Source organism: Cervus canadensis, chromosome 23, assembly GCF_019320065.1.
Source record: "Cervus canadensis isolate Bull #8, Minnesota chromosome 23, ASM1932006v1, whole genome shotgun sequence".
NCBI classification, from domain to species: domain Eukaryota; kingdom Metazoa; phylum Chordata; class Mammalia; order Artiodactyla; family Cervidae; genus Cervus; species Cervus canadensis.
Window position 1 is genome coordinate 56,239,262 of NC_057408.1, and position 130,000 is coordinate 56,369,261.

Consider the following 130,000-nt stretch of genomic DNA (forward strand, 5'->3'; position numbering starts at 1 on the left):
CCAAGGAAACAAAGTTTTTAAAAAAATTCCTATAAAAAATATCAAATGCAAATAGCTTCTCTGGATAAATTCTAACCTCTAGTATAGGTTGTTCTTTGTGGAAATATCTCCAAAGCCAATGACAGAAAAAGGATATAGTGATCACTTAGAACATTCAAGAAAAACATGCAAAACTGCCTCAGATTTCCTCTTCATTTGTGGTGTGATCTTTCTCTCTGGTTCTCCTTCCTTTCCTCTGTCTAAAATTGCAGTATCTGAAACTGGCTTTGGAGTAAAAAGGAAGACTCATTGAATTGTTTATGTTAGTAGCTGAAAATTTGGTTTTACTTTAAAAGGAACTCTTTACATAAAATAATAATATGAAAAAATAACATAATCAGTATTTCAAAATGTTCCTATTTGAAAACCCAAACAAACGCCTTTGAAAACTCTACTTTCCTAGTTCTGTTTTTTACCAGACATGGAAAACATTGAAACCAAACCAATCCCTCAGAAATGTGTTCCTAACCACAACTCCATGTAGGCAGACAAACAGAATTGATGTCAGTTCCTGGAAAAGTCAGACTCGGGAGCCACATTAACTATTTCACCTCCTCTGCTCCTCATTCCTGGTCTGCTCCTATTCAGAGAGAGTGACGGCCAGACAGACGTATTCCTTCTCTTCCTGCCTCTGTTCTGGTTGTGCTTCTGGGTTCTGGAACATCTGCCCTGGATTTCTAGGATGCCTTTTGCTGGCCCCTGGCTCCTTTGTAAGAAACCACCACACTCTCTTCCAAAGTGTGCATGCTCCCTAATTAGATTTAGTAGTGTCTGACTGTTTGCCACCCCATGGGCTGTAACCTTCCAGGCTTCTCCGTGCATGGAATTCTCCAGGCAAGAATACTGGAGTGGGTTGCCGTTCCCTTCTCCAGGCAATCTTCCTGACCCAGAAATCAATCTGACATCTCTTCTGTCTCCTGCACTGACAGGCAGGTTTTTTATCCCTAGCACCACCTGGGAAGCCCCTTCCAAAGTGTACCATTTTGCATTCCCACCAGCAGTGAAGGAGGGTTCCTGTTGTCCTACATCCTCACCAGCATTTGTTTAGATATTGTTTTGAATTTTAGCTGTTCTGATAGGTGTGCAGTGGTATCTTGTTTTAATTTGCAATTTCCCAGTAATATACAACATTGAGAATCTTTTCATATGTCTGTTTGTCATCTGTGTATCTTATTTGGTGAGGTGTCTGTTTAGGTCTTTTACTCATTTTTAAATTGGGTTGTTCATTTTTTTTTTTTTTTTACTCTTGAGTGTTAAGAATTCTTTGTACATTCCATACTTGTTTTTGTTCATGTACTAGTGCCTACTGAGTGATTGAAGAAGTGAAAGCAAAATGACAGATAATTCAATCTGTGGCTAAAGATTAGTTATTGAAATAAAAAGTGTAAGAGTGAGTTGAGAAGAGAATATTAGGACCAAGACTGTGAGGATTTCTCTCATTTAAATGCTGGATAGAAGAAACTCTCCAAATGGATGTTTGGAACATAAAGCAACTCGACCTCATTAACCATTAGAAATGCAGATTATAACCACGCTGAAATAGTACGACACACCCACCAGAATGGTTGCAATTCTTGGAAAGGATGGAATTACCAAGTCTGAGCATCTGGAATGCTCATACTCTGAGGGAACTGTAAATTCATACAAACAACTTGGAAAACCAGTGGCATCAATTAAAGCTGAATGTAGGGGGGTGGGAGGAGGTTCAAGAGGGAGGGAATATATGTGTACTTACAACTGATTCATGTTGTTGTACATTGGAAACTAACACAACATTGTAAAGCAATTATACTCCAATTAAAAGTAAATTAAAATTGTATTTAAGTATTTAAAATATATGATTAAAAATAACAAATATTTAATACTGGGTAGAAAAAAAGCTGAATGTATTTACATTTTATCACCTAGCAATTCCATGATTAGTTATATAGCCAACTTACTGATATATAGAACTTCATGATTCTACTTACAAAACATTCAAAACCAGGCAAAATTAATTTCTTGCATTAAAAGCCAGGATAGTCATTATTTCTAGAGAAAGGTACTAACTTGCAGGGGGACGGTCAAGGTGAGGATGAGTCTAGCTTCTGGCATTTCCTGATCTGGGAGTTGGTTATGTGAGTGTGCTCAGTTCATGATGATTCATCAAGCTATTCACTTTATGGTTTGTGAGCTTATGTTTATACATTAATTAAAAATGTATTTAAAAAGAAAAAGAAAAATTTGGAATCCTCCAAAAGGAAGTCACAATGCTTTTTTCCATCCCCTCAATGCCTGAAAAACTGTGAATCTATGAGCCATTATAAGAGCAAAGGAATTTGTTTGTAAAAACTTGTCAACCGTTTTTAGTCTTGATGCTTCAACTTAGAACCTAATACTATTGTCAAGAAGAGACTTACTTGATTGTCATGGAATGATAAAAATATTTGGGAAGTTGTCTAGGATGTTTTGGAGTAGGAAATGACACCCCACTCCAGTATTCTTGCCTGCAGAATTCCATGGACAGAGGAGCCTGGCGGGTTATATATAGTCCATGGGGTCACAAAGAGTCAGACACGACTGAATGACTATCACTAGGATATTTAATGGGTCAGGAGAGAAAACACGTGGGCCTCCAAATTGCATTCTGCTATCGGTTCTTATCAACATAAACTTCTTTAGCCAAGACAGTTGTAACGCATAAATGAAATGATTTATTGCCGGGATGCTTGCTCTTGGTGTTTGTAAATCCACTGTTGATGAATAGCAGAGTCACGAGGAGCTCTCAGCTGAGCTTTAGGAAATTGCTGAGAAATGCTGCGACAGTTTCCACCTCTGAAACGGGTTGAGCATGGAAGATTGTCCACAGGGCAGGGTGGATTCCCAGCTCTTCCGCTTCCTGGAGAGAGGTGATTATTAGTGCCTTGAATTGAGGTGACTGGGGTGAAACAATCAAATTCTAGCAAAACAAAAGTATGCCAGAATTCTGACCAGAAGAAATGGTTTGTGCCCTCATCCTGACACTGGCTATGTGACTGTGGGTCCTCTCTGCACCCTGGGGTCCTCATCTATAACCCGGGAGTGATTCTCCAGCTCCCTGGGTGGGATGATGGCCTCATCGATGTGAAAGCATTTAGCATGTGGTGTTCAATAAACATCCTCCTTGTTCCTTTCATAACTGAGAAATGAGGGGGAAAAACACGTGTTGTACAGACATAGAGAAGAGACTTGTGGTTGCCAAGAGGGAGGGGATGTGGGAGTGAAGGACGGGGAGTTTGGGATAGCAGATGCAAACTGGTATATATAGAATGAATAAATAACAAGGTTCTACTGTATAGCATGGGGAACTATAGTCAATATCCTGTGGTTAAACCGTAATGGAAAGAATATTTTAAAAAGAATATATATATGTGTATAGCTGTGAAAAGAGAAGCAAAAAGCAATGGAGAAAAGGAAAGATATACCCATCTGAATGCAGAGTTCCAAAGAAGAGCAAGGAGAGAAAAAAAAGCCTTCCTCGGAGATCACCGCAAAGAAATAGAGGAAAACAATAGAATGGGAAAGACTAGAGATCTCTTCAAATAAGTAGAGATACCAAGGGAACATTTTAGGCAAAGATGGGCACAATAAAAGACAGAAATGGTATGAACCTAACAGAAGCAGAAGATATTAAGATGAGGTGGCAAGAATACACAGAAGAACTATACAAAAAAGATCTTAGTGACCCAGATAATCATGATGGTGTGATCACTCACCTAGAGCCAGACATCCTGGAGTGTAAAGTCAAGTGGGCCTTAGGAAGCCTCACTACAAACGATTGAGCGGTTTCAAATCCTAAAAGATGATCTTATGAAAGGGCTGCACTCAATATGCCAGAAAATTTGGAAAACTCAGCAGTGGCCACAGGACTGGAAAAGGTCAGTTTTCATTCCAACTCCAAAGAAAGGCAATGCCAAAGGATGTTCAAACTACTGCACAATTGCACTCATCTCACATGCTAGCAAAGTAATGCTCGAAATTCTCCAAGCCATGCTTCAACAGTACACGAACCATGAACTTCCAGATGTTCAAGCTGGATTTAGAAAAAGCAGAGGAACCAGAGATCAAATTGCCACCATCCGTTGGATCATTGAAAAAGCAAGAGAGTTCCAGAAAAACATCTACTTCTGCTTTATTGACTATGGCAAAACCTTTTATTGTGTGGATCACAACAAATTTTGGAAAATTCTTCAAGAGATGGGAATACCAGACCACCTGACCTGCCTCCTGAGAAATTTGTATGCAGGTCAGGAAGCAACAGTTAGAACTGGACATGGAACAACAGACTGGTTCCAAATCAGGAAAGGAGTACATCAAGTCTGTATATTATTACTGTGTTTATTTAACTTATATGCAGAGTACCTCATGAGAAATGCTGGACTGGATGAAGCGCAAGCTGGAATCAAGATTTCTGGGTGAGATATCAATAACCTTAGATACGCAGATGACACTTACCCTTATGGCAGAAAGTAAAGAAGAACTAAAGAGCCTCTTGATGAAAGTAAAAGAGGAGAGTGAAAACGTTGGCTTAAAACTCAACTTCAGAAAACTAATATCATGGCATCTGGTCCCATCACTTCATGGCAAATAGATGGGGAAACAGTGGAAACAGTGGCTGACTTTATTTTTTGGGGCTCCAAAATCAGTGCAGATGGTGACTGAAGCCATGAAATTAAAAGGTGCTTGCTCCTTGGAAGAAAAGCTATGACCAACCTAGACAGCATATTAAAGAGCAGACTCATTACTTTGCCAACAAAGGTCCGTCTAGTCAAAGCTATGGTTTTTCCATTAGTCATGTATGGATGTGAGAATTGGAGTATAAAGAAAGCTGAGGGCTGAAGAATTGATGCTTTTGAGCTGTGGTGTTGCAGGAGACTCTTGAGAGTCCCTTGGACAGCAAGGAGATCCAGTCAGTTCATCCTAAAGGAAATCAGTCCTGAATGTTCATTGGAAGGACTGATGTTGAAGCTGAAACTCCAATACTTTGGCTACCTGATGCAAAGAACTGACTCACTGGAAAAGACCCTGATGCTGGGAAAGATTGAAGGTGGGAGGAGAAGGGGACAACAGAGGATGAGATGGTTAGATGGCATCATCGACTCAATGGACATGAGTTTGAGTAAACTTGGGGAGTTGGTGACGGACAGGGAGGCCTGGTGTGCTGCAGTCCATAGTGTCTCAAAGAGTCAGATGCAACTGAGTGACTTAACTGAACCAATATGTGTATAACTGAGTCACTTTGCTCTACAACAGAGATTGGCACAACTTTGTAAGTCAAATATACTTCATAAAAAAAAAAAAACACATGTTGTAATCTATATATTTTTCAGTAACATACACTTTTTATTAGTAGAATTGTTGCATATATAACTTATCCAAAGGCGTAATCTCCTGAAAAGTGCTTCATCCTCAGAAGACCTTGGTTCAAGTCCTTCTTGCCATTTGTTAAATATATGACCTTAAATAAGATACTTCCAGGGCTTCCCAGGTGGCGCTAGTGGTAAAGAACCCACCTGCCAGTGCAAGAGATGCAGGAGACACAGGTTCAATCCCTGCTGAATTTGATCTCTGGGTCGGGAAGATCACCTGGAGAACGGAACAGCAAGCCACTCCAGTATTCTTGCCTGGTGAAGTCTGTGGACAGTGGAGCCTGTTGGGCTGTTTTGCAGTCCTTTGGGTTGCAAAAGAGTCAGATACAACTGAGCATCTGAGCGCAAAAGTTACTTATGGTATGTGTTAAATTTAGTTTTTTCCCTTACAAAACAGCAAAATGTAACTAGTTTCCCTACAGGCTATTGTGAGGGTGAAGAGTGATGTGCAGATTAGTCAGGGGTATTTGTTTGCAAGTGAAGCCCCCTCCCCTCACCTCAACCACAACAGGGGGTGTACTGGCTCTTGCTGCCAAATTCAGGCCAAGGCAGAGGTGACCTGGTCATGCTGTAACTGCTACTGTGGACCCATGTTGGCACTTCTATTTTTCTGCAACAGACACCAAGAAAGAGGTCCAAGCTAGGCTCTCCAGGCGTAAAACCAACATTATCAATGCTGGGACATCCCTGGTGGTCCAGTGGCTGAGACTCCACGCTCCCAGGGCAGAGGGGCCAGGTTCCTTTCCTGGTCAGGGAGCTAGAGCCCAGGTATTGCAGCTAAGAGTTCTCAGGCCACAGTTAAGACATGGCACAGCCAAATAACTATTAATGACTGAATAATTAAATATTAAAAAAATAATAAATGCTGTCTCCTTTGAGAGTTTCCTAGGCACCTACCCATGCTCCCTCACGGTAAAGTCTGTGACCCTTGGCCATTTCCCTTTCTTCCCTGTGGATGTTGGTGGGGTCATCACAGCTCTTCCCCTCCTCTCTGAAATGGGGGGAATTGAAGCAATCTTGAGCTTTCTTGGACTGACTTGGACATGTCAATTCTTTGTCTCGTAAGGGTGAGTTTTTTTCCAGCAGACACATTGCTGGCAGACTAAAATAAGGGGTGCCTTTAGAGGGGTCTTGGTGTTGGGGATTGACTTTAACCCCAGTGCACTTCAGTCATGCTCTCCTCCTTATGCATATAAATGCAAATCAACCTGTTCATTTTTCTTTATGTATATGAGAAATAGTATCATATATTTGTATTTTACATATTTATGTTTTATATTGTTTATAAATATATAGTGAATAGTTTTTCTACAGGCTCACTGAAATCCTTATTAACTGTTACTATTCCTTGAAGTACAGCACAGTATTTAAAAGTACATGCTTTGATCTAGGAGAAAAATGTGACTTTCAATCATGGTTTCATCACTGACTGCTGGTCTTGAATATTTTAGGTTAACCTCTGTTTCAGGCTTGGTTTTCCTACGAAATTATCTCATATGTGGCATAACCAGTGACTCAGAGGTTAAAGCATCTGCCTGCAATGCGGGAGGCCTGGGTTCGACCCCTGGGTTGGGAAGATCCCCTGGAGAAGGAAATGGCAACCCACTCCAGTGTTCTTGCCTGGAGAATCCCATGGACAGAGGAGCCTGGTGGGCTACAGTCCACAGGGTCACAAAGAGTCAGACAGGACTGAGCGACTTCACTTTCACTATGCTGAGACATCTGGTCCATATATGCTTGCCTATTATTTTTATTATTTATTTGTATGTTCAGTCAGGCCAGGACCGTAGTCTTCTAAAGAAATGGATGCCTCAGATTCCTATAAGAAACTAACAATATATAAAAGAATAAAGCAAAATGTATCACTCAACTCAGATTGTCACAGCAAAGTACAAGAGGTGGGGGACTTAAACAACAGAAATTAATTTTCTCCCAGTTCTGGAAGTTAGGATCAGATTGGGGTTCAGCCAACTCCGATTTTGGTGAGGGCTCCCTTCCTGCCTTGCAGATGTCGTCTTCTCGCTGCCTTTCCTCCGTGTGTTTACAGAGAGAGTGAGCAGAAACCAACCTGATATCTCTTCTTATAAGGACACTAATCCTAACAGATCAGCGCCCCATCCTATGACTTCATTTGATCTTAATTACCTCCAAAAAAAAAAATTACCCTTCCCTGCTGGCTCAGTGGTAAAGAATCTGCCTCCAGTGCAGGAGACCAGGGTTTGATCTCTGGGTTGGGAAAATCCTCTAGAGAAGAGAATTGCAACCTACTCCAGTATTCTTGCCTGGAGAATCCCATGGACAGAGGAGACTGGCGGGCTACAGTCCATGGGGTCACAAAGAGTCAGACATGACTGAGGGACTAACACTTTCACTTTTCACCTCCAGGAAAGCCCCATTTCCAAATACAGTTACACTGGGGATGGGGCTTCAACATATGAATTTGGGAAGGGGACAGAATTTAGTCCATAGTATTAATACAAAAATAACAAAATTAATCTAAAATTGAATAAACTAGAAACAAACAAAAATTAACTGTACATTAAATAATTACATAGCCACATAGAAGAAATAATTAATTGAATTAACTTTTGAATCAAGCACTCTGATTGTGTACCCTTAGTAGACAGAAGAAAGAAAAAAAAAGAACTGCACAGAAATTGTGAATTTCCTTAGTAGTTTTGTCATTGAAAAGGTATTGATTTAGTGATATTGGAACTATTTTGTGTGTATTGAAGGATACATGTGTTATGTGTTGTTGGGAATCATGGGAAAGGGAAATATAATTAAGTCATGAGAAAGAAGAGCTGTGGTTGTATTAGTTATTCACAGGTTTATCTAGCAAGAATACTGGAGTGGGGTGCCATTTCCTTCTCCAAGGGATCTTTTCGGCCTCGGGGTTGAACCAGGGCCTCCTATGTCTCCTGTATTGGCAGGTGGATTCTTTACCACTGAGCCACCTGGGAAGCCCTGGTGTCTAAGTACTATTCCCTATTAAAAGGAATCAGGGCTGCTTAGAGAAGTAGTTGACTGCAGGTCTGGGGCAGGAAGTATTATAAAAGTGAATCTGAAACCTTTATTGGGTCAGATAACTTATTAAATATAAAGGGAAAAGATATCTTAAATGGAGAAGTCTGGTGGACACCACCTGCACTGAGTTAGCGTCACTGATAATGGGATAAATTGACATCTGTGTCTCATGCCAGGACGCAGTGGGAAGGACAGAGCATTACCTTTGTAGTTTTCCTGCCAAAACATTTAACCTGAATCTAATTAGGAGGAAAGAAGGATTCATAGCCAGATTGCGGAAGATATTCTACAGGATAACAAGCTCTTCAAAAATGCCAAAAATCTGAAAGATAGAAGGAGATAGGAAACTGTAGATTATGTAATAGAGGTCAATTAATATAAAGATAGTTATCATAATTGTTGTCACCTGATATGAAGAGCCAACTCATTGGAAAAAGACTCTGATGCTGGGGAAGATTGAGGGCAGGGGGAGAAGGGTATGACAGAGGATGAGATGGTTGGATGGCATCACTGACTCAATAGACACGAATTTGAGCAAACTCGTGAGATAGGGAAGGACAGGGAAGCCTGGCGTGCTTTAATCCATGGGGTTGCAAAGAGAAGGACATGACTTAGTGACTGAACAGTAACAACATGTTAACTACCTCTGGAACAATAATATTACTGTAATTTTATATAAGAATGTTTTGTTCTTGGGAGATACAGGCTGAAGTACTTAAAGGATGGTTAATTTACTTTAGTTAAATTTATATATATATTTCAGTACTTCCAGACTTCTGGATTTCCTGGGCCAAAATAAATTTAAAGATAACAATATACACACACATATAAAACAAAATAAACAGGGGAACTGATACAAAGCTGATGTAAACAATTTAAAAAACTCATCTATTATTCCATCTGTTATGTCATTTAAAATGTCATTTTAATGAAATAATGACCTCAAAGAAAAAGGCATTCTATTATCTCAGAGTGAAAAATTTTTAAGCAGGCTGCCTTGGTCCATGTGAACACACACATTGTTCGTGTGCACTGTGGACAAATGAAAATGGTGGCGGCTGGCGTGGCCCCTGGACAGGTGATGGGGGCCTCCTGGCGAGGAATCGCATCACCAACATTCTGGCCGGGCAGCTCTGCTTCCAGCCTCCAGGAGAGAGAGGAGGAAGTGACATTCTTCCTCCGGAACCTACCCCACTGGACAACTTGGAGAGTATGGGTCTTGTGTAGGGGAGCCGAAAGAGGCTGCTCAGGGCTCCCGCCCTGCTCCTGTTCTTCCGAATGCAGCACATCAGAATTTAGCCAGTTCAGTTTTCCCCCTTGGATGAGGTAAGATATGAATCCAGAAAGCAGTAAGCTGGGAACCTGTCTTTCCCTCACTTTTATGAATATGCTTGTGACATCTGAAGGCTGTCATGTTTTCCTCAGTCATGTCTAGATCTAACACGCCCATCTTTCAAACATCCTCCTTAAGCTGTGGGTTGGTTACTTGATTTTTTTTTTCACTTTTAAGTTTTCTTTATATAGCACTGAGAAGGTATTCACTCCATCTGTAATTTCTCAAAGTCTAGACTCTGAGATCACTCGAACTGTTTATACAGCTCTAGTTAGCGCTTGTTTGTGTGTGTTGTGTGAGTGTTTCTGTGGTTGTGCACATACGTGCTAGTCACTTCAGTTGTGTCCGACTCTTTATGACCCCAGAGACTGTAGCCCGCCAGGCTTCTCTGTCCATGGGGATTCTCCAGGCAAGAATACTGCAGTGGGTTGTCATGCCCTCCTCCGGGGGGTCTTCCCAAACCAGCGATTGAACCCGCATCTCTTACGTCTCCTACATTGGCAGGGGGGCTCTTTACCACTTATGTTACCTGCGAAGCCCACATGTATGTTAAAATCACGAGGCTGAAAGGCAGGTTTGCTTTCCTTGAAAATGCTTTACATCACGCGTGTTGGAGACCCTCATCTGCTGAGCAGTGGGATTTCCCTATTTTCCATCTTTCTCTTTCCTAGCTGAGCTCTCTAATCTCTGGCTCCTGAACTATGCAGAAATCAGGTCCTCCTGGCTGTCCCAGAGTGATGCTACCAAACGCCCTTCTGGCAGAGCTTCTCCTGACCCCAGTGTCTTTATAGGCCAAAGGTTCCCAGACAGAGCAGTTAAACGAGGATATCTTATATCTGATGATAGACTTATAAACAACAAGGAAAACAAAAACTAAAAAATCCAAACATCTCCAGTATTACTACTGTCATTCATAAAAGAAAGTATATTTTAATATCCACTGAGTACAGAAATCATAGTCTTGGGATAACTTAAGAGCCATGCTTTCAGCTGTGACATTGATTGAGGCCACAAGAAAATGCCACACCTGCATTTGGGAGCTCATGCCCAGAACCTCAGCCAGAGACAACCTTCAGTGTCTCCCTGGACAACGTACTTCTTGGGGTTTAGATGAGATACATTACTCAGGTGATGTCTAGTAATGGAAGCACAGCTATGACACAGTGTAAAAAGTGGGAAATTCTCTCAAAAAGGAAGGATGATGTCCAATGGGAGATGAGAGGACAGAAAAAGTAGAAAGGCTCAGGGTGCAGCCTAAGAAAGAGACTTTAAGAAGTAATGCAGTTGAGACCAAAGATTCTCAAATTTCAGTGTATATCAGCATCACTCACAGGGCTTGTTGAAACACAGAATCTGGGCTCTGATTCAGTGATTTGGGAAGGGGCCTGAGAACTTGCATTTAGGATGATTTCCCAGGTGATTCTGCTGCTGGTCTGGGGACCAGAGCATTAGAGATGCAGAGATTGGGGCTTAGGCAGAGGTGCAGAAGTAAGAAAGCAGAGTGGGTTGGTGCAGGTAAGACAGGCAGCAGGATTCTGCAGAAGAGTGAATGCCATGTGAAGGAGCTTGAACTTCTCCCAGACAGGCAATGTGGAGCCATGCAAGGTTTCTGAGCCAAAGAGTAGAATTTAAAACAGAAGCGCATGAACAGAAATGAAGTGCTGACACAGGCTACAGCAGGGACAGACTTTGAAAACATTATGCTCAGTGAGAGAAGCCAGTCACCAAAGACCACATATCCTATGATTCCATTTATGTGAAATATCCAGAGTCAGCAAGTCCATGGAGACAGAAAGCAGATTAGTGGGTACTAGGGGCTGGGGAGAGGAGGCGGTGAGGAACGACTGCTTAATGGGAATGAGGTTTCCCTTTTGAGGTGATGAAAATGTTCTGGCATTAGATCCTGGTGACAGTCATAACACTGTGAATGCGCTAAATGTCACCAATGGTAAGTTTTATGTTACGTGCACATTTATCATCATTTAAAAAAAAAAAACTCAGTGTCATATTTCTTAGAAAATTAGGTTATATCACAATGAAATACTCTAAATATAATTTTAACAGTTAAAATATGTAAATTTGTATATATAGAATAGTTATAAGCATTTCTTTTCTCAGCTATTTGTAAGGCCTCCTCAGACAACCATTTTCCCTTTTTGCATTTCTTTTTCTTGGGGATGGTCTTGATCACTGCCTCCTGTACAAGGTCACGAACCTCTGTCCTTAGATCTTCAGGCACTCTGTCTATCAGATTTAATCCCTTTAGAATTTATTTGCTTTGAATCTATTTGTTACTTCCATTGTATAATCGCAAAGGATTTGACTTACGTCATACCTGAATGGTCTAGTGGTTTTCCCTACTTTCTTCAGTTTAAGTCTGAATTTGGCAATAAGGAGTACATGATCTGAGCCACGGTCAGCTCCCAGTCTTGTTTTTGCTGACTGTATAGAGTTTCTCCATCTTTGGCTGCAAAGAATATAATCAATTTGATTTTGGTATTGACCATCTGGTGATGTCCATGTGTAGAGTCTTCTCTTGTGTTGTTGAAAGAGGGTTTTGCTATGACCAGTGCGTTCTCTTGGTGAAACTCTATTAGCTTTTGCCCTGCTTAATTTTGTACTCCAAGGCCAAACTTGCCTGTTACTCCAGGAATCTCTTGACTTCCTACTTTTGCATTCCAGTCCCCTATAATGAAAAGGGCATCCTTTTTTTGGGTATCAGTTCTAGAAGTTCTTGTAGGTCTTCGTAGAACAGTTCAACTTCAGCTTCTTCAGCATTACTTGTAGGGGCATAGACTTGGATTACCGTAATATTGAATGTTTTGCCATGGAAACGAACAGAGATCATTCTGTCATTTTTGAGGCTGCACCCAAGTACTGCATTTCTGACTCTTTTGTTGACTATGAGGGGTACTCCATTTCTTCTAAGGATTCTTGCCCACAGTAGTAGATACAATGGTCATCTGAGTTAAATTCACCCATTCTAGTCCATTTTAATTCACTGATTCCTAAAATGTCAATGTTCACTCTTGCCATCTCCTGTTTCACCACTTCCAATTTACCTTGATTCATGGGTCTAATATTCCAGGTTCCTATGAAATATTGTTCTTTACAGCATCAGGCTTTATTTCCATCATCAGTCACATCCACAACTGGGAGTGTTTTTGCTTTGGGTCCGTCTCTTCATTCACTCTTCATTCACTCCACTCTTCTCCAGTAGCATATTGGGCACCTATCAACCTGGGGAGTCCATCTTTCAGTGTCATATCTTTTTACCTTTTCATACTGTTCATGGGGTTCTCAAGGCAAGAATACAGAAGTGGCTTGCCATTCCCTTCTCCAGTGGACCACATTTTGTCAGAACTCTCCACCATGACCTGTCTGTCTTGGGCATGGCTCATAGTTTCATTGAGTTAGACAAGGCGGTGGTCCATGTGATCAGTTTGTTTAGTTTTCTGTGCCTGTGGTTTTCATTCTGTCTTCCCTCTGACTGATAAGGATAAGAAGCTTATGGAAACTTCCTGATGGGAGGGACTGACTGGTGGGGGAGGGGGGACTGGGTCATGTTCTGATGGGCTGGGGCCATGCTCAATGAATCTTTAACCCAATTTTCTGTTGAGGTGTGGGGCTGTGTTCCCTCTCTGTTGTTTGACCTGAGACCAAACTATGGTGGAGGTACTGAAGAAAATGGTGACTTCCTTCAAAAGGAAAACTAAAGAGCCTCTTGATGAAAGTGAAGGAGGAGAGTGAAAAAGTTGGCTTAAAACTCAACATTCAAAAAACTAAGATCATGGCATCTGGTTCCATCACTTCATGGCAAAAAATGGGGAAACAATGGAAATAATGAGAGACTTTATTTTGGGGGGCTTCAAAATTACTGCAGATAGTGACTACAGTCATGAAATTAAAAGACCCTTGCTCCTTGGAAGAAAAGCTATGACCAACCTAGACAGCATATTAAAAAACAGAGACATTACTTTGCCAACAAAGGTCTGTCTAGTCAAAGCTATGGTTTTTCTGGTAGTCATGTATGGATGTGAGAGTTGGACCATAAAGAAAGCTGAGCACTGAAGAACTGAGGCTTTTGAATTGTGGTGTTGGAGAAAACTTTTGAGAGTCCCTTGGACTGCAAGGAGATCCAGTCAGTTAATCCTCAAGGAAATCAGTCCTGAATATTCATTGAAAGAACTGATCCTGAAGCTGAAACTCCAATACTTTGACCACCTGATGCGAAGAACTGACTCATTGGAAAAGACCCTGATGCTGGGAAAGATCGAAGGCAGGAGGAGAAGGGGATCACAGTGGATGAGATGTTTGGATGGCATCACCGACTCGATGGACAAGAGTTTGAGCAAGCTCCGGGAGTTGGTGATGGAGAGGGAAGCCTGTCATGCTGCAGTCCATGGGGTCACAAAGAGTCAGACATGACTGAGTGACTGAACTGAACTGATAAGCATTTCAGGATTACAACTTTATATATAGAAAAAAGATCAGAAATAACTATGTGAGCATGTGTGTGTATTTTGGATGATGAATGTAATGTGATTTCCCTTGTGTTAAAGTTTAAAATTTTTTTCAATAAATATGCAGATGTGTGTGTGTGTACACACTCAGTCCTGTTTAATTCTTTACTACCCCATGGACTGAAGCCCACCAGGGTCCGCTGTCCATGGGATTCTCCAGGCAAGAATACTAGATTGGGGTGCCATTTCTTCCTCCAGCGGATCTTCCTGACCCAGAGATGGAACCTGAGTCTCTTTTGTCTCTTGCATTGACAGGCAGATTCTTTACCACTGAGTCACCTGGGAAGCCCTAATATGCAGATCAGTTTAGTTCAGTCACTCAGTCGTGTCCAACTCTTTGCGACCCCAAGGACTGCAGTGTGCCAGGCTTCCCTTTGTTGGCAAAGTAATGTCTTTACTTTTTAATATGCTATCTAGGTTGGTCATAGCTTTTCTTACAAGGAGCAAGCATCTTTTAATTTCATGGCTGCAGTCATCATCTGCAGTGATTTGGAGCCCAAGAAAATTAAGTCTGCCACTGTTTCTGTTGTTTCCATCTATTTGCCATGAAGTGATGGCACTGGTTGCCATGACATTAGTTTTCTGAATGTTGAGTTTTAAGTCAGCTTTTTCACTCTCCTCTTTCACTTTCATTGAGAGCCTCTTTAATTGCTCTTAACTTTCTGCCATAAGGGTGGTGTCATCTGCGTATTGAAGGTTATTAATATTTCTCCTGGCAATCTTGATTTCGGCTTGTGCTTCATTCAGTCTGGCATATTGCATGATGTGCTCTGCATATAAGATAAACAAGCAAGGTGACAGTATACAGCCTTGATGTGCTCCTTTCCCAATTTGAAACCAGCCCATTGTTCCATGTCTGGTTCTAACTGTTGCTTCTTGACCTGCATACAGATTTCTCAGGAGGCAGGTAAGATGGTCTGGTATTACTATCTCCTGAAGAATTTTCCACAGTTTATTGTGATCCATACACTTAAAGGCTTTAGTGTAGTCAGTGAAGCAGAAGTCGATGTTCTTCTGGAATTCTCTTGCTTTTTCTATGACCCAAAGGATGTTGGCAATTTGATCTCTGGTTCCGCTGCCTTTTCTAAATCCACCTTGAATATCTGAAAGTTCTCCATTCACGTACTGTTGAAACCTAGCTTAGAGAATTTTGAGCATTATTTTGCTAGTGTGTGAGATGAGTGCAATTGTTCATTAGTTTGAATATTCTTTGGCATTGCCTTACTTTGGGATTGGAATGAAAATTGATCTTTTCCAGTCCTGTGGCCACTGCTGAGTTTTCCAAATTTGCTGGCATATTGAGTGCAGCACTTTCACAATGTCATCTTTTAGGATTTGAAATAGCTTAGCTGGAATTTCATCACCTCCTCCAGTTTTGTTCATAACGATGCTTTCTAAGGCCCACTTGACTTCACACTCCAGGATGTCTGGCTCTAGACGAGTGATCACACCATCATGGTTATCTGGATCATGAAGAACTTTTTGTATGGTTCTTCTGTGTATTCTTGCCACCTCTTTTTAATATTGTCTGCTTCTTTTAGGTCCATATCATTTCTGTCCTATATTGTGCCCATTTTTGCATGAAATGTTCCCTTGGTATCTCTAATTTTCTTGAAGAGATCTCTGGTCTTTCCCCTTCTATTGTTTTCTTCTATTTCTTTGCACTGATCACTTAAGAAGGCTTTCTTATCTCTGCTTGCTATTCTTTGGAACTCTGCATTCAGATGGGTATATCTTTCCTTTTCTCCTTTGCCTTTGGCTTCTATTCTTTTCTCAGCTATTTTGAAGGCCTCCTCAGAGAACCATTTTTCTTGGGGATAGTATTACTTATATAATTGAAACATATTTTAAAGAAGGAGAAACAGGAGAGTAACAACTCCGGTGTAATCTCACCAAGAATAACTCAGAGGCAGGGAAAAGGGGTTGAGCCTGAGCTTTGGGCCGTGGCTGAGTCTCAGATATGAGACTCTGGAGGGCACAGGAGTGAGGAAATGAGCCATCTTGAACAGAAGTGATGATCATCCACCACCAACCCTCAAGAGGACACACCACAATTTCCCCAGATTCCTCCTCCAGGATATCCAGCCTTCCTCTGGTACTTCTCTTTGGGTGTTTTCCTCACTGAGGTGTCAACATGTCCTAGGATTTCATTCATTCATCCATTCATTCAGTTCAGTTCAGTTGCTCAGTCGTGTCCAACTCTTTGCGACCCCATGAATCACAGCACGCCAGGCCTCCCTGTCCATCACTAACTCCCGGAGTTTACTCAAACTCATGTCCATCGAGTCGGTGATGCCATCCAGCCATCTCATCCTCTGTCGTCCCCTTCTCCTCCTGCCCCCAATCCCTCCCAGCATCAGGGTCTTTTCCAATGAGTCAACTCTTCACATGAGGTGGCCAAAGTATTGGAGTTTCAGCTTCAGCATCAGGCCTTCCAATGAACACCCAGGACTGACCTCCTTTAGGATGGACTGGTTGGATCTCCTTGCAGTCCAAGGGACGCTCAAGAGTCTTCTCCAACACCACAGTTCAAAAGCATCAATTCTTCAGTGCTCAGCTTTCTTCACAGTCCAACTCTCACATCCATACATGACCACTGGAAAAACCATAGCCTTGACTAGACGGACCTTTGTTGGCAAAGTAATCCATTCATTACTCAGCCAGTATTTACTGAGCACCTACTGTGTGCCCCAGTGCTTCATCCACGGAGTCAACGTGCAAGCATGCAGCTGTGTGAATCCAGCCATCAGGGCTGGGTCAGCACAGCAGAGTTTTTCAGGGTTTCTCTCTTTGATTTTCTAAAAACAGATTTTTCTCTCTTCCTGGTCTGTGCTGCAGCTCCCTCTCTCAGTTCCCTTGGGTGGGGAGGAAGTATTTTTGCCTTTTTTTGTTTTCACTTCTCTGGATGATACCCCGAGTCAGGCTGGACACTGCAGGCAGGACAGGTTCTGGAGTGATGGTTTTCTATGAAGTGGTGTCGTCTATGAAGTCTCCCTAAGCGATGACTTCTCCTCCTGGATCCATACCCTACACGGGAGCCTGGTTGGTTTACTCTGAGTGACTCTTCAGCGCTGATCCACCTCTGCACCAGCCCTTTCTCTCCAGTTAGGACACTTCCTGGTCTGTGGCTTCAACCTCACAGACCATGTCTTTTTTGCTCTGGGCCTAGATCTGTTATCTCCCACTTAGTTTTTCTGTCATTATTGCCCACTCCTTACAACACTGATGTGGCCCAAATGGACATGCATATTCATGGGTTCTGACACTCTGGTATGGCCTTAGAGGTTCAGGAAACAGTCTATTTCTTCAAAGGGTCAAAACAGAGGTAAGTCTGGACTGTGGCCTCCTGATTCCAGGGCCTCTTTGGTGACCTTCTGCATCTCTAGCTCCTGGCCTCGCGTCTGGCACACCGTGGGTGCCTGGTTTACACCTGGGGAAACAGAGTCAAGACCAGTATGTATGTACACTGGGTGGCAGTCTCAGGGCAAAGAAAAAAATCAATTAAGTGTTGTATTAATTGTTGCTGTTCAGTCTCTCAGTTGTGTCCGACCCCATGGACTGCAGCACACCAGGCCTCCCTATCCTTCACTATCTTCCAGAGTTTCCTCAAACTCATGTCCGTTGAATCGATGATGCCATCCAACCATTTCGTCCTCTGTTCCCACCTTCTCCTTCTGCCCTCAATCTTTCCCAGCATCAGGGTCCTTTCCAATGAGTTGGCTCTTTGCATCAGGTGGCCAAGTATTGGAGCTTCAGCATCAGTCCTTCCAATGAATGTTCAGGGTTGATTTCCTTTAGGATTGACTGGTTTGATCTCCTTGCTGTCTGAGGAGAAACAGAATCAATAAGATGTATAAATACAGAGAGATTTACTTTAAGGAATCTGTAGGGTTGGCCAGCAGGCTGGAGACTTGGGGTGGAGTTACAGTTCAAGTCTGAAGATTGTCTGCTGGCAGAATTTCCTCTTCCTTGAGGAGATCAGTCTTTCTCTATTAAGCTCTTCAGCTGACTGGATGAGTTCTGCTCCCATAATGGAGGGTTATCTGCTTCACGCACAGCCTACTAATTGAAATCTTCATCTCATCTAAAAATACCTTCACAGAAACATTGAGAATAATTTTTAAATTTATTTTTATTAAGGTAACATTGATTTATAGCATTATATAAGTTTAATGTGTACAACATTTTATTTTATACTTCTGTGTACAACTGTAGCATGCTCACCGCTAGAATGACGTTTGACCAAACACCTGGGTACCATGGCCTTGCCAAGTTGACACATATAATTAACCATCTTGAATATTATTGTTGGGTTTGCTGTTTGCTCTTTAGGTAAGAGCGCCAGGGCGGTAAGAATAACATGTGAAGTGGAAAATGTTGTGTTTCATAGACATGATCTCATTTGTTCTCCTTGGGAGGGACTTCCCAGCCTTGCAGAGAATTCTAAGACATTCCATGTGCCGTCCTAGTCCCCTTGGTGCTTCCAGTCAACACTCAATGACAGCGAGTATGTAAGCATGCTGACAGCACTGCCTCTCTCATCTTTGAAGCTAATTCTTTTTATTTATTTATTTTGGCAGCATTTCACAGCGTGTGGGATCCTAGTTCCCCAACCAGGGATTGAACTGTGCCCACATGCAGTGCCCATCTAAGGTGGAGTCTTAACCAGCAGATAGCCAGGGAAGTGCCTGTAGCTAATTCTTGATTCTCTATATCAGCCCTGCTATTTTCCTTCCTGCTTTGCTCATCATGTTTACCCACACACTCCTGTCAAAGGCTCAAACTAAAAACCAAGTACACCTAAATGCAAGATGTGGTAGTTAAGTCACTAAGTCGTGTCCGACTCTTTGCAACCCCATGGACTGTAGCCCACCAGGCTCCTCTCTCCATGGAATTCTCCAGGCAAGAATACTGGAGTGGGTTACCATTTCTTTCTCCAGAGATCTTCCCAAGCCAAAGACTGAACCTGGGTCTCCTGTATTACAGGCAAATTCTTTACCATCTGAGCCACCAGGGAAGTCTGCAGTAGTTAAAGTGCTCACTGAATAGCCTGTCTGGGCTGGAATCCTAAGCTGGCCGCATGGGCACAGCTTCACAGAGACCATCTGGCTCCTTTGTAAGGTCAATAGCACCTTCTAGGCAGGAGGAAGTGAGATACTGGGCAGGGTTGCACCTGGTACCTAGCTGGCTGTTGACACTCAGTAAGTGTTCGTGCTCATTGTTAAGGGTTATTCTCCCTTCCAGACTTCCAAGTTCAAAGGGGAGAATCTCACCAGAGACCTTGACCTAATCTTTCAGGTCCCGTTTCCTCCTCTCCTATCCTCTATATAAAAATGTCATACTTTTAGCAGAGAGCTTTCAGATTTTTTATCCTTCTCCCCTACCAGAATCTGAAAATAAGCTTGATGAGAGTATAAATTTGCTTATGGAGAGTAACAGAGAAAATAAACAAATTTTGCTTCAGAGAAACAATGTGTGACACCCCTGTGGCAGAATGACTGTGAGGATACAGGCATGTGTATGTGCCAAATCACTGTCATGTCTGACTCTTTGCGACCCTGTGGACTGTAACCTGCCAGGCTCCTCTGTCCATGGGATTCTCCAGGCAAGAATACTGGAGTGGGTTACCATGCCCTCCTCCAGGGGATCTTCCCTACCCAGGGATTGAACCCGCATCTCCTGCACCTTCTGCATGGCAGGCGGGTTCTTTACTGCTGAGCTACCAGGGAAGCCCGGTGAAGATATATAAACATATATAAAGAAAAACTATGTAAAGACACGCACACACACATAAAGAAAGAATGTGTGACTCCAAAGGTCAAACAGTGGAATCCAGCCACTGTGAATGGGCACTGCTCCTTCTGCCCCACTCACTGCAGCATGGAGTTCTAGGTTTTATGATTTGCTGGTTTGATAAGTGGAAAATGATTTCTTGATGCTTTAATCTGTATTTTTCCTCACTTTCAAAGTTGAATACTTTCTTCATATATTCATTTCCAACTTGTGAATTGTCTGATCATGCCTGTTCATTTTTTTAAAAGACTTTTTTTTTTTAAGAGCAGTTTTTGGTTCATAGTAGAGTTGAGAGGAAAATACAGAGATTTCCCATATGCCCTCTACACTGACACATGCACAGCTTCCCCCTTATAGACATCCCTCAGCAGAGAGTATGCTTGTTACAACTGATAGACTACATTGACACATGATAATCATTCAAAGTCTGTCATTTACATTTTACTCTTTGTGCTGTTCATTCTATGGGTTTGGATAAATGTATGACATGTATCCATCATTATAGTTTCATGCAGAGTATTTTCACTGTCCTAAAACTCCTCTGTGCTCTGCCTGTTCATCCCTTCCCCTCAACCCCCAGTGACCTTTTACTGTCTCCATAGCTTTGCCTTTTCTTGAATGTCATAATCATACAAATATACAGTCTTTTCAGATTGGCTTCTTTCACTTAGTAATATGCACTGAAATTAGCTCCATGTCTTTCATAGTTTGATAGCTCATCCCATTTTAGTTTTGAATAATATTCCATTGCCTGGATGGATCACAGTTTATTTTATCCATTTGCCTACTGAAGGACATCTTGGTTGCTTACAAGTTTTGGCAATTACGAACAAAGCTGCTATAAATAGCTGTGTACAGATTTTTTTGTGTGGATATGTTTTCAACTCCTTTGGGTAAATACCAACAAGCATGACTGTGAATTGAATGCTAAGAGTGTTTAACTTTATAAGAAACTGTCAAAATGCCTTCCAAAGTGGCTGCACCATTATGCATTCAGCGATGCAATGACATTCTAGTTGCTCCACACCCTTGTCAGCATTCAGCGTTGTCACTGTCCCGATTTTGGCTATGCTGACAGGTATGCAGTAGCAGTACCGCACAATCCAGCAGTCACGTTCCTTAGTGTGAGTTGTAACAAACCGGTGTGACTTAACTGTTTAACATGCAGAGCCGATTCTTACATCATCTTATACTCATGGAAACTTATTTACTGTAAACGTCTTTCTAAATCAACCTCACGTATACATTTTATATATTACCTAAGTGACATATACCACTGCACGTTGTTAAAGATAACTGAGTAAAGATATCCGTTTGCTTAATCATTCCCAAATGTGAAGAGATTTCAGTTGTTTCACCCCTTTAATATCATGGTGTATGCAGCTGTCCTCTTCCATCTCAGCAGAGATGGCTTTTTGTTTTTCAAAAGTATCTGTTTCTTTGTGTGCATGTCTGTTTGTGCACAGTCAGGCTTCTATTTGCTCACTTTTCTGTGTGTTTTTCTATGTTGTTGTCTGAAGGAGGATTTGCTGGATCAAGCAACACGGTCAGTTTTATGACTGTTACTAACTAGATTTAAAAAAAAAGAATGGGGCAATTTTTCCTGTCCCTTGGTAGACTTTTATTAAATCATATTTGTTGGTGAATTACTAATTTCTTTTAGAAGAAATCCCCACCCAGAACCTTCTGAGGTGAAGTCCAGGGTGAGTATTCAGGTCAGCCTTCCTGTTATGTGGACACACCGGTCCTAGGGTCTCCCAGATCTCCAGACCCACCAAAGAGAAGTCTCATTTGAATTACAAGAGAGGCCAGAGACCCTGCAGGAAAAAGTCCTACATAGACTGAGGTGAAAAGATTAATTTCTAATCACCTTTCTTTTCTGAGGCACAGCACCATTCCCCCCCCACCCGCCCCCAATCTAGTCATTTTCACATCCTGGTGACACAGAGGTGACCCCAGCTTCATCTATAGGCACCTCTCATACAGATAGATAATTCCATTATAAGTTTAGACCCTGACCAGTTGTAAAAGGGATTTAGTGGCTAATTATGTTTGTCACCAGCAAAGTCCATTAACAATAACCGGGAAATAAAAATAGAATCTGGGTGATGAAATAAAGCCTAACCTTGTTTCTGTGCTGAGTCTAGTCCCCTGGCTCCCAGGGCACTGTGTGCAGAAGCCTGGAGCCCGGCACCTCAGACCCGGGTTCCTGGTGCAAAACGGTGGCGACGCCTCAGCTCAGGGACCTGTGCAGAAGCTCCACCCCCAGCTCTGAGTTGCCGATGGTGGGCGGGCTGTGTGCAAAGATGCTGCACAGGGCACTGCCATCTGGAACGAGGGCAGCAGCTGGGCCTGGGTGCCCGAGAGAACCCCGCTCCCTCCCCCCAAAGCAGCCCAGCCCTGCTGTCGGCAGAGCGGGTGTTCTGGAGCATGACCTCCCATCTCTCCATGTTTTGATTGAAGAGTCAAGCTTTCCTTTGCTGCTGAACTGAACCTGGCTTCAGCTCTACTGGCTCCAAGGACACTGGGACAGCAGGGCAAGTGAGCTGCTGAATCAATGCTAGAGAGCCGTGAGTAGAGCACGTGCAAGCCCAGGCAGAGACCTACCTTGAAGGTGCACCTGAGCACGTCTCTGGAGGTTGATGGGTTCTACCAGCAGGCAGAGAAGAGGCTGGTTTTGGCGCAGCGTTATCACAAGATGTACTTAAGAGTTCAATTGCATCTTGTAGGTGCCACCGAGGACTTCACAGCAGCAGAAAAGCATAAATTCAAATTAGCCCAATGACCTTTTGGTTTGCAAAGATTTCATGGGACACTTCTGCCTATTCCATCTTTTAAAAATTTGATAAGCCCTCAGTTACATACCATTGGATTTTTATTTCTGTTTAAGTTACATCAGAACCTCTTCGCATTTGCAGAGAATTCCAGAGGAGTCAGGCTGGGCCCTTCCAACAGTCATCCTACAGTATGATAAAAACATTCCTAGGGAACATTATACCTTTATCAAGTGGAGACCTACCCTGGACAGACACTCCCCAAATGCGTCTGGGAGCAGCTACTGTCTCTCCTGCCCGGGAGAGCCTGGTGCATCACTTTGGGGTGGTCCGTGGGACCAGGGTTTCCTCAGGGCCAGTTCTTAAGCCCCCAAGGATGACTTGGCCTAGGAGAGGGTATAAATCCATGATGGTGGTCCACAAAGTGTTGGCACTTTGTGAAGTGCTTGCCTGGTCAGAATGAGACATGAGTGAGGAGATTTTAATGGGGTGAGTGTGGGGAGAATAAAACATGTAGGTGATTCTCAGGGGGAAAGCCTGGATCAGTGACTACTAGGGAGGAACCCAGAAACCACACAAGCATGGCAGACACCGAGGCCAGTGCAGAAGCGAGAGGAATGCGAGGAATGAAGGAAGAACAGGGGATCAGATGAGAAATTCTGCCAGCCCACTTGTCTGGGGTGGTCCTGCCCTTAAGGACCTAATGCAGCGTTAATGGAAAAGCCTCCCACCCTGGTTTGGCTAACTTTCAGGAAGTGAGAACTGGTTTGGTTGACTTTGGGGAAGTGAGAAGCAAGACCAAAGGGAAGCACTAGGACGTGGAGATTCAAGTTGTTCTGCCGGGGATGTGAGGTGGCCTTGCCAGAGCTGCTTGACCACGGCTGCTCTGTGGCTGTGTGGTGCTTATCCTCTGCTCAGCGGATCTGAAGACAGGAGGCCCAGTGCCCAGTGCTGGGAGACTCTGGGCAGGCCTCTTTTCATCCTGTCCTTGCTTTAGATACTAAACCAAGGACAGGTATCGATACAATGATCTCCACGCTGAATAAGACCTGTATTTCATCCATGGCTACTTTTTGAACAATTTAGTCCTGATTTATGTGAGTGGGTAATCCTCCAAGCCTGCCCAAGCCAGGGGAAGCTACTACCCTGGGGGATTCACTGCCAACTTTCAGGGCTTTTCTTTGAGAGAAGGGCACTATTTTGACTCTGGCTTTTTAGAATTTCTCTCTGGAGGTCGTGATTGGATGTTCCCACAGCATGGGGTCACCTGGGTGGTGGGTAGCTTCAAGGGGGCCTCACTAGGAGCAAAACCCAGATAATCAAGGTGGGAGGGTGGTTCACTGGAGAACTGCAAGGTCAGGACAGAGGCCTGAGAGTGTGGTTAGGGGATAAAGTTTAAAGAAAGTTGTTTCCAATCTGAAATGCCACACCTAACTCAAGTACCTATGTCCAAAAAGCTGGCATTTCTGTAGTGGACGGGCCACTGTGGAGACAAGCCGCAGACCCCCCAAGCCTGCTTTGGAAGGATACAAAAGGTCCGCCAAGCCGCCTGTTTCTAGCCGGGGGGTCTGAGGCCGGGGGTCTGACCCCAAGTTGCAGCATTTTCTGTGCCCTGCACATCAGCTTCCTGCCTACAATGCGCTTCCCCTTTCAGGGGCGGACCAGCCTGCTCTGGGGGAAGGAATAGGCCTTTGCTTCTAGAATCACTTCCGATGACATATGGAAAAGCTAACATGGGGCTGAGGCTGGCAAGCGACCTGGGGGTACACTGAAGCCCCCTCCCCACAACACGAGGAGCTGCGGGAGAGGCGGGCTGCATGGTCAGACCCTCCTTCCGTCCGACTGCCTCTGTCCAGTGCGCTTAGGCCTCAGAGTGCTCCCCGCAGATCCCGGGTGGACAACATCCCCTTTACCGCGGGGGACGCAGTGTCCAGTCGTGGGCCGCCGCCTCCGCGGGCCGGACTGGTCCTCCCTCCACCCCGTGGCCTGGGAGCCGGGGGCCGGGGGTCGTGTGAGCTCTGCTGAGCCGGGTCCGAGGCCGGGCTGGCCGGAAGGAGGAGGCCCGGTGCCAGGACGCCAGGGGCACGCGGGTGGGGGCCCGGGGGCTGACGCCGTCAGGGGCGGTCCTGGGAGCCGGCGGGCGAAGTTCCCCGCACCCCCCGGAGGAGCCGGCGGCGGCCACGTGACCCTCGGCGCGGCCAGAGGCCCAGAAATAGCAGCTGCCGTGGATCCGCCCGCGGGCGGCGCGAGGGAAGGCGGGGACCGCAGGAGCCGGCTGGCGGGGCGCGGAGCGTGTCGGCCCCGGAGGATGCGGAGCCCCTGCCCGGCCCGGCCCCGAGCTCATGATGGCCATCCGAGAGCTCAAAGTGTGTCTTCTTGGGGTGAGTCCTGCGCCCCTGGGGCCGCGCGCCCCCCTACCCCCAGCGTCCTCTTAGTCACCCTCCTCCCCGCGCCCTCCTCGTCCTCGCTTCCCCGCGCCCCCTTGTCTTCAACTTCCCCCGCCCCGTCCCCCACACCCCCCCCCCCCGCCACCACGTCCGTGCGCCCCGGTGTCCCCTGCGCGCACCCCGCTTCGCCGGCCCGTTCCCTGTCCCTGCCCCGCCGGGTCAGGTCCGAGCCTCTCTCGGGCGCTTCCTGGCTCGTCCCCTCGCCGCGCCCGCGTTCCCGGAGCCCTAGTCCTCTCGGCCCGCGCCGGGCCGGGGACCCCTCCGCGATGACACCAGGCCAGGACCCCGCCTCCGTGGGCTTTCTCCTTCGCCTTTGATAATTTCCTTCCGGCGGAAACTTTAAGTTACTTAGCCAAGGCGCGGAATCCTTTTGCCTCCTGGGGGCAATTAGTTTATTTACTTTAAAAAAAAAAGAAAGAAAACAACAAAGCTCAACTTGGGGTGAAAAAATGCGCGAGGGGACGACCTGGCGGGAACGTAGAGGGAGAACCACCGTAGAAAACTTTTCGTGCTGCGGATCAGGGCAGGACGACAGAGTCCTCCCCTGTCCCCACTTCCCCTCCCGAAGTGGGTCCTTCTGAGCCCAGAGAAACGTGGAAGAAGCCGGAAACAAAGACAGACACAAACTCCCCAGTGGTGCGGACCTGCCCCCAGGGAGTGCTCAGGGAATTCAGCTGGCGTTTTGGATCGCTCCCTTTTGGGTACCCACACCGCATTCCGGAATTGCTTCCTTGGGAAGAGCTGGTTTTCAGTCCTGGTTTTAGCAGCTTTTGGCACGGACGCCTAGTGTTCAGCCCTTGGCAGTTCTGGTCTCCCAAGAAAACAGTTTCCGAAAAAAGCAGTAAAGGTTGGACCGGTTCTGTTTATATCAAAAGCAGTGCTAACCGGTCTGTCAAGAGGGCTGTGCAGAAGCAGATAAAGAAGGAATGGTTCTAGGTTAGGGCCGGATTGCCCCGGACCGTGATGCTGGGAAAGACTGAGGGCAGGAGGAGAAGGGGGCAACAGACGATGAGATGGTTGGATGGCATCACTGACTCAATGGATATGAGTTTGAGCAAATTCCAGGAGATGGTGAAGGACAGGGAAGCCTGGCGTACTGCAGTCCTTGGGGTCACAAAGAGTGAGTGACTGAACAGCAACAACAAGGGGCTGTCTGGACTCCCTGGAGGCCATTCTGGAACCTGGGGAGGTCTGCCCTCACTGTCCTTTGCTAAAGTCCCATTTACACTAGGTTGTCCTGTTGGCCTTGGTCTCCTGATTCATCCAGGGGCATCAGGCAGAGGCCCTCTCTTCTCTGTGCCTGCCCCCATGTTGGGCCATGGCCTGGATCTGGTGGATGCTGTCCCGGCCTCCCTCTGTTGACCTTTGTCAGAGTTGCAGGGGTAGGTGTCACCAACTGCCAGGCTCTCTAACATAAGCCAGACACAAATTCCAGGAATCGCGTGTTTTCCTCCTGAGGAGTCATTTCAGCCTCCAGGAAGCGCTTCGAAGACTCAGAAGGTCGGGTCCCCAGGAACCAAGAGGCAACTTTGACGTGTGTTATGTGTGTCAGGATTGGCCTTGGGAATAAAAAAAAGTCAGAAATGATATGCTTGTCCCAGCACATTAATTATGTTCAATTTTTCTGCTTGTAGATAAGTCTGTTTCCTTCTACAATCAGGTAGGAAGAGCCCTGATCCAAAGCAGCAAGCCTGGGTTTTTATGCTCTCCTGCTCACTGCTGTGCACTTCTGGAAAAGTATCTTGAACACTGCGTCCATGAAATGGACGTGATAACATCCTCCCGTTTAAGGCAGAGGACTAGAGCAGACGATCTTCTAAGATACACAGTGCCATTTCCTCCTACCCAGGATGATAATTAGCAAGCCTGGGAGATGAGAAAGCTGGGGGAAGCCCCTGCACTTCTTTTTGCCTTATCTCTAAGGATGGAATGCACTCCTTCAGTGACTTCCTGAAGACAATGCCTCTCCTTGTGTGCTGGTCCTTTGCAGAGGCCCAGAGGTAGGAGGCTGGGCTTGAAAGAAAAGAACAGCCCCACAGCAGTTTAGGAAGATAAATCTGAGCAGATGAAGACTTTGAAGTTTCAGTCCCATCACCGTGTGGCTGTGGTCTTCTTTTTTTGAGAGGCTCTAGGTTTTATTCTTGTTCAGATCAGAAGCCATTTATTTGAAATCTGAGAAAGGGCCATTGCTCTTGTTATCACACTGAGTAATGTGTCTTAAGTCCCCCAGTTTGGCTGGCCCCATCCTGTGTGTGTGACAGCTAGGGCGATGCTCTGGGTGAGATACGCTGGTGGTGATGGTGGTTTAGTCGCTAAGTCATGTGTGGCTCTTTTGCGACCCCATGGACTGTAGCCCGCCAGGCTCCTCTGTCTATGGGATTTCCCAGGCAAGAATACTGGAGTGGGTTGCCATTTCCTCCTCCAGGGGATCTTCCCTACCCAGGGATTGAACCCAAGTCTCCTGCATTGCAGGCAGATTCTTTTATCGCTGAGCCACTAGGGAAGCCCTGAGATCGCACTGGGTGCGGCCAAAGCCAGTCTGACTGCTGGTTTGCTCTCTTGGCAGATCCACATGAGAGAGAATCCTGTGGATCAGCCCCAGGAAAAGAGATTCGGTGCCAAGCTCATGGTCCTCTCAGAATTTTAACTGGAGCCCTGGTTCCTCTGTTCTTTGTATGGGCGGCCTGTCTTTTGTGGATGAAGTCTTGCATGCAGTCAACACTCAGCTTCCTGTTTTCAGCCACTGCCACACCTTCCTGAAATCTCAGGCCCTTGCAGCCACGCCTGCTGCCAGCATCACTGTCTGTCAGCCCAATTGAGCAGGTGATGGGAGCAGGACCATTTAGCTGCTGCCTTGCTGGCTCACCCGAGAGGCTGAGGGGCTGGTCCTTTAATCACCGAGTGATTATCCCTGTCACTCGGTGATCGCTGGGGGACCTGTTTCCCATTTAAGGCCATGGTTGTGTTAGGCTTGGGTGGTGCAGGCATACCCCACTCTGAGCTAAAGGTCCTCACGTGGGTGAAGATTCCTGACCCGAGGGTCACTTGCAGCAGGTGACAGCGGGGTGTGCCAGGCGGTATGCACCTGCGCCTTTCAGAACCCTGCTGTTAGGCCCTGGGGTTCAGAACTCTGATCTCACTTCTCCTGGTGCGTGCTCCCACATGGAACCACAGCCATCTATGGAGCATTCCCCGAATGCTTTGTGCTCTTGGAAAAATGAAGGACTGAGAGCATGGGGTTTATTTAGGCTACCTGTTAGAAATTCTTGGCTCTTGTTGTTTCCATGGGAGGACTTGGTCATATTTCTCCCGTGCCTTCATGAGTTCCCTTCCCTGGGATAAGCCTGGCTGTCTTGGGATTGAGCTGGGCAGCAGACTGTCCGAGTTGGACTCTTAGGACCCATGAGTCTCACTCTTGCCAATTAAAGTGCCAGTCTTCCCGCTTTGTGAATCTCAGTTAGTATTATGAAACACGTAGTTAAAAAACAACTCCATTAAAAACAGCAAAGTATGTTTAAAAAAAAAAAACTAACAAAAACAATATTGAGGCAGCAGCTGTTCCAACCCCAAAAGTGGAAAGCGTCCCAGTTTGCGTTTTTAACACACATCACCACGTGGCAAAAAGCAGGAGGGGGGAGAGAGAGAGAGAGAAAGAGGAGGGGAAGGAGGGGTAGGGCCAGGGGATGGGGAGAGGCGCTTTCTTTTCTTTTATTATTTCCTCTGGGTGTGTGCACTTAAAAACTGCTTCCGAATGGAATCCCAAAGAGATTTATATTTGGACTTAGGTTGTCTTGACGACAGTTTAGAGATTTCTGCCACTTCCTCTGCAGCCATCAGGGGCCTGGTGAGGCATCTCCTCTGGACTCTGTTCGAAGAGCAGGCAAGTCCCTCGGATTTGCTGTGACATCTGGGTGGTGAGAACTTCACCAAAGAGGGCTGAGGGGTCCCCGGGGGCACCAGGACCCAGGAGGCTGCTCACAAGAAGCAGATCAGCCTGACCTGTGGACCCTGGCCTGGCTGCTCTGGGTGAGGGTGAGCACCCATTACTGACAGTATTCTGTAAGGTGGTGTGAACGTGTGGGGTCCTTGAGGAAGGAACACATGCATAGCATGGGGAGGAACCGCCCAGGCCACCATCAGCATTGTCTAAGTCTGAGGTTCTGTTGGTGGTGCTGGTGCTAAGCTGTTCAGTCCTATCCGACTTTTTGTGACCCCCGTGGACTGTAGCCTGCCAGGCTCCTCTGTCCATGGAATTCTCCAGGCAAGAATACTGGAGTGGGTTGCCATTCCCTTCTTCAGGGAATCTTCCAGACCAGGGATCAAACCCGGGTCTCCTGCATTACAGGCAGATTCTTTACCATCTGAGTCACCAGGGAAACCTACTCCTTAAGGTACCAGGATGTGAGGAGATTTGAGCTCAGGCATTAGAAAAGGTCTTCAAGTTCAGTTGTGTCTGACAGGTTAGACTAATGTCTAACTAACTCCACTTCCTTTTGTCTGAGTTTGTATAATTTGTCACATGTGTTAGAAATTGGAGTAGGCTTTCCTTCCCTCGGGGTTCCCGGTGGCTCAGCTAGTTAAGAATCCACCTGCAATGCGGGAGACCTGGGTTTGATCCCCTGGTTGGGAAGATACCCTGGAGAAGGGAATAGCTACCCACTCCAGTATTCTGGCCTGGAGAATTCCATGGACTATATCGTCCATGGGGTCTCAAAGAGTCGGACACGACTGAGCGACTTTCACTCATTTTCCTTCCCTCAGTTATCCACTGATTATCGGCAGCTTCTTTCGTGCCGGGAGCTGAGGGTGGCGGCAGGTGGACAGGACAGCCTCGAAAGTCGCTCAGTCGTGTCCGACTCTGAGATCCCATGGACTATATAGTCAGGGATTGCGTGTTACATTTGCTTCTCACCTCTTTCTTCTGAGGCAGTCCCTCTCTTTTTTTTCCCACCATGACACTGGCACCTCTGAAGCATCCAGGCCAGTTGTCTTGTACAAAGACCTGGGATCTCAATGTTTCTGTTTTGTTTCCTCGTTGCTTCTTCTGGGTTCAGGTGGGAAGACCATGTAGGTGATGTTGAACAGCCTTTTTTTTTTCTGTGCTCATGTATAATGTGGAAACATCTTTCTCGTTTAGCTCTATGGCTCTCAGTGAACACTCCTGGCCTCTCTGACTGTGCAATGGTGTGTCTGAACAGCACAAAGGGCCTTGACCTTGTGGGTCTGGCGCTTTAGCAGGGACTGAAGGTGCAGACTGAAATCTGCCGGGGGTGAGTGAGATGCCGAGCCCGCCCAGTTCTCCCCTCGGGGCTCTGGGCCTGGTCTTTTTCCGTGAGCACTGACCACCTCCTAACAGACCAGATGATTTATTTTCCCCACTTGAGTGCTAAGCTGCTGAGAGTCGCAGGTGTCCTGAGGAGTTTGTTGGCAGAAATACAGAAAAGTGGGATTTAACATTAGAGTCCCCTGGAGAGCTTCTCCCCGCGGAACCTTCAGACCCCAGGAGTCTTTTCTGATCAGTTTCCTTGCTCCTGAGGCCCAGCCTTCTCCCAGTTCTCTGGAGGTCACCGCTGTGCCTTCTGCTTACCCTAGATCTAAGCTAGAATGCAGCCTGGGCCACTTTCAATCTCCTTGGAGGCATCTGGATGACTCGGGCTGGTAGAACCTAGGGGAGGTCATGTCCCTCCTACTTTCTTTCCTTTGAGCAAGATCTGGGGAGCTGGATCCCTTTGTATCAACAGTCTGTTTTTCTAGAAGAAACAGACACCTGAGTTTTCCAGAATAACTTCCTTTCTGCTCTCATGGAGTTGCTAGCCTAATGAGGACATGCAAATGAGATGCCTGGTCCTGAAAAGTGCCTCTTCACCAGCCAGCACTGGAAGGGGAGAAGGAAGGAGGGAAGGAGGGTGGGGGAGGGGATGGAGAGGAGAAGATAAGAGGAAAGACATATGAGTGAGGGAGTAAGAGGATGAAGACCTAGGCTTACACACACAGACATACACACAGTGTCACATAACACTTGCCCTCTGCTGGCAAGAGAAGAGAGCAAAGCATTTCTTGTTCTCCCTCCCTTTCTTATCAAACAGTTGGCCAGGGCATTTACATTTATAGCAAGCTTAATTAAGAAAGTCTCTTTGTGTGTTTTTGAAGAACATCTCATAGCATCAAAGTTAAATATTTCACAGACCCCTTTCATTTTAGGAGCTAAGATAGTTTCTAAACTTTTTCATAACAAACTTCTGAAAAGCTACTTTTTTTTTTTCATTGTCTGAGTTCTTCATTGAATTTTGAATCTAGTGATGAGGTTGGGGAGGGATTGGGGTGAGATGGCAGAGACGGGGTCCTCACCAGGATGACGCCTTGAACTTCGTCTCTTTGTTAGGACATGGGACTGTACTGCCTTGCCCGGGTCTTGTTGCCTCAGGTACGATGGAAGTCCCGCAGACAGCTGTCCTCCTTCATCTCATGGCCACCTCCTGATGGTTCTTCTTTCCCTGTCTTTTATGTTCAGATGACTCCTTCACTCTATGATCAGCATCCAGCCCACCGTCCTGCTCCCTGGTTTTCTCTGTGCTTTTCAGCCCCACAGTCTTCCATCATTGTGTTTCCTTATTCTCTCCACTTCTCATGGGTGAATCATCAGTCTGTCCTTTAAAGAAACATCAGGGCTGGGCTCTAAGAGGGAAATGTTTCTGACTCTGCTTTCCAACCCTCTGAGCAGGGGGTGTGCTGAGTCCCAGTGAGTGACCTTTTCTTCTGCTGCCAGTATAGACCAGAAACCCGGCCAGCTCACCCTGTGGGGAGTAACGCAGGCATTTCCCGAGGCTGCTTGTTTTAGTTTTTAAAAAGGGATCTGTATAAAGTAAGTGGGGAGTTCACTAATGGGAAGAGTGCTGTGGGGTTGAACAGAGACCCTTACAGCTGTGTGCGTGTAGGCAGGTATGAGGACTTACCACAGAGCTGGGGTGCTGAGGGAGGCTCTGTCCCTGGGTTTCCAGCCCAGCAGGGTCCTTGGGCTGATAGAACTGGAAGGGGGAGGTGAAGTAACAGCACCAGGCGACCCCTGGGATGTCACATGACATCATGTCACATGATGCTCAATTGCCAGGTAAGGGAGTGGAGCTTGTAGAGCCTTAAAAGGGCCCCAGAAGCACAGTCCAGAGAATATTTTTTTAAAGAAAGACATTGCTTTAAAAAGATGGAGTGTATTATTTCTAGATCTCCACCTCAGGTTAGGTTAATCTTAGTAAGATAACTAGTAGAATCTTTTCTCAATAAGGATAGAAATATTTTTGAAAGTCTTGCTAAAGTTATAATCGATATAATTTATGATGTGAACATGTTGCTGTATTGATGTGAATTGCATGATTGTGCATTTTACTCCTGTCAGCCCTGTGCTTGCAATTTGTTAATGGTGATTATTGTGTCACAACTAACCACGTGCACACCCTTAGTCTTGCTCGAGAGCACTGTAGTTACAGATGCTCTGCTGGTGTCTTCTCTGTACGTCCTCGACTCCTTTCTTATTAAAATTATCCATGGGTAGAAGAAAAACAGTAATTATAAACTTACAAGCACCATAATAATTTGCAGTTGCCCTCAGCCCTGATCACAACAACAGCGACATCAGTAACAGTTGAGGAAGATTGAACACAGGCCTGGAATTGAAGCCAAAACTTACTCTGTTCTTTCTCAGGCAAGAAAGTGCTTTGAGAGAGTAGCACTGAAATAAACACATTACCCTGTGTAAAGTAGCTAGCTAATGGGACGTTGCGTATAACACAGGGAACTCAGCCTGGTGCTCTGTGACAAACCTAGAGGGGTGGGATGGGGTGGGAGGTAGGAGGGAGGTTCAAGAGGGAGGGGACACATGTAACCCTGTGGCTGATTCATGTTGTTGTATGGCAGAAATGAACACAACATTGTAAAGCAATTATCCTCCAATTCAAAATAAACTTAAAAATTAAAAAGAAAAAAAAAAAAAAAGGAAAGCACTTCAGAATGCCTTGGATGAATCGGGATGTCTTGAAAGTACTCTAGTTTATGAGTATTTCTGTAATCAGGACAGCTGACATGTACCGAGGGTGACTCACACGCTAGACACCGTGCTGAGTGTTTTGGCTTTCCGTTGCTTTGCACCCCAAGTTGCTTTCCTTAAGCACCCCAAACTTAGTGCTTAAAACAACAGTTTATTGTTCCTCCTCACCGACTGCTCTGGGGGCTGACTGGGCTCAGATGGGCAGTCCTTGCTCAGATGGTGCCCGGGGCTGGAGCCGAAGTTGTGGTCGCTGGGGCTGGGCTGGCTGCACCCAGTGGATGACCAGACATCTGTCTTCACGTGGCTTCTCCATGCCGTCACGTGGACTTCCTCACAGTGTGGAGTCTCAGGGCAGTCAGACTCCCTCCATTGTGGCTGGCCATCTCCAGGTCAGGAGTTGTGTTGTGAACTCAGGTTTTCATACATGACACACAGTGAGGCCAAACAAACTGAAATGTCACAGTTTGCAGCAGAGAAAGGGGTATTGCAGGACTGAGCAAGGAGAACAAACAGCTCACACTCAAAAAAGTCTGCACTCCTCAATGGTTTGGGGGGAAGAGTTTTATAGGAAAATTTGGGGTAAGGGCAGGAAGCAGGTTGTGCTCCAGGAATCTTGTGCTCAGCCTGAAGTTAGCATCCTCCACCTGGGTGAGAGGATTTTGAGCATGACCTTGCTAGCATGTGAGATGAGCGGTAGTTTGAACATTCTCTGGCAATACTTTGGCCACCTGATGCGAAGAGCCAACTCATTGGAAAAGACCCTGATGCTGGGAAGAGGAGAAGGAGGCGACAGAGGATGAGATGGTTGGATAACATCACCAACTCGGTGAACGTGAGTTTCAGCAAGCTCCAGGTGATGGTGAAGGACAAAGAAGCCTGGTTGTGGTGTGGTCCATGGGGTTTCAAAGAGTGGGACACAACTGAGCAACTGAACAGCAACAACAACCTGGGTGGGGCCTTAGTTCCCGCAAAAGAGCTCAGAGATATTTTCTGGGCATCCCTTGAGGAGGAACCAGGACCCTGCCCCAAGGCTGGACTGCTATTTCCTGTGTGCTTTTCCTTTGTTTCTGCATCTCCTCCCTCCCACAATTAGAAACTGCTTGAGTCTGCCCTTTGGAACGCGGGGAAGGTCTAGGAGGCCGAAGCCTTTTTCCTACAAACAAGAAACGGGGGACAAAGAAAGGCTTTTGTGCCCACGAGGGCCCCACAGGGTCCTGCTCGCCTTCTGTTCCATGAGCTTTGGGTGGATGCTAACAGGCTCCTTGCTCATAGATCACAGAATGTCCTTTCTGTCACGTTTCACTGATCGAGTCGGACGGCCAGCCCAGGAGCAAAGGGAGGATTAGACTCCATCTCTTTTTCAGTCTGTTGCACTGGACGAGCGTTTCACCCGCATCATGCATTAAAGGAAACTGAAGCTTGGGGCCAGGTAACAGCACAAAGACTCCCAGCTGATGATAATAATAATAATAATAATAATAAGTGAGCTTTCGAGGATTACAACCAGCTCCGCATGACCCTGGAACCAGCGCACGCAGACTCTTTGCTGGGCTGCAGACTTTCTCAGACACAAATTACTTGTTCAGACTGGCATGTGGCACAGTAGAATGGGATCACAAAAATAAAGAAATAAAATAATTCATCAAATTGAACCAGGTTTGAAGTATTTCCCTGGATAAGAAAGTGAAAGTGTAAGTCGTTCAGTTGGGTCCGACTCTGGGCAACCCTATGGAGTGAGTATCCTCCCTGAAAGCAAAGGTAAATACCCTCAGCGTCAGGGTTCTGGCCAGGGTGGGGGAGGTGAGATGACTGGCCTGAATGAGCCGTGAAGATGTGAAGTGGTTCTGCAGGGAGGCCGGGACGCGTGCCGGACACCCCATGCTTGCGACAGTGGCACCGGCCCGCCCTGGGTCCCCCTAGCACCTCACAGGGGCAAGTGTGTGGTCTGGCCCCTGAGTTGCATTCGGTCCTCGGTCAGCCCTGCGTGGCAGCCCCTTGCCCTGGTGTGAGATGAGCTTTGTTAAGTCCCAGGCATCCCGGACATCACAGGACTGTGTGTGCAGGGGGACCTTGGGCTCAGCTTTATCCATTGCCCCTTTTCCAGCTCGTGTTCAGGAAGCCCTGGATGCCAGGCCTTTTTCCCTTCACTCCCTCAGGGGATATGTGTTAAGTGCTATAATTGTTTCAGAAAGTGTTGGTTCGCAAACTGTGATCAACCTGCTGGAAGGTTGAGTTGAAGACATTAGGAGTTTCTAGGGCTGCAGTTCAACTGTCTTCACAGCTAGATGGGCCTCCTGCCAGCTGAGCACAGTGGACGCTGGGTCACCCTCGGGTCGGCAGACGTGGCTTGCTCTGGCTTTGTCACGTCCTAGCTCGATTCCCCTGGGAGATCACATAGCTACTGGCGTCCAGATTCCCGCTTTGTAAGATGCTGGCAGTTTTCACAGACAACCCCTCTGACCCGGCCTGGCGTGTCATGTTGAAAATTCCTCTTCTGAAAACTATTTTACACCTGATAATCTTGAGGCTTAAGAGAGTCTAAGTAGATTCTTTGCACAAAACAATCTCCAATTAAGTTTTATTTAATCTGCTTAGCCATGGGATCTGGCAAGGCATAGGTGATAAGTAATAGCTTTTGATTTACTGTGTGATGTTGTAGAACTTCATCCTTTTCATGAATTTGACCTGATTTGTAACATACTCTTTAATTTAAAAAATAAATAAATCTGACATTAACACTGGGTAAGTTTAAGGTACGAGCTCAGTCGCTCTGTTGAGTCCGACCCTTTGAAACCCCATGGACTGTAGCCCACCAGGCTCGTCTGTCCATGGGATTTTCCAGGCAAGAATACTGGAGTGGGTTGCTAGTTCCTCTTCCAGGGGATCTTTCTGACCCAGGGACTGAACCCGAGTCTTCTGCGTGTCCTGCCTTGGCAGGCAAATTGCCACTGAGTTTAAGATTAGGTGTGTATACACTTACGTGTTGTAATACGATTGCTGATGTAGTCATGTATGTCACATTGCATAATTATAGTACAGTTTTTGTCTATTCATCATACTGTGCCTTAAATCTCAATGGCTTATTCACTACTTGTTACAACTTTGTGCCCTTAACAATAGCAGTCTTCCCCCGCCAACCCTGCTGAACCCCCATCCCCTGGTTACCACCATTTTACTGTTTTTTACGGGTTTAATATATAAGTGGTAGCACCCAGTACTGGTCTTTCTCTGACTTATGTCACATAGCATCGTGTGCTCAAGGTCCATCCATGTGGTCACAGATGAGAGGATGTCTTCCTTCTTCATGGCTGAATAATACTCTCTTGTCTGTATGTACCACATCCTTTTTAATTCATTCATTCATTGATGAGCATTTGGATTGTTTCCATATCTGGGCTCTTGTGAATAATATTGTGGTTAATATGGGGTACAGATATTTCATTGAAATCCTGTGTTCATTTCCTTTGGGTATAAGCCCAGAAATGGAATTACTAGATCATATGTTAGATCTGTTTTTAATTTTTTGAGGAACCTCAATATTATTTTCCATAGTGTTAGACCAATTTACATTCCCACCACAGAGCACAAGGGTTCCCTTTTCACTACAACCTGTTGACTCTTGTCTTTTTGGTGATGACCATTCTAACAGGTGTAAGGTGATATCTCATGGTGATGTAACATATTCTTTACATTTTTGTACTGAAATGTCATGTTCTTGCAAAAAAGCTCACAGATCTTATAGTATGCATGGATTTTTACAAATTAAACTGACCTATGTAAATGTCCAGATCTCAGAGCAGAATATTCCTGGGAATTCCCTGGAGGCCTTACGGCTAAGACTCTTTGCTTCCACTGCCAGAACCGAGGTTCAATCCATGATCAGGGAATCTTAAGATCTCACAAGCTATAAGGCATAGCCCCCAAAAATTAAAAACCAGAATATTCCCAGTAAGTGTTTATGAATGATTTTCTGCACCTTTACCAACACTGAATATCATGAAAACTTTTTATCTTTGCTGATGTTATAGATAAAAGATGATAACCTGTTCTGGTTTGATTTCTTTAATTATGGATGATTCTGAGAATCTTTTGATGTTTATTGACTGGCTATATTTCTTGTTACCTACACATTCACATCATTTACCTAATTTTTATTGGGTTATTTTTCTTATTGACTTGTGAGAACTCTTTGTATATTAAGAAACCAAACCCTTTGTCATTTGTATTGCACAAGCCTTTCTTCAATTTGTTGCTCTCTAGTTTACTTTATTTTTACTGAATTAAAAATCATATTAATATTTAAAAATCTTTATTTAGTCAAATATGTCAATATTTTCCTTTATGGTTTTGGTGTTTATGTCTTGCTTAGAAAGTACTTCCATATTCTAATGTTGTAAAATTTTAACTTGTATTTTAATTTTTCTCTTGTTCATTCATAGTGTCTTCAATTTTTTTTAATTAAAAAATATTTTTTTATCATGTGAAATTTATTTTGGTACAAAGAGTCAGGTTGGGATTCAGATTTTTTTTCTTTACTCCAAATGTCTAGGTAGTTGTTTTAATGCTGTTTATTGATTAGTTCATCATTATTCACTGGTCTGATATGTTATTTTTTTTATCATAAATGAAGTCCCCGTATGTATTTGGGTCTGTTTATGGACTCTGTATTGTTCTATTAAAAAAATGCACTGATTTCTGAATCTGTCAGATTCAGGAAAACTTAGAAATTGTGTGAAGGAAGCTGCTTTTGGGGACTGAATGGTGCACGGGTCTTGGGCATCCAGGGCTGCAAGTACGATCTAGTTGATTGGTTTGCTCATGGAACAAATATTAATATTAATGAGCACAAGCTTTACTAGGTGCTGAGTGTATTGCGAGTTTTGTTCATCTGTGCCAATGTTCATCTTACCAAGAATGATAATCTGGAACATTGTATATATAGAATTCATTCAGTGGTTAGTGGAAGATGCTTTAATGAGTGAAAGATTTGAGAGGAGCTAAAGGGAAAGAGTGATGTTGTGAGCTGAGCCTTAGTGGGGTGGTACCCATCTCTGAAGTGTGGTGGCTTCTGTGTTTGGACCAGTTTTAGAAAAATAAGTAGGCGAAATGATGAGTTAACAGTTTCCACCATCTACAGCACTGGGGTATTTTCCAAGCTGTGTTTCTTTATTTTTCACCCTTCAGTATGAGTGGGATTACTTCTACTGGAGTTAGTCCAGAAAGTGCTATGTCAGTGGGAAAGTTAGTGATACAGTGAGCTTAACGTGTAACACAGTCCGTTTAAAATGATCCTGGATCCTGGATCCTTCATCTCCCACAAATAGAGCAGGGCTGGAGTCCTTCTTGTGACAGGATGAATCTTTCTGATGCCCGTGGTGATGGACTGTAGGGCATTCTCTGCAGTCAGTGAAGCGATGACCCCGCATCACAGTGGGTCCAGCACTGCTTGTTGCCTCTCAGGAGGGGCAGAGGCTACTTTGAGAAGGACACTCTTCAGTATCAAGTGTGAATCCAGAGGCACAGGTTCTTCTTCTTTCTAGAAGTCTGATTCCTCCTCTCTGCCAGGAGTCCCAACCTGAACCCGAAGTGTCATCCCATTCTCCTGGGCTCCCATCACTTCCTGGAGTCGCCCAAGAGGGGTATGGACAGAGTTCCTGGGGCCATGGGCTGCCACCTGCCTCCCAGCTGGCAACCTCTGCTCCTGCTCTGGGGGCGGATCCACATGTCCTGGGTGCTGTGTCCCAGCCTCTCTGCCGCCGGCCCCTCCTCTGTCTTTAGACTCACCTTCCCTCCCATGAGCCCTCATACATGAATCCACGCACATGACTGGTGAAATCTCATGGGTGTGAAATGGGCTTATTGCTCTCTGATGGACAGAACTCCCTTTGACTGGAATGTTAACACTTCTGTTGCCCATAATCCTCAAATATCATGGGATGGAAGACTTCCTTGGGGTAGTTTCCAGGTCACATGTAGGGTGGGCAGGATTCTCAGAGCCCTTGCAGAGTGCCCGAGGAAAGAGCTGCCTCTACCTGAGAACTAAACTGAGTTTCGTCTGGAGTTGGGTGTGGCGCCCAGTCTGAGTTGTAGAAGCCACTGAATTAGCCGGAACGAATGTGGTCGGTGTTTGTGTGTTATTTTAGGAAATTCCTTAAAGTCTTAATTTTGGAGGGAAGCAGATCATGCCTCTGAATAGACTCAAAGAGGCCGAGTACCTCTCGGGCAGCTTGGCTGTGGGCAGGTGACCTAGTTTGAACAGCCTGAGGCCTGAGCCCCAGACCTGGCCTGGGAGCCAGGCGACAGTGGGGAGCTGTGCCCACAGACTCATTGTTGGCCTGGGGTTGAGGCGTGATTTCAGCCATGACCACGGCTCTCCAGTTTCCTGAGAATCCCGTGAGTAATCCGTGCGGCTCACCGCGCCCCGCAGTGATGCTCTTCTGGTCCTGAGGTCTTAACAGAGCTCATGCCTCATGGTGCCAGGTGATGGAACTGGTGGTCTCACATCAGCAGCATGTGCTGGGCATCTTGTGTGTGATCTTATTCTCACAAAATCTATTTCTTCTTTTGAAAAGGGGCACTTTCCCTCACTCTTTGCCATCTCGATGTAGAGAGTAAACAGCATCTTCTTTGCCATTAAGATGTTTAATTTTGAGTCTGGACTTTGGATCTTGCACCCAGAGCTGAAGCTGTGGAAGCTGGCTGCCTACTGTCGTCACTGCTGTCTCCCTGTCGGGTCTGCAGGGGGACCGAGCTGGCCCAGGGCCTCCCCATAGGTGGTGCCCTGTGATGCTGGAGGCAGCGGAGCCTTTTCTGTGACTTGAGAGGGAGTTCCTGCTTGCTCATTCATAGTCAGAACTGAAGTTTGTTCATTTATAAATTTCTTGACAACTCAGAATAAGAAAATAGTGGCATTCAACCTGGGAGTTCTTGGTAAATATTTACTGATTGTGTTAACATGATATCGGGTGTCCAAAGGCAATTCAGCAAATGTTAATAATTAATTAGACTTACTGAAGGCAAAAGAAGTCTCCAGTGGGTCACGCTTTCAGTTTCTAAAAAGCCTTCAGACTCCAGTGGTGATAAATTTGCTTGAAATATATAATCTGTGTTATAATACACAGATATATTAAAAGCAGAGTACTGTTTTATGTGAATTTCCAAGCTTTCCCCTAAGACTAAAAGGTAGTGCTTTGAAATATTGGATGAGAAGAACCAGAGGTCATTATTTTTGTTTTTAAATCTGTGTGGTCTTCACTTTACTCTTTCAAGTGTCTATTAAAATGTATCACCTATTTGCACTTATGAATGTTTTATATGCCAGTTGTAAAAATGGATCAATGGATTTATGTGTCTAGCAGAAGATCAGTTAATTGGTTTTGAATGGTGTGCCAAGGTGACACAGTCAGTTTTATGATTTCCACAGATGATGGATTTTGCTCCCGTGACAAGGTCAAGCACATAAAAAATCCAATCAAATGCCATAAAAAGCATAGTTCCGTATGCCAGTCTGATTCTGTAGGAGTCTTTTTGTGGCAGGGCTGGCAATTCCATCTCTCCCAGCTTAAGGTCAGCCCCAGACCTGTCTCTGTAGCAGGTGATCACACACACAGCTTCCTGATACATATAATATAGTGAAAATACATGGATAGTATGGATTTACATTATAGGTTACCTAAATCTGAGAGCATCTTTATTTCGATTGTAGTCGAGGCCGAGTGGGAGGTGAAGTGGAGTGTAGCTGCCGTAATTCAGGAGGGCAAGGGCGGTGTTGGTCTCTCTTGGTGATAGTCTATTTTCCCTCTCCTGCTTGGTATCCCGGGGGGGTAAATGCTGCTGTTAATTACGTGCTGCTCCTAATGGGCAGATGTCTGTCATCCCCGACTGCAACTCTTGATCAAAAATGGAGTAGCCAATGCGAATAGCTTGTGTTTATTATTCTGGTCATGGAAGACAGCAGGTGTCACAGCAGATCAATCTCAGATTGGTAATAGGTCGTTGAGAAGGCAGAAAATGGCAGGCTAGGACAAATTGACCCGTACCTGTCATATAATCTCAGGGAATGACAGTTGGTTGATTATGTGTGCTGCAGCTGAAATATATAGCTCAAGGCATCTAAGTCAGGGTCAGGGGGTTCCAGCAGATACCCCACCCCCTTCTGCTTCTTTCAAGGGCCCTTGTTAACGAATGGTCTTAGAAAGAGTTTTGTCTGCCCTAATGGTAACCAACAAGACAGGATTACCAACGACTTGGTCTTGGCAGGCAGCCAGCGTATAAAGGATGCTTGCTGCCGTGGCAACCCTGCTGGGCCTTATGCATGGAAGTGGATGCAACTGCTGAAAAAGGGCCAGAGCTGCCCTGTAAGGCAGAGAGTGCAACCCGGGTCAGATGATGTCCTGCCAGCCCCTGGTGATGGGAAACTGGGTCTGGGCAGATAGAGCATCTGCCCAATAACTAAATGTGGGTAAGTGGCATTTTCCAAAGAAGGCATAGTCTAGAAAGAATATGGGTTTAAAGAAATGGTATACTGTCATACTTTTACATAGCTATACAAGTAAAGCTTATACATTTAGATTTGGAAATTGTGAGATTTTAGACACAGGGCCAGAATGAATCTACCTTATGAATGAATAAGGAATAAGCAGATGATGAGGTCTAACAAGCTGTAAGGATAATTCTCAGCCTGTTTAGAGGGATGTGTGGGTTTTTAAATTCTTTAGATACACTGTGTTGATGAGGATACAGGCTGAGATCCCAAAGTCCAGGGACTTAGGCAGGAGAGAAATCATTTCTTCTTCTTGGTCAGCTCTGGTAGCTGATTCAGGACTGCTCTGATGGATTTGGGGGTCAATTTATTGCCTCTACTTCTATCCCGTTTGCTGGAACCTAGTCTCCTGACCACCTCGACAAGCAGGGGTGACCTGCTAAATCTCAGGGCTCTTTTTCCAATGGATGAACGGCAGCAATGATCCTCTCCCATATGCCCCTTTCATGTCTTAACAAGGTCACTACTGGCATATGAAATTTGAAGGCAGCGGGTTTATTACTTGACCGGATCTTTGACATGAGCCATCTCTCAGACCCTGGATTCTAAGGAGAGAGAAGCAAGTGGTAAGCTGCTTTGTGGAGCCTCTTAGACTCAGATCCCTCACTTGTATGATGTTGGTTACAGTGTCTATCCCAGCGAGTAATAATCACGCAGCACAGGTAACATGAGACCACAGGAGCCCCTGCCTGTCATGTGATAACTTCTCAGTAGAAGGAAGTTCTTCCTCTCCAGGAGGACTGGTAAAGGTCATCTACTTCCCCGATGCTTCTGGAAAAACAAGTTGATTTGCTCAAAAGTTACCTTAGTTTGCCTTATTGCACCAGGATTACACCATGTTACTGTAAAAGTGTTTTTACTTCTCCAAATGCAAATTTAAAAATTCTGTGATGAGTGAACATTCACCCAGAGGCAACTCATACCATCCAGACACATCTTCTGGCCCCATTGCACCAGTGCTAGAAAGAAGGGACAGTAGAGCAGGTGTCTGGGGCGTGAGGCATGCCCTGTGAGCTACAGTCCCCGAGGCAGAGTGGATATTCTCCACCTGGCCTGTAGCCCGGGTCCCTAGCTTTCGAGCCCAGACCCTATCAGGCGAGCTGCTGGTCCTGGGCAGGCCCCTGGCAGGTGCTGCTTTGGGGCAGGTGTGATTCCTGCTGGGGAATCTTGTGCTGAAAATGTGAGATGGCCAGTGGCACCCTGGGACATGGCAGCTCCAGATTTAGGGAGACATCGCTAAGTGATAAATCACAGGGACTGAAGTCCTGAGGTCGGAATGGATGAGGCTTTAGTGGGAGGACCCGCCGTTTGGGAAGCCACGTTCTTTCCCATTACTGCCCCTCCCCAGCCAAGGTCCCAAGTGTGGGCTACCAAAGCAGCTCCCCCAGTGCTTTGCTGGCTTCCCTGGGCTGTGCGAGGGGGTGTTGCGGAGCATGGCCTTCAGGCGTGGGCTTCAGTAGTTGCAGCCCCTGGGCTCTGGAGTACAGACTCAGCAGTTGTGGTACATGGGCTTAGTTGCCCCACCGTTTGTGGGATCTCCCCAGATCAAGAAGGGAACCCGTGTCTCCCATGTTGGCAGGCAGATTCTTTACCACTGAGCCACCAGGGAAGCCCCTGAATTGTTCACTTTAAAATGATTAATTTTGTGCTACGAAAATTGCACCTCAACAAAAACAACGAGTGTAGACAACTTCCACATGTGATATGGTTTAAACATGAGTAGTTAGGAGGCAGAGGGTTTAGATCACAGTATTAACATTTTGCTATCAGAGACATGTGACACACAGGATGTCAGCGATGGAGTTGGTTTCCAGCAATGTTCCTATAATCCCACCTTTGTTTTGCTAACTCTGATGAACACAGTCACACGAAGCCACCCCATAGAGGCCAGAATCTGTGACTTGGGTGATGGCTGTTTAAAATTTGGATAATACAAAGGAGTGTGGGGAGAACATGTTAGTGGAAAAAGTTACATTTATACAGAGAAGCTTAAAGAAGAAAACAGAATGTGTATGCTGATTCCTCTACGTAGGAGCACATCTGTTCCTACTTAAAAATAGATCCAAGGAATCCTTTGTGTAGAATTACAAAGTTCAAAGGCTACAAAAAGGCACAGCCTTCCCAATCTTTGCTGTTGTTCAGTCGCTCAGTCTTGTCTGACTCTTGGCGACCCCATGGACTGCAGCACACCAGGCTTCCCTGTCCTTCTCTATCTCTTGGAATTTGCTTCCAATCATGGATGGCCACTGTTAAGGTATCTGTGTGATATATTTTTTTTAAGGATGTGTTTCAGGCTTGTGCTCACACACCTAGATATTTTTTTAAAATAAAGAAGTCATCACAGATCTGTAAACGGATTTTTTCAATCTATAGATCTTGGAGCGCTTTCCATACATAGCAGCTCCTGCAGGTGGACTTCATTCTTTTGAATGGCTGCATGATCACCACGATGACAGTTGGCCAGCTCCGTTCTCAGTGCTGTGGGTGTATTACCTTATTTAATCTTTGCCACAGTCCTACTTGGTGGGCCCTGCTACTGATCCTGTTTCACAGAGGAAGGAACAGAAGCACAGAGAACTAGTAAGAACGTTAAATCTCGTGTGTCAGACCCCAAACACACTCTCTGACCACCCCCAAATTCTGCTCCCCTGCACAGTTAGTTTGTGGGTGGGCGGGGGGCTATCATGAGTTCCGGTTTCCCTACAGGCCACCTCCTGACAGCTATTTTCCATTCTTCCTTTGTCACAACATCTCCTAGGATGTACGCCCCATGTGTCTCACATGCTGGGTTGTGATCTCTTGGGGTCTCTGTTTCCTTGGAGTTCTCTTCATGTTTTCCTCCAGTTAAAAGAGACAGGGAACAACTCAGAAGAGCAAAACAATTATGATTAAGGTTTACAAAATTATTCCTGAATAGCTATCGGATTTGGATCTTTTAGCCCGGAAAAGAGAGCATGCATAATTCCTATGGCTTGATGTGCACACAGGAAGAAATCTTGGAGACTCATCTCCTGTAGGGGAGGCAGGTCCTGGGTGTCCCCCTGGGATGCCGTCTGGTTGAGAACCACTCTGAGATTTTCTGGGTGCCCCTGTCTGCCCTGCCACGTGGTGAGTGGACTCCAGGGTATACAGCGGGGCTGAGGAAGCCCCCACCCCGGGTGCCAGGGCCCTTGCTGTTTATTTCTTCCTTTTCTTGGCACTGGGTTGTTGTCTCCCATGCTGAGCTCCAGACTGAACAGAAGCTGGTAACCCAGCCCATGGACCAGAGGGTAGGACGTCGGGTACTTGGTGACTTCATGGCATTATCAGATGCGGGATGTTGCAGAGAACAGATGTGTGCTGGGCATTGGTGTTTCACCTTTTTTAGAGAAGCTAATAGACACCTGGGACTTCCCAGGTGGTGCAGTGGTCATGAATCTGCCTGCCAATGCAGAAGACTCAGGAGATGTGGTTTGATCCCTGGGTCTGGAAGGTTCCGTGGAGGAGGGCATGGAAACTCATTCCAGTATTCTTGCCTGGAGAATCCCATGGACAGAGGAGCCTGGCGGGCTATAGTCCATGGGGTCACAAAGAGTCAGCCATGACTGAGCAACTGATCACGCAGGCAAATGGACAGTACAGTGATGCTGGCCAGCCTTGTGGCTACTGTTTTGAGGAAGCATGAACATCGAGCTGGTTTGGATCTAGAGTCCAGATCCAACGTCATGAGAAAACTCAAGTTCCAGAATGTTTTCATTCAGTCAGCAGAACGGCAGAATGCTGCCGCTGTCTGCTTGTCCTGGCTGACTCTGTGTTCCTGGTCGCCAGATACAGTTTGCTGTTTAGAACCATTTAGCAGAAAAGGATTCCGTCTTGTGAAAACACAAGCTTGACGTGCGCCGGCACTCAGGAAGCTCAGCTAAATATTTTAATCCTTTTCTGGGATAGAGGCAGACACACAAACGGGATCGTGTCACAGATTTACCCGTGTGTTTCTATATGCACCAGATCTTGGGCAAATCTCTTTTGTGCTAGATTGGGTAAGGCACCAGATTCGTGGGTAGGAAAGCAAAGTTTGAAATGAGATGCTTGGGTCATGTGGTCAGGTCACAGTGGAACAGAAGTTTGTGCGCTCAGGTCAGAGAAGGTCTTTAGTCCCATCCATGACCCCTCAAGCTGTCCAAACCACAGAGTGAAGAAACACACTTCCTTTGGTTCGTCTGACCAAATTATTATCCGGCAACTTCTGGCCTGGTTGCCGCAATCAAACTGCAATCTTCCTGCCTGCTTGAGAGAAAGTCCAGTGGGGGAGGCGGGGGCAACGTGGATGGGTCCCCAGAGTCAGAGCCTGAGTGGGCTGAAGGGTCCAAGTTGAAACCTCAATGGTGAGCTCACCCCAGGAACAAGTCATCATCTTTCCCAGACCATTGCTTTTGCTTCCTTATTTTGTTTTTTAAAAAAGTCAATCAGTTGTGTTTTTGTAAAGCTAGAATGTAGAAACGGACATCCTCGTCCTGTCACTTGGGATTCTGAGTGCATGTGTAGCAATGCCTTTAAGCCATGACCATGACCTGAGATGCAGATGAAATATGCCCGAGGTTCGTGAGTGGCTGAGGGGGTGCTCCGGCTGGAGGCAGCCAAACTTTGCTGCTGATCAGGCCCAGACATCAGGAGACATTTTTCCAGCCTCCTGTTTAATGGGAGAGCAGTACTTGAAGTTACAGTTTGGTTGTAACTGCCTGCAAAAAACAGTGGGTGTGATGATGTGATGGCCTAGTCCAGGGGCGGGAGGAGTGGGCCTGGAGGTGGTGGGAAGTGACCGGGGTCAGCCACAAAATCCTTGCAGATGCTTCCTCCTGGGGGTCCAGCTTCGGAAGGGCAGCCTTCTGCTGTGCTTCCCGTGGCCGGTGGGGGAGGTTCCAGTGTGCCCCGTGCTAAGTCACTTCAGTCACATCCTATTCTTTGTGACCCCATGAACTATAGCCCGCCAGGCTCCTCTGTCCATGGGATTTCCCAAGCAAGAGTATTGGAGTGGATTGCCATTCCCTTCTCCAGGGGATCTTCCCAAGCCAGGGATCGAACCTGAGTCTCTTGGGTCTCAGGCAGATTCTTTGCCAGGCGGGTTCTTTGCCACGAGTACCACCTGTAGCCTCCTGCTGCTTCCCGTGGCCCTCGGGGAGGTTCCACATGCCCTGAGACCCAGTTAAAAAAGAAGAAAGACACAGAGCGTCCCACAGAACCCAGAGTAGGAATGCAGCTGGGCCTCAGGAAGGTACCAGAACCGGCTTTGGGCCGCTTGGCTTAACTTCTCTCCACATAGCTGGTTCCGCTTTCCAACCCAGAGAGTTGAAAGGTGACCGCCTCCAGCCTCCCATCCACACGATGTGGTTCTAGCCTCCAGGGGCTTCGTCCCTGTGTTTCCCGGTCTCTATGTGTCAGGGAGGTGGGAGGGGACACTGAGATCGAGTCCTTCCCCCCAGTGCTGGACTGTATTGATGGTAAATCTGTCTGTGACCGACAAGGCTATTTGGTTGAACAAAGACGTGAAATCTGGGAGCTGGGGCAGTAGCAGCTTACGCCAGCCTCGGCGTCCAGGGATTTCTGTATTTGGTGGCACAGTATTGAGAAGATCCTAATAGGTCATTCTTTTAAAAATTTCTACTCCTGGTTATGTCTTACAGGTTGTCTAATATCTTAGTACAATGTTGCATGTGTGTACTTTGTAAATAGATACACACCTATCAGAGGATTCTCACCTCGTTTTCTGCAGTCGGGGATATGCAGTCAAAGCGGCCTGAGACTCATCCTTTATGAGATGTTCACAGTGCATGAAAGGTGTTTACCCCCAACGTCTCTGGGAATATTCTCTTCTGGGAATATTCAGTGATTCATACAAGGGACAGTTCCTATCTTGGGAAGCATAAACTACGTATTTTCTTTCTTGACCCTAAAATAAACTTCTTAAAGAGTTGTATGTCCACAAATCTTGATTTATCCACAAGGATGACTTCACGTTTTTTGTAGGTGAAGTTCAAACACGTTGATCCCTTCCTGTCAGCGTGAAGAGGTGGGGGTTCTCCTGGTAGCCGTGATGCGGGCAGCCTTGTGTTTCCTGGTCGAATTTCTGAAACCGAGTGTGCTAGTTTAGCGTTTATTCCCAAAGAGCATAGATGGAAAGTGAGGGGGGGCAGTATTAATTAGCTTCCCTCCCAGTGGGAAATTCACTGCTGCCTTTCCTGTGTGTTTTGTAAAGTCTCTGAAATGCTCGCAGAGGTGCTGGATGACCGAGGGACCGAGCTGTGAGAAAGTCAAGCCAGCGTGATGGCTACTGGAAAAGGCTCTCCTTGTGCTCTGCAGGCTCAGCCCCCACCTTCTGATGCCCACCCCCCCTCTAGTACATCTTCTCCCTTCTGTGACCTCCCCTCCTGAATCTAGCAGGGGCATCAAGTCTGGGCGGAATCCAGTTGACCCTCAGACGTATGGGATGATTCCTCACCTGTCATGGGTCAAAAGCTATCCCTGTTGATGGGGAACAGTGACAGTCAGGAAGGTGGGTGAGTTGCGAGCAGAGGCTGGTGTCTCGGCTCATCAGTACCTCACAGGTGTGCTGACTGTTGGCGCCTGTCCAACGAGGGAGCGTGGGTAAGCGCTGCAATCCAGTGTCATGACTAAGGATCACAGCAGCTAGCTTTCTGCATCCCATAGGAGCTCGGCTTGGGGTCAGCAAAGTGTTGAGTGTTAACTCAGGCCAGTGAGTGCTCTGAGGACAGCAGCTGTCAGGCTTGTCAGGGTTGGGATATAGGAAGGATTCCATCTGCCCTCCCTGCAGAGCTGAGCGTGAGTGCCTGTCGAGTCTCTGTGGAGTCTTACCTCTGACATGATAGACTGGCCACCATCATCTGTGAAAACACCTGGCACGTAGTAGGTGCTCAGTAAAAATGCAGCAGATGTGTGCAGTCTCCTGAACGCCTCTGTTTCCTGGTTTGGTTTCCTTCTGGTCCTCTTAAAGTTCCGCCTGGGCCGGGTCTCCTTGGTTCCACTGCCCTCGGGACGAAGCCCAGGCTCCAGGGGCTGGAGGGGAGGAGGGCCATGCCTCCTCACCCAAGTCCGAGAGCCCTTGGGGTCCACGGCTGCGCTTCCCACTTGAAGGACAAATTCACGGTGTGGCGGTACTGGCTGATCCTAAGGATAGCGGAGCGCCCTGGATGGTCACCGAGTGCTGTGGCTCCGACGTTTCTGTTTCCAGAGGCCTAGGCTGGGGGCGGGCAACCTGGTGAGAAAGGGGGACCAAGTCTCAGTGTTCTAAAACCTAACATGGGGGCTGACATCTGTCACTGTCACCATTTTTCTACTTTTTAGAGCAAGTTGTTAGGTCCAGGCCACATGTCTGTGGTAAGTCGCTTCAGTTGTGTCAGACTCTTTGCAACCCCATGGACTGTAACCCACCAGGCTCCTCTGTCCATGGGATTCTCCAGGCAAGAATACTGAAATGGGTTGCCATGCCCTCCTCCAGGGGATCTTCCTGACCCAGGGATCGAACCAGCGTCTCTTACGACTCCCGCAATGGCAGGCAGGGTCTTTATCACTGTGCTACGTGGGAAACCCCCTAGCCTACACACAGGGGACCAAATACCAGGTGTCAGGAGTCACTGAGAACCACATTAGAAGCTGTAATTATGATCATTCTGTGTCCTTATTTGCTAGACCTGCAACTTGGGAGGAGTGAATATTGAGTGTTTTATAAGAACGTTACAGAACAATAAAATCCCGCGTTGGTGCAGGAAGCCTGTGCAGGCTGGTGGGTTCCCCACTGGGTACAGGGGGCTCATGTCTCTGCCATTTGTCTGGAGAACCTGGCTTGCCCAGTTGCCACCCGACACGTGCACTGCTTGAGCGGAAAGAAGGGTGACAGAAGAGCAGGTGGTTCCTCTGGCAGGAAGTGAGATTAAGTAAAACACCAGATTAGAAAAATTTTTAAACAGTTAAGGTCACACTTTGTAAGACTCAGACACACAGAAATGTCTGCTTGGCTGCACAGAGTCTGTGCATTGGGATGAAGGGCTCTCTGAAAAAGCCGAGAAGCACTGGGGCTGCTATGTCGGAAGTGGAGGGTGATGGGACTTGCCCTTCTTCCCCTTTTAAGAAGCATCTTCCTTGTTCTTTTCCTTCTTTAACTTGTCTGAGGAGTGAGGCAGAGGGAGGACTTCTTTAGGAGCCGGGCTGGTAGAGGGATGGAGCCCCTGGTGCTCACCTTTTCCCACGCCAAATACTCGACTTCAGTTTCCCTAGAACTCTTAGGACATGCCTCTGCCACCTGCAGGATCGAGAGGCCGCCACCCGCTCTGGGGCCAGAGCACTCGATGATTGATGGAATGCTCGGCTCTGGAATCCACTAGATCCGCCAGTGTTGGAACAACAAGAGGCAGATAAATGTAACGGCAGTAGAACGGGACGGGATTTAAAAATAGCATAAATATTTTACTAGGAACAGTTTTTTGGGGGGTGGATGACATCCCAGAATTGATGCCACCTGTTCTTTTTAAACACCATCCCAGAGTCAGAGAAGACCTGGGGGGCATCTTGTGCTCAGAGACCCATATCCCTGGACAGGCTGCTCTAATTCCCTGTCCTTGGGTGATGCTTCCAGGACTTAAACTTGACCAGTGATAGGAGGAGACAGGGCAATTCGACTGAAAACTTTTCCACAAACAATAGAAACCAAACTAGAATCTAGATAATGTACTTTAAACTAGAAGATCCTCAGTGATGCCACGAAGATCCATCATGCTGCAGCTGAGTCCCAGCACAGCCAAATACATAAATAAAAATAAATATTAAAAAATAAAATAATAATATATGCATGTTTATTATGTTCAAGGAAACAAAAATCATGATTTCAGACTTTGGCATGCCATCAAAAACGGTACTGTGAAAATTTTATGGTGGAAAAAATGCAATAACTGATATCAGAAAATCAATAAATGGGTTTATCATCATGTTCAATACATCTTTAAAAAGAACTGGAAGATAGGTCAGAATAATTCCAAACTGAAACTCAGATGAAAAAAAGATGGAAAATAAAAGAAGATAAAGACATACATGGTATGGTGAATAAGTATAGTATAGACACAGCTGGAGTCCCAGAAGGAGAGGAAACAAAGCTTCAGAAAATGATAGTGGACATTTCTCCATAGAAAATGCCCATCTGGGTGCCGGGAGCTTTTATGAGCTCAGCTTTTATCATCATTGCTGTGAATGTTTAGTCTGTTCCTGCTCCGAAGAAGGGTTGGGATTATTGGCAATATGCCTGGAGTCCAAATGCAGGAGTCCCCCAGGGTGGGGGGGCGACAAAGGATGAGATGGTTGGATAACATCACCAACTCAACGGACTTGAATTTGAGCAAACTCTGGGAGATGGTGAAGGACAGGGAAGCGTGGTGTGCTGCAGTCCATGGGATCGCAAAGAGCTGGACATGACTTAGCAATGGAACATCAAATGTTCCCCAAAGTTCTCTTCATTCCTGGGGTGTTCTGCTTGGACTGCAGGCCTGAGAGTCTGGTTGGCACTAGCTGAAATCCCCAGTTTGAAAGTAGAATAAAGCTTCCTAAGGAAATAATATTATAAATGGATGTCGTGATCTTCATTGTAGAGAGCTATAGTGCAGGGGCAAGCTTGGGGAAGAATCATGGTTTATCTAGAGCATTATGTCAACAGAAAGATGCACGCCTGAGTTTCAAAAGTTTGGAACCCAGCCATCAGCCGTCCTGTTGACGTGTTGGGGTGGCCTGTGCAGTCTTGGTCACCCTGACTCTTGATACCCAGTCTGATTCCTTTGAAAGCTTAGGTCTGAATGTGTAAGTGACCTGGGAGCTTCCCAGGTGGTGCTAGTTATAAAGAACCTGCCTGCCAATGCAGGAGATGTAAGAGACCCTGGTTGGATCCCTGGGTCGGGAAAATCCCTGGGAGGAGGGCATGGCAACACACTCCAGTATTCTTGCCTGGAGAATCCCATGGACGGAGGAGCCTGGCAGGCTGCAGTCCGTGGGGCCTCACACAGTCAGACATGACTGAAGCAGGTTAGCACACAACCCAGCACAACCTATTAGGGAAAAGACTCTGATCAAGAATAGATACAGATAGAGATGTGTGTGTGTGTGTGTGGCTGAGTCTCTGTGCTGTACATCTGAGACTAACGATGAATGGCATTTTAAATCAACTATACTTCAATAATAATAAAGGGAAGAATCTATGCTGACACTTCCTTGGTAGTTGGCACTATGTCCCCCTCTCATTCGGGCAAGACCTAGCCGATATGTCTTTAGGACGGATGACTCTCTTATGGGTGGTGAACCTGGAAAGCGATAGTAAAGGCCCGCCTCATGGGTCCGAGAAGTGGACTTCTTTTAAGAAGAAGTCTTAAAATGTCTTTTAAGAAGAAATTTACATCTGTCGGGGAGTTGATTTACCTGGTGGGAGCCTTTAGGGGTTTCACGGGACTCGGAAAATTGTGCTCTGACCCTCCAGCCCGCTGTGTGACCTCAGGGAAGCCACGCAGCCTCCTTTCCTGCAGACTCAGGGCTGGATGGGCTGTGACAATGTCCTGTCATCTCAGGAAGCAGAGCCAGCTTCCTTCCAAGGGCATCAAGTCCCCCGGAAGTCACAGGGCCGAGGAGAAGGGGTGAGCAGCCTGTGCCTCCTGGCCCTCTTCTTGTTCCTCTGATGCCTTTATCCACCCAGGAGTTGCTGCATCAGAGCTTTGCAATTTCCTGTGGGACAGGCATGATCCGGGGCGTTTCCCTCCTGCGTGTGTGTGTGTGTGTGTGTGTGTGTGTGTGTGTGTGACCATCTGAAAGAGGTCCTGCAGGAAAAGGAAGTCACCCAGCCCAGTGATTCATGACAACTGCCCTGCATCCTGCTCTGCCATCCTCTGCCATCCGCGGGCAGGGCCATCCCCTGGTGGCCGGCGGGGGAATGGCAGGCCCGGGAGCAGACCGTCCCCAAGTTGTCACAAAGCCTCTGACCCTACAAGATGATTTTGTTGTCGTTCAGTCGCTCAATTGTGTCCAACTCTTTGGGACCCCATGGACTGCAGCACACCAGGCTTCCCTGTCCTTCACTATCTTCCGGAGTTTGCTCGAACTCATGTCCGTTGAATCAGTGATGCCGTCCAACCATCTCACCCTTCTCCTCCTGCATTCAGTCTTTCCCAACATCAGGGTCTTTTCTAATGAGTCGGCTCTTGGCAGCTGGAACCCTTGGATAGAGCAAGTAGGTGGGCTCTGAAATGTGCACCGTGGAGCAGAGTCCTGCCCATGAGAATGCCCCCTCGGGCCAGAGCCCTGGATGCCAGCCTCTCCCTTAGAGGACAAGGGTTCTGCTACTGGGGGGAAGCTATCAAGGGGCCATTGTCCCAGCTGGGTACGGGGGAGGCCTGGGTGCAGCCCACTTCTTCCTGTCCAGAGTCGCTGGGGCTGCGAGGACTGCAGGATGGCAGAGGTCTGCTCTTTCACAGGGACTTTAAGCTCAGCTGAGATGGGAAGGACGGGGCTGTGGTTTGGGGACACTGAGAAGCGTTAACTGGAGTCTCTCCTGGGGATGCAGCTGGAAATAGCAGTTGCATTGATCTGGAGTCCGAGGGGCTGGTGTTTCCTTTCCGTCGTCACCTCTTTGAACTCTGCACGTCCACCCAGTGCTGCAAAGATGCAGCGTCTGGTGCGGCTTTTTCCCGGAGCTCAGAGCCAGCGCCGGCCACGTGCTCCGGGAGGTGATACCTTCTGGACAGTGACCTTCTGATGAGGATCCCAAGCCCGAGGCCCTCCCGCCCTGGGTTCGCTAGGATTGTCCCCTGAATACGGGGGCGAGAGGGGACGCCCATAATTCAGATGCCGATAGTGTTTCAAATCTCATTTCATATTTCAGTGTCTGGAGAAAAACACCTTTATCTGAGTTGCAGCATTTTCTCCTTGATCTGTGGGCTTTTAACATGAAATTTTGAAGAGAAGCTCATCACTTTCTTTTCCTTCTTGGACTAGGTGTGTCTCTTTCCCCTCTCACTTCTCTGTCTTGAGTCTCCGCGGTCCTCCCAGAGCAGATCTTTCCACGCACCCTGCATCTCCTCGCTGTGCGGCCGGTCTCAAAGGGCAGGGAGGGCAGGAGCTTTGTTCTCCTTCGTCCTGCTTTCTGGGAAATCTCTGGACTTCACCCTGAAACTCTTCCTTTGAAATATCCGTTTCTGAGGGTCTGTCTTACTTTCTGAATGATCTTTTAAAAATGCATCTTGCACTTTTCTGTGGGTGTAAATCTCTGGTATTTCTTAGATGAGTATTTCTTTCTAAAAGATTAAAATGCATCTCCAGGGACTTCCCTAGTGGTCCAGTGGTTAGGAGTCCACACTTCCAATGCGTGGGGCATGGTTTTGATCCCTGGTCGGGGAAATAAAACCCCAGCATGCTGCATGGCTTGGCCAAAAGAAAAAAATAAATAAAAGGAGAATGTTTAAAAAAATAAAGTGCCTCCCCAAAGCTCTGTTTGCACAGGAGCTGGTGGGTGGGGGCACATGTGGCCTCTAGTTAGGGAAATCCACCTGTTTATAGCTGGGTCTACGGGGGTGGGGGGACACATTTGCCTCTTCCATCTGGGCTCGCGTAGGGCGGGGTGGGGTGGGATGAGTAGCGCTCCCCCCACCACCACCACGAGCTGTGTGCAGGGTCATGGGCCAGCCTGTGTCTGACACAGGTTTTCTGGAGTCAGCCTCCAGCATCCTCCAGCATCCTCCCGGAACATTCCTTCTCTGGTCCTGTGGCTGGGGCGCCTAGGTGTGATTCTCTGCAGTCTTGCTTCTGATTCCGATATTCTGATTCCAGCATTGCCTCCAGCTCTTGGTACCTTTGGGGAACGTGGGCGGGACTGACTTGCTTTCCCTGCTGCAGGCCCTTAGGCTCCAGCTCCTTCTTTCACAGTGACCTCACCCTCCCTCCCCCAGCTGTTCCTCTCTGTCCTCACTTGTCTGATGGGTTGTCTCTTCTCCCATCTCTTTGACATGAATGTGTTTTTTTATTCCTTAAGCCATTTGACAAGGGATTTGGAAAGGACTGGAGAAAAATGCACTTGGGACTTCCCAGGTGGCACTAGTGGTAAAGAACCCGCCTGCCAATGCAGGAGACTAAGAGATGCGGGTTCGATTCCTGAGTCTGGACAATCCCCTGGAGGAGGAAATAGCAACCACTCCAGTATTCTTGCCTGGAGAATCCCTTGGACAGATGAGCCTGGCCGGCTACAGTCAGGTCGCAAAGAGTCAGACATGACTGAGCAACTTAGCACGCACACACAGAGAAAACTGCATGTGTCTGTTTCCTGTGTGTGAGTGGACCCCTTTCCTAACAGCTTTACAGAATTATTTTACAGAGAAAGAGCTGAGATGAGACCTTTATACAATTGAGCAAAACTGGAGGTTCTTATGCAGCCATCAAATTCTGGAGAGAAAATGATAAACATGCAATAATTAGAATTTATCGTTCTTACAGGATGATACCTAGAAAAATAGGTTATGTCTTTTTATTTTATTTTTTTTAGGTTACGTCTTTTTAGAGTGCTAAAGGTTTGAATAAAATCAGTTTCTATCAAAACAAAGTGATGTGTCGCTGTACTTCTTAAACCCCTCCCCAAATTTCCAAATTTCTGGAAGTAAATGTATTGGAACATGCCAGTTCTAGGTTAATTATTGTGTATAGATGGCACATGTTTCTGAAACTTACTTTTAGCATACTTCTTTTTTTTTTTAATTGAACTCATTAATTATTATTATTTTTTTTTTAAATTTTTTTATTAGTTGGAGGCTAATTACTTCACAACATTTCAGTGGGTTTTGTCATACATTGATATGAATCAGCCATAGATTTACACGTATTCCCCATCCCGATCCCCCTCCCACCTCCCTCTCCACCCGATTCCTCTGGGTCTTCCCAGTGCACCAGGCCGGCACTTGTCTCATGCATCCCACCTGGGCTGGTGATCTGTTTTCACCATAGATAGTATACATGCTTGTTTCTTTGGAACATCCCACCCTCACATTCTCCCAAGAGTTCAAAAGTCTGTTCTGTATTTCTGTGTCTCTTTTTTGTTTTGCATATAGGGTTATCGTTACCATCTTTCTAAATTCCATATATATGTGTTAGTATGCTGTAATTTCTTTATCTTCCGGCTTACTTCACTCTGTATAGGGGCTCCAGTTTCATCCATCTCATTAGAACTGATTCAAATGAATTCTTTTTAATGGCTGAGTAAAATTCCATGGTGTATATGTACAACAGCTTCCTTATCCACTCGTCTGCTGATGGGATCTAGGTTGCTCCATGTCCTGGCTATTATAAACAGTGCTGTGATGAACATTGGGGTGCATGTGTCTCTTTCAGATCTGGTTTCCTCAGTGTGTATTAGCATACTTCTTTTATGAAGGCAATACAACTTCATTGTCAGAAATTCTGGTATGAAATAGAAGAAAATATCCCACGTCCCCCCAGCTGGAAGTAAGCTCCCCTGTACTGGGTTCTGTTTATACTGGGTCAGAATCCATGCCCATGGATTCATGGCGGTGTTCTCGTCTTCTTTCAGGACACTGGTGTGGGGAAGTCCAGCATCGTGTGTCGATTTGTCCAGGATCACTTTGACCACAACATCAGCCCGACCATTGGGTAAGTTCTCATCTGTTCTTCCGATTCACCTTTCACCCTTTCTAAGTACCCAGAGAGGTCACAGTGTTGGAGCCTTTGGGGGTGTTCATCCCAGCCAGGGAGACTCAGTGCCGATGGTGAAGACTTGGACACATCTCAGGGACTTGGGCGGTGTGTCCGGTCCTCCTGTCCCTGCAGTCCCCTCCACCCGGCACCAGCCGCCCTCACTGCCGCCTCGGGTTGTTTCCTTGATCTCTGAGTGCGTTACTCTGCAGATCATGCCGACTTTATTTCCAGATGGAAGTCGAGATCTGGGACGAATCCCTGAAGGTCCTGCTTGAACTTGCCTGCCAGGAAACCTGGGAACGCGTCCACTCACAGCAGAGCCGTCTGCACGGCTCGTGGGCAGATTGATTTTCCTTTCCTGGCTTAATTCAGTGTCGGCATCTGTTCTGATGCTTGGGAGGGGAGGGGAGGGTTGCCCTCCTACCCCCTGCCCTGCCCAGACCCCAGCCTTGGGACATGAGAGCACTTCCTGTTCGCTTTCTCCTTGCTATGGATGCCTTCACCAGATGTGCCTCTGCTGTGCTGTTTTGCAGGTGGTTAATTTTTCACCATCTTAGTACTTGGCCCAATGTGTTTTTCTCCATGAAGATAGCATGCACTCTGCAGAGAGCAAGGTTTGGTTTTCCTCAGCAGGGAAACGGGTATATAAATTTGGGGAACTGGGTAGGATGGATGAGGTCAGGGCAACGGCCTCCATCAGCCTTGAGTGGAGAAGATTCATGGCAGGGCACACGGCAAGCTTCTGACTCACAGCCATCGAGTCCACTGGGAGTCCACCCGCCTCCCACGGTGATCACTGCCTTGGGAAAGACCTCAGGCTGTGAAAGGGCATCGTTTCTGCACCGAAAGTTCATCCTTGTCACCCAGTGACTCATGAGAAACCCTGACTGCTATTCAAGCAGATTGTCGGCATCATGAACAGACGTGTGCACCTCTCTTTCTAGTTTGACCTTTACAAGGACATCATGTTTCTTCTCTGCCAGATTTCTGCTTCCCGCAGGTAATGAAGCCAGTTCAGCATTGCTCACCCCCACCGCTCGGGAAGCGAAGACGCCTGAGAGTCTGAAGTTGAAAGCTAGCAAGGAGGCTGAAAAAAAACCACACAAAAAAACAAAAACCCAACCAAAAGAGCAACGGTTGTCAGTCTTCATTTCAGACAATAATCGTCTTTCTCCTAGTGGCAAGAAATCAGGAACAGAGAGAGGTGTGTGCATGTGTGCACCCGTGTGTGTCTGCACACATAGGTGTGTGTGTGTGTGTATGCTCAGCCGTGTCCGACTCTGTGATCTCATGGACTGTAGCCCGCCAGGCTCCTCTGTTCCTGGGATTCTCCAGGCAAGAATCCTGGAGTGTGTTCCCATGCCCTCCTCCAGGGGATCTTCCCGACTCAGGGATCAAACCCGCATCTCTAGCATCTCCTGCATTAGCAGGCAGATTCTTTACCAGCTGAGCCAGCAGGGAAGCCCCTCATATAGGTGAATACGTACATACGTATGGTATGATGTGCACTGCTACTTTCACTAGAGCTGTTTCTCGCGAGCTCACTGTGTGTCGATGGGGACTGTCATTTCCTCATTTGACCCTGAAGCAGCCCATAGATCACGCAGGGTGGATTTGGGGCCTATTTCACAGATAACCAAGTTGAGGGACTGTGACCCTCATCCCCCAGGGTGGCCTTGGGACTCTGTCTTCTCCCCTGACTGTGCCATCAGATTCTTTCTTGACCAGGGTCAAGGCCGTCTCTCCGGTCTCAGGCTTACCTCCGTCTTATCTGTAAAGTGAAAAGCGTAGCCTGGGTATGTTTTTTTCCCCTAGCTCATAAAAGTCTAAGATTTTCAAGGCATGAACTTAGTTTTCTAAACCTGAGAACTTTTTCTGAGCACAGTTGCTGTATTATTTACCCCATTGCCTAGAATATATTGAAGAATGAATGAAAATCTGATTTGTTGTTTAGTTGCTAAGTGACTTGTTTAGTTGCTAAGTGACTTGTTGTTTAGTCTGTAGGTCGTGTCTGATTTTCTGCGACCCCATGGACTGTAGCCTGCCAGGCTCCTCTGTCCTTGGGATTTCCTAGGCAAGAATACTGGAGTGGGTTGCCAGTTTTTTCTCCAGGAGATCTTCCTGACCCAGGATTGAACCTGCATCTCCTGCATTGTCAAGCAGATTCTTTTCTACTTTACCACCGAACCACCTGAGAAAATCTGACTTATATCAATGTAAAAACAAAAATAAGCATAAAGACAAAATGTTGATGTAGCTGTCTACATACAATTTTAAAAAAGCATTTTTGGAATATGTTCCATAAGCCAAGTTAAAGGGCAAAGGTTAAACTGGAAAAAATTTTTTTAAAATATATTGTTACAAAAAGTTGTATAAAATAGTCAAAAAGGACACAAGAAGCGGGATGACCATTCCTGCTAAAAAGTAGACAAAGGTCATGAACTAAAGATTCACAAAAGGAGAACAACTGAACAGTGAACACTAAAATGATGTTCAGACTTACGATCACCATGACCAAAAACCAGAAATGAAATGCCATTTCCTGTGTGCCATCCTGGAGCAGATTCGAAAGGCTCTTGTTTGGGGAAAAAGTCATCTCGTACATTTCAGTGGGTGTATAGGTACGTACAAGCTACCATTCGGTGAGCATAGCAATGTGGAGAATATATGCTTCTAAGAAGTCCAAAGAGTAGTTGTATGAGAACACAAAGATTCAGGTACAAGGATATTCATTTAACCATTGTCATAATAGTGAAAAATAGGTGACCCTGACATGGTGTGTAATATGTAGTCACCAGGTAACGATGCTGATCTATAGTCCCAGAAATAGAAAGATGTCCACGATATATCAAGTGCAGGAGAAACGCAATGGGGATAAAAGTTGTGTCAACACCATTTGGAAGACAATACCAATTTATTAGCAGTGATTATGGCTGGGTAGTGAAATTTTGATTTTTGAAGTATATTTGCTCTGATGAGTAAGCTGAGACATACAGTTTAAGAACTCTTAAAAAAATGAAGTGTCATGCGGCAGATGCGATTTTGATCATGTTAGGTTATATCACTTAGAATATAAGTGATATCGCTTAGAATATCGCTTAGAATTTCCATCTAATGCAATTGTGTGTTGATAATTAGAGCTCGCTGACTATTCACCTTGGTGTTGAGTACATTGTGGGGACAGTCATGGGACCTGCAGGGACGAATATCTTCCTCCCTGGAATTTCTGTGGTCTGCCCTTAGTCTCAGGGAAGAGTAGAAATTGAGGAAATTTTACCAGGATGAGCACTGAGTGGTTGCAGGCTTGGACTCTCGCTGGACCATGAGGGCCCTTGGGGTCCATGAAAGTGAGGGAAGACATCCTGATGCTTTACCCCTGCAAACTCCAGTGTGCATCCTGAGAAGAACAAGAGGAAGACACCTTTATTGTCCCTAGAAAGTGAATTTGGTTCAGTGATCATATCTGACATATAGTCTAAATTTCCATTTTTCCAATTGTCCTCAAAACGTCTTTGGAGTGCTTTTCCCACTAATCCAGGGTCCAGTCAAGGTTCATACAGTGCATTTGGTAGGTTTGTCTCTTTCCTCTCTCTTTATCTAGATTCTAGAACAACCCCCCATCTTTGGTTTTGTTCACTTTTCATGACATTGACTTACACCAAGCATTTGGACCTGTCATCTGGTAGAATGTTCCCTATTCCAGATTTACTGGATTGCGTCCTCACAGTTAAATTCACATTAAACATTTTTTGGCAGGAACTCTGCACAGGTGAACAGGTGATGCATGTACTGACCACACCACGTCAGGAGGCTCCTCGTGTCTGCTTCTCCCACAATCAGAGGCTTGCTGTTGTTTAATGAATGGGAAACTTTATCACACAGGAAAAAAAAAACGAAACCAAGGCTACTCAACATTCCTTGTGTTAGACTTTTACATCTTTTCTGAGCACTGAGGAAAAGCTTAGGAGGAACTATGCAAAAAAGAAAGTATCAAGTGTTTCATTATCTACTGAGAGTTTCAAATCCTCCGTTTTTCATGGGAGAAAACAAGTATTTGTTCGTCTACCCATCTTTATCCCTGCACTTGCACAAGCAGGATTGAGAATGAGACACAGTGTTGTAGTGGTTGCTGCCAGTGCTGGGGTCATAGAGCAGGGAGTATGCACCACTGTTTACACCTCTGCAAGGCCCACATTCTCATGTGCCTGGATACAGCCGCTGTTTTCACTCTTAATTGTGGTGATGATACATTTTTAAAATAGAAGGTTTTCTGTCCTGATTTCAGACATCTAATGTGTTAGGACTGTTGAAGATAAGTGTTTTGAAACACAGTGTTCCGAATACACTTTTTGCCTCCTCCCACCCAAGCACCCTGTTGGACTAACAGAAGAGATGGGATTTCTTCTTTGGGGTAACAGGTCCTCTTTCCTCTCCATGGCCCCTAGAGGAGAGCCGATGGAGATGCCAAGGCCCCGCCATCACAGGAGTCTTCGTGAAGGTCGCAGGGGTGATCAGTAATGTGCCAATGTCGCTTCTCTTTTTCAGGGCGTCTTTTATGACCAAAACTGTGCCTTGTGGAAATGAACTTCACAAGTTCCTCATCTGGGATACTGCTGGTCAGGAACGGGTAAGGACACGCTGCTGCTGGCTTCCTGGGGAAACGATGCCAAACAGCACTGGTTTCTTTGTATCTGGCAAGTCTTGGTGACTAGTGATAGAAACCCAGCTTCAAATGAGTTAAGCAGGAAAGGAAACGCGCTCTTTAGGCATGAGGAACAGGAAGGGGCCGAATCCCATCCCTGCCAATATGCCGGCAAAGCTGCCCAACTCTATTCCATGTTCTTTGCTTGCTGACCTTGAAATTGACCTCTTTTTAGGCGGACCCCCTGGCCATCAGCAACCTCAGAAATAGAGCAGCTCTTCCCAGGCCTGCCCTGGGGGCTCCTCCTCTACGTGGTCTGAGCCCAGGGGATGTGGCGCCCCTGCTGGCGGGGCTGGGGAGTGCACATGCCCCTGGAGGTGGCTGCCTCAGTTCCACCGGAGCCTGGTGGTCTAGGAGCTGGACAGGCTTTGTTCCCTGAAGTCTGGGTTCTCATCCTGGGAAACGGGGGAATGGGTGCTGGGTTGCCAGGAACAATGGATGACGGCTCTCTTATTCCTGTTGTTGTTCAGTCGCTAAGTTGTGTCCAACTCGTTGTGATCCCCCCTGGACTGCAGCATGCCAGGTTTCCCTGTCCTTCACTATCTCCTCCCATCTCTGATTCCTAATTCTTTTTATTTCCTGAAAATATTTATGGAGATGATAACTCAAGAAGCTCACATCTCTAGATTTTAAAACGTGAAGTAATAGATACCTACAGACTGTCTTGAGCAGGGAATGTGTGTAATAACTAGGGCATATGTTATCAGAGTTGAGAGGAGTGGCCTGGATGGGTGAACACAGGGCTCACCAGTACCTTCTCTTAACCAATCAAAACTGGCCCCAGAGCTGGTTGTCGCAGAGTAAGACAGGTTGAACTTGCCCTGGTCTGTTCCCAGCTCAGATGTCACCATCGCTGCCCACCCCATTTAGAATGTTGGCACTTCCTCACTCCCCACCCCAACTCGCTCCCTTCTTTTCCACAGCCCTTGCTGTGTGTGTTCAGGTGCCCAGTTGTCTTTGGGACCCCATAGACTGTAGCCTGTCAGTCTCCTCTGTCCATGGGATTTCCCAGACAAGCATCCTGAAGTGGGTTGCCGTTTCCTTCTCCAGAGGATCTTCCCAACCCAGGGACTGAACCCATGTCTCCTGCATTGGCAGGCGAGTTCTTTAAACACTGCGCTACCAGGGAAGCCTCTTCACAGCCTTCACCACCCTCGATTCTGTCAACCGTCTCCCTCTCACAGGAGAATCCAGGACTCAGGATAATCCATCGTTTTCATTATCAGCTCCTCACACAGCAAGTGTGTGTGTATACGAATTTCATTTTCTATAAATCCCCTCTTAAAATGAACATTCCAGTGTTTGTAGATAAAGCTGTCTCCGAGGTTTCCTTTCCTTTAATGAGGATGAATCTTCTGGCCTCAAATGCTACCTACCCTCGTTAGAACATCTGCTACTTCTCTGTGGAATTGAGAACTCAGATTAGCACACAGGAAGCCGCTACCTGGGGCCCCTCTTTCTCTCTGACCGTGGGCCATACCCACTCCCAAAATTAGGGGGCTGGAGTCCAAGGGAAGTGACAGCATAGGGGTCTCTTCTCTATGTCCCTGTATGTTCTCTTGTAGCGATCAGCTAGATTTCTGTTTTTGGAGTTGGGGGTTTTTTCCTTAAGCAAAGAGGTTTTCTTCTTCCCCATTTTGCTCTTGCTCATGAAACAGTTGCTTATGCAGCTGCCTTTTAAAAATAAATTTATTTATTTATTTTTGGCTGTTCTGAGTGTTCCTTGCTGTGCTCATGGGCTTTTCTCTGGTTGCAGTGAGCAGGGGCTACTCTTTACTTGTGGTGCACTGGCATCTTATTGCAGTGGCTTCTCTTGTTGCAGCTCCTAGGCTTTGGAGCACAGGCTCAATAGTTATGGCCCGCAGGCTTCGTTGCTCGGCGGCATGTGGGATCTTCCTGGACCAGGGGTCGTAGCTGTGTCTCCTGCATTGGCAGGCAGATTCTCTACCACTGAGCCACCAGGGAAGCCCCTGCAGCGGCTCTTCCCGAGTGTCGTAAGTCAGTTTTACACAGAGGCAGCGTTGCGGCTCCTCCTGCCGCTGCATGTCCTCTAGGCTGTGCCCCAGCCTTGTGCTCAGGGCCTTCTGTGCACTAATGTGTGTGGCCCACTCATGGCACTCGGCTGGGGACTGTCTGTCACCATTTACAGGCGAGGTCACCCAGACTCAGAGAGGTTGAGTAACCTGGTCAAGACCACACAGCTAAGAAGGTATAAAGCAGAAATTTGAATCCAGCAGTCTGGATCCTGTGACTGATAGTTCTGTTTTGATGGAAAAAAATCACACAAAACCACACAATTAAAATTATCCCAAATCCCATGGCCCAGATATTTCTACTGTTGACATTAGGTGGCCATTCTCCAGATAGCTCACTGTGTGTGTGTGATTATTTCTTATCAATGGGATCCTGATTCTTTATAACCTGCCATTTTCACTTGTGTTGAAGTGTCCCTAGAGGGAGATTTCTGTGTGATTGAAGCAGGGCTCTTGATACTGACTGACCTATTCTAATAGTCATGAGATCAACTACTTTGGGTGAAATTTGGCTCTAACGTGACTATCAGAGTTTGGAGTCTGGCCCACTTAGCATTTCAAAGCAAAGTCACCATAACATTTCTTTCATAGGCCTGTATTTTTAATTATTCTAATTACTTTTCTAAAATTTATCTCTCAGGTTGTACATGCCTGTGATTATATCACTGTGTCTATAATTTGAAAAGCATAAACCTCGTATTAGGGCTTCTTCTTATACTCCAGGAAAGAGGGCTTGGGTTTGGGTGGTGAATCCAGGTTTGTGGAGCGTGAGTGGACAGAGTCCACCTGACCTCGTGGCTGTGGATCCCTCTGGCCCTCGACAGCTTGGCATGTTACCCCCGGGCTGACCTTGTCTCGTCCCTCCATGCAGCCTGCTCTCGCTCCAGTGATGGCAGTTTTTCAGTCGTTTTGGCAGCTTCGTGCTGGACTTAATGGTGCTTGTAATGACGTTGCCTCATGTTTGAGCTAAAAATAAATTCCCTGCTGTTGCTGGTGTGGATTGCGGTCAGTTCTCTCATTAGTCGTTGGAGTCCAATGCATTTTATTTTCCCTCATCATTGTAGAAATCTACTGCTGTTCTCCTTAGTTTTCACAATGCTAAACCCAATCTCTTTGGATTTATGAGTTGACCGTATCAAGACAGATTTAACTGCTCAGCCCGGTGCTCTGCATGTGATGATTCCTCAAAGTGGGACCACGTCTGCGTCTGCCTGGCACACACAGCACTCCTGTCAATGTCCTACTTACCATGGTGCTGAGTCTACACTAGATGTGGCACAGATTCGTACTCTCCAAGGATGATTTTTCCCTCTGAGCGCTGAAGATGTAAAAGGATCCTGGTCTCCTCTTCTTATAGAAGAGTGCATTCATTCTTTTTTGTTTGTCGTAAATTTTATTGAAGTGTAGTTGATTTACAGTGTTGTGTTAATTTCTGTTGTATAGCAACGTGGCTCAGTTATACACACACAGATATATATTCTTTCCATTTTCTTTTCCATTATGATTTATCATAGGATATTGAATATAGTTCCCTGTGCTGTACAGTAGGACCTTGTTGTTTATCCATCCTGTGTGAAATAGCTTGCATCTGCTAATCTCAGACTCCCAGTCCATCATCCGTCTTCAGCCCTCTGCCCCTCTTGGTTACTACAAATCTGTGCTCTGTGTCTGTGAGTCTGTTTCATAGATAAGCTTACTTGTGTCATGTTTTAGATTTCACACATAAGTGATAGCATATGATATTTGTCTTTCTCTGTCTGACTTACTTCACTTAGTATGATAATCTCTAGGTTCATCCATATAGCTGCAGGTGGCATTGTTTCATTCTTTTTTATGGCCGAGTAATATTCCACAATATATAACTACTGCATTTTCTTTATCTGTTCCTCTGTTGATGGACACTTAGGTTGTTTCCATGTCTTGGCTGTTGGGAATAGTGATGCTATGAACATAGGGGTGCATGTTTCTTTTCCAACTGGAGTTTTGTCTGTGTATTAGAGCGCATTCATTCTTGACATGTCGTATTTTGCTTTTAGTTCAGTCCTATATGATGGACATCCTCCGATTCTTGCAGTGGCGAATGGTAATCCATCAAGTGCCTCTGTAAAAATAATGGTTAAAAAAATGTAACCATTTCCAGTTGATTGTTGAATCCAATTTTTTAAAAGCTTACTGTTTTGAGATTTGTGAATTGAGTGCGCTGCTCCCCAGGGGGGTGTTTCAAGAGAAGAGTGCCCTGTTGGGGCTCGGAGGCAGCTTCTGGGGTGTCCGTCCTGTCCTGTTCGCAGGGGTTTTCCTGTTGGTTTCTACTTCATGCTGACGGGTGAGGAGGGGCAGCGGTAGGTCAGCAGAGCCTCTAGCAGGATGCTCTCAGGGACTGGAGCTCCGAGAGAGCCCTAGGGAGAGAAGGGAATTTATCTGCTGAGCTCTGTTGTCCCAGCTCCCATTGTCGGGATTTGTGAGGGGAAATGAGACTTCTGTGCCAGGGTGTCAACTCATTGCTTCCTTCTGAGTTTCCTATGATTTCCTCCTTTGTTCTTTCATTTCACCTGGGGACCGATGTATCTTCATTGCTACTGAATGTCACAATGTGAGATTTACCTTTCTAGATGTATACTTCCAAATCTTTCTGTGACTGCTTTAAAACACAACCACAATCTATAGAATAATTCTATTAAATATGTCAGCATCCTGGGAAAATGTCAGGCTTCCTTCTCCTGGTCTGATCCATCAGAGCAGCATTATTTTAAGAATCTGACCTGGGGAAAAAAATGAACATCATCTTATTCTTTTGTTTCATTGGGTTAGAGTCATCATTGTAGTTGTCTATCTTTCCTAGTGGGCTTGTTATTTAGTTGCTAAGTTGTATCCTACTCTTTGTGACCCCATGGACTATAGCCCTCCAGGCTCCTCTGTCCATGGGATTCTCCAGGCAAGAATACTGGAGTGGGTAGCCATTCTCTTCTCCAGGGGATCTTCCTCACCTGGGGATAGAACCCGAGTCTCCTGCATTGCAGGCGGGTTCTTTACTTGCTGAGCCGCCTGGCAAGCCTGCTCATTCCCCTCCTTGGGCTCGTTTCCTCCCATCTCCCATAACCTGGAAGCTTAGGTAATGGGATCATAGATGCTAGCATGCAGCTGAGAAAGCCGTGGCCTCAATATCGGGTCTGAATGGGTCCTTGGGTAGGAAAAGAGAATCGAAAACAGCAAGTTCAAGGTCAAGTTCAGGCTCTTTACAAACATCAAAAGAAACTTCTGCTCCGTTTCCTTCTTTCTTAGGGCCCTGGAGTTCGTGGTCAGGAAAGTGGTTCACTATTCATAGGCTGTGGCTAAAGTCAGAGGAAAGTTTGACCTTCAGGCGTCCTTGAAGAAAGAGGCCTCTTACAAGTTCTGAATGAGCTGCTCTTTGTTTTCTCCCCAGCTTGCCCTACAGCCCCTGGAGAGAGAGGCCAGCTCCAGCGCTGCTGGAGGGCGGGGGGCTTCACCCTCAGCACCTTCTCACGGACTTCCATGGGGGGGTTCTGCCTTCAGTGGAAGGAGGTAGGGTCCATGCAACGCCCCTTCTTAGAGAACAGTGCTTCCACAGTGTGGACTGAGGTCTGAATTAGGGAACTATGCCCTCCCTCCATTGCTCCCCACCCCCACAAGAAGGCTCTCAGAAAGGAAAAGTGGGTGAAGGTTGTGTGTGAAGCTGATGGCTCAGAGGCCCGCAGATGTGCTGTTAAATGAGAGTAGCAACTGTCGATGGGGCCCAGGAGCCTCAAGTCACCTTTTTGTGAAAAGTCACCCAGAGGGGCAGAGGCCTGGCGACAGAAACTGAGGAAGAGCGTGACAGTGGTGTTTGGGCTGGGGCAGAACTAGCTGCTCACCGACCTGGCTGCCAGGGTTTGTTCTGTGTGGGGGTGTTAGCGTCATTTAGGAAAATAAGATTTTAGGTGCAGAATTGCCCTGCGGGGTATCAGAATGTTGCCAACAGGAGAGAAAGAGGAAAGACACGTCCGTGTACTGAAAAAAATAAATCCAGTAAGTCCTTCAGGAAACACTGCAAAGTCTCTGCCCTTGGTGGGTGGGATGGGAACTCTGGGAACAGGGAGGGGGCAGGGAGTGGGGACTCAGGAGCAGCGGTGGGGTGGGAGGGTTTCAACCCTGAGCTGGTTTGAAGGGACCCAGCCCCTTCCTCTGGCATCCTCCCCACCACCACAGACCCTCTGCCCCCCAGAGAGCATCTCCCCTTCCTGGGGACTCATGCAGCTCCTCTGGATGAAGACTCTTGGCTTCTAGGGCTTTTTCTGTTTTTAGTCTGGGTTGTGATGCCATAAGGTCTTCCCAGGTGGCGCTAGTGGTAAAGAATCCACCTGCCAGTGCAGGAGACGTAAGAGATGTGGGTTCAATCCCTGGGTCACGAAGATCCCCTGGAGGAGGGCATGGAAACCCACTCAGTATTCTTGCCTGGAGAATCCCATGCACAGAGGAGCCTGGTGGGCTACAGTCCATGAGTCGAACACGACTGAAGCGACTTAGCATGCATCCACATGATGCCATAAGTGACTTCCCATTGTGAGGCAGGGTCTGCACCTCTTGGCTAAAGGCCAGTCTCCTCCTGTGACTCTCAGGGGACCTGGGGCAGAGAGCCCAGGTGGTGGGGCGGGAGGCAGGACTTTGGGGCCTGGCTGGGGTTGTGCTTGTTAAGAACCTGAGATGCCCTTTACCTGGTCGGCCTTCTCTCCTCCCTGCTTTCCCTCTTTTCCTTTTACACAGCTGATTTCATACGTCTGGTTAAAATACAAGCAATAAATGTCATTCCTAACAAGGAAGTTAGACAAGGAAGTACAGACTTTGTGTAGCATGGAAAAGCATGTCTGTGAGCCCCTGTAGGTCCTGTTATGGGGACAAAGGCGTGTCCTCTGAGCGGGAGCTTAATCTTCAGAGTAGCCCCTCTGAAGGAGCCACCTCCTCCGTCCACTCTGAGGAGAGTGAGTGCTTCTGAAGGACAGGGATTTGTAGTCGTCTTCACCGTCTCTGTTTCCTGTGGCTGTTGTAACGCACATGTGAAGTGAAGTCGCTCAGTTGTGTCTGACTCTTTGTGACCCCATGGACTGTAGCCTACCACGCTCCTCCGTCCATGGGATTTTCCAGGCAAGAGTACCGGAGTGAGTTGCCATTTCCTTCTCCAGAGGATCTTCCTCACCCAGGGATCGAACCCGGGTCTCCCGCATTGCAGGCTACCAGGGAAGTCCTTAACACACATATAGTGCCTTATAACAACCTGGGTTCACACCCTCCCAGGTCTGGAGCGTGGGCTGGCAGGTTTATTTTTGGAGGCTCTGAGAAGAGTCAGCCCACAGTCTTCGCCTTGTGGCCCATTCATCCATCTTCAAAGCAGAGCATCTTCAAACTTCTCTGACTCCCCCGCCTCCCTCTTCCATCTGAGAGGACACGTGTGGAAGACACTGCGTGATACCACTGCCCCCACCTGGTAGCCCGGTGTAACCTCCCTTCCCAGGACCAGCTGCCTGCCTCCGGCCACCCTGTGCTGTCACAGGTCACAGGTCCAAGGGTGAAGCTGTGGACATCTTGGAGGACTATTGTCCTACCTGCTGACCCTCTGTCCCCATCGCTTAGAACGGCCCTGTCATGTACCAGATGTCCAGTAGATGGGTGTTGAATGAATGAGTAAAGTTAGTGCCAGCCCGTGTCTTCATTACACCTCTGAAAGTGATGCTCCATTTCAGAGAAGAAACTGAATAGTGGAGAAAGAGTGGGATTTGGGGTCAGAAGACCTACATTTAAGGACTTTTAAGAGCTGTATGTCTGTGGGCAGTTTGCTTAATCATCCTGAGCCTTGATTTTCTCATCTGTACAATGGGACACCCCACCACCACCACCATCTAGCCTTCCCATCCACACAGGGTTATTGGCTCTTTCGTTGCTGAAATTTTGTTGAGTTCCTGCTGCTGCCCAAACAGGGGGTCACAGAAGGTTCTGGGTGGAGTTGGCAGCTGAGAAAAGGTGTGAATGGAGGAGGGGTGAGCTCTGTGGATGTGATTCCTGAATGCTGAGGAAATCCTTTGGCATTGGCACATTAAAAGAAAAAAAGAAAGTGAAGGGGGAAAAATCCCCTTTCATTGCAAAAATAATGTATACAGTTAACATTTTAAAAGAGTTCTTTCAGGAAATGTGAAAAACAAGTGATGGGTTTGCCTGTAATGGCGTTTTTCAGAAATAGCCATTTTGATAGGTTTTTCTATTCAACTTTATGTATCTATTATTGGGTTTTTAGGACATCTGAGTAGACATATTAAATAGGCCTCTGCTTTCTGTGCAGAGAGAGGGTCTGTGTAAAACTCAGAAACCTTCTTCTGAATGGCACAGAAAGTACATTCAGTGATGGTTTTTCCATTCAGCCTCTGCCAGCTGGGAATGTCGGGAATGTCAGGAATGCCCTTCTCCCTCTTCCCCCTTTGTTTGAATCCTGAGGGACCTCGGGGCATGTTCTGGCTTCTGCCCCAGACTGCCCACTGCCCTGGCATTCTGGGGGAGGCGGAGGATTTCTGCTTGTGTGCTGCCCCCGCCCCCACCCCAGGACAGACTGGCGCTGGCCCCTGCTATGTGAAAGCATCTCACAAGGGACCAGCGCTCTCTGAGATCCTCAGAAAACCAAGCCCTGCAGCTCGCGGGCCCAATGCCAGTGCTCTCGGCTGGGGTGATTCTCACTGGGGAGGCAGAGCCCAGCTGGGGTTGGTCCTTTTTAGGAAACTTCGTGTATTTTCCATCACTGCTCCTTCTTGACATGCAGAACATTGCTGCTGTGGAATTTATGATGCCACAAACCTGCGTGTAAGGAATTTTGCCCGAAGTCGACTGGGTGGTCTAAAGGACTGGGTTTCCTGGAATGGTACTTTCCACTGTGCGCTGACTGTGTGTGTGTGCGTGCACACGCAGGATGCGGTGGGATGGGATGAAGGGAGCCTTGTGGTGCAGCTGAGGCAAGAGCAGGGTGAGTGTTCCATCCACAGTCTGTCTGACCTTGACCATGAGTGTCCTCACAGAGCTGGGAAAACCTTAGCTGTCACCACCCACCCACCCCCACCCCAACCCAGACTGGTACTGAGCCAGGTACAGGTCAGCACCCTGTCTTGAGTCAAGATCTCTTCACCCTGTGCCCCTAAAGTGGTTCTCAAGATACTCACTAGGTCCCTAGATGTTAAGAAATATTACTTGAATAAAGGTAGAAAATAGAGAATTCTGAGTAAAAGCAAAATAAGTAAGTTTTTTTTCTATAGAAAATTTCAGAGCCTTTCATGTACCAATAATACTTTGTGAACTCCAGGGAAGCATTATAATATGTTGTTGTTCAGTTGCTAAGTTGTGTCCAACTCTTTGCAACCCCATGGACTGCAGCATGCCAGGCTTCCCTGTCCTTCACTGTCTCCTGGAATTTGCTCAAACTCACGTCCATTGAGTCGGTGATGCCATCCAACCATCTCATCCTCTGTTGTCCCTTCTCCTCCTGCCTTCAATCTTTCCCATCATCAGGGTCTTTTCCAATGAGTCGGCTCTTCACATCAGGTGGCCAAAGAATTGAAGCTTCAGCTTTACCATCAGTCCTTCCAATGAATATTCATGGTTGGTTTCCTTTAGGATTGACTGGTTTGATCTCCTTGCTGTCCAGGGGACTCTCAAGAATCGTCTCCAATACAAGGTTTGAAAGTTTTAGTATGTAGTGGTTCCTGAAACTTACTTGGCCAAGAAACCTTTCTCTCCAAAAAGCACTTCGAGGGCACAGGGTTCTGCAGGACACCCCTCCTTGGGAAATACTGAGCCATCTTGCCTTCTATGCCGTTTCATATTTTTCAGAAACTTGAGTTTAATTGCTGCCCAGTATTCCAGCAGTTAAACCAACTAATTATGGTTTCTTTGAGGCCACCTCTGATCACCCCCTTCAGAAGTGAAACTGTTGAGTCAAAGTGAAGGAATGTTTCAAGACTTTTTTTTAAATTTTAATTTTATTGGAGTTGTTGATTTATAATGCAGTGTTAGTTTTAGGTGTATCGCAACATGATTCAGTTATATTCATTCGTTTTTAGATTCTTTTCTCATGTAGCTTATCACAGAATACTGAATACTGTTCCTTGTGCTATACAGTAGGTCCTTGTTGGCTATCTATTTTATATATAGTAGTGTTCGTGTGTTTATCCCAAGCTTCTGATTTATCCCTCTCCTTCACATTTACTCTTAGGTAATCGCAAGTTTGTTATCGATATCTGTAAGTCTGTTTTGTAAGTCAGTTCATTTGTATCTTTTTAAAAAATTAGATTCCACATATAAGTGATATCATATGGTATTTGTCTTTCTGTGTCTGACCTGCTTCACTCAGTGTGATAAACTCTGGGTCCATCCATGTTGCTGCAGATGGTATTATTTTGTTCTTTTTTTAATAGCTGAGTAATATTCCATTGTGTACCCCAGGGATCAAACCTTCATCCCTTAGTCTCCTGCATTGGCTGGTGGATTCTTTACCACTAGTGCCACTTGGGAAGCCCATATATATACACCACATCTTCTTAATCCATTCCTCTGCCAGTGGACTTGTAGGTAAGCCTTTGCAAATACATTGTCCAGATGCTTTCCAGAAAGGCCATGCCCATGTATCCCTCTGCTGGTTGCTGGAAGTGGGCGGCACCTGTGAAAGCTGAGGGTCTAACACACTCAGAGGAGGGCAATCCCTTGCCCTCACCCTATAGACATCCAGCAATTACAACACAGTCACACACACACGGACATAGACAGTCACTTCTTTCGAGCGAACACATTGTTCGCAGCGCCCTGTGCTTCTTCTAAATGGTTAAATGTCACCTGAAAGTTATCTGAACTCTTTTAACGTGGCATTCTAGATATAGTTAGGGAGGAAGGGATTTCGAATTGGCCTCTATTGTGCTGATTTTTCGGAGAAGGCAGTGGCACCCCACTCCAGTACTCTTGCCTGGAAAATCCCATGGACGGAGGAGCCTGGTAGGCTGCAGTCCATGGGGTCTCGAAGAGTCGGACATGACTGAGCGACTTCACTTTCACTTTTCACTTTTATGCATTGGAGAAGGAAATGGCAACCCACTCCAGTGTTCTTGTCTGGAGAATCCCAGGGACGGGATCGCACAGAGTCGGACACGACTGAAGTGACTTAACAGCAGTAGCAGCAGTGCTGATTTTTAAATAACCTTTCAAGGTGAGTTGTTTTGATAAGTTTTGTCAACCTCCTGTGATTGTGCACTTTGTTTCTAGAAGAATCTTTTACTCAAGTGTTTCATCAGTCTTAACTCCGGCCTCATGGAAATGGAATGATGTCATGTTGAATACTGAGGCTGTTTGTGGTGCTTTTGTTTTATATTTGTGGGGGAAGTATACACATTGTAGGCAAGAGGTGATTCATCTTTCTGTCCTCCACAAACATCCTTTGGTCAATGCGTTACTGGGTTTTAGAACTGAGACTCGAACTTTAGCTCATTAAAACCCCCAAGTCCCCGGCAATAAAGTTGAAGTGGCTTCACCCCCGGATTTATTTCAAAATGATTCCATTTGGAGGAAGGAAAGAGCAAGTAATGCATTATATAGAAAGCTGTAATCAATAATTCATGAGACCTGTAGACCAGTGACTCTTCCAGATTCACTTCATGGCGTTACTGCTGAGAACTATTTTAGAAGATCCACAGTTTGTGTCTGAGTTCGCAAGTGTCTCGAATTTCGAGATGTACATTTGGTACTGCCTCTCCTCCTTCAGGTGTTTAAGTGGACTTTTCTTAGATGGAAGCTGTTTCGGAAAAATGGGCATTTTATGTAATTGGATTGCAGGGACACTTTATTCCTTTCCATTAGCAAAGCAGGAATGTCTAGCAAACACATGGCTTTTTCCTCCTTTATGGCAGGAATTCTGATTTTGGTTTCTGCATCTGGAGTGAGTTGCCAAAAAATGGACTAAAAATAGATGTTTGAGGTCTGAGCTGGGTAGTCAGTGCTGATGGAAAGCTCTGTCCTCAGTGAGTCACGGTCAGTAGCCAGGGCCCTCCTGCCAGGAACTCCTGTGTCCATCCTGAGCTCCATGTAACACGTGCCCCCTTCTGAAAACCACACGGGTGCAGGGCAGCTTCTCATGGAGTGGAGACTCGCCCGAGGGCCAGAGGCTGGGACAGGGACCTGCTTCCTTGTACACTCTGGTGAGGCCGTGCTAGCATCCTGCAGTAGAGGGGAACCTCGGGGCTGGACATGCATCCAGTTTCCAGATAGGATCATTTCAACTTGGCCAGTGTTGGTTCAGTGAAAAGCATTGCGCAGGAAGTAAACGAGTGATGGTTTTATTGTTTGCCAGGAAAATGTCCGTCCTTCCTCCGCTCCCTGCTACCCCCCACCCCAACTCTCTAGTAAATATGGCTGCTTTTATTTTTATTATTTTAAATTTGATTTTTATCTCATATTGGAGATTTACAGTGTTATGTTACTTTCGGTATACAGCAAAGTGATTTTTATACATATATATAAATCCATATAAGAGACATGGGTTTGATCCCTGGGTTGGGAAGATCCCCTGGAGTAGGAGATGGCAACCCACTCCAATATTCTTGCTGGAAAATCCCATGGACAGAGGAACCTGGCAGACTATGGTCCATAGGGTCGAAAAGAGTCAGACATGACTGAAGTGACTTAGCAAGCACATATCCCTCTGAATCGACTGTTTTATGTATAGTAGTGTGTATATGGGGCTTCCCAGGTGGCGCTAGTGGTAAAGAATCCATCTGCCAATGCAGGAGACAGAAGAGATGCAGGTGTGATCTCTGGGTTGGGAAAAGCCCCTGGAGGAGGAAATGGTGACCCACTCCAGTATTCTTGCCTAGAGAATCACATGGACAGGGGGACCCTGGCAAGCTACAGTCCATAGGGTCACAAAGAGTCAGACATGACTGAAACAACTTAGCATGCATGCACGGTATGTATATGTTAATCCAAAACTCCTAATTTATTCCTCCTAGCTTTCCTCTTTGGTAACCATAAGTTTGTTTTCTATGTCAGTGAGTCAGTTCATGTTTTGTAAGAAGTTCATTTGTATTATTTTTTGAGATTTCACATATAAGTATTATCATAAGATGCTTGCCTTTCTCTGTCTGACTTTCTGTAAGCAGTTCTTTTTATTTTTTTCTCCTTTAAATATTTATTTATTTATTCATTTACTTGGCTGCGCTGGGTCTTAGTTGTAGGTTACAGGATTTTCGTTGTGGTGTGCTGAGTCCCTAGTTGCGGCATGTGGGATCTAGTTCCCTGACCAGGGCTCGAATCTGGGCCCCCTGAATTGGGAGGGCGAAGTCTTAGCCCCTGGACCACCAGGGAAGTCCCTTGGTAGTCACGTCTTTAAATACATTGCTGTGGATGAGTGAGTGCCTCCCTCCCCAAAGCCACACCAACTCCAGTTACGATGTCTTTTTTAATACTTAATAAATAGCTCATCATTGGTTTTGTTTTCATTTCTTTTATTATCATTGAACATGTTTTAAAATATTTATTGGCAATTTATAACTCTTCCTCTGTGATTCATCTATCTATCTATATCCTTTGTTCATTTTTCTATTGAGCTGTTATCTTTTTCTCATTGTCTTTCAAAACTCCTCCGTGATGTATTCTTCAAATATATTCAAATATGTTTAAAGGTATATTCTTCAAAATAGACATAAAATCTGTGGTGTCCCCAGGATAGGTATCTATCTTACTTGGGGATAAGTGGTTCTGGTGACCAGCGATGGATGATTGCTCTGTTCACGTTTGGAGCGAAGCTCATCATCTCTCTCACCATTTGTTGAGAATTTGCAGGAATTGCCCAGCCCCGAGGGCAGAGGCCGAGGTGCCCCAGCTGCAGCGTTCCGCCCTAGAGGCTGGCCCCAGATTGTGTGATCTGTGTCCTTAGTAGACATCTTTCTTATTGTTGTATCATCCTAATGAGATTGTCCTGGTTCATCATATCAGATAAACAAACAGCAGTAAAGAAAAGAAAATTCCTAGGATAGCCACACTGATAATAACGTTTACTTTTGGTCAGGCCTAAGAGTGAGTTTCATGGTCTGTGAACCACAAGGGTATGAGCTGTGGTGGAGGAAAATGTATTATCTGAGTCCTGGGGAAGTCCTAGGGGGCGAATCCAGGCATCCTATGGGGCTGATGTAGGACGACAATTTTATGGTGATGTGGGATTGTATAAAATATGCTTACTTTGGCCTAAAACTGTCCCTTGTTCCTCATCAGTTCCATTCACTGGCCCCCATGTACTATCGTGGATCTGCGGCAGCTGTCATAGTGTACGACATTACCAAGCAGGTAGGAATGCCCCCTTTAGAACTTTGCTGCCATTTATGGCCTCTCTCTGTTCTAGAAAAACCGAAGCAGGGACTTCACTGCCTAAGTTCTGCCTGGAGCCTGGGATGAGGTTGCACAGTATGGTGCAATGGCGGTTGCTGGGAATGAACACTAAATGCTGAGTTTATCTTGTCTATATACAGCAAGTGGAGAAGGAGATGGGAACCCACACAAGTATTCTTACCTGGAGAATCCCATGGACAGAAGAGCCTGGTGGGCCACAGTCCATAGGGTCGCAAAGAGTCAGACATGACTGAGCAACTGAACAACAACAATATGTAGCGAAGCCTTTCAAATATATTTGCTAAATTAAAGAACAGTCATCATTCATTTTTAAAATTGATTGTTCGTAGGGGTAAGGTCATGCCTGCTAATACTGTTCTCCAGAATGTTTAATTTTTTTAAGAAAAGGAAAAGTATTTTTCAGTTTTGCATCTTTGGTTATTGTTGTTGTTTAGTCACTAAGTCATGTCCCACCTTTTTTGCGGAAAAAAAATATATATATATATGTTTTTGCTTTTCTGATAAATCATGAACAACATTGTTTCAGTCCTGTAGCTTCATCTTATTCATGTTAAGGCAAGGCTGTAATTTAAAATTAATATTATTTGTAGAAGGAAATTACTAACATGATTATCTTAACTTCATCAAGTTTATGTTTTAGAAAAGGAACCTTTTACAGCCTGTGTGAATAAAACTTAGCTAATACTAAATTTTGTGCCAAGATTGGGGTAGTATGTTCATCTCTGTGTGTGTGCCCCCTGAAAATATTTTTCTTCAGTGGATTATATTGGGTTTGTATTTCTATGTGGTTGAGATATTACGTTGATGGGTCTTTCCCAAGGCTGACTACACTTTTGGTTTAGGATTCATTTCATACCTTGAAGAAATGGGTGAAAGAGCTGAAAGAACATGGTCCAGAAAACATCGTGATGGCCATCGCTGGGAACAAGTGCGATCTCTCAGACATCAGGTGAGAGGAATTTAAAAGATGTGTGTGGGGCTCATGTCTTCCACCTTGAATGTCTGTGCTTGAAACGCTGTCATACCCATGTAGTTAAGTCTGTTCTGTCATCATTTAACCCATGTCATCCATTTGTGGTTGTCAAGGTGTTATCTATTCAAGCAGAGTAGAATTGAGGGGAAATAATTTTGAAATGCAAATATGAGGGAGCACTCACTCATGAATATTACCATCAAGTCTCCTGTACAGAGCACAGTTACAATCCTGACTCTACGTGTCTTTGGGCTAAATGGTTTCATTATTTTTTTAAATAAATAAATTAATTTATTTTATTTTGCCTCGCCAAGAGGCTTGCAGGATCTTAGTTCCCCAACGAGGGATGGAACCTGGACCTAGCAGTGGAAGCTTGGGGTCCTAACCTGTGGTCCACCGGGGAATTCCCTTATTATTGTTTATTGTTACCTTTTCTGTTGTTTTTGTCATTATTACTACCATTACCATTTTAGTAACATTTTCATATGGGAAGGAGTGTTAGAATTCTTCACATTTTCCATAACGTCCTGTTCGTTTTCTTTCTAGACTTTAATTTAAAGGATGTGGCCGGGTCAGTATGAGCTCACTGTTTTGTTCCAAGATCTGAATTTGGTGCCTCATGTGTGAACACTTTGGCTTCCCCCAGAGAGAGTGGAATATCTGCCTTGGCTATTTCTGGGCAGTCATTGTGAGTAAAGAGCAGATAGGAAAATAGGACCCTAAAGCATGTGTATGTGTGTATGTGTGTATACACATATGTTTTTTCTTTTCTGAAAAATCACGAACAACATTGTTTCAGTCCTGTAGCTTCATCTTACTCATATTAAGGCAAGGCTGTAGTTTAAAATTAACATTATTTGGATATTGAACGTCTGCTGGAGGAAGATTTGTAGGAACCCAGACTATGTAGATGAGAGCTGTGATGGTGGCTTTATCTAGCCTGAAAAGCAAACTATTTTTACTAAATAAAACTGAAATAAAAAAGGAAACGGTGAATTTGCATTGTCTCCCTCCCCTGGTTAATTTAATTCTCAGCAGTGCAAGTACTTGATTTTCATAAAGACCACGACCCACGCTTCAGGTTTTGCTAATCCAGACATGATGAAACCAAAGCGTGATGAATGATGAAAACAGACCTTGTGGAAACCCTGAAGGTAGTCTCTGCCAGGTTGCTCTGTTTCTTTGGGATTTCAAAAGCTTTATATCACATTGCATCAGGTTGGTTTGTAATCACACCCATAACCACCACTTAGTTGTTTGTTTTTCAGGGTACAAATCTTTAAACTCTCTAGACTTAGTTTAGGTCTTTGCCTTCTTTACTGTAATCCCGAGACAGCCTGATCATCTAGAATGCCCAGCCGAATGGCTTTCACTTCTGTTGTTGGAAGGAGGTGGGCTCTGCTGAGAGAAAGCCTCTGTTAGCCGACACCACGGATTGTGGTAAAGGTGTGACTTTCCGTGAACTAAGCCTTAAAGATCGTGGGGGAACTGATGGGTGACAGTTTAAGCAAAAAATGATTTAAATGTGAATGAAGTTAGGACTCTTGATTACAGAGAATTGAAACCCAATTGAAATTAATTTCAGCAAAGAGTGGAATTTGTTGCAGGGTACTCATGGCTCAGACAGAAAAGAATCCACCTGCAATGCAGGAGACTCGGATTCGATCCCTGGGTCGGGAAGATCCCCTGGAGGAGGACAGGGTAACCCGATCCAGTATTCTTGTCTGGAGAATTCCGTGGACAGAGGAGCCTGGTGGGTTATAGTCCATGGGGTCGCAGACAGTTGGACATGACTAAGTGACTAACACTTTCAGTTTTCACTGGTATCCACATGGTGAAAAAACAGAGGTGCCTTTAGCTCTGGTATTTGGTTTGTTCCATTTTTGGTCTCTAGAAAGATCCTGGCCTGAAGCTCTATCTGTTTCTAAATTGCCGTGGAAGGATTGCCCCACTTCATAACACAGCATTTGTGGCCAAGGAAGAGGATGTGATTGGGACGTGATTTACATGAATATAAAACTCTGGAAGACAGTTGGGCAATTTCTTTTAAAACCAAGCATGAAATCATTGTGTGTTTAGCAATCACACTCTTGGGGCATTTATCCCAGAGAAATGAAAATGTGGGTTCAGAGAAAACCAGCACGTGAGTGTTCACAGAAGCCTTGTTAGGGGCAGAATCAGTCCACCTGTCCTTCAGTGGACACAGCAGGGAAATCACACTGTGCAATACTTCTCAGCAATGTAAAGAAACAGAACAGATGCAAGCCACCTGGACGAACCTGCAGGGAAATACAGCTGAGTGAGTAAAGCCAGTATTTCATGGTGTATGATTCTACTTGTATAATGTTTGGGGAGTGAAGCCATTTTTGAAACAGAGGGGGATTAGCAGTTATGGTCGGGATGACTGTGGGGGGTGGGAGGAGGAAGGGCCTCATGGACATCCTTGTGATGCTGGAACTGTCTCCTCTCTGTGGGCGGGGTGGGGGGACACGCAAACCCACACGGGTGATAAAACTGTGTAGAGCTTAATTCATACAGAGGAGCACCAGTAAAACCAGGGGAATCTGAACGAGATGGAGTGTGGGTGTCAGGATTCTGGGTGATCTTACAGTTTTGCAAAATGGTGCCGTTTGGGAAAACAGAGCAACGTGTATAAGGACGCTCGCATTATTTCTTGTAACTACGGGTGAATCCACAACTACTCCAGTAAAAGTTTCAATTCACCAAAAACTGGATTTAGATTAAAAAAAATTAAGTAAGTCTTAGGCAGTGGTGTGTGTGTGCATATGTATATGTGCACATACCTGCATATTATATATATTGTATACGATGAACTAAAGCTTTGTAAACACACTGAGCCAAAGAATGAATTTAACCACTCCCCGCCCCCCCCCCCCATGCACACACATGCTGTACAAAAGAACAACAGGGGAACTATATAAAAACTCCCATTTAGGAAAGCCTGGAGGGGGAAGCCTGGTGGACTGGTCCTTGCCCGAAGGATAAACTTTCTCCCTCTGGACAGAAATAGTCTGGTAAGTGATAGGCCTGTGAACCTAGCGGGCACCTGCTGTTGATTCCTGTCCATGGCAGCGGAGTCGAGTTCTTGGTCAGCCAGTCCAGCTGCTCCGGATTCCGCCTGCTGGTACGACTTTTCTGGGGCATTAGCCAAGTATACACTCGAGACCTTATTTAGAGCTTGACCTTCTTTTACTTTAATCTAAATTACTTGGCTTCTTCTGTAATTGCCAGAGACTACAGTTTGGTTTTCACTGGGGATTGGAGAAGGAGCGTATATAGATTTGGGGTGTGTGTGTGTGTGTGTGTGTGTGTGTGTTTAGGGGGAACCAGGCTCACTAACAGATTTTGGTTGGTTGTGTAAGCCTTTTAATCCTTGTGCTGAGCTATGCCTGGCATAGTTTGAAAGTGCCCTGGAATTGAATTGGGATTAACTCCCTGACTCGACTCAGCCCACTGGAGGCCCTCTGGGAAGTACATGGAAAGAGAAGAAAGTGTCTCCTTAGAGCTCTTTCCTTTGTTTGGGGAGCCAAGAGGGCCACATGGTGGGAGAGGGGGAAAGTGCCTAGTGGGCAATAAAAACTTTGTTAATAAAGTTCCACGTTCGGGTGCAGGGAGGACAAAGGGATTCGGGAACAGGTGAGCCCACAGTCACGGAGGTGTTGGGGAAGGCTCGTGGATGCCACGTGTCGCACACTGGGCTGTTCAGGAAGAGCCGGGTAGGAGGCGGTTCTGGGAAGGGAAGACAGTGGACAGAGGCATGCACGAGGGAGGGCCTTTGACAGGTGTCATGGGGGCCTTTGTCAGGTCTGCGCTTGGGAATGGGGAGAAGATGGTGGGTGGTACATGGACAGTCTGTAAACAGCTTACAAGTATGTGGAGTGTTTGGGTTGATGCGCGTGGGGTCCTGCCTCCTGCTTGGGTCTCATACCCGGGGCTCCATTGTCTATCAGTCACGACTCTGTCTTCTCCTGAGCCTCTGTGGCCACAGCTTCTCAACACAGAGCTTCGTGGAGTCTCCAGTAACTAAAGCTGGGGAGCTTACCTGCCAGCCTCAGGGCAGGCATGGGGGCCACTAAGGTTCCTGCAGTTTCCTGGGTAACAGCCAGACCAAGGGCCTGGGCTGAGGGCTGGATGGTGCAGGCTCAACCCCCCATGCAGCTGCCCGAAACACACACCAGCCCCATCAGAAGTCACCAGGCACCAGTGATTTCAAGTTTGGGGAGAAAGTCAAGGGCTTTAACAGATGAGAAATATATTTGGAAATACATATTTTTGACTAAGAATACACAAATTGCTTTCACTTCTTACATGTGACTTTAAAGCTCATTCCAGTCTTCACAGTGGGCCAAAAATGGTCTAAGTGTTTCTTTAAAATTATACAGACCAAATGATAGGACTTTAGATGTTGGGTAATAAAAATCCAATTTATTCCAAATACCGAAAAGCACAAAAGCCAGTGAACCAGTACAAAACCCAGTACAGCAGTCAAAAACCGCTACTGTACAAGATGTGGAAATATGCTGCAAGTTTTAAAACCCACCCAGGGAATTCCCTGGCAGTCCATTAGTTAAGACTCTGAATTTTCACCGCCCTGGGTTCAATCCCTGGTCGAGGAACCAAGATTCCGCAAGCCTCAAGGTGCAATACAAACAAACAAGTAAATGAGTGAATGAAATCAACGGACCCAGCATTTTCCTTACGTGAGGTAAGGAGGCGTAGAGTCTGCCCTGTTACAGCGTGTGCTCTGAGCCCTGAGATGCACGATTTTCTGTGCTGTGTGGGGGCCAAGCCTGCATCCCTCATCCAAGCAGGAGGAAGGGACTGATGATTGTCCTTCCCAGACAATGGTCTGGGACTGCTTTCCATTTCAGTTATAAAGTACTCTTAATGAAGAGACGGGAGGAGGGAGCGGCAGAGGAGGAGATGGTTGGATGGCATCACCAGCTTGATGGACATGAGTTTGAACAAACTCCGGGAGACAGTGAAGGACATGGAAGCCTGGCGGGCTGCAGTCCCTGGGGTTGCAGAATCCGACAGGACTTAGAGGCTGAACAACAGCAACAACTTAATGAAGAGTCTACAAAACATTTGCCTGTATCTTAAAGGATCATATGAATTTTAAAGAACAAAATGAACAGTTCTGAACCTACGAGTTCTCCAGTCACATCCCCTTCTCTCCCTGCACAAGTCTCTGCTGCTGACTTCTGCGGTAGCCATCGCTTTTTCCTTTGTACTTTGCTGCCCTTGTTTGCCTTTCTAAACAATAGGCTCAGGCTTGCCTGCTTTTGAACTTTGCACAAATGAAATAATCTATGTGTCTTAGATGATGTCTTGTCTCTCACCCTGGGAGATTCCTGACAAAAGTTAACTGTACTTTGCCCGTTTCCAGCACATGGTTCTGTTTGAACTGAGTCCCCATCCTGCAGTGGTGGGTATTTGCGTGATTTCTGGCTTGTTGTTACTGTGAACAGTACTTCTTGAATATTCTTGCACGTCTCTTAGTGCCAAGTGTAAGCATTCCTCTGGGCTCGAGTGTGTGAGGGCCTAATTGCTGGGTCATGAGCTCAGTTTTACCGAGGTAACACCAGGGTTCTCCAAAGGGGACACAGGCTGTGCAGGAGACACCTGGTGCTTTCTGCCCTTGGTGCTGTAAGACGCCAGGGCGAGGAGAGAGAGCTGATAAGAATTTCAGTTTGCTTTTCCCCAGTTACCAGCCAGGTCGGCATGTTTTTGTTTATTGGCCATTGAGATTTCTCCTTGTGTGAAGAGCCTGTTCAAGTCTTTGCCATTCTTTTCTGTTGGGATGTTTGCCTTAATCTTACTTATTCATAGCATGTGGTGGCTCAGGGGTAAAGAATCCACCGAATCAGAAGACATGGGTTCCATTCCTGGGTTGGGAAGATCCCCTGGAGAAGGGAATGGCAACCCACTTCAGTTTTCTTGTCTGGAGAATCTAATGGACAGAGGAGCCGGCGGGGTCTATAGTCCATGGGGTCGCAAAGACTTGGACACGAGTGTTAACAACATTTGTCTATCTATCTGTTATCTATCTTTGATAGTATATGCTGAAATATCTTCTTCAAGTTTATGTCTTATATTTTCACTGTCTTTATATTTTTACATCATCGGAAGTCTGTAATTCCTACCTAAGAGAATTATTCAATTTTTTTTCCTTTATACTTTTTTTGGCATGGAGGGTGGAGGGAGGATGAGTCATTTAAGAAATCTTTCCACACCCCTAAGATCAAGAAGATAGTCCCTGTGTTGATTACCTTTGAAAAGCTTTGCAGTTTTGTTTTCCCCTCTGTCCTTAAGTCACTTGGCCTTGATTTTGTACATGCTGCTTAGGTTCTCCTATGTAGACGTCCAGGTGTCTCAGGACTGCTGGTTGTAAAGTTCGTCCTCTCCCCTCTGCAGTCTCTCCATCTCAGTCCTAGGTCACGTGCCCTGGTGCACAGGTGTGTTTCTAGGGCTCTCGGTTCTGTTTTACCAGCCTGCTTAGTCATCGTCACACCTATACTCCTCCGATTTAATTATCACAGCCTTATCGTGAGTCTTGATAAATGGTCTTGGACTTCTGATATGATCTGGAATCTCTGTAACTGATACTTGTTGGCCGAAGGAGGTTTCATGAGAGTGTGTGGTGTGACTGTGGATTTGTGTGTTGTGGTCTGCTGGAGATTAGGAGAGAGTTGGGGCCCAAATCTACATGTGTATATTGGGGAGTGTTTATTTTTATAGCTAATCTTAAACTTAGTAGCGTGTGTGTTCAGTGGTGTCTGACTCTTTGCCACCTCCTGAACTGTATCCCACAGGCTCCCCTGTCCATGGAGTTCTCTAGGCAAGAATACTGGAGTGGGTTGCCATTAACTTCAGGGGATCTTCCTGATCTAAGGATCAAACCCTGGTCTGCCCATTGCAGGCAGATTCATCTGAGTCACCAGAGAAGCCCAATCACCAGGGAAGCCTAAATAAACTTTATTTTAGAATAGTCTTATTATTACAGAAACGTTGCAAAGTTAGTATACAGTTCTCATATACCCCACATCTAGTTTTCCCTATGTAAAAAAATATTTGTTTATTTATGACTGCACTGGATCTTCCTTGCTGCATACGGACTTTCTCTAGCTGTAGAGAGCAGGGGTTACTCTCTGGGTGCGGTGCAAGGGCTTCTCAATGCAGTGGCTTCTCTAGGTGCAGATCACAGGCTCAGTAGTTGTGGCACACAGGCTTAGTTGCCGCACAGCATGTGGGATCTTCTCAGACCAGGGCTCAAACCAGTGTCCCCTGCATTGGCAGGTGGATTCTTATCCTCTGTGCCACCAGGGAAGCCCCGATTCCCCTACTTTTAACATCTTACAATGATTACTGTGGTACATTTGTCACAACTGAGCAACCTATCAGTTCAGTTCAGTCACTCAGTCATGTCTGACTCTGTGACCCCATGGACCACAGCACGCCAGGCCTCCCTGTCCATCACCAACTCCCGGAGTTTACCCAAACTCATGTCCATTGAGTTGGTGATGCCATCCAACCATCTCATCCTCTGTCATCCCCTTCTCCTCCTGCCCTCATTCTTTCCTAGCATCAGGGTCTTTTCAAATGAGTCAGCTCTTCTCATCAGATGGCCAAAGTATTGGAGTTTAAGCTTCAACATCAGTCCTTCCAATCTCCAATACCACAGTTCAAAAGCATCAATTCTTCAGCATTCAGCTTTCTTTATAGTCCAACTCTCACATCCATACATGACTACCAGAAAAACCATAGGCTTGACTAGATGAACCTTTGTTGGCAAAGTAATGTCTCTACTTTTTAATATGCTGTCTAGGTTGGTTGTAACTTTCCTTTCAAGGAGCAAGCGTCTTTTAATTTCATGGCTGCAATCACCATCTGCAGTGATTTTGGAGCCCAGAAAAATAAAGTCTGTTTATTTTTTTATTGTTTCCACTGTTTCTCTGTCTATTTGCCATGAAGTGATGGGACTGGATGCCATGATCTTTGTTTTCTGAATGTTGAGCTTTAAGCCAACTTTTTCACTTTCCCCTTTCACTTTCATCAAGAGGCTCTTTAGTACTTCTTCACTTTCTGCCATAAAAGTGGTGTCATCTGCATATCTGAGGTTACTGATATTTCTCCCGGCAATCTTGCTTCCAGCCTGTGCTTCTTCCAGCCCAGCATTTCTCATGATGTACTCTGCATATCAGTTAAATAAGCAGAGTGACAATATACAGCCTTGATGTACTCCTTTCCTAATTTGGAACTAGTCTGTTGTTCCATGTCCAGTTCTAACTGTTGCTTCCTGACCTGCATACAGGTTTCTCAGGAGGCAGGTCAGGTGGTCTGGTATTCCCATCTCTTGAAGAATTTTCCACAATTTGTTGTGATCCACACAGTCGAAGGCTTTGGCATAGTCAATAAAGCAGAAGTAGATGTTTTTCTGGAACTCTCTTGCTTTTTCGATGATCCAGCGGATATTGGCAATTTGATCTCTGGTTCCTCTGCCTTTTCTAAATCCAGCTTGAACATCTGGAAGTTCATGGTTCACGTACTGCTGAAGCATGACTTGGGGAATTTTGAGCATTACTTTAACTAGTGTGTGAGATGAGTGCAATTGTGCAGTAGTTTGAGCATTCTTTGGGATTGCCTTTCTTTGGGATTGGAATGAAAACTGACCTTTTCCAGTCCTGTTTCTGGTCGCTGCTGAGTTTTCCAAATTTTCTGGCATATTGAGTGCAGCACTTGCATAGTATCATCTTTTAGGATTTGAAATAGCTCAACTGGAATTCCATCACCTCTACTAGCTTTGTTCGTAGTGATGCTTCCTAAGGCCCACTTGACTTCATATTCCAGGATGTCTGGGTCTAGGTGAGTGATCACACCATCGTGATTATCTGTGTTGTGAAGATCTTTTTTGTACAGTTCTTCCTTGTATTCTTGCCACCTCTTCTTGATATCTTCTGCTTCTCTTAGATCCATACCATTTCTGTCCTTTATTGAGCCCATCTTTGCATGAAATGTTCCCTTGGTATCTCTAATTTTCTTGAAGAGATCTCTAGTCTTTCCCATTCTATTGTTTTCCTCTATTTCTTTGCACTGATCGCTGAGGAAGGCTTTCTTATCTCTCCTTGCTGTTCTTTGGAACTCTGCATCCAAATGGGTATATCTTTCCTTTTCTCCTTTGCTTTTCACTTCTCTTCTTTTCACACCTATATTCCTTAGTTATTGATATTTCATTATTGATACTCTTATTAACTTTGTTGATTGTATCAATACTTTATTATTAACTATAGTCCATACATTACTGAGATTTCACTACTTTCCCCTCATATCCCTTTTTTATTCTGGGATCCCATCACCTTCGGTTGCCAGGTCTCTTTAGGATTTTTGGGCTGGGACAGGTTCTCAGACTTCCTTTGTTTTTGATGACCTTGACAGTTTTTACTACTGGTCAGGTAGTTTGGAGACTGTCTCTTCTTTGGGGTCTGTCTGCTGTGTGTCTCGTGATTGGACTAGGAGCGGGCGTATGTTTAGGGGAAGAAGACCACAGAAGTGAAGTGCTCTTTTCGTGACTTTATTACCAGTTAAGCAAGGGTTCGTGTTATTAACATGATAACATCCCTGGTGAGGTGGACCTTGACCTCCTGGCTGAGGTGGTGACTGTAAAGTTACCCTCCCCCGCTCCTTGGAAGGTGGTCCCTGGGCACAGCCTGCACTTGAGGGTGGGGTCTGTGCCCCACCTCCTTGAGGGAGGAGTCCCAATGTAAATTATTTGTAATTCTTCTGCAGGTGAAATTCATCTCCCCTCCCTGATTTTTATATTTAGTTATTTATCTGTATCAGTGTGAACTCACAGATATTTACAAGTTTAAGTTATAGTGCAATATTGTGTTACTTAGTTTGTTGCTCAAATTGCTCCAACTTTGGCCACTGGGAGCCCTTTCGGTTGCTCCTGTGTTCCTTTAACAAACTCCTGTCATTTTGGTTCTTGAGCATTTCCTTACTTTTTGGCACAAGGAGATGTTCCAGACTCATCTTGTGTGTTTTAGGCTACAGCTCTAGACTCAGCCATTTCTCCAAGCAGCTCTTGTCACTTCTACTGGAAAAGGGTATTTAGAAACCAAGATCTGGGATGAGTGTGCTCATTGCTACTGGAATGTCGTTAAGTTTAGGTAAACAGACCTAGGAAATATGTGTATAGATGCTAACTGGAGTATACACTCACATGTATCTATAATTATTTCTATAATCATTCATTTGTATCTGTATTAAGATAAACGTAAGTTTATACTGATGCCTCTGACTCTAATCCAAAACCACAGGACTCTTTCTAACCTTCTTAAGGGGTTGGGGGAGAGATTTTTTAAAAGTCAGCAACTAACACACATTTAAGCAGAGGGACAAGCTTTTGTTCCTGGAGATTTTCTTAGAATATACTAGTCTTTCGTCTTTCACTTCACATATTGCCCAGACCTTTCAGAGTTCAAAATGTAACTTCTGTGAAGATTTATAGCCATGTCAGTGGTTACTTTCAAATGGCACAATATTTACTTAAGTACTATTCACTTAGATCGTGGACTGAGTCATCACAGTTAACCTGATTGCTTACTCTGTGCCAGAGACTGTTACGAGTAGTTTACCTTAATCTTCACAGCCCTGCCTGTGAGAGTTACCATCATTCTCCCAATTTACAAACAAGGAAACAGAGACACAGATTGAGGAGCTTACCCGGGTCCTGTGGCTGAGAAGGTGTGGGGTCCAGCTTCAAACCTAGGTATCTGTCCCAGACATCACTTTGCCGACTAAGGTCCGTCTAGTCAAAGCTGTGGTTTTTTCAGCAGTCATGTATGGATGTGAGAGTTGTACCATGAAGAAGGCTGAGCACCGAAGAATTGATGCTTTTGAACTGTGATGCTGGAGAAGACTTTAGAGTCCCTTGGATAGCAAGGAGATCAAACCAGTTCATCCTAAAGGAAATCCACCCTCAATATTCATAGAAGGACTGATGCTGAAGCTGAAGCTCCAGTACTCTGGCCACCTGATGGGAAGAGTGAACTCATTGAAAAAGACCCTGATGCTGGAAGATTGAGGGCAGGAGGAGAAGGGGGAGACAGAGGATGAGATGGTTGGATGGCATCATTGACTTAATGGACATGAGTTTGAGCAAACTCTGGGAGATAGTGAAGGACAGGGAAGCCTGGCGTGCTGCAGTCCATGGGGTCACAAAGAGCTGGACATGACTTAGCGACTGAACAACAATAGCATCTGTCCCAGAGCTGATGTTCATGCTTTATTCATCTCTTAAGAAGTAAGAATAGTATCCAGGAGAGACAGTGATTTCTGAATTACCGAGAGAAAATAAATGGTAACCGATTTGATAGAGCATTTCAAGCTAACGACTTTTTCCAGTGGTTTCTCTGGCCTCTTGGGACTAGTCTGTTTCTGTCTGGAGAAGGCGTGTTAGGAGGTGGAGGAAATGGCCAGGCCCCCCCTTGAGACCCTGTCTTTTCTGCTCAGTCTTCATTCAGTTCAAATTGTGACATTTTCATGAGAAAACAGTCCGTCTAAATCTGTGGCAGGAACCCGACACTGGCTTGTTTGAACTTGACACCAGGAATGTGACCTGGTGGATAGCATTTACAGACACATATTAACAAGCAGGCTTGGCCCCCTGGGAGCAGAAATCCTTCCCAGGGTACACATGCCAAGTACTTTAACTGTAAGTGCTTAGAATCATTATAAAGAGTTATTGTCCAATCAGATATTTATTGCAAAGGTAGTAATTCTTTTTTTTTAAAGTTCATTTAAGTTTTAGTTCCACCTTACAAATAAGCCAATCTGAGAATCTAAAAGTACTGGCATGTTGAGCAAAGATTTTGTGGCTTTACTTATTGCTAAAATGGCTGCCTCTCTGGGTGTTACACAAATATCTTGGATATTTAGATAAAGTACGAGCTGGCAGGAGCACAGTAAGCCTTGATTATTCATTTCAGTGGCGGCTCGAGGGAGCTGGGGAGAAGGAGACCACTTCAGGGCATGTGACAGCCTTTGCAAACAGCCTGCAACCTGGCTCTGCTGGGTCTTGATGGGATGTTGCGATTTCCATTGCTTTTGGCTAGAATGCCTTAAACATGTGGGAGGTTTTGACAAAAAGTAATGCCAGCAGACAGTCAACAGCCTCTCCCACTCATGGTGCCATGTTGTGTCCTCATGGCCAGCTGAGTCGGTGGTATAAGCCTGACCTTGGAAGGGGGCTATGATTGGAGGAAAGAGTAAACTTACAGGACAGACATTTTTCAGTGAAATGGTAGCTGTCTTATCCCAAGTGGTTGGCAGAATATCAAATGCTTGCTCAATGCTGGTATGGCATTTTAGAAATATAATGTCCACAATAGAACACACCAGAACCACAAGCTCTTTGGGAATAGCTCAAGAGTCCATTATTCTTTTATAACTTATAAAATGGTGTCTGATGAATGTATACTTTATTATGTCCTGGGTATATAGTCATCATCTTAATATAGATATCCAAACTCTGGACTTCATAGTGTCAGGTTATGAATTGCATAGACTGCAAAAATATCAAACTCAGTATCTTACCTTCTACCTTCTATGAGAGTTGTTCTCAAGCTATCAATAGTGTAAGAAGATATTCAGAAGTTGCTACAATGCCCATTTCTGAGATGAGCCCACTAAACATTCTGGTTCAGTAGGTCTGGACACAGGGGTCTTCATTTCTAATAAGCCCTGAATTATCATGGGATCGGAGGTCTGTAGAACATACCTGACACTGACGCCCTTCAAGATGCCCGGTGGCATCCTCTGAAGACATCTAGAGAAGCTTCGTGACTATTGTCATGAGACAGGAGAAGAGCAGGAACCTTGGATGTTTGTCATTTCACTCCTTTGTTTTTGGAAAATCCCATGGATGGAGGAGCCTGGTGGGCTTTAGCCCAAGGGGTCGCAAGAGTCGGGCACGACTGAGTGACTTCACTTCACTTCACTTCTTTTTTTAGCATCAAAGTGTTTTGTTTTTTAACATATGTGTTTACTCTTCTGGGAGAATGGAGACTTTTGTACACTTTCTCTAAGACACCTGGGAACGTCTTAGAAGATGTGGTTGGGTTGTTCTGCAGTTACCCACGAACTCTTCGTAATCACATGGTGACCCTGCCTGCGGAGTTTGAGCCTTCCTCTCTCTCACATGCTAACACTACAGATAATAGTCATTTCATCTTGACCACTCTGATGTGTGAATAATGTGATCCTCATTTTCATGTACATTTCTTTCATCGCAAGCAGGATTAGGAAAACTAAGATTATCAACTGAAGAACTATCCTTTACTTATATATAATAAATAATTAATTAGGAAATCAAGTTGAAGTGAAAACCCTCTTTAAATAGCAATGTATATCTGAGTAATAGACTTTTTTGCTGTGTGTGTCATTTTAAAAATTTGAAATATTGTTAATTCCTTGGAATGAATTTAGCAAGAATTGAGCTAGACCTATATAGATAAATGTTACAGTTCTAGGTAGGATAAAAAAGGTGCTTTTTCCTTGGATAGTGAAACTGAGTAGTATTGTAGAAATGTCAGTTTGTTCTAAATTAAATCATGAATTCACTGAGATTCCAGGTAAATTACCTCAAATAATTTGAAGTAACATTTTAGAAAGGGTTTTACAAAATTATCCTAAAATTCACCTAGAAAGATAAATAGGCAAAAATAGTTAGTATTGGAAGGACTAATCTCAGCATATATTAAAATATATTTTAATGATTCAGTAATAAAACAATATAGCATGTCACAGAAATGGACAGAAAATCAATAAGCAGACTACAGAATCTAAGAATAGGGTGAAATATGTAGGGATATTTAGTATACAATAAAGGTGATATTTAAACAAGTGCAAAAAAGGGGATAGTTCAGTACATGGTTTGGGGATAATTAGGAAAAACTGAGAGAAAATAAATTCAAAATGGATCAAGGATTTAGGTGCAAAGTAACAAACCATAAAAGTTAGAGAAAGCAGTTGAATTTTTAAAAATAACGTTGGAATGAACTATTTAATAATGATACAAAACTCAGAAGACATAGAAGAAAATGATCAGTAAGTCTGATTATATAAAAACTCCTGTATGGCAAAAATGCCACAGACAACATCTAAATACAAATGGTAAGCTGAAAGAAATGCAGAAAATATATTACAAAAGGCTAGGTTCCTTAATATGCAAAGAGCACTTAACAAATAAATAAGAAAAATCCAAACAATCCAAACCAAAGTGTGCAGAGAACAAGCACAAGAATTTCGTAGAACAAGAAGTATCTGTGGCTTATAAAAAGTTATGTTCCATCTCTGAATAAAAGTTACTCTGAATTAATGTCAGATTTTTCTCATGGAGAAAGAACTTTATAATGTAATTTTACTCTTGGAGTGATTTATGAAAGTTAGTGTATCCAATATTTTGGCCACCTGATGCGAAGAACTGACTCATTGGAAAAGACCCTGATGCTGGGAAAGATTGAGGGCAGCAGGAGAAGGGGACAACAGAGGATGAGATAGTTGGATGGCTTCACCGATTCAATAGACATGAGTTTGAGCAGGCTCCAGGAGTTAGTGATGGACAGCGAGGCCTGGCGTGCTGCAGTCTGTGGGTTTGAAAAGAGTTAAGACACGACTGAGTGACTGAATAACACCAACAAATGTATTTAATGCTGTAGCCTGTGTTCCCTGTTCTTCTGTGGAGTAGTGACGCGTTGCCTGGGAGCCTTTCTGGGCGATTAAACAAGGGTCATGAGTCAGATAAACCTCCTCGGGCTCGGACGTACTTTGAGCCTTCTGTTTGCCTGTTTCCTCCACTTGATTCATTTCCTCAATCTTTGGGACGTTTGCTAAGAAAGTGGTACCATCTTTGTAAAGAGTTATTCTGGAAACTTTGGTCTACCTTATTTATGTGCCAGGCACTGTTTTGAGCACTTTATGTTATCAACTTATATTTAAAATGGAAAAGTGTTCATGCCATCTGACAGCAAAGGGGGTCTGAGACCTGAGCGAGGGAGGCGTGAAGAGGCTGGTCACTGAAGGAGAAAATCTCACTCCCGTAAGCAGCAGGCTGGGCTGCCTTTCTGACGTGAGTGCTGTCCCGTGACACATTGTGAACGAGAGTTCAAGGCCAGAGCATTGCACTTCTGCACGGGAGGCCCACGGAGGTCACCGCTCCCTGCTGTCAGGAATGGCACCCGAGGGCTGGGTGCTGGTCTGCCCCGGCCTGCTGACTGGACTCCCCTCCTCAGGGGCAGGGCCCCTGGAGTGCCTTCTTGGGGTCCCTGCCCTCCCTCCCCCTGCCATCCATCGAGGAGGCTCGCGGGGAGTTAAATAGCCCAAGACTGGAATGAGTCAGCTGCTGTGTTGCCGGGTTACACCCGCTAACAACAAAACAAGGACCCTCGTTGGGCAGCCCGGCCTGTGGATAAGTCTGGAGCCACAGGAATGTGGGTTCCCGCCCTCCTCCCCCGTGGGGAGCCTCCCAGAACTGGTGGCCTCTGCCTGGATGGCTGGTGCGTGGACCTCCCTGCAGTGTGACCTCTGAGGACTGTTGGAGCTTGGGGCTGGGGGAGGTGCCCCCTCTGGTGTGTTTTTCAGCCCTGAGTCTCCCTCCTGGCTGGGTGAATCTTCGCTTCTTCCCTGTCCGTACTCCCCACACTTCCCCTGAAGGCTGCTTGGACCTCCTTTACCTGAGTTGTCCTCTCTGCTGAAGGCCACTCGCGGTGACGGTCACCCTGACATTCAGCAGGTGCTGACTGATTGCCTCGTAGGCGCCCGGCCCTGTTAGGATTCCTGTGTGTGTCCTCAGGCACTCAGTCATGTCTGATTCTTTGCGATGCCATGGACTGTAGCCCTCCAGGCTCCTGTGGCCATGGGATTCTCCAGGCAAGAATACTGGAGTGTGTTGCCATTCCCTTCTCCAGGGGATCTTCCTGACCCTAGATTGAACCTGGGTCTCCTGCATTGCAGGGTGATTTCTTATCATCTGAGCCACCAGGGAAGCCTCCCCAAAACAAACCGTGGTCCTGATCGCAAAAATCCACAGCACGTTCAGGTGACAAGTCTCACCAGGGCTCTGGGCTCTCAAGGAGGGGATGCTGCGCTGCACTCTCTAGGAGGCCTCGTGTGGACGGTCGTCAGGGGGATGCGGAAGGGTGGACGAGAGCAGAGGCCCAGAGACAGACGTGAGCTCCGGAAGCACCCAGAATGACTGTCGCCTGGGCATGAACAGGGAGGTCTAAGGCAGGAAGCCAAGGCAGTGGGTTTTACAGGTTAGAAGACATGGATGAATTCTGTTCACAGGAACATTTGGTGGATTTGTGTGTTGATCCCCTCGGTGGGCCTGGGGGTGATGACTGCAAGAGCTGGAGGACCAATCAGAGGCACCCACAGGAACCTAGTTGAGGCACAGCATTTCTGGAAGTCCTGCCTTCCTGGATATAACTTCATCTTGAAAGTCTAAAAGTACTCTTTCTCATCAAAATCGACCTGCTGTGTGCTTATGCCTTGGCTTGGGTGGACTTGCTTCAATTTAGCTATTGAAAGCCTAACAAAGCACCCAGCCTATGGCAGACACTTGGTAAATGTTTGTTGAAAGAACTGAGGGAAAGTTACGGATGCGGTGGTCTTTTGTGAGGGTGATCGCAGAAGGCCTGTCTCCGAGGTGCCCTCCAGGCCCCTCCCCGGGCTGTGCATGACGTCTCCTGACTCAGCCGAAGGGCTTCCCAAGGCCACCCGTTGGTCACACATCTGCTAGAGGCCCGAGGCAGCACACGCTCACCTTCCCAGGGTCTGCTTTCAGATTGTAGCTGTACTGTTTGTTCCAACAACAGTTCTCCGACACCCATTGGGTGTCCTGCAGTCCAGCTCATTTCTGATGCTAATCTCAGTTCACTGATGAGGGAGAGGGACGCCCCTGGCCCCCCAGGCTCCTAGAGCGGGAAACTGTTCTTCAGGACAGTCCACACTTGGCCCCTGCCCCCAGCCCTGCCTGCACCTTGCCGCACTCTGGGGACATTTCTTTGTAAAGACTGAAGGAACAGCCTCAGGAATGTGGGTTCCTATTGGGTGGTTGGATGGGAGCAGTGTGAGCAGAACCTGCTGGGCCGGCCCTGCCTCCGCCCCGAGTCACCACGTCACCTTGGCAGGTCATCTGTTTAACGAGACCTGTTTCTAAACCTGGGGGAAGTCGGAGGACACGCTTGTCCTCTCTCCACCTTCCAGGGCCCAGCATTGTCAGCTGTGAGAGCATCTGCCCTTCTCGAAGTCTTCCCGTCACCCTCAGGGTGGGTGGTTTGGATTTTGTCATGAGTGACTTTGTTCTCACCATAATCCTGGTAGACAGTATTCTATTCCTCTTGGTCCCCCGAGAAGGACACACTGGAGCCTGAACTGACCTTCCCTCCCTTGAGGTGAGGGTTTTCCGCAGCTTCCTTGTGGCCAGAGGGCACCCCCCACACCTGTGGGCACACAGTCTCCTCTGCTCCACCTTAGGGCAGGGAGGAGCCCCATCCTTTGAGCTTTGGTTTGATAAAGACGGCCAGGAAGAAAAAGAAAAAACAGTAGAGTAACTTGCCAAACTGAACCTAAAAAAGCCCTCTGCTGGGATATTTCATCTGTAAAATTCATCGCCACCCAAAGACTGAAGAGTTTGGGTTTTTTTAATAACTGAGAGGCCTGGGGGCTTGTCTGTTAGAAACAAGGAAGAGAGTAGATTGAAAAGGGTCGTTTTGCCCAGGGTGTCCTTGGTAAGAATGATAAGGCAAGTGTAGAGTCCAGCCGACATGGCTCAGGTGTCCACGTGGCAGTGGGTCCCACACCACGTGAGGGGTGAGGGCGCACCCCACCTGGGGGACCATCGTCAAGCTCTGGTCCACGTTCTCGCTGCCCCTGGTGGCCACACTTCAGTGGCCTCCTCTGTGGCACCTGCCCAAGTTCTGTGGATCAGATGCTCGGCTCTCCACCCCTCTACTCCTGAGCACTTACTTTGTTATCTCCGTGTTGCAGACATTGTAATAGTGTGGCTTAGTGTGTCCATAGCTGTGTGTTTCTTTGCTCTCAGGTGTAGGTTCCATAAGGCAGGGGCTGCCTACAAGAAAGAGCTGGCATCCAACCGTTCTCTCTAAATATTGGTTGAATCAATGAATAAACTTCTGGAGAATAGGAGCTGTGTCTTTTTTAATCTTTCAGTCTGTTGCAATATCTTCACCTGAGAAAGTACATCAATAAATGTCTTTTTAGATTATTCATCTGGATTGAGTTCATGTCCTAAACCTTTGCAGTAACAGCCTTTTAAAGGAGAAAGTTCAAATACGCCGTTGGAACTGTAAATGTGTTCATTGCCAGTCTTCCAGATCACGTCATGTATTTTCTCTGATTTGTAAAAGGCAATATACAGAAAGTGTTAGAAAAGCACATATGCAAGTGTGTGCACATGTGCAGTTTTTAAAAAACATTGAGTCATTATTATAGGAAAAAAATTTGGAACCAATCCTAACTCTGAAAGCTGGCCTCACTTGTAATGCCTTTCCTACTGTTCTGGAATTCTCTCCTTTGGTGGGACCAGGAACAGTAGCTTATGCATGCATGTCCTGTCTCAATGGATGCCAGAGACTGGGTTTCAGGCTTGAAAAAGCTTCACGCACGTTTCTAATACTTACTGGGCGACTGAGTTGTTATTCTGCAGGCCCATGAGGGAGCTGTTTGCACGTGAGCTGTTTGTTTACTCTGCCGGGTTATTTATTCTGTACAGATGGGCACTCACCTCTGCTGGGCTGTCCTCTTTTCCAGGGAGGTGCCCTTGAAGGATGCCAGGGAGTATGCGGAGTCCATCGGTGCTGTTGTGGTTGAGACAAGTGCAAAGAACGCAATTAATATCGAAGAGCTCTTTCAAGGAATCAGTAAGTACCTGGTTTGTGTTTTCAGCATAGTTTGCATCTTTATGCTTCTGGGGCTCAGAGGATAAAAGCCACAGAACTCTGGAGCAGAGCATTTCCTCTGAGTCAATTTATCTGATGCCATAGACACTAAACCCTGCAGCCTTGCCCGGGTTCCTGCAGACCCACCCGACCCCTCTCTGTTCTCTGTCTCCAAGAGTCTGTGCTTTCACCTGTCCAGTCTGTGTTTCACGACTCAGAATGAAATAACTCCGTTGCAAAATAAAATTTATTTTACTTACAGAATTACGTATTCTTTAGTATTTTATGTTCCTATGTTGAGGGGAGGAAAACGAAAAGAGAGAGTGAGAAAGATATGGAAAACCAAAGTCACCCATGAAGCTAAATGACTCTGGGCAAAGGAGACAAGAGTAGCTTGTAGTCATTTTTTGTGTCTGGTGATCATCAACAAGAAACAGTGTCTCCCTCCTACGTGACCTGTGGGTAAAGAGTCAATGTGGAAAGGTTTTCCTCATTTCTGATCTGTTTGTTTGGTTTTTTTTTTAATTAGAGTACAGTTGATTTACAATGTCATGTTAGTTTCAGGTGTATAGCAGTCATTCAGTTATACACATGTGTGTGTGTCTATATATGTATTATGTATATATATGTATTCTTTTTCGGATTCTTTTCCCTTATAGGCTATTACATGATATTGAGTAGAGTTCCTGGGCTATACAGTAGGTCTTTGTTGTTTATCTGCATTACATACAGTCGTGTGTATCTGTCAGCCTGCCCCTGTGCAGCTCCCCGTATTTTCCAGAGCTCTCTCCCAGCATCAGTGCAGCTCTGTGTACCTGAGATTCACCTTGGGATTTCTCCGAGAGCTAGGAAACCTCCCAAGGTTTATGCAAAGTCATGTTTTCAATAAAAAATGACGTAATGACTTCACAGAAGAAAACAAACCTAAATCCAAGCATTAGTCTCTTAATTCGAAAGATATTCCTTTGCATGGCTCAGCCAGTATAAATCTCTTCATGCATATGAGGTTTTTTTTCTTTTCCCTTCCAAGTGGCATGTGGGATTTTAGCTTCTCAACTAGGAATTGAAACTGTAACCACCCCCCCACCTCCCCCCTCGAAGTGGAAGCACAGGGTCTTAACCACTGGGCTGCTAGGAATGTCCCTTTCTTTTTTTTCTTCTTTTTTTATATGAGGTCTTTATGGCTTAAAGTGATGGGGACTTTGTATAAGGAATTCCTGAGAGCCTGGTGGTCTACTTCATTTAGGAAAAACAAATGTTTTGCTTATGTAGTGCTTAGTCACTCAGTCGTGTCTGACTGTTTGTGACCCTTTGAACTGTAGCCCGCCAGGCTCCTCTGTCCATGGGATTTTTCAGGCATTTTTCTTATACTGGGTAATTACATCTGAAATAAATAATTGCTTCAATGTTTACTAGCTCATTAATGCCCCATTTATCTTATGAAATCATCTCTGTTATCGTCCCTGCTTTACATGAGGACATTGAGGTGTGGAGAGGTTTGCAACTTACTCCCATCACAGGGGGTCAGTCCTGAGAGCAGGACTCCAGAACCCATGCTCTGAGCCGCCAGTCTGTCCACTTCTTATTGCAGATGGCAGCTTCTGGTAACGTTATTCATGATGGTGAAAAACAGGAAATGACTTAACTGCCCAAAACTTGGGACATGATTTTTTAATAATGCTGGAACACCAGTATAAACTAGTGATTAAAAACAAGGATGTAAATCTGTCTTTACTGACATAAAAAGATAAATTGTTGTGTGTGAAACAGAAATTACAGGGCACTTTGTATAATATCCTGATTTTATAAAATGTGAACCATAGACTACATTCCCTGGTGGCTCAGATGGTAAATAATCCACCTGCATTGAGGGAGACTTGGGTTCGATCCCTGAGTTGGGAAGATGCCCTGGAGGAGGGCATGGCAACCCACTGTAGTATTCTTGCCTGAAGAATCCTCATGGACAGAGGACGCTGGAGGGCTGCAGTCCATGGGGTCGAAAAGAGTCAGACATGACTGAGAGACTAAGTACGTAGACTATGTAATTGTAAATATATGCTTTTGGACAGAGTCAAAGGGAACACACTTGTTAGAATGTTAACAGTGGTTGTTTCTTGGTGTTGAGATTGCAGGGGACTTAAAAAAAAGACTCTGTTATGGAAAAATGTAAACATATACACCAGTAAACTGAAGAATGTAATGAACATCAGGTACAGTCATCACTTGGTGCCCTTGGAGAATTGCTTCTGGGACCACGGACACCAAATCCGAAGATGCTCGGTCACTTGTATAAAAGGGCATTGTATTTTTGTATAACCTACGCACATCCTCCCATATACTTTAAATCATCTCTAGATTGCAAATAATACCTAAGACCATAACAATGCTATGTAGTTGTAAATACAGTGTAAATGCTATTCAAATAGTTGCCAGTGTGGCAAACTCAAATTTTACTTTTTGGAACTTTCCAGAATTTTTTTCTTGACTATTTTCAGTCTGAAGTAAGTCTGTATCCGAGGATACAGAACCTGCAGATGTATGGGGCAGACCATACTCATAACCAAGCTGCCTTCATCCCTACCCCACACTTCCCTCAGCCTGCCCCTCCCCCCACACCTGTATTATTTTGAAGGGAATCCAGGACATCATTTCATCTGTAAATATTTTCAGTATGTAACTTTTTTTTAACAAAGCAATTACATGGTGGCATTCATTGTCATGCTATTATCATATTAATGACATTGAACTTGTGATGTTCAAATTTTTAGTAGCTTATAATTATCAGAAATGATTTGTTTGCATTTAACAGTATGTTTGGGTCAGGATGCAAATAAGCTCCATGTACAGTGATAAAATTAGCTGGTGTGCCTTTTAAGCCTCTCCTTCACAGTAGGTTCCCTCCATGCAGTTTCTTTATTTGAGCAATTAGGTCATTTGTCCTGATCCAAGTTTGTTGTTCAGTTGCTAAATTGTGTCTGACTCCTTGTGACCCCATGAATTGCAGCACATCAGGCTGCCCTGCCCTCCACTATCTCCAGGAGTTTGCTCAGACTCCTGTCCATTGAGTTGGTGATGCCATCCAACTACCTCATCCTCTGTCGCCCCCTTTTCCTGCTCTCAGTCTTTCCCAGCATCAGGGTCTTTCCAGTGAGTCAACTCTTCACATCAGGTGGCCAAAGTATTGGAGCTTCAGCTTCAGCATCAGTCCTTCCAGTGAATATTCAGAGTTGATTTCCTTTAGGATTGACTGGTTTGATCTCCTTGCTGTCCAAGGGACACTTAAGATTCTCCCATGGCATGCCATAGCATGAGTAAAAATTTGTTAATCCATTCACCTACACATTTGGGTGGTTTTCAGGTTTTAGTGATTACAGGCAAGGCTGTGATGAGATTTCACGCACAAGTTTCTGTGTGGATAAACACCTAGAAGGAGCGTGGCTGGCTCCTCTCATAGGCAATAGTCCATATTCTAAGGGTCCCCCAGCCTGTGTCCCAAAGTGGTTTTAGCATTTTTCTTTCCGACCTCTAATTCCGCAGAGCTCCAGTAGCTCCAGTTCCTTGCCAGCAGATGGGGCGACCAGTTGTTAAGTTTCAACCATTTGGATGGGAATGTGATGCTCTCTCCTTGTGGTTTTGACATCCATCTTCTGATGACCGACAGTGTTGAGGGCCTGTTCATCAATCCTTGTGTCTCCTCTGGTGAAGTGTCTGTTCAACTTTTTCCCATTTTGTATGGATTTGCTGTTTTTTTAAAGTATTGATTTCTCTTGACTGTGCTGGGTCTTTGTTGCTGAATGTGGGCTTTTCTCTAGCTCCAGCATTCGGGGGCTCCTTTTCGTTTCAGGGCTCTGGCTTCTCACTGCAGTGGTTTCTCTTGTTGTGGAGTGCTGGCTTCTGCAGCTACCGCACGTGGGCTTCAGTAGTCTTGGCTTGTGGGATTAGTTGCTCTGCATCATATGGGCTCTTCCTGGACCAGGGATTGAACCTGTGTGCGCTGTGTTTGCTGGCGGATTCTTAACCACTGGACCACAAGGGAAGTCCCTTGAGTTGTTTTCTTATTTCTTCACTTAATGATCAGCAGTGGCTCATCAGTTGTAATAAATGGTCCCCACGAATGACAGGTGTTAAAATAGAGGACATTGGGGATGAGGGGGGAGGAGTGTATGAAGACTCTCTGAACTTCATGCTTGATTTTTTTCTGTAAACCTAAAACTGCCCCTCCCCCCAAATATAGTCTCCTCATTTTTTTTTTAAGAAGGGAAATGGTGTCTTTGACTAGCAAGGAAGCCTAATGATTTTAAAGGAACGTAAGCCCCTCCACATTGAAGACGTTTGGTGTTTTGGATTCAAGGTCAGTGGTGATCTAGCCCCTTACTTTGTTCTTTGCTGGGGCACCACCGTTTCCACGGCTCCTGGACTTGAACTTCAGTTTTCTTCCTCCCTCTCTCACCCTCCTGCCTCCAATCAGTTGTCACGTCTGCCAGGTATCTTCCTGCAGTCCTCCTTCCCTCCCTATTTTCTACTTCTCTCCATGGCACTGTCATTATCCCTGACCAGGATTTCCTGCCAGCATCCTGACTGAATCCACTTCCTGAATCCTACGCCATGCTCATCCTGCACAGAGTGTTAGCGCCTTCCTAGGTCTAGATGCTAATATTCCAGGTTATCTCGCAGTCCCAATGTTGTCTTCTTGATGGCAGCAAAAGGACAGTTCAGAGGATGACCTCAGGTGTCACAAGTGTGGCGCCAGCCCCATTCTGTATTCCTGGGGCAGGGCCACCTGATCGTGAGCTCTGCAGTGGGTCAGAGAGGACCCCACGCGCCAAATAGAGAGACTGGGAGATCGTGATTAAGAGCAAATGCTGCTGAGTCCTAGTAAACAAAGTCACTTTGTTAGTGTATTAGTCACTCAATCGTGTCCGACTCTTTGTGACCCCATGGACTGTAGCCCACCAGGCTCCTCTGTCCATGGGATTCTCCAAGCAAGAATATACTGGAGTGGGTTGCCATTTCCTCTACAGGATCTTCCTGACCCAGGGATCTGCTGATTCTTTCTTGCAGGCAGATTGTTTACCATCTGAGCCACTAGGGAAGCAGGTAAGCATAGTCAGTCTACTTCTCTGGATAATTCAGAAAATCAGAATTGAGAAATGGAAGTGACAGGCAGGTACCAGCCCCTCTACCACCCATCCAACCAAAGTGGAGCCTGGTAGATCCTGGGGCCGGAGTGAGCAAGGGAAGCACCCAGACAGCAGCTTGGCAGGAAGAAGACGCCAGGCCTGTGCAGGAAGCGGCTGGTCCCCAGGACAGCTGCCGCTGAGTGTGCTGTTTTATTTTTGTTGTGTATAAAAGCGTCACAGCCCCAGTCCAGAGCCACCACAGTTTACAGGCTTGGAATCGGTTTTCTCCCATAACTTTGTTCTTGAGGAATCATTTACAAAACCTGCTTTTTCTCTGGGCTGTCAACTTTCAGGAAGACAGAACTCAAAAAAAAAAAAGTCTTTTAGCTTTTCCTGAGCAGGATCTTGCACAATCCAAACCTTATTAAAATAAACACCCTGCTGTGGGATTTATCCTCCAGAGGACCTGTGTGGAGACTGTGCTCTCAGAGGACATTTTGTAACAGCACAGATATGCTCGGATGCCCAGAGCCTTTTCAGATGTGTGTGTGTGTGTGTTTGCCCTATTCTGTGCCCGTGTAATTAATACTGATTCAACAGGGTTCCAAGGTGATCGCCTTGGTACCGAATGCTATGGCATTTTCTGGAACTCTTCTTTTGTGTAAGTATGTTTAAGCTTTCAGTAAGTTTCAGGTAACTCAGACCACAGGATCTGAGTTCTCGGTGTGTTTCCACAGTGCTGGTGCCTTCCTGCTCTTTTTAAGGGGCTTGCCTCATTGTTGTTGTTCAGTCGCTTAAGTCAAGTCTGACTCTTTGCAACCCCATAGACTGCAGCACACCAGGCTTCCCTTCCTTCATTATCTTCTGGAGTTTCCTCAGCCTCATGTACATTGTATTGGTAATGCCATCCAACCATCTCATTCACTGTCACCCCCTTCTCCTCCTGCCTTCAGTCTTTTCCAGCATCAGGGTCTTTTTCAGTGAGTCAGCTCAAGTGACCAAAATATTGAAGCTTTAGCATCAGTCCTTCCAACGAATGTTCAGGGTTGATTTCCTTTAGGGTTGACTGGTTTGGTCTCCTTGCAATCCAAGGGACTCTCAAGAGTCTTCTCCAGCAGCACAGTTTTATGACTTAAGAAATCATAAGTGTATTGCAGTACTTCCCTGGTGGCTCAGAAGTAAAGGATCCGCCTGCCAATGCAGGAGACTCAGGTTCGATCCCTAGGTCGGGAAGATCCCCTGGAGAAGGGAACGGCAACCCATTCCAGTATTCTTGCCTGGAGAATCAGTCCCATGGACAGAGGAGCCTGGTGGGCTACAGTTCATGGGGTCACAAGCAGTCAGACACGACTGAGTGACTAACATTTTGCTCTGCTTGTTTATGGTATTAAGACACTATTTCCTGTGAAAAATGTCTCTAGAGGCTTTCCCCCTTAACGCTCTGAGTGCGTTGGCAGGATGAGGGATGGAAACCCAATGTTAATACGCAGCGTTGCTGGGACCATCGCAGTTCCCCAGCCAGGTCTATTTTAAGAAGCTGAGGCCTCACTGTTGCTGTTGAAACTGAGAGGCAGTCGTTCCAGTGGGCGGATGGGGGAAGGCTGGGAGCGAGCAGCGTGCTGCTGCTTGTGTGGAGAAGGCCGATGCAGAAAGCTGGTTTTACCTTTCCTTTACCGTCTGTGTTTGACGTCACACAGCCCTGGCCGGGGGGTGGCGTGGTAGGGGGACACTGGGAGAGGTAGCCCCTCCACCTGGTTGCAGCCCGCAGGTTGTGCACGTGACCTGGGGGTGCGGGAGCAGGCCCCCATCTGCACAGGGGTCAGCTGGGAACAACAACTCACCCTTGGCCTCCCTTCCTTGCAGGTCGCCAGATTCCACCCCTGGACCCCCATGAAAATGGAAACAGTGGATCCATCAAACTGGTGAAGCCAACCTCGCAGGCCGGCCGGCGGTGCTGCTGAACCGGGGCTGGGTCCCCTGTACTTGAAGAGGCCGGAGCTCCCTCCCTGGGCGCTGCCTCGGGGCCTCCCGCCTTGGTGGTCTGGCCCCTGGCTCAGAGGGAGGAGAGCCCCGCAGAGAACAGGGCAGGAAGTGTCCCTGGAAAAGGATTCTGGGAAACTCTGGGAACACCCACCACCCCGCCACAGAAGGGCCTTTGGTGTGTGAAATTCACTCAGAGGGAACGGATTTTAGGTATTAAGTAGAGTTGAGGTTTTTTTTTTTAAAGCCTTAAAATATTCTTAAATTTGTACAAAAGTTTTACTGGCTTATGTGTGTGAGATTCTAAAGTGGTGTTCCATTCTGATTTCCTGTGTTTCTAATCAAATGTCAGGAACTTCTTCAGTGCTATTGCCTTAGTTATTCCACCAACCTTTTCTGAAAGGTCCCCTTAATTTTCCTTTCAGTGAGGTGTAATTGGACCATCTACGGTAGAACTCGAGCTTGTTATGAAAGTGGAGAAAGATGTATTAGGAACTGTTGTCTACATCTCTGACCTTTACTCCATGAACATTTTTCTAAGCCTTGGTCATATAAACTGACTAACCGAACCCGACTACAGTATTTCATGTTGTGCTGGGAGCTGGAGGCCTGGTGTTGGAAGTCATTTAGAGTCATTACCGTGTAAGCAGTGACAAATGCAGGATATAAATGTTATTCCAGAGACCACCTGGTTTGCATGACCTGCAGGGTAATAAATCCCCACTCTCTTAGGGAAGTTTCGCACAGAGTGTTATTTTACTAAGAGAGTGTGACATAGTGCCATATCCCTGGAACAAATTACCTGGAGGATGTTTGAATCTAAATTATAGGGCAAACTTCTCATATTAAACAATATCAATGAATAATTGATTACAGGAAAGCCAGCCAGAAGAAGTACTGGCACAGTAAGATTCTAGACACCCCACCCCCCCCCACCCCTGTGCCTGCCCCTCCTCCCTGCCCCGCCCCAAACTACGAAATCAGAGGGTCTTTAAAAGAGGCCAAGCTTTGGTGGGGTGGGTATTAAGGTTGAACAGAGGTCTACCTCTGGAGTGCCTGTTAGCTGCAAACGGGCTCTGATGAATCTTCCCTTTTCAGACTCCCTGTCAGCTCAATGAATTGTTTGGTACTCAGTCCTAATTGACTCTTTGCGACCCCATGGACTGTAACCCGCCAGGCTCCTCCATTCTTGGGATTCTTCAGGCAAGAATACCGGAGTGGGTTGCCATTTCCTCCTCCAGGGGATCTTCCCGACCCAGGGACCGAACCAGCATCTCTTATGTCTCCTGCATTGTCAGGCGGATCCTTTACCACTGAGCCACCTGGGAATCCCAGTGAATATCTTTAATTCTGAATCCAGTGGAAGGGAAGAAAATTGTCCCTATTGAAAGTTCACATCCTGTTTTCTTTCTAATTTTGATAAAAACCTGGGATGGACAAGTGGTTGTTTTCCTAGGAAGGCTCAGGATAGGAAGTGAACCTTGGAGGAGATTCAGATTGGTGCCTTTTGTCAGGTAAGATGTGGCTGACCAGGTAGTGGGGTAACAGGGCCAGTTGATACCTTCAAGGCTCAACAAACATTCATTGAAGACCTACAATGTAAAAATCAAGAAAGAGATCATGAGCCAATGAAAGACCTTGAACTTTCTGTAACTTGGTGTGAGCCATTCTTGAGCCCTGTCATGCTGGTCCCACCAGCCCTTGATCGTTGGGGATACTGAGTCTACCATCAAAATAAGTGAGGGTCCTTGTGAGATCAGGGCCCCATTCACACTTCTTCACATGGGCTGCAATGAAGAAAACAGTTTGAAATCTCAGACTTAGGTTTTTTTCAACTTGAGAATATGTTGTCAATTTGATGCTCTTACCACTTTACTCAGCTTGCGAGAATCATTTGACAATCTTAGGACATGGAAGCTGAAAACACTTACTTTTGGTTCAAGAGTTTAAACTCCAGACAGGTTCCCCTAAAACTGTTGGCAAATTGGAACTTGGACACTTTGGTAGGGCCTTTGCAGGGTTTTAAGGATTTTGTGCACCTTGTCAACATTATGGGCTCCATGATTCTGCTTGCAGGCTGAGCCATTATCTTGCCTCTTAACAAAGTTTAAAAAAATGTGGGTTGCACATTCAAGTGACCTCGTTCCAGGTGGCATGCAGGCTTATTTTGGAATCTTTCATCATCTGGCAGTCCCCAAGGACCAGAGCTTGTCTCTAGACAAGGTTGCCTAGCTAAGGAGGTACATGGCCCGGAGGAGTTTGCAGCTTTGGGCTGGATGTTCAGCGCTCCCACCTTGCATAAAAGAGCTTGTCTTAACCACGCATAGCAGGCTACCCACCTGTGAGCCTATGGCTTAGTTTCAGAAGCCCATGTGGGTGGGAGCCACTTGTTTGCCTTTCTGTGCAGCTTTAACTTTTCAAGGCATCGGCCGGCCATGTGCCTGTAGTCACACCTTGGAGCAGTTGTGGAAAGAGAAGACAGCCCTCAGGCACATAGACATTCACAGGAACGCGGGGTCTTTTCTGAAGACGGAGGCTTGAGCCTTGTCCACAAGGAGCCTTGCTTATCTTCCTTTATTTTGCCTTGAGATTACTTTCTGACTGTGCTAATCTCTGAACCATAACCGTGCGATGTGATATAAAGGCCTGGACATTAGTGTTCTTCCCAGTTGTCCAGCAGCGTCCTTCCCCCAGTTTCCCCAGATGTGCTCTTCTGTTTTCCTTCCTCTCCCATGTGGTACATATGCACACGTGTGTAAATACAACTTCAGATTTGTTACAGTGACATGTGATCCATTTCCCTGGCTGAGTGTGGCTCGTGACTCAATCGTGTAAATCGGGCATGGGCTCTCAGGGGGATTGTCTCCCCATGGGAATTCTCCCAGGTGGCAGTGGAATTGTGCCAACGCTGCATGCTCGTAATTGAGCTGCCACCTTTATAGTGGGGAGAGGTGTGTCAGGGGACTTTGGCAGACCAGAGGAGTCTGGAGAGCTGAAGCCAGTCTTTAGCCAAGCAAAGGGCTGGACCCCGTGGAGGACCCAGGGGGGCTCAGGTGACCGAGATGTGTCCCCTGAGGTTGAGGAACGTGACCTGTGATGGCCCAATAGGCTACCCTCAGGGCCCTGCTTCTCACTACTCTGCGACACTCATCACAACTTGAATAACGAGTGAAAGAAAGGGCTCTGAGCCACATTCAGCCCCGTTAGGTTCTGGTTTAACCTTCGTTACTAAAACCAGACCAAGAGATCCAGTGTCAGCACTTGATTGTGTACACCGCCCCCTCCCTTGTGTTTTCATAAGGGGCCTGTGTCTGGGCTGGACCCAGTTCTCACGTATAGAAGACACCGCTGCAGACCTTAGGACCTACCTGTCCACCTTGCATTCTGTAGTAAAGCACTGCCTTCCACGTCCAATTGTATCTGTTATTTTTGGTTTAACGCACACTGATTCATACTAATAAATATTTTAAGTTTTATGAAGTTTGTCTTTTTCTTACTATAATGTTGGGTTGAATAATTGTAATTTTTTAAGTCAGTTGCTGGCAATGGGCAGAGGGGTTGGAAGACCTATGTCTTTAAGCTTCAGTTTCCTCATAGATAAGATGCAGAGTGTAATTCAAATGTACCCTTACCCACAATTCTGGAATCTCAAAAGCCTCAGAAGGGACTTTTTTCCTGAAGTTTGGTACAGACTCCTCTGGCTGTAAAACCAGAGCTGAACAGATGTGATGTTCTTTGTAGTTATTCATCCGACCAAGGAGAGGGGCAATGTCTGCATGTCCTGTTTCAGAAATCCTGCCGTTTGCTCATCGGTTGATCCTTGGCTCTGCTGTATGCTCTGTGATAGATGCACCAGATTGTTGTCAGAAAACCCAAGCAAGATTCTGAGTTCCCAAAACCCCTGCCCCCAAGGTGTCACACAAGGTACGATATCTACCATATTCGTGAGGAACTGTCCATGGGGGCTCTGGGCAACCAGCGGGGCCATGTGTATACAGACTTCGACACCCGAGGGGTCTCCTGAGTGGGCTGCACAGGTTTCACTCGATAGAGAACACGTCTTTGAGTCCTGGCACAGAGCCGATGCTCATAAACAAGACACTCGAGTATAGTGACCTGCTTTGCCTCAGCTGCTGCAGCAGGTGTTTTATATCACACGACCTTCTGTTTTCACAATCCCTTTATCACGAGATACCACGATTGCACCCATTCTACAAATGAGGAAACCGAAGCCCAGGAAGTTAGTAAGTCACATAAAACCATAGGCTAGGAAGAACTGTTGTTGTTTAGTCACTAAATTGTGTCTGACTCTTTTGTGACTCCTTGGATGTAGCCCACCAGGCTCCTCTGTCCTTGGGACTTCCTAGGGCAAGAATACTGGAGTGGGCTATCATTTCCTCTCCTGGGGATCTTCCTGGACTAGGGATCAAGCCTACATCTCCTACATTGGCAGGTGGATTCTTTACCACTGAGCCACCAAGGAAGCCCAGACTAGGAGGAGAGGAGGAGCCAAATGTTAGCTTCTGTTATATGTTTTTCTTTTTCAATTAAGATTTTTTAAAAACTTTTAAAATGGAGATATAATTAACTCATGTTAGTTTCAAATGTACAACATAATGATTCTATATTTGTGTATCTTGTGAAATGATCACCATGTAAGTCTAATTAACATCTAGTCACCACACATAGTTACAAATTTATTTTTCTTGTGATAAGAACTTTTAAGATCTCCTCTCTTAGCAATGTTCAAACATGCAGTGTGGTATTATTAATGATTAATTACATATTAATATATTGATCAATTATAGATACCATGCTCCTGGGGGATTTCAGCCTAAGGAACACAGTTTTACTCTGGTGACAGCTCTGTCTTCTGATTCCTGCCCTTTATCCATAACATGTGCGTATACAGGGCTGTGCGAACTCTGGCTGGTTGTGGGTACACAGGGCTGTATGGACTTGCTGTTCCTGAGCCTCCTGCCTCCTGCTGGTTCCCAGGTGAGGCAGTTGGTCTGGCCTTGTCCTGGAACTGGGAATGGTTAAGGATGGAGGAGGCTGGCTGGAGTTGGGGCCCACTGGTCAAGCCTGTGCCTCTGGTCCTTGCCTCTCGCTGCAAATCCCCCTGCACTGTGGCTTCTTTGTTCTTCTTGAGCTTCTCCTGTTTAGAAGAGAAGCTCAAGCCTTAGAACATCACAGCCCCACTTGGAATGTGAGGACCTCCCTGGCCCAGCAATCTGCCCATCGCCCCTGTTGCCATGGGCACATGGAGCCCACATGGCTGTGGCATTTCCTAGCCTTCCAGGTGGTGCGGGAGGCAGATGCTCCTTCGAGTCCAGCTTTCCTCTGACCACATCCGACCTGGGTCCTTACTGAAGCTTCTGCCTGGAGAGGGGAGGCCAGGCTTCTCTGTCGAATGAATGGGGGGGTCCATGATCTCACTACTGCCTCTTCTCAGTTAGGGAACTCCTCCATGTTGTAATCTCCCTTTCCAACATCCAAACCGGACATCTGACCAGCAGGTAGGACTTTGCAGAAGAGGGTGATGTAGTTGAGAGGAGACCTTGTTGTTGTTGTTTAGTCATTCAGTTGTGTCAGACTCTTTGACCCCAACTGCAGCACACCAGGTTTCCCTGTCCTTCACTATCTCCTGGAGTTTACTCAAAGTTATGTCCATTGAATGAGTGATGCCATCCAACCATCTTATCCTTTGTTGCCCTCTTCTCCTTCTGCCTTCAATCTTTCCCAGCATCAGAGTCTTTTCCAATGATTTGGCTCTTTGCATCAGGTGGCCAAAGTATTGGAGTTTCAGCTTCAGCATCTGTCCTTCCAATGACTATTCAGGGTTGTTTTCCTTGTAGATTGACTATTTTGATCTCCTTGCTGTCCCAGGGGCTCTCGAGAACCTTCTCCAGCACCACAGTTTGAGGAGATCACAGAGGAGACCTTAGTAGATGGTTGTGGTGGCCGAGTCATAAAGAGAAGGCTGGGACTGGGGAGTCCTGGAGGAAGGGGATATCAAAGGTGGTTTCAAGTCATCCCCCTGGATGGGGCACTCGGCAGGCAGCCCAGCCCAGTATCAGGAGTGTGGGCTTGGAACCTGCCCCACAGATGAGCTCTGTGATCTTGAGTGGGTCCCATAACTTCTCTAAGGCTGAGTTTTCTCACTTGTAAGGTGGAGATCACAATGGGACTTACCTCAGTGGTTTGTTGTAGGGAATAATGCCTGTGAATTCATTTTGGGGACTGGGCATGGCCCCACACACAGAGCAGCCCCAAAACCCAGAGTGTCATGAAACTCTCAAATGGGACACTTGTGAAAACAGAGAGGGCAGGCCGACTGTAGGTTCCACCCCAGTACAGGTTGTTATTCGATGTATGATGTTTGGTTGGAGAAGTTCCAAGGGGATGGCCTTGCTGGTTCCATGAGGCACCTGTGAAGTAGGGGTGGGTAGAGACCAGGAACTGGAAATGGAAAGTGATGAAGCTGGGGTCCTGGAGGAACCGGAAATGAGGTCAGACAACCAAGCAGAAACAAATGAAGGTGAGGATAAAGGTCAGGAGGAGGGAAGGGGGCTGCTTTGGGGACCTGTGTGCTTAGCGGGTCAGCTGCAGTGTCAAGCAAAGCAGAGAAGTTTGTAGTTAAAGGAAAAACAACCTAGGTGAAGATTACATGTAATCACATGCTGCTTGGTTTGTGTGGAATATGAGTATGCAAATGACTGTATCAGTTAGAAGACTACCTTCATGCGCTCTAAGAAGGACGCCTGCCCGTCTTCCTTGGAGTAGATGATCAGAATGCTTTTGTTTCTTCTCTGACATTTTTATTTTTTTTACCTTTTTCTTCAGAAAGTCCATTATTACAGGTTATGTCCAGCCATGTGACTCTCCAGGTCCCAGCACACACCCTGGAGGCCTTTGTCCACGAGGTCAGCAATGTTCAACGTACACATGTTGGGGCATCCGAAGCCCTGCAGGCCGTGCACACACTCCCACCTGAGCAGAGCGGTGACACCCCCAGCTCTCCAGCCCAAATTGCCCTGCCCAAGCAGGGGGACTTTCTCAATTCCTCAGCAGAAGCCATCCCATCCGAGCAGGCTGACACTCCCAGTTTCCCAGAAAAGACCATCCTATCAAAAAAGAGAGAAATTCTCAATTCCCCCCAGAAGAACATCTTGCCCAAGCAGGCTGCCACCCCCAGTTCCTCAACCCAAACCATTTCACCAAAGCAGGGTGACATTCCCAATTTCCCAGAAAAAACCATCCTGCCAAAAGAGGGTGTCATTCTCAATCCCCCCAGTAAAACCACCCTGCACAAGAAGGCCAACACCCCCAAGTCTTCAGAAAAACCCACCTCGCCCAAGCAGGGTGACACCCCCAAGCCCTCAGCCAAAACCATTTTGCCCAAGAAGGCTGACGCCCCCATCTTCCCAATCCAAGCCATTCTGCCCAATCAGTCTTATGCCTCCAAATTCTCAGAAAAAACCATCTCGACAAAAGAAGGTGACATTTTCAACTCCTCAGCCAAAGTCATTCCATCATGGCCGGCTGACTCCCCCAATTTCCCAGCCAAGATCAATCCATCATGGCAGGCTGACTCCGCCAAGTTCCCAGCCAAGATCATTTCACCTAAACAGGCTGACTCCCCTAACTCCCCAAACCAAATCCTCTCACCCAAGCAGACCGATTCCCCCAATTTCCCAGGCAAAATCATTTCATCACGGCAGGCTGACTCCCCCAAGTTCCCACTCAAAACCACCCTGCTCAATCAGGTGGGCATCCCCACTTCTTCAGAAAAAAACATCTCACCCAAGCAGGGCAATACCCCCAATTTTCCAGCAAAATTCAGTTTGCCCAAGAAGAGTAAAACCCACAAGTTTACAACCAAAGCCATTCTGTCTAAGCAGGGTGACACCCCAAAGTCCTCAGACAAAACCATCCTGCCCAAGGAGGGTGAGACCACCAAGTCCTCAGCAGAAACCATTCTACTCAAGGCGAGTGAGATCCCCAAGTCCTCAGCCAAACCCATTCTGCCCAAGGAGGGTGAGATCCCTGAGTCCTCAGCTGAAACCATTCTGCCCAAGGAGGGTGAGACCCCCAAGTCCTCAGCCGAAACCACTCTGCTCAAGGAAGGTCAGACTCCCAAGTCCTCAACCCAAACCATTCTACTCAAGGAGGGTGAGACCCCGAAGTCCTCAGCCAAAACCATTCTGCCCAAGGAGGGTGAGACCCCCGAGTCCTCAGCCGAAACCATTCTGCCCAAGGAGGGTGAGACCCCCGAGTCCTCAGCCGAAACCACTCTGCCCAAGGAAGGTCAGACTCCCAAGTCCTCAACCCAAACCATTCTACTCAAGGAGGGTGAGACCCCGAAGTCCTCAGCCAAAACCATTCTGCCCAAGGAGGGTGAGACCCCCGAGTCCTCAGCCGAAACCATTCTGCCCAAGGAGGGTGAGACCCCCGAGTCCTCAGCCGAAACCATTCTGCCCAAGGAGGGTGAGACCCCCAAGTCCTCAGCCGAAACCATTCTGCCCAAGGAGGGTGAGACCCCCAAGTCCTCAGCCGAAACCATTCTGCCCAAGGAGGGTGAGACCCCCAGGTCCTTAGAGGACACGGTCTGGCCCCCAGGAGGCAATAGCCTGCAGTCAGAGGAAGACGCAGAGTTCCTGGATGAGGACCTGGTGAAGGTGATCCTGAGCAAAGAAGACTTTGAGGTGGCGCTAAAGGAAGCTGGGGAGCAGCTGGTGGTCGTGAACTTCTCGGCCACGTGGTGCCAGCCCTGCAAGACCATCAAGTCCTTCTTCCAGACCCTGTCCCTGAAGCATGAGGATGTGGTGTTCCTGGAAGTGGATGCCGACGAGTGCGAACAACTAGTGAGAGAGTGCAAGGTCGATTGCGTTCCAACCTTTCAGTTTTATAGAAAAGAAGAAAAGATGGGCCAGTTTTCTGGTGCCCTGCACGAAAAACTTGAGACACTCATTACAGAATTAAAGTAATCATGTGTTACAAAAGCATTAGAAATAGTTGGCTATTCATAGCTTCTGATCTTATTTATGAAAAAAAATGAGGGGTGACGAAAGTGTGTGTTCGAGTGGCACCTGCTTGTAAATCAGAAACATTAATTCTACCCTTTCTGAAAAGTCCTAATGTCTGTTGTGCCCACGTTCTTGTTGATGGAATGGGTGTGAAATTATAATATCATTTCCTCTGATGTAGATGGGAAGTCCAGCTGTCCTACTTCCCCCCACCTTTTTTTTTTTTCGGCCGTACTGCATGGCATGTGGAATCTTAGTTCCCCAACTAAGGATTAAACCTGTACCCCTTGGACTGGAAACCCAAAGTCTTAACTGCTGGACCATCAAGGAAGTCCCTGTCCCCTATTTTTTTAATCTTGATTTTTTTTTTTCACTCACTCTTGAAAAAATTTTTTTCACTCACTTATGTAGTCCTAGTGGCAACATTGGAAATTTAGATAATTCTTTTGTTGTTGTTGTTGTTCAGGAGGTAAGTTGTGTCCAACTCTGCCACCCTATGAACTGCAGCATGCCATCCTTCCCTTCCTTCACTATCTTCCAGAGTTTGCTCAAACTTATGTCCATTGAGTTAGTGATGCCATCCAACCATCTAGTCCTCTGTCGCCCCCTTCTTCTCCTGCCCTTGATCTTTCCCAGCATCAGGGTCTTTTCAAATGAGTCAAACAGGAGATGGCAAGAGTGAACATCAACATTTTAGGAATCAGTGAACTGAAACAGACGGAAATGGGATAATTTAATTCAGATGACCACTATATCTACTACTGTGGGCAAGAATCCCTGAGAAAGAATGGAGTAGCCCTTATAGTCAACAAAAGAGTCCAAAATGCAATTCTTGATTGCAGTCTCAAAACTGACAGTGCTTTTGGTTTGTTTCCAAGGCAAACCATTCAACATCACAGTAATCCAAGTCTATGCCCCAACCTCTAATGCTGAAGAAGCTGAAATTAAATGATTATGAAGACCTACAAGACTTCCTAGAACTGACACCAAAAATACTCTTCCGTAGAGGGACATGATTTAATAATGGGTGGGAATTTCTTTTCTGATGTTCATGAACCTTTGGGATTTCTGATAAGATATAAGTAAAGAATTTGAAAGAGTCACGTATCTAATCTCCTTCATGTGTAGGAAGTGCTATGGAGATGTCAGGGAACTTCACAGGCTCTGTAAACCTCTAAAGGGTTCATTGGTGTCAGAGCTGAGATGGAGGACATGGTTCCAGATTTTAAGTTCGGACCTCTTTCTACCGACCCATACTCACATAATCTGAGACAATACAAAACTTGCAGTTTGCTGCTACCAAAAGCTTTATGATTCAAATTTCAGTTAGTGTGACCCTTGCTGCCATTATGACATCAGCACCCTAGTAGTAAGTTCCTGCTTTGTCATTCTGGCAACTGGGTTTCTGACACCTGCTCTCAGGTGTCTCAGAGTATGTGTGTATGTACATATATGCATATGTATGTACTCATATGGGCTTCCCAGGTGGATCAGTGGTAAAGAATCCACCGGCCAATGCAGGAGACACAGGAGATGCAGGTACTGTTCCTGAGTCAGGGAGATCCCCTGGAGGAGGAAATGGCAACACACTCTAATATTCTTGCCTGGGAAATCTCATGGACAGAGGAACCCGATAGGCTACAGTCCATGGGGTCACAAAGAGTCAGATACAGCTGAGCACACACACACACACACACGTGTACATATATGCATGTGTATGCATCTGATGCTGAAGCTGAAACTCCAATACTTTGGTCACCTCATGCGAAGAGTTGACTCATTGGAAAAGACCCTGATGCTGGGAGGGATTGGAGGCAGGAGGAGAAGGGGACGACAGAGGATGAGATGGCTGGAGGGCATCACTGACTCAATGGACATGAGTTTGAGTAAACTCTGGGAGCTGGTGATGGACAGGGAGGCCTGGCGTGCTGCGATTCATGGGGTCGCAAAGAGTCGGACACGACTGAGCGACTGAACTGAACTGAACTGATACATGTAGTTAAGGGAGGGGTACACAACTCTGGGAAGGCAATTCTGGGGGCCTGAGACACCGGGAGCAAATGAGTGGCTCTTGAGGGTCTAGTTTGATCCAGGGAGGAAATCTACACTATAAGAGAATTGGCCCATGCTCCTCAAACCACCTATCTCAGCACCATTCTCTTGACTGGATGATAATCAGACAGTGGCCAGGACAGAGTCATGTTCTCTGTACTCAGAAGACTCAAATATGGACACTCCATTTTGCTAACTAAGAATCATGTACACTAAAAAATGAGCCAAGCAGCTGTTGTCACCTCTAATCTTTAGCATGAAGGAGAAATAAGACACACTTCTAATTAGGAGCATGATTCCAGATAATCATCTTGGCTGTGAGTGATGATAAATCTAACCAGAGTCTTTGTAAGAATCAATGGAAAACGTGTTTGAGTTGATAAGAGAACTTGACAAAATGGTGGTATTCAGAGAATATCCAGAAGTCAATAGTGTCCTTTCGATTCAGTGATAAGTGATTGGGAATCTTCATAGGAAAATAGTGATGAAAAAATAAAATACCTGGCAACAGTCCTAACTAGAATGGTAAGGATGATTAAGACTAAATCTAGAAGTTTGAAGACATAGTCAACAAGTAGGTCTAAATGAAGTGAGACAAGATATCGATTCTTTCCACTTAATTAGTAGACTATAATTACCAAGCAACATTTCAATAATGAGTCATTGGGAGAACCTGAAAAAATACTTAAAACTCATAGATAGGAACAGACAGGAAAAAGTCTAAAAAGAGAAGTAATGAAGAGAAATTTGCCCTATAATTATTAGTATGCAGTATAATTATACTAATATAATACTAATATACATATAATTAGTATAGTCGTTGTGTATAAGTGTGATGATACCAATAGTAGTATTGAGGAAGGAAGGAAAGAGAGCAATGAATCATAATAATAACCAAAAACCAGAATTTGATGTGTAAATAGTATATAGGAAAAAGAAAACATTTCAGTTCAAAGGACCATGACTAGATTATTATATTTTTAATTGTATAGCAAAATTCAGATCTTTGGGAAAAAAAATCAGTTGACATCTTTATTCCCATGCCAGATACCAAATAAATAAAAATTGGATTAAAAAATTAAAAAATAAAACATGAAATCATTTAAAAATTGAAGATTTAGTTAAATCTTCCACCCATCTGATTCATGTATGGGAAAAGAATTTTTCAAATATAAGTGCAATTAAAGACTTTTGAACGTGTAAAACATTTAAACATTCCCATGCCAAATTAGAAACACAATAAGAAATAAAAACAAAAAATATTTGCCAAATACATGACATAAAATTCAATGTTTTTACTCTACAAAGTACTCCAGCAAATCAGTAAGAAAAATGGAGCACCCCAACAGTAAAGTAAGCCAAAGACACAGTTTATATTAGAGTAAGAACAAATGGGTGATAAACATGGACATTTTTTACTGATAGGAAAATACAAGCAAAAGTCACCAAGACTTTGATAGCACTGGGATGCAGGAAAACAGCCACTCACCAGCTGCCAAGAGTTAAGATTCTGCAAAGCCTTGGGACACAGCAGGATAACAAAGGTGCAGACCCTTTGTGAACCTGAGCCTGTGCACCCATCTGCTCCAACTGCCATGGCTGCCGGGACACAATCCCACACAGTGTGGGGTTAAACAGACACGTCTCTCTCACAGCCTTGGGGGCTGGAAGTCCGCAGTCAGGGCGTTGTCAGGGTTGGTCTATGCCGAGGCCTCTCCCAGGCTTGAGATGGTTCCTTGTCGCTGCTTTGTCTTCACGCGCAGGCCTGGCATCTGTGTGCCCAAATCTCCTCCTCTTGTGACACCAGTCAGATTGGCCTAGGGCCCACCCTAACAGCTTCAGTTTAGTTTAATCAAGTCTTTGAAAAGCTTATCTCCAAACACAGTCGTTTTATGGGTACGGGGGCTGGGAATTCAATGTGTGGATTTGGGGGAGGACATAATCTAACCCTCAGCAGCTCCAGCTGAGGCTCAGGGTCTGGCCTCTGGGCTGCATCTCAAAAAAAAAAAAAAAAGGTCATTTCCAGGGAGATGTAGGAGCTCACATCTGGACACTGCCAATCAGGGAAGAGGGTGTCTTAAGAAACTCTGCCTCAGGGCCCCATGGAATCAGTCCAACAGTGCCAGCCGGGGCTTCTCCAAAGGCCTGGGAGGACATGGTGCCAAGTGGTCTGTGGTCCCCCTGGAATGCAGGCCTTGAAGCACAGGCCGAAAGACCATGATGCTGAGGCCACAGGTGCAGTGAGGCCAGTCAGTGTCCATTGCTCCAGACGATTCCCCCACCTTGAGAGAAGCCTCGGGGGCTGGGAGGGCCCATCACCAAGCTCCCATACTGCAGGGCAAAAGGCCTGTGCTGACCTCTTACCCTCAAGCAAGCTGGCCAGGGGGAGGCGGTGTCAGATCCCCTTCTGCTCCCCCTGCAGGAGGGAGGGGAGTGAACTCAGGGTGGTCAGAACCAGGTTAAACCATCATTTCTCAAACCACCGGTCATAAAACCACATGCAGAGCTGCTAAACACCCAGATGTCCAGGCATCTGTTCTTGAAAAATCAGATTCAGTTATACATCCAATCAGATTTCTCCTGTAACTATAGGCCTTAAAAATAAATAAACTCTATGCTTTATTCAAATGACAAATTATAACACTCAAGTTTCACAAAAGACAGCACATGGAACACAAATCCAGAGAGAGTAGGAAACGTTTATGAGCTAAGCACTCAGAAACATGCAAAGGATACGAACAGGGTGAGAGAGTTTGAGGGTCTGCTTTTCAAAGTGATGCTTTAGAAATGCATTTTTCTCCAAGTGTGAACAATTTAATTTCATGATGGGGATCCACACAGAGGTTGAATTCATAGGGGATTCATCCTGTTCCTCGGATGCTTAACATGTCTGTCTCTTTGAGGCAGAAATTTTCAAATGTTTTAAATAAATTATACTCAGTAAATATGTAAAAGATATTGGTAGATTGTTGCTTGGAGAATCCCATTGTGATTTGGGCAGTTTTTTAAGATCTTGCAAAGGAATTATGAAATGGTACATTCTGTGGAGATAGAAGTTAACTAAAAAACAAAATAAACCAAAAAGTACAAGGAGAAGGCGGCTGCAAATTATAAAATAATAGTGGCACTTTAATCAGGAGCTCCTTTAACACCCGTGGTGAAAAGAGTCAGCCACGGCAACAATGATGAATATAAGGATCAGTGTAGCAAGGAGCCAGGTAAAGCTTCACGGTTCAGGAAGATCAAGAGTTTCAGATTCTAGAGCAGAAAAAAATGATTGATTCGAATATATGAAAACATAGAAAGTTGTGAACATGAGGTTAAGATTGGTAAAGAGAGGCAGTGACTGAAATGAAAGAAGGTGAATTGTTAAAACTGGGAGAAAATGTGATTTTTCTGTTGCTTATCAGTAGGAATTGTGGTGCTTTTATGATCAAATGTCGAGTCGGCTTCTTTTAGGTTAAGATGGTGATTTCAAGCAAGAGTGAGAGGTGGCCTGGGAAGATGGGAGAGGAGCAGGGCATTGAGCGTGTCCATGGTCTTGATTGCTTTCACTAAACATCCGGGGGCTTCTGGCCTCCAGAGACCACTTCCTGGTGGGGTTTGAGAGTAGACAGGAGGGCAGCTTGAAAGGCAAAGCTAAATGCAGCTCTGATGACTCATAGATCAGTAACTTTCATGGACATGAAGATGGCTTGGAGGAAGTCACCAGCCAGCTAATGATTCTCAGAAATGGCGGATGAAGCCAGTCGCCTCCCAGAGGTTTTAAGGAGATTTCCTTTAAATCATGCCAGTTAAGGAGGGCCAGGCTGTGGTGTGTTGTTACACTCACACGGACAGCCAAGTAACTGGAATCGGAGAAGCCTGTTAGTAAACCAATTCTACAGTGGCTTTTGGGGCTCTCCTTCCTATGTTCATCTCCTTAAATAATTTCATCTCTCCCTCTGAGCTCGAAATCACTCCTATGATAAAGGTGATTACTTTCAAATAAACTTTGTTTTTGTATCTGAGACATTTTTTAAAAAATGCATTTACAAATCTGAACAATAACCTCACTTCATTTTGGATTGCTACTTTCATATACGCATTTAGATGTAAAGATGCTAAAATAAAATTGGGAGTTTTGCACATTGGATAACAGCTGCCATCGTTTCTCTTCTTCAAGCCCCACCCGTGGTACTGATTCTTTCCGTACAGGCATTAAAAAAAGGGCCAAGATTTATTATATATGGTTCAGACACTACATATGTTTATTGTTGATATTTGGGTTGAAGGCAGAAAGATGAGTGCATATGTCAGAAATGAGCTCTATACAGAGCCAGTTGAGAAACTGTTTTGAATACAATGAATACTTGGAAATCACAGGCTCTCCTCTGGGAAAATTGTTTAGAGGTTCATAGGACACTGACAACTCCTCTGTTTCCAATTAAAATAAATTGATTTGTAATTCTTAGGACTTTTCTATACCTCATTGACTTGCTTAAATGTGAGATCTTGATAACCCTTGTTTATCTCCCAGATGGAGATTCCTTGTCTTTGCAACATTTCAAGTGAAATACATCCAAAGGTCCCCTCTGTAGGAGGGAAGAGCTGAGCTGACCAGCAGGGGCACGGGGACTTCCTGCAGGTCAAGGGTGAGTCAGGTCTCTCTCATTTCCGGCAGCAGAGGACGCCAACAAGCAGAAAATGAAGCAGTGAAGATGAGACCCAGGAAACTGGGAGGGGTCTGCAGAAGTTGCCAAAGCCACAGGGGTGACCTGTGGGTACAATATGGAACCTGGTTACTGGACATAGGAATAAGATGAGGTCAGGGGAGATGACAGGGAAAGGATGAGAAGCGGAGGAGGTGGTCACCTGGGACAAGCAGCGATGAGTGGGGCAGAGGTACAGTGCAGAGCTGGGTCATTCTGGCTTCAAGGCCATAGTCAGGACAGACAAAATCTGCTGCTGCTCTTTTAATACATTTGTTGTTTAGCTGCTCAGTCATGTCTGACTCTTTGCTACTCCATGGACTGTAGCCTACCAGGCTCCTCTGTGCATGGGATTTCCCAGGCAAGACTGCCGTTTCCTCCTCCAGGGGATCTTCCCCACCCAGGGATCGAACCTATGTCTCCTGCATTGCAGGCGGATTCTTTACAGCTGAGCCACCGAGGAAGCCCTGCAACACACTCATGATTTCTTAAATAAATCATTGGGTGGCACCAGAAATCTAGAATTGTATTGCTTATGAAAATGTGAGAAAGTGGATGGCTGTAACTAGGGTGTATTTACCAGTCTTACTCTAAACTAGGTAATAGCCTGGGTAGCCAAAAACTCGATCTGAAATACAATATGTTTAATCCTGTAATGGTTTGCCATGCCTGGTGAAAGACAATACAAAGTTGGCTAATATGTGGGGGAAGGAATGAGCTGGGTCTGAGGCTGCCTTGGGTATTCTGTGTACTTCAACTTCTGATAATTTTCAACCCTATTATTTAAAAAAGAGAGAGACACCTAGATTTGTTTAGTAATCACTGGCGAATTTACACATAACTTAGGTAAATGTTACTTTTCACAATGCCTCAGTTATTTTTATGAGAGAATTAGAAACAGGGAAATAGTTTTCACATCATATAAAACAATTGGTTGATTCAATGTCTTTTATATTTTCAATGAGTAGTAATTATACCTTTTCCTGTTATTACATTTCTCTACGTTGTGTTATTTGTCAGAGATGATTTTAACCAAATTCGGAAGTTGATGTGAAATTTGTTAGTACGCATAGTAATGGACTAAACAGTGGCTCCAAAGATATTAGAGCATAACCCCAGGAACCTGCAAATGTTACCTTATTTGGAAAAAGGGTCTTTGCAGATTGTGATTAAATTAAGGGTCTCGAAATGAGAAGATAATCCATAATTATCTGGGTGAATCTTAGAGGTCTTCGGAGTGGAGATATCCAAGAGAGGTAAAAGGTGACTCAACACACACACTCACACATAGACACACACATGCACAGGAGAAGGTCATGTGAACATGGGGACCAGGTAAGGACTGCCAGCAACCACCAGAAGGTGAAAGGATTAAAGAACAGATTCTTCCCTAGCGTCTCCAGAGGGGTTGCAGCCCTGTTCACACCTTGATTTTGGACTTCTGGCCTCAAGAGCTCTGGGAGAATAAGTATCTGTTGTTTTAAGCAACAATTAGTGGTAATTTGTTACAGAAGCCACAAGAAACTAATATGCTGCTGCTGCTAAGTCGCTTCAGTCGTGTCCAACTCTGTGCGGCCCCATAGACGGCAGCCCACCAGGCTCCTCTGTCCCTGGGATTCTCCAGGCAAGAATACTGGAGTGGGTTGCCATTTCCTTCTCCAGGAAACTAATATACTAATGAATAAAACAATTTTACTGTTTGCAGTAGATGCATAAACGTAAAAGAGCAATGAGAGGTTGGTGTTAGGATACACTGAGGATCAATGTGTTCCTGCACCTGAAATAAGCATTTCTAGCATGATGCTTTCTTCAATGGTCTATGAAGTTTGTATTCTGTCCAGTTATAAGAATATTATTCATACACATCTTTTAATTATTTTTATTCATCATAGAGTCAGGTAGAATGGACGTGTTGGCTATTTTTTCATAGCCCACAAACCATTGCATGCAAAATACAATTGTATGTTTTATTATATTTCTCTTTTTATTTAGCTCCTATGCTAGTTTTCTGAACCAAGAGGATGGTCAATATCACAGGTCGCACATGAAAGATGACCTATGAATATTTTGACAAGGAGATTTTAAATTAAAAAATTTAATTTTATTCAAGTTTGGTTGATTTCTATATATATGTATGTATATTCTTTTCCATGATAGTTTAACACGGAATATTCAATATAGTTCCCTGTGCTGTACAGTAGGAAATGTTTAGCACAGTTTAGGAACTGTTTATCCATCATATATATAATAGTTTGCATCTACTAATTCCAAACTCCTAACCCACCCCTCCTCTAACCCACCTCCTCCTTGGCAACCACCAGTCTGTTCTCTATGTCCGTGATTCTTTTTTCATTTCGTAGATAAGTTCATTTGTATCATATTTTAGATTCCACACAGAAGTGATATCATATGGTGTTTGTTTTTTTCTTTCTGACTTACTTTACTTAGTATGATAATCGCTAGGTCCATCCATGTTGCTGCAAACGGCATTATCTTATTCTTTTTCATGGCTGAGTAGTGTTCCATTATATATAGGTACCGTATCTTTTTTATACATTCAGGAAGATGGCCTATGAACGTTAGCACATTCATTGGAAGGCAAACAAGGCTATAGGAAAACAGTGGTGTTGGAGCAGGAGACATTTCTAGGCCTTCCGCCTGGATGGGTGAAAGGGTATGTGCAGGAACGGAGGCCCCAGTAGGAAGCCATGTGCCGGTGCTCCGTCCAGGATCCATCGATGGAAGAGATGCTGAGTCCCCAGGAGGAAGGAAGGGAACACTGCAGTGATTCCCTCAGGACTACCCCCAGAGGGACCTCTGGCCTTTAACTCGGGTCACTACAGGGAGAAGGAAAAACCCAGATTTTCCAGTGTTTTGGGCACAGTCTTAGCTAACATGTATACTGCAGATCAGAAATGCCGCCAGACGTGTATCCCTCAGCCTGCTCCCTGCTATAGGGTGCTTTACCAGTGGCCCCCTTACTGCCACATCACCCACCTGATGGTTGTTTTCTTGGGCCCTGAGGGTAAAACATGCATCTCAATGATTTCCTGAGAGAGAATGTACAGTCAGGGACCAAGCACCCTTTACTGCACTGCCAACATGCAGTAATTTATGTGTAAATATAAATTCTGGAACTTACATAATCATTTCCAAAATTGCACCATTACTAGGTCATCTAGGTAGGCACACTCTAATTTCAGCTTAATATATTTCTTCTGAAACTGAACCACACTATAAGCTGGATCAGTGATAAACGCCACGTTCTCCGGGCTGGACTTTACATGGAACTACAGACTCTTAAAGGACAAGTCATTCACCTTAAAATCCACTGCTAGCATCTGAATTGTGATTTCATTCCCACTCTTTAGCCTGACAATTCTTCAAAATTCATGTTTCTATTGATCTTTGGCCAGATTAAAAATAGGAATAATTATATCTTGGTTGCCACATGCTTGTTTTATTTCTCTGAGCTTGACAGCTCACCCTCCTGGGCAAGGACAAAGGGCAAGAAGCAGTCTGGCAGCTTAGCCTGCTGCTGACTCCGGTCAGGGCGCAATGCGGGTAACCCAGGCCACCCTGGAAGGTGAAACTGGCCAGAGGAGGAATCGATGCTGCCGTGGAGCCCGGATGTGTGTGTCACTTGTCTTTGCCAGCAGGCTCCAGCCCTGGGCTCAGTCATTTAAAGAGAGCTGGGAGGCGGTAAATGGCGTGTGAAAAAGATAGGCATGTGTGTGTGTTTTCAAGGGTTCCAGGCTTTTTTTTTTTTTTTTTAATCACCTCTGGAAGGAAGTAAAACCTTGAAATCACTGAGGCTAGGATAAATTAAATTTCTCAGTCTTTTTTTAAAAAATTGAAGTATAGCTGATTTACAATGTTGTTTTAAATTGTGCTGTACAACAAAGTGATTCAGTTATATGTATATACAATATATTTTTTTAAAAAATATCCTTTTCCACTGTAGTTTATCATAGACTATTGAATATAGTTCCCTGTACTTCCCAAGTGGCACAGTTATTAAAGAATCCACCTGCCAATGCAGGAGACATGGGTTCGATCCCTGGGTCAGGAAGGTCCCCTAGAGAAGCAAATGACAATCCACTCCAGTATTCTTACCTGGAGAATCCCATGGACAGAGGAGACTGGTGAGCTGTAGTCCATGGGGTTGCAAAGAGTCAGACAGGACTGATCATTAAACCCATTGAATATAGTTCCCTGTGCTATTCAGTAGGACCTTATTTATTCATTCTATATATAATAGTTTGCATCTGTCTAAAAGCCCTTCCCACTCCAGTGTTCTTGCCTGGAGAATCCCAGGGACGGCGGAGCCTGGCGGGCTGCGTCTATGGGGTCGCACAGAGTCAGACACGACTGAGGCGACTTAGCAGCAGCAGCAGCAGCAAAAGCCCTTTAGTTCCAAGGAAGGTCCTCCATCTGAAGAAGCAGCTTGGTGAGTTTCTGTGATACAGCCATGTGATTGCATTGGAATAAAATTAAATCTACATACTTGGCTTTGATTTCTATTAAACATATGACAAGTAGACAAGGGCTAAAGCCACTGTACCGAGTAAAGTGCTGAGGATATTACAGTGTTAATGCCTCCTTTATCAATTCGATGTTTCTTCTTTCATCATACAAACCTGCCATAGGAGTTCATGGGGGTCAGGAGGGTCTGGCCACACCTCCAGATCCACTCAAAAGATGGTTGACTCCAGGGTTCCTGCCCACCTCACAGGTGTTCTGGTGGTGGTGTGTGAACTCATCCCATCCACGTTTAGACTGAACTTTCCAGTTCCAGATTGTAACTGCTCAGGCCCCACAAGGCTGGGTTTCTACTTAACCCTGGGGTCACCCAGGCTTCACTTGGGTCACAGGCTCAACCCACATGAGTACAGGCCCTTACTTATCTCCGTACTGAAAAGTGTCCCGCAAATGCATTCTTATTCCTGTTTTTTAATGTCATGGTTAGAAACTTACTTAATGTGCTGACAAGATATATCCAGACTTGGGTGACACATAGGATTCAACAGGAGAATTGGACAGAATTTCTTTGGAAGTAACTATTTGTCAGAGTGTGCTGTTGAGTCTCTAGTGGTGACAGCTTCATTTTTTAAATTATTTTTTTCAGATACATTTATGATTCCAAGGAGATAATGCAACTATATAACCTCTAAAAAGGAGCCGAAAATGAATGTTTACCCCTGCCTGAGAATGAGCAATTATAAAGTAAATAACAGCAATGGTGACATTTACTATCTTACGAGTGCCAGACATTGTATTCAAATTCAAGGCTCCTCTCCTTTAATTTTTACAACAGTAAATAGTTGTATTATCCCCTTAGAAAGTAAAAGGCCAAGAATTGAACCCAGACTGGAGTAAGCCTAAGCTCAGATCCCCAGTATTGCTTTTAAAAGGCTAGGAAAAGTGATGTAAAAAAAAGCCATTGAGAAGGAAGGAGATGGCCAGGGCTCTGTTACGGAAGGACCTGATTAACTGTGTGCACTGAACAAAAGAAACGCTTTCATCTTTTATTTTATTGTGATAAAATATCTCTGACACAAAATTTACCATTTTAACCATTTTTCCAGTGTGCAGTTCTGTGGCAGTTCATCCCAAACAAGACCTCAAGCGACAACTGAAATCAATGAATAAAAAAAAAAAAACAACAAAACCAAGGTTTTATTTTCAGAAAATCCTACAAAATTATCTTCTATTTATGAAGTATCGCATTAAGAAGATGACATCTAGTTGTGGATTTAAATGTCTAACAACTTATATACGTGTATGGCTGATATTTCAAAGGAGCTATCAAACTGTGGGATCTATCTTATAACAATCATTTATTAAAAGCTCAGTGTTTGCCAAGTATCACACCGAGCACTTTGTACTCATCGGTGAAAGTAAACAGAAGTTGGAATGTTGCCATATTATAGATAAGGTCATGAATGTAATTGCACAAACAGGGCAAAAAGTGATGGAGCCTGGATTTCAGTATCAGTTCAGTTCAGTTCAGCTGCTCAGTCATGTCTGACTCTTTGCAACCCCATGGACTGTAGCACGCCAGGCTTCCCTGTCCATCACCATCTCCTGGAGCTTGGTCAAACTCATGTCCGTCGAGTTGGTAATGCCATCCAACCATCTCATCCTCGGTTGTCCCCTTCTCCTCCCTGAGCACCCCAAGAACAGTATGAAAAGGATTCCAGTATGCTGATAAGCAAATATGTGCTGTCTGCCCTGGGTCCAGGTTTTGGAAGGGTCTGCAAAGAAGCCTGTGTTCAGAGATCACAAGGAGTCAGACAACATCAAATGTGGATTTATTGTTCATAGGCATCTTTGGATTTCTTCTTGCTTGCTTTCCTTTATGAATAAATGTACCTGGGGACTTCCCTGGTGGGTCAGTGGTTAAGACTCTGTGCTTCCAATACAGGTGGCATGGGATTGACTGCTGGTCAGATAACTAAGATTCCACATGCTTCGTGGAGCAGCCAAAAATTATTTTTAAAAAGAATAAATGTATTTGTATGAGAAAACACATTACTAACTGCAGAGAATCTGGGCTTACAGGGCCTCTGGTCTTTGTAATCTAGAGAAAGAAAATGGAATAAACAGGAGGAGAAGACAGATTCAATGGGAAAGGATGGATTGAGGAAAGTGTACAATTTTGGAGGCCAAAACTACTTACCCAAACAATCCAAGGAGACGTATATGCCTCTTCTTTAGTCCCTGGTGTGGAGAGGGATCTAGCATTTGGTGAGGCTGGGGTCACGGTGGGTGGGGGGGTAGATGGACGCTCTCCTAAGTCTCTGATTGGAAATGTGAACTGCTACAACCCTTTGGATGAAATGTGTGCCATATGCATCAAAATAGGAAATAGGCTTGATCCAGAGGTTCCCACCCCTGGGCTTCTCCCTGTGGAAATAAAAGCATCTTGTGGTAAGGACACATGTTTATTGCTGTGCTGTTTGTTGGGATAAAAGCCTAGGTCAATTTACATGTTCATCAATAAGAACAAGTGGTACCACAGTAGGGTCATCTATTCTGTGGATTCAGCTATTAAAAGACTGAGTTAGATCTTTGCCAATTGACCTGATTAGATATCCATACTAAACTGTCAGGTGAATAAAGCAACTGGATATGTTTTTATATATCTTATAAGAATTCTTATTTAAAAATCCCCAAACAAACTAGCCATATTTTTCTAAGTCTGGATAAATTTGGGGAGTGCCACACAACCCAGACAGTTACATGGGTCACCTGAAGTCGAATGACAATTGAGAGATTCGAGAGGAAGCTTCTTATTCATGTGCTTCTTGCATTGTGTCACTTGTTACAATAATCACATATTGCTTTTACAGAACAGAAGATTGAGAAAACAGTCTTCAAACTGTTTCTCATAAACAAAGATTATTCCTTATAGTTTTCACTGCTTTCCATAGTCATACAAGGGGCTTCCCAGGTGGCACAGCGGTAAAGAATCTGCCTGCCAATGCACGAGATGCAGGTTTGATCCCTGGATCAGGAAGACCCCTGGAGGAAGAAATGGCAACCCACTCCAGTGTTCTTGCTGGAGAATCCCATGGACAGAAGAGCCTGGCGGACTATAGTCCATGAGGTCCCAAAGAGTTGGACACAGCTGAGTGACTGAAATGTATCCTGGGATACATTCTTTTTTTCTAACTCTTCTTTCAGCATTGATTTTATCTGGTGAAGCTTCCTCCTTTCTTCTCTTGGAAACTCTATTTCTCACAGAAGTCTGAAAAATAGGCTACAAGGAGTACCCCCAACACACCCACACTTTTATCATTGCTTCCCTGGGGTGCTTCCTGACCTCCTGCTTGTTTGAGGTGGTTCTCACTCTCCATCACATCTGAGTGTTTTAGCAAGAGTCCCTTGTGCGCAGTGACTGTGTTCCACTCCCGTTTTACCCCAGCGCCCCCTTTTACACCCTTAGGTGGATGGTTCCCGGTCTTTGCCTTATAAGACCGCTCAGCAGATTTCTACACTTCTCACCTTTCTTGGTCCACTCCTGGCTTCCCCGACACCTCCCTCTCCGCAGCCTCTACTATTATCACAGGCAGGAAGCAGCGCAATTAGGTGCTTACACAACGTGGGGGAGGGGCAGGCTCTCCAGGGCAGCTGCTGCCTATGAGGCTGCAGGTCCGACCTCTGACCCCGGGAGCTGGACTTTGCAGTCAAGCAGGAGCCGCTGCCTCTGCTGACCCTGCACTACTTACTGCCTCTGGAGACCAGAAAGCCAGAGTCTGGCACTGGAGCATTGCTGCAGAGAGCGTCAAGTCTCCCCACTGCCTCCCCAGAAAACAGATAGGAACGGAGAGTTCGCCTCCATCTCACTTTCAGATATCCCAGGAGCCTGACTGACTGGTCGAACTGATGCCAAGACCAGAATCCTAGCTGCAAAAGAGCTATTTCACGCTTTTCTCTCCTCTTCAGATGGAAGGGCAGAGGCCATGTCTACTGGCTCACTCCTGAATACCCACCACGTGCTGGGCAAGGCAATAATTTAACACTGATAAAGTATTAACTCATGATTCTCACGACAAACCTCGGATAGAGCTTTTGTTATTCTTTCCAACTTACAAATGTAGAACAGGCACAGAGAGGTGAAGTCAGTTGCTTCGACCACACAGCAGACAATGGAACTTGAACCCAGCCTGTACTCTATACACTTTACTGCCTCAGTATCTGTTGAAGATATGCTCATTTAACTGTTTACTGAAATAAATTATGCAGAGAATTGTCCATAAATTCATAATTATAGAGCATCTCTATAGTAAAGGTTAACATATTTAAAGATGGAGAAGACAATTGTACTTTGTTATCATTTGTACTGGAAATTGGTGGTGGTGTTTTTTTTTAAATTCTTGCCAAACTCCTAAGAGATAATCTGTACAAAGGTGAGTATTACTCATGATTCAAGTGGGCTGAAGTAATATTCGAGGACTTTGTACCTCTTGGACACCTGAAAACTTGGGAGTTAAAGAATATGTTTGAGTATATTTTTGGTTATTACTTTAAGGGATCTTTGGGAAGCTGTGTGTCAATATAGAAATAGAAGTCGATTACACTTAAAACAATTGTTGCCTTAATCACTTTCGAATGTCATTTTATTGTGGCTTTGGGAAGAGCGAAAATGCACAGAAGAGAAAACTGGGCAATTCCTCCCCTCCAGTTTAGGTCTATTAACTGACATGAGATGCTCTCACCTATGTTTTCATTTCCATATTTAACAACAAAAGTAACACTTGCAAACTGTTATGAGGTTGTTCTGAGTAGCGTGTGATGTTTGTAAAGTTCTTTGAAGTGTAAGAAGGAAGGTATTAAAATACACTAAAGCACAAACAAGACTTCTCTGGTGGTCCAGTGGTTAAGACTGTGTGCTTCCAGTGCAGGTGGTGTGGCTCAATCTCTGGTCAGGGAACTAAGATCCCACACACTGTGTGGCAAAAAAACCTAAAAAACAAAAACAAAGCACTTAAACAGTGCGCTGTTGAATGAGGGGTAGGTGATTCAGGGGGACTCTGAGTCATTCACAGTGCGGTGCTCTAAAATAGTAATAGAAGAATTCTTCCAAAGAAGTTCCATGTATTCTTAGACTACCAGATATGTAGATTCTTACGGGTTTAGACTCTATTCCATTTTTGAAGCTATACTGCAAAGAGAAAATCAGTTGATTGCAGAGGCGATGACTGAAATAGGTAGAGGTTTCTGAATGATGCAGATGTGGAAACTGGAATATAGCCATTTCCGGCTTCCTCCTGAACTCCCAGTGAATTTGCCAACCTGTCCCACAGCAGGGAAACTGGCAAAGCCCTCAGCCTGCTGGGTCTGCTACCTGGGGTTCCCAGTCAGCTTGCTGGGAGACAAGTGTTCACCTAGTCATGGAGGGGCCAGTGGGCCAGGCTGACTTACCCATGGATTTGAGTTCTGCAGCAAGCTGAAAAGGAACTTGACTTTGTGAGAGCTTAAGGGTCACCAGTTCACGACTAAACATACATGGGACCACATACCATGGGGAGATTGTCAACCTCAACTATTTTGTTTTTAAATCTTAAAGCCTCTTGAACAGATTTTCTGTATTTTCCTTTAAAGAGAATTGAAATTTCAAAATAATTTTGTGAATAGAAGAAAATCAAAGGATAGGTAGATTTAAAAGATGCTTTTCAAACAACTGGCTCTGTGGTAAAAAATCTGCCTGCCAAGGCAGGTGACATAGTTTTCATCCCTGGGTCCAGAAGACCCCCCTGGAGAAGAAAATGGAAACCCACTCCAGTATTCTTGCCTGGAGAATCCCCTGGATAGAGCGGCTTGGCGGGCTACAGTCCATGGGGTCGCAGGGAGTCGACAGGACTGAGGACGCACGCATTTCAAACAAATTAAGCTCTGGCATTCTGCTGAAGGTACACTGCTTTCCTTGGGCACAGCCTACAGCCTAGTGCGCATGCTAGGTTAGTTACTCCAGAGAACTGTTCCCAAGTGGGCTCCGATGCCTGGACTGCAGTGAGGACGTGGACTCTGGGTCCACGGCTAGGCCACTGTCCCATTTGTCTGGTTTGTTTTCTAGATCAACTGGGCTCCTCCTCCACCGCGGCAGCATCAATTTGAGCGTTGTTTCGCGGTGCTTCCCAGGGATTTGAATTCGAGCAGCACCATGACGGTTGATTTACAGCACACTCGTTTGGTTCATGTTCCTGTCCCCGACTACCCTGGCGATCCGTTAAAGACTGGTCAGCAACTCTGCTGTTGGCATTTTTTCTCCTTCGGCTCAGTTTACTACAGGCTACCTTAAATGCTGCAGATGGAATTCGCTGCCAACATGTGAACGTGACAACTGTTTTGGTTTGGGCTCATCGTTATCAATCAAAACTGAGGAAGAGAGCAACAAACGCTGTAGATTCTGACTTTTATTTCCAGTTTGATAACGCGTGCCTCATCAGGTCCCCAACGACGCGTCTGCTCGTTAGAGGAGGTGTGTTTCCTCAAGGGCTTTTGCATCCCAGAAGAGAATTCGGCAAGCCAGAGAGCCTGGACTGGAGAACCACAGCTGTACCGACGGAGGGATGGATAGAATTAGGGAGGGAGCACACTGACAGATCCTGGCATGTTTTCCTCTGGGAAGCTTCTATACTTCTAACCGGGGAACCTCGGGGCAGTCTCCAAAAGTTTTTTTTTTTTTTTTCCAGGGCATATGAGACATCCTTTGGGAACCAAAATGAGTGTTGGCAAACCTCACCCCAGCCTCCAACCGACCCTTCTTCCCGCCCGCGCTCAGCCGCTACTACAACTCCCAGCAAGCACCACGCAGCGCCGCAGGAGGACCGGTCCGGCTGGAGACCCCGCCCCGCGCGTAGCATGCTGGGAGTTGTAGTCCACGTGTCTGTTCACTC

At 45.6% G+C, this 130,000-nt stretch overlaps 2 protein-coding genes across 2 annotated transcripts; both read left to right on the forward strand.

Annotated features, from left to right (window-relative positions):
• Positions 1 to 25,048: 25,048 nt before the first annotated feature.
• Positions 25,049 to 106,299, forward strand: RAB31 (RAB31, member RAS oncogene family). Its single transcript, XM_043443741.1, has 7 exons — positions 25,049 to 25,257; positions 56,494 to 56,573; positions 61,164 to 61,245; positions 75,633 to 75,704; positions 76,610 to 76,716; positions 95,596 to 95,705; positions 102,707 to 106,299. The coding sequence occupies exons 1-7, from the start codon at positions 25,219 to 25,221 to the stop codon at positions 102,802 to 102,804; spliced, it is 588 nt and encodes a 195-aa protein (XP_043299676.1). The 5' UTR covers positions 25,049 to 25,218; the 3' UTR covers positions 102,805 to 106,299.
• Positions 106,300 to 109,460: 3,161 nt separating this feature from the next.
• TXNDC2 (thioredoxin domain containing 2) lies at positions 109,461 to 112,378 on the forward strand. Its single transcript, XM_043443740.1, has one exon. The coding sequence runs from the start codon at positions 109,690 to 109,692 to the stop codon at positions 111,811 to 111,813; it is 2,124 nt and encodes a 707-aa protein (XP_043299675.1). The 5' UTR covers positions 109,461 to 109,689; the 3' UTR covers positions 111,814 to 112,378.
• The last annotated feature ends 17,622 nt before the right edge of the window (positions 112,379 to 130,000 follow it).

Bases quoted from the DNA above. Each gene is read 5' to 3' on its own strand.
- TXNDC2 (XM_043443740.1), top strand. From the start codon at position 109,690: ATGTCCAGCCATGTGACTCTCCAGGTCCCAGCACACACCCTGGAGGCC.
- RAB31 (XM_043443741.1), top strand. From the start codon at position 25,219: ATGATGGCCATCCGAGAGCTCAAAGTGTGTCTTCTTGGG. The intron at 61,246-75,632 runs GTAAGGACACGC...GTTCCTCATCAG, and splicing joins ATACTGCTGGTCAGGAACGG to TTCCATTCACTGGCCCCCAT. The intron at 75,705-76,609 runs GTAGGAATGCCC...CTTTTGGTTTAG, and splicing joins TGTACGACATTACCAAGCAG to GATTCATTTCATACCTTGAA.